The sequence below is a fragment of the Poromitra crassiceps genome, assembly GCF_964638095.1.
Source record: "Poromitra crassiceps genome assembly, chromosome: 25".
NCBI classification, from domain to species: Eukaryota; Metazoa; Chordata; class Actinopteri; order Beryciformes; family Melamphaidae; genus Poromitra; species Poromitra crassiceps.
In genome coordinates, this window is record NC_139649.1 from 14,434,606 (window position 1) to 14,578,784 (window position 144,179).

Below are 144,179 nucleotides of genomic sequence, written 5' to 3' on the forward strand. Positions count from 1 at the left end.
TCCAGGTGTGAATGTGAACAGGGCGCTCCTGAAAAAGAGAGCATTGCTCTCAGTGAGACTCCCCCTGTATAAATAAAGGTTAAAATAAAAAAAATAAAAATAAAATCTCTTTGCTGGGCTGCTGACAGTCTGATCACATTGGTCTGCACTGTACAGTAGCTGTCTTATGGTGTTGGTTAAAGGCACAAACTGATTTCACCAAACAGTTGTTCCTGGACCAACGTTTCTTCCTAGCCGGGGAAAACCCCGCCCCGAACTCATTTGATTAGTCGCCGCAATTGCTTCTCCCTGAAAATATGCGGCAAGTAAAAAAAGATGTGGTTAAGATTAGGCTTAGGGGTTTTCTCATCTAACCACAACCAGACCCAAACCCTAACTCTAACCACATTGTTGTACTTGCCTAAACCTAATGTGTAAGCCTAATGTTTTATAAAAATGTATGTGGTTAAACTGGGAATGAAACCCCAGTCCTCAGATTGGAAGGCACGCACCTTACCCATTAAGCCATAGGACCGAGCACACCACGAGCTTCACTTTTTTCACACCCTAACCCTAATCTTAACCACATTTTTTAAAACTTGCCCGACATTTTCAGGAAGAAACAATTGCGGCGACCAATCAAATTAGTTCGGGGGCGGTGTTTTCCCGGCAAAATACTAGGAAGAAATGTTGGTTCAGGAACAACTTACTTGGTGAAATCAGATCATGCTGGGTGCACAGCTAGGTCAATTGAATATTGGCTATTACGAATGCTAAGATACTTGAGTTTGATTGTTTTTGAATGACTTAGAATGTGAATGCTACTGAATCAACTGTGAGATCTGGACACAGGCAATTTCCATTGGGAGTTGTTTGCCTGTATTCATGTGTGTGTGTGTTTGAATGCATGCATTGATGCATACACTGACTCACCACCAGAGGCAGTGCAGGTTCTGCAGCAGGCACATGAATCTGCCCAAAGCGCTGTGATTGCTCAGAGACAAAGTAATATCCTGATGGGCTATTAAGTCATAAACATAACAAGAGGGAATCCAGAGCTTCACAGAAACAGAAAAATAATGAGCACACCCACACACACACGCACACACACACACACACACACACACACACACACACACACACACGCACACACACACACACACACACACACACACACACACACACACACACACACACACACACACATCTGTGATAGTAAAGAAATCAAGAACAGAGCCACCAAGGAAGAGATTGCAAAAAGAGAAGATGAAGGCAGCGCGGGAGAAAGATTGAAGTAAGAACGCGTAGTGTCGGCTGTGGTTATGTAACCCGTGGAGCGAGCGGATGAGTGAGCATATTGATCAGCCGTCCTGCTGGTCTCTGCCTCATTATCAGATGTGCTGAACCTGCACAGAAAGGCCCCTCGCTCTGTTAGCATGTGTCGTGTTGGCAGAGTGCCAGGCCGGGCGCCTTTTACGCTTATTATTATGATTGCAGTTAGCTGCTCTAATCTTTTTTTCTGCGTTAGATGAAACTTTTCCTTTGACTGGTCTGCTTTGGTCACATGGCCATATGGAGCAAAACATGTTACAGGCTGCACTTTTAAAATGAAATCCCTTTTTTCCTTCGAGAAAGTGTTTGGCCTGGGACTGCTGGTGGTTTTCGTAATTGCATCATGGATGAGTGGGTGGCTCCATGTATGCCTGCTTATATGAATGGATGGATGAATCATAATCCTGAATGCATACCGTACCGTAGTTATGTGGCTGCATGGATAGTTGAAGGTGTAGGATCTTCAAGATTTCTTTTAAATCTGTTGACTGGTTGTGATTTTAGTTGAGTGATGGATGGATGGATGGACAAGGATCCACCTATGGACTGTAAGCCTTCTGTAGATACTGTATATCTGCTTGTGATGGTTACTCTCTCTCTCTCTCTCTCTCTCTTCTAGCAGACTCTGCTCCTCAGCACCATGAACAAGATGAAGAACTTTAAGAGGCGTTTCTCTCTTTCTGTTCCTCGCACTGAGACCATTGAGGAGAACGAGTTCACCGAGCAGATCAACCAGCTCAACATCCGACACACTCAAGGTAAGAGCCGTCCTCCGTCCATGCCTGCACACTGCTTAAAGACCCAGAGTCGTCCTCCGTCCTGCCTGCACACTGCTTAAAGACCCAGAGTCGTCCTCCGTCCTGCCTGCACACTGCTTAAAGACCCGTAAGAGTCGTCCTCCGTCCTGCCTGCACACTGCTTAAAGACCCGTAAGAGTCGTCCTCCGTCCTGCCTGCACACTGCTTAAAGACCCAGAGTCGTCCTCCGTCCGGCCTGCACACTGCTTAAAGACCCAGAGTCGTCCTCCGTCCGGCCTGCACACTGCTTAAAGACCCAGAGTCGTCCTCCGTCCTGCCTGCACACCGCTTAAAGACACAGAGTCGTCCTCCGTCCTGCCTGCACACTGCTTAAAGACCCAGAGTCGTCCTCCGTCCTGCCTGCACACTGCTTAAAGACCCAGAGTCGTCCTCCGTCCTGCCTGCACACCGCTTAAAGACACAGAGTCGTCCTCCGTCCTGCCTGCACACTGCTTAAAGACCCAGAGTCGTCCTCCGTCCTGCCTGCACACTGCTTAAAGACCCAGAGTCGTCCTCCGTCCTGCCTGCACACTGCTTAAAGACCCAGAGTCGTCCTCCGTCCTGCCTGCACACTGCTTAAAGACACAGAGTCGTCCTCCGTCCTGCCTGCACACTGCTTAAAGACACAGAGTCGTCCTCCGTCCTGCCTGCACACTGCTTAAAGACCCGTAAGAGTCGTCCTCCGTCCTGCCTGCACACTGCTTAAAGACACAGAGTCGTCCTCCGTCCTGCCTGCACACTGCTTAAAGACCCGTAAGAGTCGTCCTCCGTCCTGCCTGCACACTGCTTAAAGACCCAGAGTCGTCCTCCGTCCTGCCTGCACACTGCTTAAAGACCCGTAAGAGTCGTCCTCCGTCCTGCCTGCACACTGCTTAAAGACCCAGAGTCGTCCTCCGTCCTGCCTGCACACTGCTTAAAGACCCAGAGTCGTCCTCCGTCCTGCCTGCACACTGCTTAAAGACCCGTAAGAGTCGTCCTCCGTCCTGCCTGCACACTGCTTAAAGACCCAGAGTCGTCCTCCGTCCTGCCTGCACACTGCTTAAAGACCCAGAGTCGTCCTCCGTCCTGCCTGCACACTGCTTAAAGACCCAGAGTCGTCCTCCGTCCTGCCTGCACACTGCTTAAAGACCCAGAGTCGTCCTCCGTCCTGCCTGCACACTGCTTAAAGCCCCGTAAGAGTCGTCCTCCGTCCTGCCTGCACACTGCTTAAAGACCCAGAGTCGTCCTCCGTCCTGCCTGCACACTGCTTAAAGACCCAGAGTCGTCCTCCGTCCTGCTGCACACTGCTTAAAGACCCAGAGTCGTCCTCCGTCCTGCCTGCACACTGCTTAAAGCCCCAGAGTCGTCCTCCGTCCTGCCTGCACACTGCTTAAAGCCCCAGAGTCGTCCTCCGTCCTGCCTGCACACTGCTTAAAGACCCAGAGTCGTCCTCCGTCCTGCCTGCACACTGCTTAAAGACCCAGAGTCGTCCTTCGTCCTGCCTGCACACTGCTTAAAGACCCAGAGTCGTCCTCCGTCCTGCCTGCACACTGCTTAAAGACTCGTAAGAGTCGTCCTCCGTCCTGCCTGCACACTGCTTAAAGACCCAGAGTCGTCCTCCGTCCTGCCTGCACACTGCTTAAAGACCCAGAGTCGTCCTCCGTCCTGCCTGCACACTGCTTAAAGACCCATGGTTCAGCCCATTCAAAACCTACAAACAATGACCATGTTTGTTTCTGATTTGTCAAAATCAGTGGTTCTGGTTGCTTTTCTCCATTTTTCTGTGACATGGAAAGCTAAACAATCATCATGACTGAATGCCATGGGACATCATTTGTTTGGTATTTATCACATTATATAATGTTTTTTAAATGAACATACAATGAAATCAAGGGTCATTTTTAATGAGGATCCATGTCCAGGCTAACGGAATTCTAGTGAGCTGTTAGCCATACATGGCATTCTCTTAGCCCAGGGCAAAGTCCTGAAGCCCAAGCTATTCGACATGCCTGTGTCCTTCGCTCGCCGGGTGAATGATCAGCCATTTCTCTTACTAATGGATCACAATAATACACAACCTGATTCTGGGCTTTACTTGTAAATACCAAAGCCTTCCTTCCTTCCATGTCTGTAGCAGTGGACCCTCGCAGATTAGCCGGGCTTTTCCGGCTGCAGCTGGTACCGGTACCGCCACCGGTGATGATGAGGCACAGGGGCTAAGCCGGCTTCAAAGGGAAATGAGACGGGCTTATGAAGGGAGAAGTAGGGCAAGATCATGCAAAGGAGCTGCAATGGAGTCAAAATTTCGTTTTGAACGGCGTCTCTGCTGTGTTTGGAGCCAGACTGTCAAGATGGCAGACAGAGATGGAATGTTGTATTGTGGGGTTTGGGACACGAGGATAGTTAATGCGTGTACCTTATTGATGAGTGTGCATTTTGTTGTTTGAGCCGTATGGCTATATGGGGCTGGGTAGTCTCACTCAATGGAAGTAGGCTGCGGGTATAAGCTCTGCATTGATGCCATCCATTTCTCTCGTAATTCTCCTCCGCGCGCCTCCGGTATCTTTCGTGTTTTTTTTAAAATCCACATCGCTACGTGAAACAACAACAAGCACCTCCGAGGTACAGTAGCAACCTACACGCTGAGAATGGCAAGTCTTCCATACTCGACACGCATCGTTTCCTGTTTTGTGTGGCGTTGACTTTTTTTTTGCTAGCCCTGATAAATGTTAATATAAGTTAACAAATGAGCATGTAACATAAAAATAAAATGAACGGTAAGGACTTTGTTTACTGTCCCGCCTCTCTAGCCTGTTTCACTCAAAATACATCATGATGTCACATACTGTGCAAATGGTGTTTCAGTTCGACTTTAACATCGCCCAAAATGCGCTTTTTAACATCGCCCAAGAGTTTCTTCCTCCTATACTCCTATACTGTACCAGAATGATGTGTTGAGCCAGACCTTTCTCCAGCGCTGGCAGTGGCACAGCGCTAATGTGGGGATAGGTCTGGATAATGTGGGGATAGGTCTGGCTAATGTGGGGATAGGTCTGGATAATGTGGGGATAGGTCTGGCTAACATGGGGATAGGTCTGGCTAATGTGGGGATAGGTTCTGGCTAATGTGGGGATAGGTCTGGCTAATGTGGGGATAGGTCTGGCTAATGTGGGGATAGGTTCTGGCTAATGTGGGGATAGGTCTGGCTAATGTGGGGATAGGTCTGGCTAATGTGGGGATAGGTCTGGCTAATGTGGGGATAGGTCTGGCTAATGTGGGGATAGGTCTGGCTAATGTGGGGATAGGTCTGGCTAATGTGGGGATAGGTCTGGATAATGTGGGGATAGGTCTGGCTAACATGGGGATAGGTCTGGCTAATGTGGGGATAGGTTCTGGCTAATGTGGGGATAGGTCTGGCTAATGTGGGGATAGGTCTGGCTAATGTGGGGATAGGTCTGGCTAATGTGGGGATAGGTCTGGCTAATGTGGGGATAGGTCTGGCTAATGTGGGGATAGGTCTGGCTAATGTGGGGATAGGTCTGGCTAACGTGGGGATAGGTCTGGCTAATGTGGGGATAGGTCTGGCTAATGTGGGGATAGGTCTGGCTAATGTGGGGATAGGTCTGGCTAATGTGGGGATAGGTCTGGCTAACGTGGGGATAGGTCTGGCTAATGTGGGGATAGGTCTGGCTAATGTGGGGATAGGTCTGGCTAATGTGGGGATAGGTCTGGCTAACGTGGGGATAGGTCTGGCTAATGTGGGGATAGGTCTGGCTAATGTGGGGATAGGTCTGGCTAACGTGGGGATAGGTCTGGCTAATGTGGGGATAGGTCTGGCTAATGTGGGGATAGGTCTGGCTAATGTGGGGATAGGTCTGGCTAACGTGGGGATAGGTCTAGGTCTGGCTAACGTGGGGATAGGTCTGGCTAATGTGGGGATAGGTCTGGCTCACTAAGCGAGTCTAGGGACTGGGTGAATGCGAGGATGTGAAGCAGTGAATTGTCATCCTACGTTTCCAAACACTCAAATAAATCTGTGGCGGAGGCGGAGGCGGTGTGAATGCATGTCAAGTCATTGGAGCGACGTAAATGGAGCGAGATGGGAACTTGGCTCCAGGCGGCGTGAGTTTGTTGACGACGCAATAAAGTGAAAGCCAAGTCCTCCATCTAGTCTTCACAGCCAAGTCCTCCATCTAGTCTTCACAGCAAGCTAATTGCCCATCGGGTGTTTGTGAGGAGTGACATTGATTGACATTTCGACAAAAACCTTTGAAAAGTTAGATTCCCCAAACAAGATGTTTGTCATGCTGGATGCCAAGGCTGGCGCAGCAGGATTAAAATGCAAGTATGAGGGGGCACGGTGGCGCAGTGGTAGTGCTGTCGCCTCACAGCTAGAAGGTCCTGGGTTCGATTCCCACCTGGGACGCTGTGAGCGCTGAAGGAGTGCGTGCCCGTCCGCATGTCCTCGAGTGCCCACCGCCCGGGTGGGGTCGTCAAAGGGCCTTTCTGTGTGGAGTTTGCATGTTCTCCCCGTGACCCCTGGCTGGGGGTTTCCTTCATATAGGAACCCCACACCAAAACATGCAATATCCTGGTTGCTGATGTGGTTCCTCCTCTGGTCGTTAAGGGCGCCTGTTCGGAGGGAGGTGAACTGGTTGGAATAGCGTGAACCTCCCACGTGCTATGTCCTACCGGGGAAGCTTCCCCTGTCAGGTGAAAAGAAGCGGCTGGCTAACTGCCCATGTCTCGGAGGAAGCATGGAGCCAGTTTTGGCTCTCCCCAGATCGGCAGAGGGTGGAGCAGCAACCAGGATAAATCATTTAAAATTAGCACTAATGGGGGATAAGAATCGGTGGAGGAAAAAAAGCAAATGTGATAAAATAAATAAATACATTCTTTTCTGGGGACTTTTTTGGGGGTTGTGACTGAACTCATGTCATCGCTTGATGATTGTGGGGCCTGACATGACACCATCAGTGGTTATGACATCATCCTTAATGTCGCTCAGTGTTTTCCTGACCTCGTCTCAGTCAGGGATTGTCCACCTCCTTTTTGAAGGCTGTGATCCTGATCTCCCCCACTCTCATCCACAATCTCAAAGCTTGCCCTCTCCTCTAGACTTACTCCAGCTTGTCCTCTCCTCTAGACTTACTCCAGCTTGTCCTCTCCTCTAGACTTACTCCAGCTTGTCCTCTCCTCTAGACTTACTCCAGCTTGTCCTCTCCTCTAGACTTACTCCAGCTTGTCCTCTCCTCTAGACTTACTCCAGCTTGCCCTCTCCTCTAGACTTACTCCAGCTTGTCCTCTCCTCTAGACTTACTCCAGCTTGTCCTCTCCTCTAGACTTACTCCAGCTTGCCCTCTCCTCTAGACTTACTCCAGCTTGCCCTCTCCTCTAGACTTACTCCAGCTTGCCCTCTCCTCTAGACTTACTCCAGCTTGCCCTCTCCTCTAGACTTACTCCAGCTTGCCCTCTCCTCTAGACTTACTCCAGGTGCGGATGCTGGACTTGACTGGTGACTCGTGCTCTGATCGTCCACTTGCATTGGTTGAGGCTTTTTTTTTTGCACTAGATTCATTCAGACTAGTCTTGCTTGCCAGACTATCTCCGTTTCGCGCTGTAGGCTACCAGTGCAGGGGAGAGTCTGGCACCTCTTACTCACTCTGGTATATCTGGAAAAAGAGGCTCTGTTATCTTTACAACCATCCACTGAAAGTACCAACCAGCAGGCTTGCTTTAATTTGCACAATCCAAATCTTTGTCAAAACTTGCCATTTTCAGCATGTAGGTTGCTAGCTTGCTCGCTAGCGTTGTTGTTGTTTCACAGTGGACATTTGAGAGCGACACGCACGGAGCGGAAAGGGATTTCCCTTCCACTCATGGGATCATGTCTATGTTCCCCGGGTTCTATGTTCCCCGGGTTCTATATTCCCCGTTTTTCACTAACCCTAAACCTAACCTCCCCCAGACCCTAACCCAAAACCTAACCTCTCCCACCCCCCACGCCTAAACCTAACCTCCCCCAGACCCTAACCCAAAACCTAACCTCTCCCAGGGAACATAGCGGGGAACTTATAGGACCCTATTTGGGAAAAGCGGGGAACATAGGACCCGGGGAACATAGGGATGACCCCCCACTCATCCACATTGTTTCATCGTTCTTCAAAGTATGAAAAAGAAATCAAGAAAGATGTGAACCAAAACCATTAACCATAAGCTGCTTTCTGGTAAGTGATGTTATCCAACCCGTTTGGTATGACATCACACCAAGTTCACCCTTTATCTTTCAAAAACCTACACGGTGAACGACTGCCCGCCCTAGTGACAGTGTGTGAGGTTTGACCAGGTGTGGCTGTCGTTTACCTGCCTGAATGAAGCAGCTGGAGATGTGCTTGAACCTCCCAGAGCCTCTTGTCTGCTTCTTCAGTCTGTTTCTGAAGGTCAGGGAGAAGGCAGCGAGACAGAGAGAGCATAATGGCATGAGGAAGGAAGAGAGAGCGACGCAGCGTTTGACTCAAAGCGACTGACATTTACACACCTTCTCCTCTGCTCATCTCTCTTGTCAGTCTTGTATGTCAACCCCCTTCCTACAGCAGGGATTATGTCCTGCTCCTGCCTTTTATCCACAGCACATAACTGCTGTTTTGACAGAAAACCTCATCTGACATTTCCCCAAGGATTTACTCACATGTCCAAAACATCCCTTATAGCTGCAAAATGTTCCACACACACAGATTCAAGTATTCATTTTGGACATGGCTCCTTTAACTGTCTTCTTCTCATAAGTGATCTTCTGCTTGTAGAGTAGCGATGGGTATGTTACTTGCATAATTACTCATTACCAGCTTCACAATAATCCATGAGATCCCATTAACCTACTGTAGTACATAATGTCATCTACTGTACTTGTTTTCAGTTACTCTGGAATTATTTGGCCTGCAAAATCAGTATAAACAGTATAAACAGTATATATACATAGACCTTACTATGGCCTAAATGGTAAATGGCCTGCATTTATATAGCGCTTTTATCCAAAGCGCTTTACAATCAGTAGATAGTCTACATTCACCCATTCATACACCGATGGCAGGGTGCCTACACACCATCGGGAGCAAGGAGGATTAAGTGTCTTGCCCAAGGACACAACGACAGCAGCTGGGAGGGAGCGGGGATCGAACCGCCAACCTTTGCGTCATTGGCCGACCCGCTCTACCTCCTGAGCTACAGCCATAGACCTTATTAAATATAGAAGGCATCCTCCTGTGAGCCCCTCCAGCAGTAGTGGCAGTATCAGATTGGATTCCCCAGTGTTGTTGTGTCTGTTTACACATCTGGGCAAATTAAATCAAATTTGGTTCAAATTATCTGGATCAAATTTAAGACAAAGAAAGTCAATCAGTCTCAGATCACTGAGCGGGAGGAATTCATCAGCATTACCCACAGGATGCACGCACGCACTACAATGAGGATAACACGCATGCGCACGCACACACGTGCATGCACACACGTGCACACACACACGTGAATAATTTATTTATGTCCACATAAATACAAGTATGCAAACGACATGAACACTAATACTAATTCAATCAGATATTGGGAGTCAGTCAGTTACATAAGTGCCTAATTGGCAACCACAATAATGCATACACAAAGGATAACAACAACACACAGGACAATAGCAGGTCGACAGATAGAGTACAGTTATACTGTAAGACAAGGTAACGGTCAGTATCCACTTCATGGGTACAAAAAGCAGCGCCATTGAGTGGCTATACCAATAACAGCAGGTATTGAACAATACCTCGCTAGCTGCTTGGCCCTTCTCTTAGGGAGACCAGCCATCTGAAGGCCTCTCACAACCAGCTTATGAACATGACCCAGGCTGCCAAATATGAAAACTAAAAGTTGTTTACACCTGTAGCCCAGCTGTGAAATGGCCTGCTCCAGCTGTTGATATTGCAGTTAGAAAGGCTTCCTCTCTAGACTGTGGTCAAAGGTACAGCCAACGTCTAGAACAAACACCTCTGTAGAAAAGGGTCCATAATGGCCCACCATCAGGCCTGTTCTTGGGGCAATTGACGCCCACGAACCAAGGCTCCAACGACGTAATGATGACGACACCGCCGTGACATCATCAAGGATGATGTCAGAGTTCACCTGTGAGGTCATCAGCGATGTCAGACAGTCTAGGCTGACTGTGATGGCAGACGGGACTTTATGAGGTCACCGATGATGTCATACCTCCCCGGACGTTGTGACATCACCAACGATGTCATACACCAAATGTGGGGGGGTATATAACAAGGTGTTCTGTTATGATATGTATTCTTGGTCCTGTTTCCCTTTCTGTATACGATGTATACTGCTTCTGCCTGATACTCAATAAAGATCGCCTGAAAAGACATCTCTGTGGTTCTAACCGATCACTGCCCGTGAGCCCTCACCTACGATCCAGCACAATTCACACTTCACCCAAGGCAAGCACATAAGCTTCCTTACAACCTCTCTCTCTTTTCATTGACAACAACATCAGGGTATTAGCTGAGATATTAGGGAACACATTTGAATCATCACTACACAGACTGAACATGCTCGGCTTCACAATAGAATGTTTAAAGAGCGATGTTGAAGACCTGAAAGTAGAAGTGATATATTTTGAGATCAGGTCCATTAATCGGTCTAATCTAATTAATCGGATACCTATCATGTATCATGCCTACCTATATGTAAAGCCCTCTGTATGCATGGCAACCATTTAAGATGTGAGACATGGTTTCAGTTATCTGTTCATGACCATGATGTAAACAGCGAGGAGCATGACAACAATCTTTTCAGATTTGTCCAACCTAGTTGTTCTACATTTTGTCTGTGGTCAGATAATGGACATGTAATGGCACCAGCTGTGTTTGCCCTTATAGTTTCCTTGTTGTTGTTGTGTTCTTCCTCCCACCTCTTTTTGCCCATCTCGCTCTACCCATCTCGCTCTACTCACACTCTTTGATAGAAATGCTGCAAAAACATCATGTGGTTTTCTTTATTGGATTGTCCTTTTCCAAACAAAATGTCTAGTGGCCATCCATCCATATCTCACAGCAATCAGACACTGTGGGCCCTATTCTCCCACAGGCCTTCGGCGCTAAAACGGGCCTTAAACGCAAAAAAACGTGCCTTGCGCCTGTTTTGGGATGATATCAATATGGCTTTACGCTGCCAAATGCGCTTTAGGCCGAATGGGCGTGGCGCAGTCCCAGAATGGGCCAAAGTGGGCGTGTCGGCGCTAAATACCTATCTTCCGAGCTGGCGTTAATTTAGCGCCTTGCGCCTTTGAAAAGCAGGCCTATTCCTCCCCTCTCTCCTCTGTCACCCTTACCTGTGTCACTCTCTCCCTCTCTCCTACTGACAGGAGCAGGCATTGGTGTGCGTTTACCAGTTTATTGTGAAATAAATCCTTCCGCGTTGAGTTACTGTCACAAGCCTGTGTGACAACGCGTCCAGCCTGGGTAAAACAACTCCGTGTACCGCTTTGAGGCTGCAGGCAGTCTGACAGGCACAATACGACTGTCTCTCTCTGACTGCCTGTGAATGCCCCAGCATGCAATTGGGTACTCAATTTCGCTACTAAATAGCAACTAAATGAGGCGAAATAGATATAAAAGGTCGATCTAAAATAATGTGTAATGGTAACACAGCCTGCAATTGTAGAACATTTCAATATTGGACCAAATAAATAATCAAAATTAAAACACCACCCTAAGTGAAACATATATGTCCTCCTGGGCCTATATATATCCTTTGTCGATTTAACGTCATTTAGATAAGTGTCAGAGGAACGCGCTTCAGAACGCGCTTCTACTGTCATGTGCTATACTGTGATGTCCGCTCCAATAACTTTGCCCAACTTCACATTTAGTTTTACAATAAAAACACATTTATGCAATGACTTTACATAATGTAGGGTATATTTATGTGCATCATTCTACCTGCAGCAGGGGAGAGAAAACGATATCATTCTGAACAAACTTTCACCAATATAAAATTAATCTCATCATATAGGGATAGGCTATATTTTTGTAGCTGATGCCTTTAGAACATTATTTTCACTTTGATCTTGCTATAGTGTAGCGTATTTACATGCTTGCAGTATTGAAACTGCAGTTAGATTGGTTTGAGAAGCATAATAATATGGAATAATAGCCTATAATGCAGACAGACAGACTGGATGAAGGGAGGGGGGGGGGGGGCAGAGCGTTTGGCTTTCGTCTGGTTTTGCGGGATCACTGGAATTGGAGCTAAAAAGGCAAGCGTGCGATTCGTTTATTGCACTTATCCAATGAGCATGACGGTGCATAATTTTACGCCTAAAAGGCGTGGTTGTAATGCTTTGGGCTGCATCTAGCGCCAGCACGACGATATCAAGTGCGCCTTTCCACGCCCACTGCTTTGCGCTGCGGCTGGCGCTCGGCCTAGAAACTGCGCCGCTGCAACGATAGAGCCCTGTGTGTGTGTGTGTGTGTGTGTGTGTGTGTGTGTGTGTGTGTGTGTGTGTGTGTGTGCGGTTGGTGTGGGGGTGTGTGTGTGTGTGTGTGTGTGTGTGTGTGTGTGCGGTTGGTGTGGGGGTGTGTGTGTGTGTGTGTGTGTGTGTGTGTGTGCGTGCGTGCGTGTGTGTCGCTGACCCTATTAACATCAGGAGATCAAAGGAGTGCTGTAGCTGTGATATTGAAATGAGCAAACCAAACAGGTCGCCACCCCCCCATTTCCCTTGTTTACTCTGTCAATCAATCTCATATAAAGTGGCCTGTATCTGCCTTCTGTAGATCTGTTAAAACACCCTGTTAAACACATCCAGCCATTGTAAAATCAGAAGGTCTGCACCACCTCTATCTAAACCACCGTCTATCTGTCTTCCTCTATGTCTGTTGTCACTGATACACCTGCGGCTTATTACATCTAGTGTGTGTGCGTCCGTGCGCGTGTGTGTGTGTGTGTGTGCGTGCGTGCGTGCGTGCGTGCGTGCGTGCATGCGCCGCACGCTCTCGACACAGAAGCCATTGGAAAATCATTATTCCCTGAAATCGTCTTTCTTTAGGTCAAGGTCAAAGGTCAAAGGTCAAAGGTAGTTTTATTGTCCCCGCAGGGAAATTGGTTTGCAGACAGGAAATCTAAAAACACACATAGTGCAGCACAAACACTAAAACAGGCACAGAAATCCTCACATTAAACAACAAGGGCTAAAAACAAACAAACACTTGAGTCAAGATAAAACTACAGCTAAAAACATACATACATAAAACATAAAAGCACAAAAAAGCACAGAGATTATGAGATTAAAGTGGCTTTAAAATCACATTGGTCCATAAGTTCAGACAAAGGCTGACATATTTGGGCACAGTATATCCCTATACCTATAGACTGTCATCAAATGAAGCATTTTCACTGTATCATTTTGGAGAAATTGACAGTCTTAGCTTAGCTTCTAAATTTAGAAGTAGTTAGTTGTGTTAAAAAAAGACTGGTAAAAGTAGAAGTACTGATTCAACTTGTTTATTCAAGAAAAGGTAAAAATTACAGGCTCTGAAATGTAATCAAGCATAAAAGTAAAAAAAGTATTTCTACCAGCTGTTTCTGGGCAAAGCTAACTGAACCTCACGACATATTGAATTTTTGCGTGTTCAATTCTAGGGTGGGTTCTCTGCTTGGTTGGTTCATCGTCTCAGACGATGAACCAACCAAGCACACACGGACACACAGCTCTCCAATAGGAGGATTTGCTACAGCTGGTGTAACTGACAGTCCTTCAAGTCAGTTTTGGTGGAGCACGAAGTCCTTCATCACTTGTGTTAGTGGTAGCAAGTGGACTTGGTGCAGGCGATATGTGCCCAGCGCTTGGCGGATCCGGATCCGACACACGTGGGCCAGACTGCATGGACATCTTTTTGCCTCCAGAAAGACCCTGAGAGCGTCGGGATCCGCCCTCTCCTCCAGCTGTGCCTGAGCCCTCACCAGGGCCGGGTCACCGCCGTGGTCCAGCAGCAGCTGGATGAAGGTCGTGTTGCACCTGTTATGCAGCACCATCTCCAGCAGGAGAGAAGCCAGGTCACGGGTCAGAACGCCAACGGCCCGGAGAAGCAGGCAGAACCACTCCAGGTTGTTGCTTAAAGCATTGTCATAGAGAGGAGACTGCCAAGGGTTGTGAAAGCTGACTATGTCAACAGAAACAGCATGGAACCTGACAAGTTCCTTCAGTATGTCCAGCCTTCCATCACGGACAGCATAGTAGACCAGGGTGTGGTGTGTGTGGTACTTGTCTCTAATGTTGGGGTCGGCCCCGGCTTCCAGGAGGATCCGGACACAGTCCAGGTGTTTGAGGCGCACAGCATAGGAGAGAGGGGTACAGCCTGCATGCTTATCAGGTATGTCTACCTGAGCTCCCTGGGTAATCAGGTAATCCACACAGGCAGCATGACGCCACAAGGTTGCGAGCCCCAGAGGGGTGTGGCTACAACCGGCAAACGCCACAAGATTAATCTCCCTTCTGAAGCGGTCTTCCTGCAGCAGGGTCCTCAGTTTGTCCAGGTCTCCTGCACAGTGGAGCTCCCCGTAGTAATTCCATGCTCGAGCAGCCATATCTTCAGATCTGTCAGAGTACATCACCAACTTGCTGCGTCGCAAACAGAAGGCTTTATGAACGGACAATTTGTTTGACTGACATCACTGATGACATCACTCACTGATGACATCACTACCATTCAAGTTACATCACTGATGACATCGCAATTACTCGAGTGACATCACTGATGACACTCGATGTAGAAAGCTTGAAATCTCTGCGAAATCTCTGCAGCCATCAAGGTAACTTAACACAGTGTTTCTCAAACTTATCCACATCAAGGACCCCTAAACTGATACAAATGAGACCACGGACCCCCTTTTTGATAAGATGTTTTGTGTGTGTGTGTGTGTGTCTCATGTGACATTTCACAAGCTATATCTGCAGAAATACCTACTTTTCACAAGACCACATCATTCATTTGCATAATGGTAAAGTGAAGTCCCACTGATTGTCACACAATGTGTGAAATTTGTTCTCTGCATTTGACCCATCCCCTGGGGGAGCGGTGAGCAGCAGCAGCGCCGCGCTCGGGAATCATATGGTGATCTAACCCCCAATTCCAACCCTTTGATGCTGAGTGCCAAGCAGGGAGGCAAATGGGTCCCATTTTTATAGTCTTTGGTATGACTCGGCCGGGGATCTAACTCCCAGTCTCAGGGCGGACACTCAGACCACAAGGCCAGCTGAGTGGGTCACCTATAGCTTGATAATCTTTTCTCTTGATGTCTTCGGAGAGGCCATAATCAGGTGAGAGGTAGGCTACCGTCTATTGACCAGCGTGAGCTGGAGATTTCTGCTCACACCCTGTTCTCAAAACAAGGCAAATACGGTTTTAATAAGCTTTCCCATTAAATAAAGAAGTATACTATGAATCGACCATACAAGTCACTTATTTTTTTTACACTTGCCAAAATGTCGCTATTGTAGAAAGCAGTTCAAGAAATAACACACCGTCTCATGTGTAGGTCTATTTTCATTCAAACATTAAACTAGAGGTTAATCTTAGTGTTCTTATGTCCATTATGTTGGTCTCATAGTTAGATTTCTACTTTTTCTATTGTTAAAAAAAAATAACTTTATCATGCTTTTACTTTGAAGGCAAAATCACTTAACCGGAAGTGAAATTCCTGCTGGAGCTGAAAAATTCCTGCTCACTTGACGCTGGTAGATCTTCAGAGCCGTTCAGATCGGACTTCACTGTCTCCATCTTTACTAACTCCATGCTTTACTGTCTCCATGCTTTACTGTCTGCATGCTTTACTGTCTCCATGCTTTACTGTCTGCATGCTTTACTGTCTCCATGCTTTACTGTCTGCATGCTTTACTGTCTCCATGCTTTACTGTCTCCATGCTTTACTGTCTCCACGCTTTACTGACTCAGCCACATGATTTGGAGGAGCAGACTCTTTGCGTTAACATGCAGGTGTGCCTAATGAAGTGGTGGATGTAAATGTATGTCGACGTGACACATGTTTGTGCGTTGTTTACATGTGTGCAAGAGATAGAGTTCATAGTAATAATACAATCCTCACTTCAGCATGGTGGTGGATGTTTGTTGACCCTGGAATCTTGAACGCCGGTGTCCGTTTGAAGGACAGTCTCTCTCTAGCCCCTGAATGTGTTATGCCTGTACAGTATAATAAGTGACTGACCGGTTCCTCTGTGTGTGTGTTCTCTAGGACTGGCTCCAGACAGCCTGGGTCCTCCGTCTCACGATGCCAGTCCGGTGAGTCCTGAGCCAGCCACGCCGGGAGCCCAGTCACCCTCCCAGCTCCACTACCACAGCAAGTCCCAGCACAGACGCTTCTCCATGGAGGTAGTGGTAGAGAGGCACGGGTTAGAGGGGAGGTTAACAGCTTCTCCATGGAGGTGGTGGTAGAGAGACACGGGTTAGAGGGGAGGTTAACAGCTTCTCCATGGAGGTAGTGGTAGAGAGACACGGGTTAGAGGGGAGGTTAACAGCTTCTCCATGGAGGTAGTGGTAGAGAGACACGGGTTAGAGGGGAGGTTAACAGCTTCTCCATGGAGGTAGTGGTAGAGAGACATGGGTTAGAGGGGAGGTTAACAGCTTCTCCATGGAGGTAGTGGTAGAGAGACACGGGTTAGAGGGGAGGTTAACAGCTTCTCCATGGAGGTAGTGGTAGAGAGACATGGGTTAGAGGGGAGGTTAACGCTTCTCCATGGAGGTGGTGGTAGAGAGACACGGGTTAGAGAGGAGGTTAACAGCTTCTCCATGGAGGTAGTGGTAGAGAGACACGGGTTAGAGGGGAGGTTAACGCTTCTCCATGGAGGTAGTGGTAGAGAGACACGGGTTAGAGGGGAGGTTAACAGCTTCTCCATGGAGGTAGTGGTAGAGAGACACGGGTTAGAGGGGAGGTTAACAGCTTCTCCATGGAGGTAGTGGTAGAGAGACACGGGTTAGAGGGGAGGTTAACAGCTTCTCCATGGAGGTAGTGGTAGAGAGACATGGGTTAGAGGGGAGGTTAACAGCTTCTCCATGGAGGTGGTGGTAGAGAGACATGGGTTAGAGGGGAGGTTAACAGCTTCTCCATGGAGGTAGTGGTAGAGAGACATGGGTTAGAGGGGAGGTTAACAGCTTCTCCATGGAGGTAGTGGTAGAGAGACACGGGTTAGAGGGGAGGTTAACAGCTTCTCCATGGAGGTAGTGGTAGAGAGACACGGGTTAGAGGGGAGGTTAACAGCTTCTCCATGGAGGTAGTGGTAGAGAGGCACGGGTTAGAGGGCAGGTTAACGCTTCTCCATGGAGGTGGTGGTAGAGAGGCACGGGTTAGAGGGGAGGTTAACAGCTTCTCCATGGAGGTAGTGGTAGAGAGACACGGGTTAGAGGGGAGGTTAACAGCTTCTCCATGGAGGTAGTGGTAGAGAGACACGGGTTAGAGGGGAGGTTAACAGCTTCTCCATGGAGGTAGTGGTAGAGAGACACGGGTTAGAGGGGAGGTTAACAGCTTCTCCATGGAGGTAGTGGTAGAGAGACACGGGTTAGAGGGGAGGTTAACGCTTCTCCATGGAGGTAGTGGTAGAGAGACACGGGTTAGAGGGGAGGTTAACGCTTCTCCATGGAGGTAGTGGTAGAGAGACACGGGTTAGAGGGGAGGTTAACAGCTTCTCCATGGAGGTAGTGGTAGAGAGACACGGGTTAGAGGGGAGGTTAACGCTTCTCCATGGAGGTAGTGGTAGAGAGACACAGGTTAGAGGGGAGGTTAACAGCTTCTCCATGGAGGTAGTGGTAGAGAGACACGGGTTAGAGGGGAGGTTAACAGCTTCTCCATGGAGGTAGTGGTAGAGAGACACGGGTTAGAGGGGAGGTTAACAGCTTCTCCATGGAGGTAGTGGTTAGAGAGACACGGGTTAGAGGGGAGGTTAACGCTTCTCCATGGAGGTAGTGGTAGAGAGACACGGGTTAGAGGGGAGGTTAACAGCTTCTCCATGGAGGTAGTGGTAGAGAGACACGGGTTAGAGGGGAGGTTAACGCTTCTCCATGGAGGTAGTGGTAGAGAGACACGGGTTAGAGGGGAGGTTAACAGCTTCTCCATGGAGGTAGTGGTAGAGAGACACGGGTTAGAGGGCAGGTTAACAGCTTCTCCATGGAGGTGGTGGTAGAGAGACACGGGTTAGAGGGGAGGTTAACGCTTCTCCATGGAGGTAGTGGTAGAGAGACACGGGTTAGAGGGGAGGTTAACGCTTCTCCATGGAGGTAGTGGTAGAGAGACACAGGTTAGAGGGGAGGTTAACAGCTTCTCCATGGAGGTGGTGGTAGAGAGACACGGGTTAGAGGGGAGGTTAACAGGGGGAACTGCCGCCTACAAGCGTATTCTAGCAAGCCAATGCCATTGCTACAGGTAGAAAGATTCAAGATTCAAGATTTTTATTGTCACTCCGTAGTACAAGTATCACGTGTGAAATTCTTGTGCTGTGAACTCCGTTTACAACATAGTACAAATATAACAGGGCATATGAGTGCAAAAACAACAAGAGACACAACAAGCAATAAGGCAGTAGAGTGATAAGACAAGTCAGAGACAGTGGCATATTCACTGCACATAGGTGCACATGTCATGTGCATACTTTGGACGTACTTAAATTCGACGTATTTGACGTACAGGTGCAAATAGCATAGACCTAATTAAACATACAATTAAACATTAGACATACATAATGGTAGCATCTACAGTGCGGTACAGTACAGCTACTACACTATTTGTGTATGTTAAGGAGTCTCGTGGCCTGCGGGAAGAAACTGTCCCTATATGTGGCTCAGGAATAGACATAATTCTGCACTGTCAGACTTTGTCATTTAACTTTTATTACAATGTGGTTGTATCAAATCGTATCTTGAGATAAACAGATCATACCATCCCTTGTTCCTTTTTTTTTTTTTTTACTCTTTATTTTATCAATTTTCAAAAAAGACAAAGACAGACAGGTATACACAAATAGAAACAAAAACAATAATACAAATACAAATACAAAAAGAGGCAGCGAACAGGAGGTCTTTTTTGAGAGAGGTATTCCAGGTGCAGATCTTCATATGTTAGTAACTTTGTTATTTCGATAATGGCAGAGAGAGGAAAGAATGCTGGATGGAAGCGAGGGGACACAGAGAGAGATACAATTAAATAATAAAAAATAAAAATAAAGAACCCTAGCCAGTCTCAGATTCCTGCAGGTAGCAGTCCCACTTTATCCAGAGGTTTTCACCCTTGTCTTTCTGGAGGCGGAGAGTGAATGTCATCTTTTCCATAAGATGTATATGGTTGACGATTCCTATGAAGAGTCCAGCAGTAGGAGGGCTTCTCTGGAGCCAGTCCCTTGTTCCTTTTGAAGTAAAAGGTTAGTGCAGTGCTGTTAGGAACTTGTCTAAGTGTAAATGTACATTAAAGATATTAAAAGACAGCCTGACATGCATGTCATCAGAAATGGCAGAAGTAGTCTGCCCTCCTCACTAAACTCTTCCCCAAGAGTCATCTCTCCATTTAGACCTCCGCCAAGCTCAATGACATTAGTCGAGTCACCTCAGAAGCTTTCCGTTGCTTCCCTACAGTGGTGGTAGAAGGATTCAGATCTTAGCAATACCACAGTGTAAAAATACTTTCTTACGCGTAAAAGTACTGCATTCAAAATCTTACTTTCATAGTCGAAGTACAAAAGTATTAGCATCAAAATACTTAAAGTGATCATCTCGAAGATTTCAGTTTCGTTCTCTTTGGCGACACCTATGGCGATGAGCGGTCATTTCAGCCAGGTGTCACCACCACAGACACCCAGGCCAGTTAATAAATGCTGCAATACTCAAAATGCAAAGGCTTCCATCAACGGGCCATAGGCTCAATCACCATTGTGTTAACTCAGTTGGCGATAGATAATGACTTAAGAGACATTTATTTACATGACAATCTTTGAGATTATCACTTTAAAGTTAAAAAAAAGTAAAAGTAGTCATTGTGGCCTATTTCAAAATCATAATATATCATGTTATTGGACTATGATTATTGATGCATTCATGTGTTCAATATTTTAATGTTGCAGCTGGTAAAGGTAATTACTTTATATGCTGCTGGGTAGCTTAACCTTAAAATATATCAAAATGTATTAGTTCATTTATATCTGCAAAGTAACTAACTAAAGCCGTCAAATAAATGTTGCGGAGTAAAAGGTACAATATTTCCCTCTGGAATGTATTAGGAGTATAAAGTAGCAGGAAATGGAAATACTCAGGTAAAGTAAGTACTGTGCCACTAAATTGTATTTAAGTACAGTGCTTGAGTAAATGCACTTACTTACATTCCATCACTGCTTCCCTCCATTTTCATCCCTGCCTCCAGCACCAGACACAGTTCACAGTTACACCTTTAAAAGAGTCCCCGTGGAAAGAGTGTGAATGAGTCTGACTCTTCCTCATACGCTGCACAGCTCAGACACCAGACAGCCGAGCAGACCTCTGACAGAAGGAAGTGTTATTGAGTCACTCAGGAAAACTTGGTGCTGTGAAGACAGAAATAATGGCAAGACTCTGAAAGTGCTGCATGGGAGCTTAGAGAGAATGACAATCAACATGCATAATAAATGTGGAAGAATGATACAGGGGACAACTGTTGCTAAGAAACTAATCCTGAAGGAATGGAAGTCCCCTCTTCACCCTCTTTTCAATTGTGGCTGGCGGATATGACCTCTGTTATACGGATGGAGAGACTTAGGTTCCTGAGGACCGACTCACTTAAGAAATTCTCTGCCATTTGGGACCCGTTTCTAGCTTACCTCGTTGAGGTTGGCGGCGACGGGTGATTCGCCAGACTGGTTCCTCATGGACCCCCTGTGTGGGATCTGTTTGTTTTTGTTTTCTTTTGTTTTCTTTGAGGTCTGAACCTCTTCGTCTTGTTGATATGTTGTTCGAAAATTTGAAAAGAAAAATTTGGAAAAGAAAAATGAACGTGCAGCCACCTTTGAACTATGTCTTAGAGCACCCGACTTTGTTCACATATGAACGTTCCAAAAGCATAAAAGGCCAGTTGATAAAAGCTCATATAGATACGTCTGTAATTATGTCACATGCACAAAAATGTGTATTTTTTATGCAATTGCTTATTATAATAGACTTCAAGGAAATTGAAAATACATCTGGGTGGGTGCACCATAGGAGTAATGTTAGAAGGTGAGATCTAAATTCACCAGTTTGACTCAAATGAATTGATAAAGCTATCCTCAATTGTTTGCCAAAGAACTTTGCCTGGTAACCAGCCCAAATTAATCCTTGATTAGGGTCTGGACGCTCTGCAATGCCTTATCGGTAACATTAGATCATGTTAGATTCATTATTTTAATAAGGTCCCACCGACCAGCCAATCAGGTGTCCCGGACAGTAACGTGTCCTGAATAAACGCAGTGGGTGGGCGTAGGTCCAGGCCCATATGAAGAGTGTGACAACTGCGATTCATATGGGTCTGGATACCAGGCTACAAAGAACGTAGTCTAACTTCATTTCTGTAGATCCAGGCAATTATAATGACGCAGAAATTAATAAATGAAGGTTTCTTACTGAAATGATATAGAGCTCAACAGTCACGTGACGTTTCCAGCCCCGGAAGAGAGTTCCCCATTCATTTTCTCCATAGACATTTCAAAAAATCTCTATATAACAAGTTTTAAAGGGCCTTGTTGGGAGCAGTTTAATGTAGGAACTACCGTAAATTCCGGACTATAAGCCGCACCGGTGTATAAGCCGCACCTGCAAAGTTGACTATTTTTTTCTTATATAAGCCGCACCGGACTATAAGCCGCGGGTGTTTTAATGGTTTTTTTTTTTTTTTTTTTTTTTTTTTTGTGTTTTAATGTTTAATTACCATATGTAAGGGTTCATGCACAGAGGGGATTGTCGGGAAAGAGATGGCTGTTTGAGGAAGCTCCCATTTATTAACATTTCAACAAAACAACATAACACAACACCACCTGTGTTGTTTTTTACAGTGCACACAGTGTCATACAGTGTCATACAGTGTGGTGAAAAGAGGGCAAGAGAGGAAATTAAAACTTATTATAGTTATATAGGATTTATAGTTAGAAAGAGTGCTAAAAAAGAGAGATTTTTTTTTTTTTTTTTTTTTTTTTTTTTTTAATCCATAGATAAGCCGCACCGTTATATAAGCCGCAGGGGCAAAAAAAGGCCAAAAAACGGGAAAAAAGGTGCGGCTTATAGTCCGGAATTTACGGTACTTTCGTTACCAAACTACACTCACTAGCTGCTAGCTAGTTCCTACATGAAACTAGCAGCAGCTAGCTAGCAGGTGTAGTTCGGTCGAAAATAGTTACATAAAACATACATAAAACTGCTCACAACAAGTCTGTGGATTATCTTGAGTAACCGGGTCATGATTTCTGGAAAGAGACACTGCTGTTGAGTTTTTCAATTGTATTTTTTTGCCGCTTTGAGCATCACAAGCCGAGTGCCACCCTGTTCCATTGTATTGGAGAGAAGGCAGAAATCTCTACGGCTGATATCTCCAAAATGCAAACTACTAACACAAAACAATCTAAACGGATAAATAGCACTATAGGTGGGGAAAATATGTATTTTGGATTTTAGGGTGAGCTGCCCCTTTAAGGCTGGAACTGTGACCTACTGAATCATGAGTGACCATAAAACATTTCACTTGGCGCAAAACAAAAAGCCGAAAATTTGATTTTTTTTTCTCTTTCATGCTTGTTATTTTTTGTTTCGCATATTAGGAAGGGAACATAATTGAGATTAAACGATGACCTCCTTATCATCATAAGGCAAACAAATACAATCATCAGTGTGAACAAAAATGCGTTATAAGCATTCATTTATGGCAGCCTAAAAAGGCAGCTACACTGCAAATATACAGTAGAGGCTGGAAAAATGAGTTAGGTGGGTTACTTTCCACTGCATCCCTAGACGTGAGTGTATCTGTGTTGCTAGCGTAGCCGTGTTGTGTCCATGTACTGATGGGTGTGTGTTGGCTGCCTGCAGGACGTCAGTAAGCGCATGTCTCTGCCCATGGACATCCGCCTGCCTCCAGAGTTCCTCCAGAAGCTACAGCAGGAGAGTGAGAAGAACTCCCCGCCCTGCAAGCCTCTCAGCCGCATGTCTCGACGGGCCTCGCTGGTCAGTGGCCTACCTTCACCACAGTGCTTGTATTAGCCTTTGACCAGCTGATATATCAGTCTAACCCTAATATATACACAACCTCGTATCTACTGTATAATAACCAATCTGCATACTAGCCTAATGGCACACTCACATACAGTCTATTCAAAAGCCAGAGCTGTTGATTACCTTTAATTGAGCCAATTAATTAATCAACTAAGCTAGCGATGGGGTCAGAGTTCAATCCAATTTCAGTCTCAGCAATGTGCGCAGCGGCCTTTGCAACGACGTCAGGTCGCCTGTCGTAGTAGACAACAGAAGTATAGACAACATGCCATTGCGACCGATGATAGAATATGATCATCGCTGGTGGTGACGTCGCCGATCATAAATCGATGTACTTACAAAATGCCGTGAAAAGTCTTTGTATTCACATAAACGATGAGAAAGAACATCCAAAAACCAAATGAGGGCAGGTGCTCCGTTTCCAACAAAGTAGTGACCACTGGAAACGGAGCCCTGCAGTGTGCGAGCCGTTTTTACTCATTTTGTATTCACATAACTCTTATAACTCTCATTTTAGCTACATTATTAGATGCCTGACCAATAAATGGCTTGGTTTATATTCCAGAGCATCTTATTGCATATGTCACAGAAGCATTGTCTCCTGTAAATTACTAACCTTCTTATCCTGCATCCCTGTTAGTACTTTTCCTCTGTCTTTCCTCTTTCCTCCTCTAACTGCCCGTTAGGAAGCGTCTTCCTTGCCAGCCTTTTGTCATTTGTACATAAGAAAAAGACTTATTAACTGACTTTCCTGGGCTAAATGGTTACCGTACATTAAACACATCTCCATAAGTGTACTCTAGAGATGAAGCTATTTTTTACTGTTCCAGTGTGCAGTTTAAAGAAGGAAATTTAAAAATTTTAAATAATTTAAAAACAGCCTGCCTGAGGAAATACAATTGGTCTACAATATATATCCTCATTTAAAAATGAAAGATCATTTTTAGATCATTTAATATGAATAACTTGCTAATATGTTTCTTGGAAGTCACAAATATATTATTTGCTATGTGGATTAGGGTTATTTTCCGTATTGCTGCTTAATGCGTCTCTTGTCTTTTTGCCTCCAGTCTGACATAGGCTTTGGGAAGCTGGAGACGTACGTGAAGCTGGGCAAACTGGGTGAAGTAGGTGTCAAACCCATTACACAGACCTTCACCTTTGACCACGTCCGTTTTCAGACGGTCAAGAGCTGGCTGATAAGAGTCCAGCGAGGGATGAGTGTACGATGACTACACCCACCACCACCGCTGCCCCCCAGCAATAACATGAGGCTCGAGTGAACTTTATATCAAAGGCTTCTCTCCGGCTATGTCTTAACCCTGCACCCAGTCTTCATTTGACTTAGCGGGAGACTGTGAGTCAGTCAACCCTCCATTCTGCAGACATAGGATCCTGTCAAAACAAGCACAGGCACACACAGCGTGGCTTCAGGCTCTGCTTCTGCCTAAATGAGACAAAAGATGGCCACATGTCGTACGGGGTGCGTTCTCTTCAATCAGTTCTTACCCACATGTCGTACGGGGTGCGTTCTCTTGAATCAGTTCTTACCCCCATGTCGTACGGGGTGCGTTCTCTTGAATCAGTTCTTACCCACATGTCGTACGGGGTGCGTTCTCTTGAATCAGTTCTTACCCACATGTCGTACGGGGTGCGTTCTCTTGAATCAGTTCTTACCCACATGTTGTACGGGGTGCGTTCTCTTGAATCTGTTCTTACGCACATGTCGTACGGTGTGCGTTCTCTTGAATCAGTTCTTACCCACATGTTGTACGGGGTGCGTTCTCTTGAATCTGTTCTTACGCACATGTCGTACAGGGTGCGTTCTCTTGAATCAGTTCAATCAGTTCTTACCCACATGTCGTACGGGGTGCGTTCTCTTGAATCAGTTCTTAGCCCCATGTTGTGCGAGTTCTCTTGAATCAGTTCTTTGCAGCTTAACGAGAGAGAGAGAGAGAGAAAGAACTTTCACACCATCTGGAGGACACGTAGGATGACAATGTGGCAGAGAGCTGTCAGGGGGCTGTAGAGCAGGGATGTCAGAGATATGGCCCAGGTTTCATCCGGCCCGCGAGATGTTTTGGATTTTTTTTATTTTTTTTATTATTATTATTAAATTCGCACCCCATTATCATGAACTACGTGTGGCTAATAAGCAAGCTAAGAGTTCATTCATAAGTCAATTAACCTGCACTACAAGGAAGTATGTCAGTAGGTCATCAGGTGTAAACAAAGCCGCCATGATGCCACGCTGGAATTGAATCGCGCATTCGGCTACCTACAGTACCAAAAAACAAAGGAATCAACAAGATGCTGTCGAAAAAGAGAAAGGTTGACACGGAATGCAGGCAGTTTCAAGAGAAATGGAAAGAGCAGTATTTCTTTTGTGAAGTGAATGGGTAAATGAGTCGAATTGATTTTAGTAAAAAAAAAAAATCCGGCCCCCATGAGGTCTCAGTTGAACAAATCCGGCCCTCTACCTAATATGAGTCTGACACCCCTGCTGTAGAGCATGAAGCAGTCAATTGTCAGTAATGCACTAATGACCCACAGCACTTATCTGAGAGCATTTATTGCCCTTAGGGGTTGGCGGCGGTGTTAGTCTCTCAGCAGCAGCCACAGAAATAGCAATGATGATGGTTGTAAAAAGAACTGCTTTTATAGTCAATTACTATCAACTGTGGCTAGCCAAGCTCACCCTCTCCCTGGTCCAGGGGCGGACTGGGATCATAATTCAGGCCGGGCATTAGATACCAAGCAGGCCAGGCCGATACGGGCCGACGCGCGTGCTGGCTTCCGAAGGGTGGCGACGAAAAATTTGGGGCGTTTGAAGCTCAATTTGGGCCGTTTGAAGCCCAATTTGGGCCGTTTGAAGCCAGATTTGGGCCGTTTGAAGCCCTATTTGGGTCGTTTAAAGCCAGATTTGGGCCGTTTGAAGCCCTATTTGGGTCATTTAAAGCCAGATTTGGGCCGTTTGAAGCCCGATTTGGGCCGTTTGAAGCCCAATTTGGGCCAAGTCCAATTTTACAATGAGATGCACCCACTTTAAACCTGATTAAAGTAATAAAACCACTAGTAAACCAGTAGGCGGCGCCTGGCCTGCTGTTCAGTGAGTGGCCTGGCCTGGCCTGCAAAAAAAAAAAAAAAAAAAAAAAATTTTTTTTTTTTGGCAGGCCAGGCCAGGCCAGGCCACCGGGCATTTGCCCGACGTGCCCGATTATGCAGTCCGCCACTGCCCTGGTCTGGAGGGTAATAGGTTATACTCAATGGGACTACAGCAATCTGATTGCAGAGAGATGACATGGATGTTTTCATTATCAAAGCTCCACTGTTCCCTATCTGCTTGTTGAAGTTGGCCACTTACGCTCCATTCCCGTGTTCTTTTTTTCAGGAGAAGCTACGTGCCCAACAGGCAAATGTTGGTTGGAGTCTTTAGTTTGCACCTATCTTACAGTATACTTATTTGATTCAACTATATCATGATCAAGAAAGAATGTGTGCAGTAGTAATGCAATATGCAGGGTAAATGGATTAAGGTTTCTACAATGGCGGTATACAATAGGGTTCAATCACACACACACACACACACACACACACACACACACACACACACACACACACACACACACACACCTTTCTCTTTAAATTCTGTGATTGTTTTGTGACTGTTTTCTATACACAGTAGCTCTGTCTTCTAGATGTGACCACTGTGCTGCATACTTGCACTAAGGCAAATTCTGCATTTGTAATCTGATTACTTACTGTGGCTACTAAAGTGAAGCTTGAATCTTGAATATGGGCACTTGAAGGCTAATAGCCTACTGGTGTTATTTTGTGCGTGTTTAGGGGACGTACGCCACAGTGTTCAAAGGGCGGAGCAAACTGACGGAGAACGTGGTGGCGCTCAAGGAGATTCGGCTGGAGCACGATGAGGGAGCCCCCTGCACCGCTATCAGAGAGGGTACACACCCCCACACACACCCCCAGACACACACACACACACACACACACACACACACACACACACACACACACACACACACACCCAGACACACACACACGCCCAGACACACACCCCCACACACCCCCAGACACACACACACCCCCATACACACACACACCCCCAGACACACACACACACACACACACACCATACACACACCCCCAGACACACACACACCCCCACACACCCCCAGACACACACACACACCCCATACACACACCCCCAGACACACACACACCCCATACACACACAGGCACGCATTATCCTTATCAGTTATCTTCCTATTTTTAATGTTGTCTCGTTACACTGGTTTTGAAAGGCACTTTATTATAAATAAAATGTACTTACTTGGGCGCGCACACACACACACACACACACACACACACACACACACACACACACACACACACACACACACCTGAGGAAGTCCTGCAGCTCTGGGGAGTGTAACAGTGCTGCCCTCCAGTGGAAAGTAATTCTAGAGCTAAGGGCCATCCATTCCTGCACAGCACTTTCCTCACCTCTTAAACTTAAACGGTTGCTGTGGAGACGGGGAGAAATTAGGGATGCACAGTTATATCATCGCTATCGGCTGATAAGTGCTTTAAAATGGAATATCGATATGATTGATAAAATGATATTATGCATCAATTATGCCCAAATGCTCCATTTAAGTAGAATGAATCTCACAGTTTTGTTTGAAAGGAAATATTACATAAAGAAATCTCAGCGCCTACTCTCGCGCCTTGAACCCGCCCACAACTCCCATTTGGCTTCATGCCTCGCGGCTTCACGGCTTCAGCGTCACGCTTGGAAATTCGGCGTCAGGCGCTTCGGCGCGGCGTGAGCGTGGCTTCGGCACGGCGTCAGCGTGGCGCGCGCGCGGGTGGTGTGAACGGCTTCGCCTGTTAACAAGGACGCCGAAATGAAACTTGTGGGTACAGCGTAGGTTGAGCCTTGCTTCGGCATCCTGTGTGAGCGAGGGCTTAGGCTATATAACCAAAGTTGAAGTAATTTTCTTATTTTGCCCAGTGAATGTGTACATTTTGAAAAGCATCTCACTATTATATAATAAAGCACATACATGTCCAGAACAGTGGGGTACGGTGGTGCAGTGGTAAGCGCTGTCGCCTCACAGCTCGAAGGTCCTGGGTTCGATTCTCACCTGGGATGCTGTGGGCGCTGGAGTTGTGACCCCCCTTATATCTTCAGTGCCTACTGCCCAGGTGGGCTATCTCGTCGAAAGGGCCTTTCTGTGTGGAGTTTGCATGTTCTCCCCGTACCCCCCAGGGGGGTTCCTCCGTACATAACCCCCAACTAAAAACATGCACAAATCGTCATCCGACCAGTGACGACAACATCTGAAGTTGGTCCAATGATGGTCCAATGAAGGTCCCCGGGCGCTGGAAAGAAATAGCGACCACTGCTCCTGGCCTGACCCCTGGAGGAAAGGACAAGCCTGGATGGGTCAAATGCAGAGGACATATTTCACCGGCCACTGTCAGCATGAGTGTGTGTAGTGGCCGCATGCATGTGTTGAAGTGTTCGTGTGACAATAAAGACGGACTGCCGTCTGAAATCGTGTTTTTTTTTTTAATCGTGTGCTAGGACTGAGCGTGCGAAGCACACGATGTTTCTAGTTGTATTTATGTCTGCATCTGCCACAATAAGAGTAGGCATAATAATGTGTTAATTCCACTACCGGAGAAACTAGGTGTTCTCTGAAATTAGGTGGGAGGAAAACGCACACTATCGGTATCGGCATTGGCAATTCGACTAAAAGATTTGGAAAATATTGGGATATCAGATATCGGCAAAAGATCCAATGCGTAGAAATACATTACAAATACATTTGGGGGTACTGGTACACGGAGGGAGCAGCCCGACTTCACATCATGCCTCTTGTCTTCCTGTCTGCCCAGTGTCTCTGCTGAAGAACCTCAAGCACGCCAACATTGTCACGCTGCACGACATCATCCACACAGAGCGCTGCCTCACGCTGGTGTTTGAGTATCTGGTGAGTAGATCCACACCTCACGCTCCCTCACGCTGCTGTTTGAGTATCTGGTATCTGGTGAGTAGGATGAGGATCTACGACCGATGAGGAGAACGACCCTCCATGACATGAGTGTGGCTGGCGTGCATATGGACAGATGTGACATCAACACCTGCCTGCTTGTGTTTCCCAGGACAGTGACCTCAAACAGTACCTGGACAACTGTGGCAACCTCATGAGCATGTACAACGTCAAGGTGAGGATTCTTCATGGTCGTCAGAGGTCAGAGACATTTTTCAGACTAGGGTTGCACATTTCGGGGGAGAGACTTGTGTAGGCGGAGGCCAGTTCTGTTGATTTGTCAATAGGTTGATAAAGGTCATAGATGTGCCCTTTAAGTTACCTTAAATTTGTAACTTTTTGTGTACTTACTACTCTCATTTTTGAAAGCAAACTCTTCGAAAATGTACCAAATATTGACATTGTCATCAGTCGTCCTCAGTAGCGTTGTCATCACCACACATCACCACACAGTGCTAACTCTTTGATCTGGGTCCACCACAGATCTTCATGTTCCAGCTGCTGCGTGGTCTGTCTTACTGTCACAAGAGGAAGATCCTCCACAGAGACCTGAAGCCGCAGAACCTGCTCATCAACGACAAGGGAGAGCTCAAACTGGCTGACTTTGGTAGGAACACACGCACATACACACTCGTGTGCGCGCACGCACACACACGCGCACACACACACACGCACACACACACACACACACACGCGTGCACACACACACACAGGGTAGTGCTGTGGTGATAAAGACATGACATACAATAGCATGCCTCCTGCCAAGGTTGCTTTCCAATTATATTTGACTGCCACTTGGAGATCTGCCCCATATTGTTTTCGCACCTTCCTTACTGTAACCTAGCAACAGTGCCCCTTTGTCTGAATCTTCTCATTTTTGCGGTGCTGGATGTGGGCAGATAGCCAGACCAGTATTTCAGGACAATTTATGGATACATTTTTTTATGGATTTAAAGCAGAGCAGATGAGATGATACTGCCGTGATAACAATTACACAAAGCAGTCAAAGATGGGAAAAGTACACACATTCTTTACTTAGTACAGTAACAAAGTATTGGAACTTAGTTACTTCCCATCTCTGGTAGTAGTAGTAGTAGTAGTGTTATTTATTATTATTAGTAGTACCGGTAGTAATATTAGTATTATTAGCATTTGTATTATTTTTCATGTTATTATAGGTGCTGTATCAGAGGCTTCTTCACCCAGCCAAACATAAAGTTTTATATGTTATGTAATTTTATTTTGGCATGAAAATAGTCATATTTAAATATACTGAATATTGGCACAAAGGCAGATTCAATCCAAAATGATCAGTTTGGTGCTTGAAAAGCTCATGGCCATCAAACCCTGACTCTTGTGTTGTCCAGGTCTGGCGAGGGCCAAGTCTGTCCCCACTAAGACCTACTCCAATGAGGTGGTGACTCTGTGGTATCGCCCCCCTGATGTGCTGCTGGGCTCCACAGAGTACTCCACACCCATCGACATGTGGTGAGTAAGCACAATATGGATATTTCTCCATCTCTACACAATCGGCAAGACAGTAGGGACGGGGTCATGCGATGATATATCGAAATTCTATATATCAGAATGCATTATACATATCGTGGGGCAGGAAAATGAATGGTGATCAGCTCCACTTTATTCTGCTGCACTAGTCACAAATGAGACGGTTGATTATCACAATTTCACAAACTCTCCATCCAAATGATATTATTTACACTTTGTAATGACATTTTTAAGTTGTTTACATTCTAGCAGCCAGTGGCATCGCTAGAAAGATTTGTGGTTCAGAAATTAACATAATTCTGCGCAGTCAGATTCATTGAGCTTTTATATATTACACTAGGCAGCTACGGGGCTAAATATGGCTATTCCCATCCAGCAACACAATGACTGGCTTTTCATCAGCTCACCTAGCTCCATATCCTCTCATGAGACCACATGATGTCTGTTCAATACCGCTAGAACAATGTGCCGACTCGGACCATACATGACTGTGATCAGCGCTCTTTGAAGTGTGTGTGTGTGTGTGTGTGTGTGTGTGTGTGTGTGTGTGTGTGTGTGTGTGTGTGCGCGCGTGTGTGTGTGTGCGTGTGTGTATGTGTGTGTGTGTGCGTGTGCGTGTGCGTGTGTGGTGTGTGTGTGTGCGTGCGTGCGTGTGTGTGTGTGAGAGAGAGAGAAGCCATTTTCACACATGCGTACAGGAAAATTACCTGTAAATCAATATCGGCCATTTCCCGGAATTTCCCTTCACACCTGAGCGCTCGCATGTGTGAATATAGTCGTCAAATAGCCTGTATGTTGGGGGGCGGGGGGGGGGGGGCTTATTTTGGGGGTCAGCAAAACTCCGATGGTGAAATAAGTTCGCTTGTCACACAATAAATCACACTCGTTTGACTTAAGAGGGCATGTAAGTTGTATCCTTCACATTCGCTAACCAGTCTTTGAACTGAAATCTTTGAAGAAGTTTGGATCCGTGTCTGAGAGAAATAGCCTGGCTGGTTCGATGTTTATCCGTTCACCTGCGTCGCGTTGAAGCACTTTTTACAGACTGGCTTCGTTTGATGTGTCCGGGGGTCTTGCCTTCGCTGTCAGCAACGTAAGCAAAATACTTCCACATTTCGCTTCGTGCATCTGCTTACAAGCGTTGGGCGGCTTGCAAGACTCTCAGAACAAGCCTTTGCCATTTTCGCTGTCTGTGTCCCTGTCGGGCTGGACTGAAGGACTCTGGCCAGAGTGCGAGCAGAGAGGGGAGGGGGGGGAGCACGCCCACACATGAAGCAGCCATACCGCTCTCATGACAACCTAGAAACTGGTGAAAAGTCCGCGATGACGGGGTCGCGCTTATACCGGAAAACAACTTTCACACTCCAAGGCATTAGACCGTTTTCCGGTCATTTAACAGTAAAAAGCGCATGTGTGAAAACGGCTAGAGAGAGAGAGAGAGTGCATGAGTGTCTAGCCTATTAAATAGTGCCTACTCAATATTGGAGGACTCTTTCCCTATTCCTCCTCCTTGCGTTATCGTTCCCTCCCTCCTCTTAAAGGGGCGTGGGCTGCATCCTGTTTGAGATGGCCACAGGGCGGCCCATGTTTCCTGGGGCCACTGTGAAGGAGGAGCTACACCTGGTCTTCAGACTCATGGGTAAGACGCTCGCACCCATCTGTTCTAAAAATATACATACCACCAGCCCAGAATCTACTATGATATAGTATACTATATATAAGCGAGAAAGACCTACCGCAGCTTTCTTTCTTTCTTCTCCCAGGGACTCCAACAGAGGACACTTGGCCAGGTATCAGCAGTAACGATGAGTTTAGGTCCTACCTGTTTCCTCAGTACAGGTCTCAAGCACTCATCAACCATGTGCCCAGGTAACGCCGGACCATACAACCACAACATCAACAACACTGGCCAATAGGAATGCAATAGGAATGTCGTTTTCTCTCTCCATCCTGCCCTCAACTTCCTACCTTGTGTCCTTCAGGTTGGACATGGAGGGGATTGACCTGCTGTCTGCTCTACTGCTGGTAAGAGACAAGACGCCACACAGCAGCCTTCACCTGACTGGTATTAACTACTGACAGTACTGACCTCAGACACCACACAGCAGCCTTCACCTGACTGGTATTAACTACTGACAGTACTGACCTCAGACACCACACAGCAGCCTTCACCTGACTGGTATTAACTACTGACAGTACTGAGCTCAGACACCACACAGCAGCCTTCACCTGACTGGTATTAACTACTGACAGTACTGACCTCAGACACCACACAGCAGCCTTCACCTGACTGGTATTAACTACTGACAGTACTGACCTCAGACACCACACAACAGCCTTCGCCTGACTGGTATTAACTACTGACAGTACTGACCTCAGACACCACACAGCAGCCTTCACCTGACTGGTATTAACTACTGACAGTACTGACCTCAGACACCACACAGCAGCCTTCACCTGACTGGTATTAACTACTGACAGTACTGAGCTCAGACACCACACAGCAGCCTTCACCTGACTGGTATTAACTACTGACAGTACTGACCTCAGACACCACACAGCAGCCTTCACCTGACTGGTATTAACTACTGACAGTACTGACCTCAGACACCACACAGCAGCCTTCGCCTGACTGGTATTAACTACTGACAGTACTGACCTCAGACACCACACAGCAGCCTTCACCTGACTGGTATTAACTACTGACAGTACTGACCTCAGACACCACACAGCAGCCTTCACCTGACTGGTATTAACTACTGACAGTACTGACCTCAGACACCACACAGCAGCCTTCACCTGACTGGTATTAACTACTGACAGTACTGACCTCAGACACCACACAGCAGCCTTCACCTGACTGGTATTAACTACTGACAGTACTGACCTCAGACACCACACAGCAGCCTTCACCTGACTGGTATTAACTACTGACAGTACTGACCTCAGACTGTGGCTTTGTATTGTGATTGCAGTACGATACCCGGAGCAGAATGTCCTCTGAAGCATCTTTACGACACCCCTACTTCCTGACCCTGGGGGACAACATACACAGTTTGGCAGACAGTAAGACACACACACGCACGCACGCGCGCACACACACACACACACACACACACACACACACACACACACACACACACACACACACACACACACACACTTATGCACACACAAGCCTAGCACACCCTCTGATGGCCATATTAGAGGTCTGCAGCTCTTGGCTGTGGACAGTGATTGCATTTCTAAAGGAACATACAACGTTGCTCTCTCAACATGACTGAATAGACAGGGTTAATTTGTGTACTGTTTTTGACTGGGAGCAGATCACATCATCTGATCGATGTTCTCTTTAGAGTCAGCTTGTTAGTAACCTGGATCTGGTCAAGCTAAACATCACTGTCTTGGTTTAAATAAGGGTTTTCAAAGTCTGAGACTGTGGGCCTTCCCCCGGACGAAGCTTGGAAAAAGGAGCCTGCCTCGCTTGTTTCCTGGATGCCTATGGGATCATGATTATGTTATTTGATCGCATAGACACTCAACAATTGAGCCAAGATAGCCTGATATTGCTGTTTGACGTACCTCAGACTACACCAAATACATAGAAAGGTCTGTCGTCTGACTCTGGGAAAGTAGGAAAACTGTCAAACTACTCTATCTCTGAACTATCTCTTTAAAGGAGGACTTACCCCCTAGATATGTATCAGAACAGTGATTTGAAAATACCTATGGAAAAAACCAAGAAATGACATATACTCTTGTCTATACTAAACTCTTTGGCTGTCCTCAGCTCAAGAATTTTTTTTGGAAATCGACGCCATTACAGTTTGCCCACCGCCTCGAAAATAATTTATTTGAGAGGGGCAATATCTTTATAAATATCAACAACTAGCCAACGCTGGTAGCCTGTATGGAAACAGTGTTGCTCAAAATGGTTGAAAGTTATATCAATTTGGTAATTCAGTGGCGAACTAGAAATTTAATTATTTTTCTCCATGTGTATATGTGGCGTCTGTATCTATCGATAAGAGCATAGTGACACGAGGCTTGTTTACCGCAGCACACCGCACAATAGGACAAACCCCCCGCTCTGGGGTGACACAATGCGAGATTTCTCCACGTCATTCCCTCGTCCAACTTGCCAATGAAGTCCCTTTTTAATTTTAGTTTGGCGGCTTTTCGTGATTCTTGTTAAAAGTTGTGCAAAAGTTTTCCTCTCAGCGCAGTTGCAGGCTGTGTTCTCCGCCTCCCTCCTCCCAGACCCTGGCTGGCGAAACAGGCTCCTGCATGGGACCAGGAGGATTCAGTCTGTCCAAACTCAATACCGATCTAATATCTCAGTATGAGATGCAGGGAAATATATTTTAGTAGCCGATGTGTTTAGAGCAGCGTTGTCACGTTGTCACGTCGTAGTATAGCGTTATATTTTACATATGCGCTAAACTGCGATGAGATTTGTTTGCGGAAATGTCAGACTGTGCTCTCTCTGCTCTGAGCACAGAGAGCAAGCAGGCAGAGGGGGAGAGAGAGAGAGAGAGAGAGATCGGCTCCCTACAAGCAGCAGAGTGAGTGAGAGAGAGAGAGAGAGGGATCTGCATGGGGAAAGTGGGAGAGAGATATGATGCTGCTGCTAAGTGCACTGGCTGCGCTATAGGCTACACTCTCCATTCACAAACTGCACTGGTCTCTGTGACCGCGATGGCGCTCCAAGGATTAAATTATTATTACTCTCTTGCCTTTCATGACACAACTTTAAAACGTAGATAGATAGTAAAAAACACATATTTATGAAAAGTCATGGACAGGCAGGGTCATATCTTTTATTGAAATAGAGTTACATGCATTGAAAATATCAAAACGGTCCCACTGACCACAGTGGCGGTTCTAGTGTTAACAGGTCAAGTGACACAAACGTCCAATGAGCTGTGTGTATTGTAGCTACTAGCACCATATTGGTAGGAAAATGCTTGTGACATCATGGGAATAGGCTTGGAGTTGTGAGGAGTCGAAAGGGTACAGGGGGAGTAGTGGAGTAACTATCTTGAAATCCCATAGTCTTTGGGGACAACCTGACGTCAGATTGTACCAAATCTCCCATTCATTTGCGGGCAAAAAAAAAAGCAGTGTTCCACCCTTAGAGGGCGCTTATGCCAGTTATGCTGCTGAAAAATGATACAAATGGCAGAATGGCAACAGTTTGGTCACAAATGTGGAAATTTTGACCAGCATTCTTCACACATCACCCCCAAAGTCATATATATTGGTTAAAAGCTGAAAAAAAGTGTTTTGGAGGTAAGTTCTCCTTTAACCCAATCACACATATTTATGCTGAGATCTCCTTTTAATAAGTAATGTCATATTTTTTTCCACTTCCCTTTACTGAGCTTTGAAAATCCCTGGTTTAAATACATGTGAATTAACAATGGATTTCTCTAAAGTAGCTTAGTGGCTAGTAAGGATGCTAGCTCAGAAAACCAGAAAGCCAACTGATTTAACTGTTTTGGAGTAGAAACAGGCAAAAAAAAGACATGGAAACAAATCCACATTGTCAGACCATAACATGAATAACATAACATGAATATATGACGCAATAATTTTTTTTATTATTTTTTTTATACATATCTCTCCTTTTGTAGACCTCTTGTTAGATTTAGCCTGTAAGCAGTTCTCCATTGGACCATCAAAGATGGTGCCAGTTGTGTTTGCAAGGAGATTCTCTCTGGTCGATGCTAGAATGCATCAGCCGGAGGAGGTTGGGTTTAGGCATGAAGAGTGACGATTGGTTAAGGTTAGGGTAAAATTAGTGTCCTCTAGTAAGAGAGTGGCGTCAGCGGAGGACCAAAATGCAAGAATCATTAGCCAATGAACAGCCAGGAATGGGTCTCGCGCTACTTTTGCATGCTAAAATAAAGCAGATAATGTACAAATTGATTCATTTCAAGGGATGAAAAACCCTTTCAAAGTACAACACTGTCTATTTTGATGCAACTCGACAGTGCTGCTTTTTTTACTGAAGAGTTCCACTTTCTACTTCCTGGAAAAAAACTGGTCCATTGGAGTGAATGGAGATGTCGGAACTCTTCTATTATACGGCTCTGGGTAAAATATCAGGCCAAGCCAATCAGAGGCAGAGTCGTCCCTCCAGGCAATCCATTCTAGCACCAAGCATTCTTTCTGGAAAAAAAGTGCAAAGCCTCTATGTCTATAAGTTGAAGGCAGCACCCACTAGAAAGAAGAAGAAACTAACACAATGGGTTGCAGAAATGACTGTCCTGATGTTCTTCTATTCTTCTATCATGTTTTAGCGGCCTCAGTGTTTTCCCTCAGAGAGATCCAGCTCCAGAAGGACCCAGGCCACCGCAGCTCAGTGTTCCAGCCTCCAGGTGCTGTACCTTCCACACACTCTCACAATGTAACAGCTCAGTATTCCAGCCTCCAGGTGCTGTACCTTCCACACACTCTCACAATGTAACAGCTCAGTGTTCCAGCCTCCAGGTGCTGTACCTTCCACACACTCTCACAATGTAACAGCTCAGTGTTCCAGCCTCCAGGTGCTGTACCTTCCACACACTCTCACAATGTAACAGTAACAAGGTGGACGTCCATTCACTTTCATCGCATGCAACTCAACTAATTCAAAATATAAAGTGAAACCATTGCATGCATATATATATTATATATACCGTATATATATATATATATATAGATAGATAGATAGATAGATAGATAGATAGATAGATATAGATATATATAGATATAGATATAGATATAGATATACATTATTTAGATATATTTATATAGAAATATATATACGGTATATTATATAAATATCAATATAAATAAATACATAAATACATATATATAATGTACTTTTTTAAATCATTTTTCACCTATTTCATGATGGATTATGTCATATGTTGGTATATTTTCATATCATAGGTATACATATTTTTCAGTAATTGTATTATTTTATTTTGTGCTCTTTTTTGCACACCATTGGCATGCTATAGTTCTCTTTTTCCTACTTTTCATTCATACATTTTTACTTAAAATGTAAGGCATGAACACACACACACACACACACACACACACACACACACACACAATTTGATGTTCGTTTGCTGGGAAGTAATCGTACAATATTTGACTGTTAAACGGTTTGGTGAATTATGCTAACTCATATTTGCTATTTACCCCCTTTTTTTTTTAATAATTTTTGTATTTGCTGTATCCTGTTACTATTTGCTGCTGCATTATCCCCTGAAACTTGAATGATCCCCATGGGATAGAAGGCTGTAATCCATAAACAGATTTGTTACAGATGACAATAGAACAAATCCAAGCCTCAAGATAATACAACAGGCAATTACAACAAGAGAATGTATTGAGAGAACAGATAAAGAGAGAAAGAACACTCACAAGCAAATGTGCATGTGTGTATCATAGAAGGCTACATTATTGGGTATTACATATACATACAGAAATATTTCCAGATATAAAATACAGGCTGTACACAACATTAATTTTCAGTTATTTCATTATTAGGCTATTAGATTTTTCAATGTGGGGATTTGGAAGAAAATCCACTTCCCAAAGTGGCTGATAAATGAAACAGAATTAAGCCCTACCATGGTTTAATCCTTGCTACAACAATTGCAATATTTGACAGTGATTGCAAACAGACTTAGTCAACCAGCGGGGCTTTGCAAGGAGCCGTCATGCTGAGTTTGTTTACTCTGATGACACAAGTCATAGTAATTCCACCGAGACAAGTCTCCGTGGAATTGAACAGAAAATGAATGCAAATAAGGCGCTGTCTACCCATTCAATACAGAAATATTCTCATGTAAATAGATCTCGCTAACACTTCATTTAAGGCATGGACACACACACACACACACACACACACACACATACACAATCAAACAATTTGATGTACGTTTGCTGGGAGATAATCGTACAATATCTGACTCAAAGCTTCGTTCACATTGAACGATAAATAACCAATATCTGGAAATATATCTGTATAAGCCTTTGCTTATTATCCTCTTTTTTATATTTATACATATACTGTACATATATACAGTACATTCTTTCATATATACATATTTAAAATAGACACTTTACACCACACTTATTGTATATATTTAATGCAAAATGTTGTAAATGTTTGAATGCACCCATTCCTCGTTTGTTTTAACTTGTGCATACCTTTTTTCCGTGTGTGAATACTTTGGGAGCAATGCAAATGTGTACACATACTTGGCCAATAAAGCTGATTGTGATTGTGATTAATTATAATGTCTCTCTCATTTAGGTCGAGGAAAGAACCGCAGGCAAAGCATCTTCTAGAGGACGGAGAGAGGGAGAGCAGAGATACAGAGAAGAGGAGTGGTCTGTGTGCAGAGTCAGACCACAGTGCAGAGGCCATCACAACTCAACATATTCACTAGCATGCTCGCCTAAGTGCACGCACATGCATGTGTACACACACACACACACACACACACACACACACACACACACACACACACACACACACACACACACACACACACACAGTCCCACAGTCCCACAGTCCCACACTGGATACCATGCACTATAGACAAAAATACTGACTAAAACTGCCCTGCAACTGTCTGTACACGTCACATACAACCTGCTTCACATACTGTAGTATACCACCAGAACCATTAGCGCCCTGGCCATATCTACTGTACCTTCTATAGAGGCTTTGCAGTTGAGTCAAAAATCTACTAGCAAACATATCTGGTGCCATCATGAAAGTCCATTGGAGAATCAAACATGTCTGGTGCCCATGACCAACCTTTCTACATTCTAGGTTTTGTGGTGTTATGTGAATCTGTTTGGTAGTTGTGTGATTGGCCACACCGCCTTTTGGCCAGTGGGCATGAAGAATTAATCAGTTGTAAGTTGGCCCATGACATACTTTTCTACAAAGTGTTGTGCAAATATGTAACACATTTTGTGAGATATCCTGACAGAGAGACAAACATGACCTCCCAGGAGGGAACAGGCCAGAACATGATCTGAGAAAACATATCTGAAAAAGATTGGTCCAGCCCATTCTGCTAAAAGTGAAAAGGGAAATGATCTAATAATTAAGGTAGATTAGTTTCCAAATGAAAGTGACTGTGACACAGTATGAGACATCTACATTCGTACACACATAGAATACACAAACAAATATAGATGGGTTTGGTTCATGGTTAAAGAGTCATTCATTCATTCATCTCCTCCGAGTCCAGCATCTAGTCCTGATGCTGTGTTAAAAAGCTTTTCTCCATGTTTCCTCACCACTCATTCACAAACTCATCTGTACTCCCCACTTCCTGTTTCACATGGAAATGACGTCAGGCAGGCCCGCCCTCCAGGAAGGCCAGCCAATAGGCAACAGCCCAAACGCACGACACGCGCAAGTCCTTAGCCCATCTCTCCAAAATTTCACCCGTGATTGATAGTAACCCATGACTGACATAACCATAAAGCAACAACGTCCCACTGACTGCTAATCTGACCAATGACTCTCACAAATGCCATGACAGATTTGATCGTCGTCACAATACGTTCCCAGGCGAACGGCACAGGACCAGTGTCTTGTGAGTTGTGTAGAGAGTGCCACGTTATAGGTTAACAAACGTAAGCTGTGTTGCCCAAGAGAAATGAGGACCTCTCTAATATGGCCACCAGAGGGTGTAGTTACCTGAAAGAAATAGAAATAGCGCCCAAGTAACAAATCTCAGACCAACCAAAAATTGGGCTGAAAAGTGAATCTAAAGCACCGTGGAAATAATATGGATTCCTTTACAAACTTGCCTTGCTACAGTGACCCAGTGTTTGAACTCAACGTGGGGTTTCGTTCCATACAGTGTTACGCCAATTTTTTTGAAGTTGCCTTAGTATAAAATGTGCATGATATTTTGGCTTGTTAACAATCTATGATGTCTGATCTACGTGTAGCCTACAGTATGATGTCTGATATACATGTAGCCTACAGTACTGTATGTGTTGAGAGGCATTTGCTTTGTGTCTGTAAATAACTCACTGAGTGTACGTACTTCCCTATTTGCACAAACCAGAAGTGTCCTCTGAAGCCTGTTCCCTTCCCTGTGCCTCTTACTAGTTCCACAATATGTCCCCATACCCAAAATATTGGAAATGATGGCCGACTTTTGACTAGCGAACTCAATATAAATCACCACTATCCCTTACGTCTTGCGACAGCTATACATGTATCTGCCTGCGACGCTCAGCCAGGGAGCAGCTTTTGGCGTTGCGACCATGAAAGTCAGTGTGTGGAATTGCATATAACTTGAGAAGGTCCACTTAGTATCTGCTACCTTTAAGGTTGCAGAAGCTCGGTGTTCTTCGTAGCCCACACCTGGCTGTTTGGAAATGACTTGAGGAGTCATGCTTATAACCTTACACTAGGGTGAAAGTAAGCGCGTGTTTCATCTGCAGAGACACATACAGTATACCTGTAAGGGGTGGGGCTTGTGGCATAGCTGCACTCTCCTCTCTCCATCCCCTGCCCTGACTCCCTCTTCGTCCTATCCCACACTGTTCCAGGTCGACTGTTAAATTGACGTTGCACTTTGGCAGGAGGCATGAGGAGAGAGCGTGCGTGGATGTTCACAATGGCTTCCTATTCTCATCTCCTTTTCCCCTTCCCCTCTAACGTGTGCTGTGCTCTCAGTCAAGACAGAGGTAGATGAGGGAATCATGGATATGAGCCCAGTGAGGTATGAGTATAAAGACCTTGTTTTGTGAAAGACTTTTTGACTACTTGGGCCAGGGGGGCGGCCGGTTTGCCTAAAGGCAGCCTAAATGGTCTCAAGATGTCGCATTCATTCATTTACATTTATTCCCATCTTAAGATCAAGCAATATGTGGACCAAATGTGCAAATGCAAATATATGCAATAACACTATCTGTAACATAAGACATAAGGCTATTTATTGGGATTTACATGTTGAGTCCATGTATTACGCTGGTTTTGAATATATATATATATATATATATATATATATATATATATATATATATATATATCATTGAAGCTATGCCTATCAGAACTTTCTTGGGACAATGGAAAGATCTAGTCAACATCTCCCCTAAGGTTTTAAATGGGTTGTGTCTGATTTTGAGATATAAGTTAACGCAAATGAATGACAGCGACATTGTTTTGCTGTTTGGGAAGCCCAGAGACCCCGCCAGTCATCAGGAGGTTGGTTTGTAGGCTACCCCTCGACACTGCAGGAGGGTGTTTATGAAACTGCGAACTTCATGTTCAGCAAGATAATCTTCACAAATGAGGACCACTTTTATGACTTTTGAAGCATAAATGTGATTTTCAGAAAACGCTTCAAAAGTCAGGTTATCCAGGTCTTCGGACCGGACTCATTCCTGCAGTACTCTATTCCAGCTGTCAGCTAGTGACCTGATGATGTGGTGTCCCTGGTGTGCCCTTTAGCAAAGCACTGACCCCCTAACCACTCTAGCCCCTGCTGTATTGTGGCTGACCTTGCATTCTGGCCGATACTAGGGGTCGATGTGTTTTTTGTATCTAAGAGCGAAAAGGTAAATTCCACTTAGATGCAAAATGGAAGGAAGCTCATGGAAGCTTTATGGCGTGTAGATCCCTGCCCTCTTTCCATCTGTCTGTGAAAGCAAGCCAAGGTGAAGGCCGCAAGGAGAGGAAATTCAGGGCAAAACTGCTGCGACTCCGGAGGCATGTAGCTGTGGACGTTACACTTCCAACCTCCCCCTCCCCTCCACAGTGGCAGAAGTATTATATATGTGTTTTGTTGTGGTAAATGAAGCTATTTTAAATACTGTAATGAAAAAAATAATATATTATGTATTTTAACAGATGTTTTCATCTTTCTCAGTGAATTTTATGCCAGAAAAAAATAGAAGACTGTATTTAAAAAATATATATATACAAAAACTGTAGATGATGTCTAAATGTTTTATAAAAGATGAAAAGTCTAGATTTTGTATAAGATGTGATATTCGATATTTTGTGTGCGATTTGTCTATGCTGTTATTAAAATGAGAAATTGAATGTATTGTGACTGCCAAGAAGCCAAAATTGATTCAATAATGAACTAATGAATAAATAAGTTCCGGGTCACACTTGTTAAGTGTTTACTTGGAGAGCTGATTACCATAATTAACTCACATAATGTAGCCCTGTAAGAGGCATGGGATGGGGATGAACTGCAGTAGCACAGCAAGGGGGAGCTTACAAAAACCCACACTAACAGAAGATGGCGCTGTTGGACTGTGCTTATAATTCACATGATTGAATCCTTTGATCCCACTTATGGCGATCTGACTAAGATAAATAAAAAATGTCTTCTGATTAGAATCATATTTTCCTTTTTAGAATTCATTGCCATAACAGGAGGCTTTCATTCCCCCCCTCCACAATAATGCAGAACTATTGATAAAGGCTGAAATACAAAATGTCAAGTACCACTTACATTCATAATACAGAGTTATTTTGGAGTGAGTACATTGCCTACGTCATTTAAATGGATTTAATATCCATTTAAACCCAAATAAATCATCTTTCTTTGGGTTTAATCATTCACTCTTTGTTTGCCTTTTCTTTCATTATAAGACTCATAGTAAGTCTTTGGTGTAAGGATTTGGGCCAAATCATTTGGCTTTCATACATGTTGTAACAAAATGGTAGAATATTGCTTCACATAGGACCTAGATGGAATACCAGTTACATCAGATGTACAGTATGACATCATCAATCATCATCAATCTATTTTAATCCCTTACTTTTCCATCCATTTTGCTTTTAGGTCTAACTGGACTAACGGGGATATATCGTTACATCCTATAGCCTTAACTCAAACCATACTATAGGCCTATATATTGCCTGCAGAATTTCAGTATATCATTTTTTATTGTTTCATTTTCAGACATTAGTTATAACTGCAGACTGTCTGCAGAATTTCAAGTAACAATTTATTTTCCAAAATATATAGCCTAGCCCATAGATAGCATTTTGGATGAATGTGTTTTTATCCCACATGTGCACCCATGTTTAGCTTATTTATGTTTTTGATATTCTTTATAGACATTATGCCAGACTTTTGCGCCATTAAATTTGCATTAGATATCTCTGCATAATAACAATTCTGATGTTAGTTATCGTAAAATTCTGTTTGATATACAAACAAAACTGCATCATCACAGACCACGGCTGCAAACCTGTAACTCTTGTCTGTTCAAAGACCAAATTTGCATGCATGTTGGTAGCAGCCAACAGAGGTTTTTCTGTTTTACTGTCTAGTTGACCTGAGGTGACCTCTAAGATAACCAAAGCCCATTGATAAGATTTGTCTCATGCAGGGACCATATGGCATAGTGTTTGCTGTTTTGTTGTTGACTTACTAGCCTAGCAGCTGGCCTGTTGAATGTCAAACTGTCGACACATGGGAAGATAATAGTGGTGAGAGTGCACTAGTCATTCCTATAGTCTAATTCCAGTGAATTAATTAAATTATAGTCAAATTAATCTGTCATTTTGCTGGGGGGGGCCTCAGGCGCAAGGCCCTCCGACCGCTGGGCCTGCCACTCAAGTCTGAAAGAGGGGCGGACCCTTGGGGACATCAGCCAATCAGCGTCACGTCCGTCTAAAAAGTTAATTGGCGTCTCCTCTGGCGGAACGGGCGGCGGATCCTTGGCCAAACCTCTGTTTGCCTACTACCTGCCTATAATAGCCTACCTACCTGTGTCGTTTTCCCTGCTTGTGTGTTGGAGTGCCAGACGCCCCAGACCGTCACACACTAACTAAAAAGTTGGTGGCTTTGTTTGGGGCCACGTTACCTCTCGGCAGTCTCGGGGTTTCCCCCACTGTCAGCGCGCGGCCGAGATGAAGCTGCTAGACGAGCGGCTGTGGTCGCTGTTTAAGTGCCGCTGGCAGCACACGCTGACCTACTGGAGCGTGTTCTTCAGCTTCGGCCTGTGCATCGCCTTCCTGGGCCCCACCGCGCTGGACCTGCGCTGCCAGACCCGCTCCACGCTGCAGCAGGTCACCTGGGTGTTCTTCTTCCAGCAGCTCTTCCTGCTGCTGGGCAGCAGCCTGGGAGGACTCTTCAAGATAACGTGAGTCTGATGCCATATGCGATGCGATGCGATGCGATGCGATGTGACGCTCACAGGCGTGAAATTAAATAGCCTAACTGTTGATGACTTAAAATAAAGCTCCCCGTAGGGGGGAATCACTACAATATCCCTATAGGGGCTGGCTGCTAATGCATGGGGCAGGGGCAGTAGATCGTATGCTACAGTGTTTTCTGTAGCCTATTGTTGAGCTTATTACACCTTTATGGTATTTTTTTTGTATGTCTTATTCTATTGTAACATATGTGGTTCAATAGTGAGTTTCTAGTAGGAATCGGCTACTCCATGCTTTCCATCTCAATATAATAGTCCTATAGGCTACTTATACAGGAACCGTTCCTGTGATAATTAGTGCAACTGGGAAAACTACAGACTGAGTAGAAGACAGGCTAATCTCTACATTATTATAAGGGTGTACCTGACTTGAAGCCACATGCAGCCTGTATTTGTGTACATCCTGAGGAAAGCCCTGGCCCTATATATGGTTGAAACATTGGTTCATTGATTGAATAGCATATTTTTAATACACCATTCAGGCTCTCACCTTTGTCTAACTGGGCTATTATATAGGCTATATTACCACGACTTACCAGTAAGATACGTCACAGGCTTATCTGCAAAATTCAAATGACACAATGGCAGTTTCATCAGTTAAACCGGATGGACAAATCCATGCTAATGGGGCCCGGTGAAATTCAGTCTCTGCTTGTTTAACCCAGACAAGGCACGTCCTTCCTCCAAGGAGCAGCCAGGAGCTGTGGGCAGCTTACAGCGCCCGGGGACCATCCTCGCTTGTTGTCAGTGGTCAGGTGGCGATCTTCTTGTATGTTTTTAGTGGGGGTCCATATTGATGTTATATTGGGGAAACCCCAGGGAAACACGAGGGGGTGGGATAGGGGGGGGGGGGGGGGGTGTGGATGCATACAAGCACCCATTATGCTTGTCTGTGATGTTTCTTAGTCTCTTTTTTGGACCTTCATACTGCTGGATTGACTCATTTGTCTTAAATGTCCCACAATCAGCAAAGGACATTTCCCCTCAAAATGAAGTAAATTCTTGCTTATTGACAGTCGTTGGATTTTTAGGGATTTGAATTTGGGTTATACTGGGCAAATACATTTACCTTTATAATCAAATAGAACAGGTTTTTGTTTCTATTGGTTGCTGCTTGCCTTATGATGATGATGATGATGATGATGATGACCAACTGAAGGTCATTGTTTACACCTTTATTTACCACTAGCACACTGCTGGCTATGGGGCTAAATGTCCCACATGAAAGGTATCTAGGACACAAGAAGGAAAGTGGAAAGTTGGCGGCACAGATGGGGAATGCAAGGTGAACATAATGAGGAAGTGAACTGCTGCTCGAGGGCTTTGATAAACTGGGTAAATAGAAGTCATCAAGGTGACTTTGCTGGAACAACAGTGTGGAAATCCCTCCTCCTAAAGCCGGCATGGACCAATCAACAGTCTAGAAATCCCTCCTGCTAAAGCCGGCATGGACCAATCAACAGTCTAGAAACCCCTCCTCCTAAAGCCGGCATGGACCAATCAACAGTCTAGAAACCCCTCCTCCTAAAGCTGGCATGGACCAATCTGCAATTAGTCAGATACTGATTAATAGGTCAATCTCCCGGTTTTACACTCCAAAGATGGTGGTGGTGAGTGGGTTGGGTTCAAGAGTACATAGAACTGAAAGGCATTCGAATACAGACCAGAAATTGAGGGAGAAACAGGACCAGAACATGTGGCCTAACGAGACTGGGTTACTGCATCTAGGGCAGGTGGGGTTAACAGATGGGCATATTTTAGTTAGTCTGTCATTGGAGTTATGTATTCTGTTGAATACCTTCAATTGAATTAACCTGTACCCAGGGGGCAAAGGGGGGTATGGTGCATTTGCCCTGCCATAAAAGGTTGGCCACCAGAAATAATATCTATGACCCAGTAGGATCACAATCTATATGGACAACCCAGTCAACTTGCTGCTGGAAATCCAATATGGCCGCCTCAATATTGGCCCCTATCAGAAAATAGCTTTGGCGATAACTTTTGAACCAGATGGGCTAGAAATGCAAACTTGGTGTCTATTTCATGGTTTCATAGCATGTTAAACTCAATTGAATACTTATCGTTATGTTTGGGTGTGTCTGGACCTTGAATTTGCATATTTCCAAGATGGGCGCCACCCGAAAATAAGTTTTACTATGACTTTTACAGTGACAGCTGACTGTTATGGCAAAAAGTCTGCTTTTTAAGCAATATGAACACATTTGGTCAGTTTGAGCTTTCATTTCTATGTTGTCAATATGGCTACAGTCATAAATAATGTATGGTATTACATTTTCCCTCAGATTCTATCTAAGAGTTGTGGGGATGATGCAGAGAAAAATCGGAGAAAATGCCCACAATGACATTTTAACAATATAAACAGAGACATACACACACACAGACTTGCCAACAGGGCTATATAAATTAACATAGTGGTGTGCATTCAAGTAACAGAACAACACAGTAACAGACTACTTAGTGACAAACAGAGTGAAGCGGAGTTGAGGTTGCCTACAAAAGGTTAACTTTGACCTCTATGGTGCTGTCTTGCCTGCTTCAATAAAGCCTATGGTACGATGTTATTCACTGTCACTGTTGTCATGTGTTGCACTGATCCTGCTGCATCGTGTCTCCAGTCCCTGGCAACGGCATCCTAAGTAGCATGGAATTGCCTTCTTCGCACAGGAACAGTTTTTCTGGCAGCCTTTGTTTGATACAGCTGCATGATATTGCCTTCTTCATTGACACAGGCCAGGCTGGCTCGGTAGATGCAAGGGGGACTGCATTGCCACCACTGAGAGACCATCCATACTCTGTGGAAGAAGGAATATCCGGCTTGGCGATGTGTGCACGTTTATCCGTTATGGTCGCTAGAGCAGCTCTTCTCAGGTGCAGGGTCAAAGGCATTCTCTGTCGGGGGCAGCAGCTTTAGGAGGGTTGACCTATTATTGAGGAACTTGTACACTCTAAGCTTACCCAGGTCAAAATCCTCTGGGTGGTCAGCTTTGGATGTGTATACAGCAATTGTGAGGTCTCGTGCCTGATTGATGACATCATCTGAGAGGGAATCAGAAGAGTTTTCACCAAACTCCTCAAGTGCTGGGAGATCCAGACACATGCTGGCCTTGAACCATACCTTCTTGTCGGTGAAGAAGGGATAGCTGGTGGTATCTCTGCCACTTAAACTATGGATAAAGGGCAGCGCACGACACTGTGCGAGCCCCAGTGCTGATACAATTTGATGGACAGGGAGATATGCATTTTGCTCTGTTCTCACCCACAGCTCTGGAAGGCATCTGAGGTGGGTTGCTGCATAGTAAAGGCACATGATGATGATGTCTGTGTCATTGGCATGGATGACAACTCTGTCAACTTTGTCATTCTGGACACTGTACAGGGTGTGGAGTATTATTCTTGTATCAGCCTCCTGTTGTGTGGATTCTAGTGCAGGGTAGGGGTGGGCGGATCGATCCCAAAATATCGATGCTCCCGATACCTGAGTCTCGTTTTGAAGATCGATCCTGACATCAAAAAATCGATACTGAACACAACTTTTATGCGTGCATTCATGCAGGGCTTCTCCGCCTCGGATTTGCTGTTGTCGTGTCATCACATGTGCACTGAAACAACGAGTATACGTGCCTGGGCCAATAATAGTGCTTGAACGATATGCAGGGCGGGTCTTGTAAAGGAAGGCAAGCAGCAGAGCACAGAGTGGGATTGAAATCCGACGCGCACAATCGCATACAAACACACATGCCATTCCGTGATCTGATCACGGCTCAAAGGAATAGGAGCAGATCGTTTGGAGTTATTTTACATCAGTGAATGACAATGTGAAGTGTGACGTAGCCGCATGCAGGCTGTCCACTACTGTGGGACCACTAGCCTACTACCAACTTGTTTAAGCATCTGAGAAACAAGAAAGAGAGCCCTGACCTGCAGAAAAGAAGGGAGGAGGAGGAGGAGGAGGAGGGAAATATCAGACAGACACCCCCCCCCCCCCCCCCCCTCAACACAGAGATAGACTCCACGGGCAGTCTTTTCACAGAGGAAAATAATATCCAGGTATATATAGTAGGCTAGTTAAATTAATATTAAGGATCTTCAGCATTGGTTAATGTTACATTTTCAAATTGTCATAATTTATAGTGGTTGATAACTTGATAAATTTATGATATTGATCATAAATAATGACACACTGCTCTCCCCTACATGAAAGTTCATAAGCCATATTTAATAATAAAAAGTATCGGTATCGGTATCGATATCGGCAATTCTGGACCAGTATTACTTGGTATCGGATCGACACCAAATTTTGCAGTATCGCCCACCCCTAGTCCAGGGACATCTTCAATAGACCCCTCCTTGATCACCACACTCCTCGTCTCTTCTTTAAACCCCCCACCCAGGTAAAGATGTGTTGGACCAAGGGCCGACTTGAGTTTCTCATTTTCACACCATTCGTCGCAGAGGAAACTCAATAGGTTTGCCTTGTTAGCTGACACAGCAAAAAACTCCCGAGGATCTGGAGCTGTGTAATGCATACTGACTTCATATTCTTTGGTAGGTTTTGGTCGAGCATATCTGTGTTCTTGCTCAGCTGTCTTAAGACTAGATCCACTGTACCGGTCACAGCAGAAGTGAATGATCTCTGCGCCGGCAGGCACATCATTCAACAGCAGACATTGTTCAGCGATTGTTCCAAATGTTTCACCTTTCAGGAAATACCAATGGCCTATGGCATACATGGCATCAATAACTACTGCTGTTTTTCTGTCTTCTTTAGGCAGGTCAGGGATGCATGTAACTTTGGTCTCTTCTTTCAGGACCTTCACAAGGCTTGCCTTGGTACCTGTTCTCATCCTGCCATCTTCCTGGAAGAGGGAAGGGGGGAAGTCACTGCACTCGTGGTTGCCTATAAAGTCAACAAGGTTGAGTTCTCCGCCACTGGCTATGATTTGGGTCATGCGCAGGAGGGCAGTGATTTCATTGCTCTTGCCAGGCGCTGAGGTTTTCCCCTTAGAATTTTTGGATTTTGTGTTTTGAGTGTGGAAAGTGTTAAGCCTCATTATGCTTGTCTTCTTCTGATCACTGGACAGTGACTCACACAGTGCCTTCAGACCCAGTTCTTTCACACTGATCAAGTCGTCCTTGACTGTGGAATCAGCACACTGTCCTGTAGATATGTTGATCATGGATGATGTGGTCACTGTAAATGGGTTAGTCTCCACTGCTGCCATGACCTTGACTACCATCTCTGCATCCCGGGTTACACGACTCCGACCAGACTCATGGTGTGGGTTGGAGGAGTGGAGGTGGAGCATAGACTTAACTCTGCAGAGACAGCTGCAGTGAGTGGTTTTGTGTAGACCCATTTTGTCCGGCCAGCAGGGCTGAGTGTAATGCCAATCCAGACCACTTGCTTCCTTGGCATCGGCATTATAGGTCTGCTCCAGTAGCATGTCAAGAGAAACACTGTTGTGGCTGCCATCTGCTCGTCTGCCAACAAATACACCTGCCAACAGTGCTTCATGTACCTCTGAAGCTGTTTCTGGTAGTTTCTTCACCTCAGCCAAATACAGAGGCAAAGATTGCTGCCCGTACTTGTAGTGGCCTGCTGCAGTGAGGTAGGGTAGCATTATTGCTGATTCACAGAGATGTCCTGTCCAGTCACCTTCCCGCTCGTAGTAGATAGACCTTTGGAGAATATCTGACATCTCCAGGAAGGTTGCCCAGAGGACTGCAGTTGGTTGCCCATTCAATGATTCCTGAAAAAGCAGCAGCTGCTCTCCTAGGACTGCCATCTCTGGACGCCTCGCCTGGATCATTTCTAACTTCTGAGTGCCAGTTGTCTCTTTCTCAAATAGGATCTTCAAGACCGACTCAACTCGTGGCTTCCAGGGCTTTGTTTCTCTGTCTGCTGCCCATGCCTCAAAGGCTTCCCAGAGCAGGCGCCACATGGCTTCACTGAGGACCTTGAGGGCATGTAAGGTTTGGTAGTAGTCAGCCTTTTCACCAAACATCTTCTTGGCAGTTCCTTCCTGACAGAGACCTGCTGCTACAAGAAGATCCTCTGCCCCTGCATCCCTGATAATCTTGCAAATAGCCTACCGTATGTTAGTTGACCAGGTTGTTGATGTTGATGAGTCAGGTGATTTTTTTTAATTATAAAAGCTTAATTCTGGATCACAATATTATATAACATTCGATATCTGTAACCCCCTTTGGCCCCTGGATAGCTCATTCTCGAGTAGCCACCATCTTGGTAACATGCAGATTAGGGGTCCAGACACACCCAATCATAAAGATAAGTATTCCATTGAGTTTAACATGCTCTGAAACCATGAAATAGACACCAAGTTTGCATTTCTAGCTCATCTGGTTCAAAAGTTATCGCCAAAGCTATTTTCTGATAGGGGCCAATATTGAGGCGGCCATATTGGATTTCCAGCAGCATGTTGACCGGGTTGTCCATATAGATTGTGATCCTACTGGGTCATAGATATTATTTCTGGTGGCCAACCTTTTATGGCAGGGCAAATGCAGCACTCCAAAAAAAGGGGGGTTTTGCCCCCTGGGTACTGTGTCTTATACAAATAGGGGAAGTATAGCAGAGATGCAATTTACCCAGACATCCCGTAGTTTAGTTCTTGTTGGTGGATCAGTATTTTGGATAATAATATATGTCCTGGAAATCAAGTCAAATGGATTTAGATTAAATGAATGCTTTTCTAAAACTGATTTTTCTTTATACTGGTGGCTGTTTGCTGTATGAGGGTTTGACGTCCAGATCATCAGCTGGAAGCTTTTATCCTATTTATCACTTATATATTATTATACTTATATTATATTATAAGTATAACAGATATATTCCTAAACACTGCAGGTATCATCCATCCAAAGTCATGTGTCATTTAAATGTTTACACACTTCTCAGCTCATAAAAGATGATAGAACACAAAGGTTCATTCGCAAAATAAATATATCTGCATATTTTGAATGCCATATCTCAAGTTTTTCATAATAATATAAATGTACTAAAATCATATAATAGAATAGAATGAACGAATTGTATTATTAAATCATTGCTTGTATCGGAATATGTTGAATACAATGCTAAGCATAAGCATTCAAGCCAAATAATTTAGCAGAAATTTTACTTAGCATATAGAACAGTGATTAACCTTTTTCATACCAGGATCCCATTTAGTCCATATTAGAGCCACACAGACCCCCATTTGATGAGATTTTGTCTCTCTGACCCAAATCTGAGAATATTTTGAATGTCAGATATGATTTTGTCCAGAATCCCATGACTGTATTGTAGAGAGAGAACAGTGAAACGAGATACAAATAGTTATTCTTCCATCTCTTGTTAAGACCTAATGCTGTGATCCCTGGACCCCACATTGAGAAGCACTGATTAATGAATGAATGAATGATTTGCACTGTATTATGAGATCATTACAGCATGTATCAGATACAAATGGTAAATGGCCTGCATTTATATAGCGCTTTTATCCAAAGCGCTTTACAATCAGTAGGTAGTCTACATTCACCCATTCATACACCGATGGCGGCAGGCTGCCACGCAGGGTGCCTACACACCGTCGGGAGCAAGGAGGGGTAGGTGTTTTGCCCAAGGACACAACGACGGCAGCTGGGAGGGAGCGGGGATCGAACCGCCGACCCGCTCTACCTCCTGAGCTAAAGCCGCCCCTTACAGATACAGATACAGCATTATGAGATAATTACAACATGTACAGTATCAGATACAGTGCTCTGAAGCATTTGAATTTATTAAATTATCTTTATTTGATCCTCAGACTCGTGTGCTCCCTGTCAGCGCTGTGCTCGTGCACGCTCATCATCTCGCTGGTGTTCGCCATCATCCCGATATGTCACGACGTCACCATGCTGTCCGTCGCCATGGCGATCGCTGGCCTGGCGATGGGGGTGATCGACACCATCGCCAACCTGCGGCTGGTGAAGCTGTACCAGAAAGACTCTGCCGTCTTCCTGCAGGTGTGTGTGTGTGTGTGTGTGTGTGTGTGTGCAGGTGTGTGTGTGTGTGTGTGTGTGTGTGTGTGTGTGTGTGTGTGTGTGCAGGTGTGTGTGTGTGTGTGTGTGTGTGTGTGTGTGTGTGTGTGTGTGCGTGCGTGCGTGCGTGCGTGCGTGCGTGTGAGGAAGAGAGACAAGTAGGCATAATAACCCACTACAGGAGAGTCTTGATGTTCTCTGAAATTAGGTTGGGGAAAACGTGCGCATTGTCGGTATCGGCATCGGGAATCGACCAAAAGGGTTGGAAAATATCGGATTATCGTATATCGGCAAAACCAGAATCCAATATCGTGCAAGTTTCTTTTTAGTTTGTCGAAAAGTTCTCTTCATGTATACAATATTTGAAACACCTTTGAATGGTTGATTTATGATTACAGCTGCTGATAATGAGAATATTCAAATAGCAGCATGTGGTTTAGAATAAATCCTCCCTTTTACTGAAGTAGGCTATGTCTCAACTTGTTTTCCCTCATTTGTGTGTGTATCCTGATACACACACAAATGCTGCATCAGGTATCAATGGGTTAAGGGAGCACATTTCCAAAGTAAAGACCCCCCTCCCCCCACACACGCCTCTGTCCAGGTTTTGCATTTCTTCATAGGCCTGGGAGCGCTGGTCGCCCCGCTGGTAGCCGATCCTTTCCTGGCCGACGACAGTTGTGTCCTGGGTGCCAACGGGACCGCCAACGCCTCGTCCTCCTCCTCAGACCTGCAGCACCTCCGCAGCACCCTGGCCGGGAAGGGCACGGTGCTGCGCAACGTCTCCCAGTACCCGCTGCACACCGAGGGGGAGAGCGTCACCAGGGTCTCCTACGCCTTCTGGATCATGGCTTTAATCAATGTGAGTGCTTCTTTTGTATGTTGTTGACACATTCTTCTGAACACAAGTCCATTGCATGATAGACACGTCATAACACCACAGGTTCCCCTATGGCAGTGGTTCTCAACTGCTCTAGCCCCACAACCCACATTTTTCCTTAGTCGTTAAGTCGCGACCCAATTTTCAGAATGTAGCCTAAATTTGTAACGTACCGGTAGTTTAGCCCCCTTCACAACAAGCTAGCATGGCATGTTGGTACCCACGGATGCCTTAGGGTCTTCTAGTTTCATATGGTACCAGTATCTTCACTCTGGCTTTACACATTTGCCAGCTACAGCCTCTGAAAGACAGTCATTTCGGCTGCGGACGCCAGCATCCAGCATTAGTAGAACCTTTTTTTCCACATGCACCCACTAAAAACGGCCCCGCGACCCAGTTTTAGGTCCCGACCCACCAGTTGAGAAACACTGCCCTATAGCAGGCCTATTCAACTGGCGGCCCGCGGGCCGGATACGGCCCGTTTGAATTTTGATCCGGCCCGCCAGAGTTTGATATAAAAAAAAGAAAAAAAAAAAAAAAAAAAATTGGGGTGGGGGACAAAGATCTATGACTGGCCCGGGAGAAGCTTTTTTATTTCATTTTCCCTTGTTTGTTACATTACAGTGTTTGATTTTCATCATAATCTGGTTTTCCATAAGAATAATAATAAGTTCAGTGTTTATGCCTGTGTTGCTGTCTGTTGTAGTGTAAAACGACTAAAGGGAGAGCAGGTGGTTACATGAAAGTGAGTGAGAAAAGGAGAAGATACTGAATAATGACATCACAACAGTATAATCCTAATGTTAATTTAAAATTAAATAGTCTTCTAAACTAGGGCAGCGTCGAAGAAAATTTTATGTTTTTGTTGAGATTCCATTCCTTACAGCACCCCCTATCTAATAATAGTTCCAGCACGGCTGTGAAAATGTGGTGGCGGGTTGTGTCAAGTGTACATGTAATGGCTCGGGGAACGGTCCGGCCCCCCGTCCCTTAGGTTTCTGACAATGTGGCCCCCTGAACAATTTAGTTGAATAGCCCTGCCCTACAGTATAGAGCCTATACAGTAGATTATCTGACAATTAGCACATTCATGAGGAGAGGGAAAAACCTTGAAACTACTATAACTCCTCAATGCTTTACGATACAGAGCTCATGAACTCTTAAACAGGCAGTGGAAAATGAGTTGTATTTTTTTTTTGTATGTTACTACTTATCGCATTTGCAGTCAATCTAAACATTTCCACACATATTTTGTCAGAAAACCAATCATGCCTATACAGCATGTTAAAGAGTATACCTCTTGGTGCACGTTGCCTGTTTAAATACCATCCATGTGAAGACAAGTAGGCTCCACCTATGTTGACATATAAATAATTTCTAATTAATGCAAATATTAGCTTAATTAATGGATTAATTAGCATAACTGGTTATGTTTGTGATAATTTCAGCCCCTTGTTTCTTTTGTTTGGCTGTGGGTCTGATGAGAACAGAGAGAGTGACTCTCGCAGGCTACCTGTAGATATGAAGGCGGGGAGCGTCGTGTGATTTGAATAAGAGTACAGATAACTGCTGACGCATGCGGACATCATGTTTGTAGTTGTGTGGGTGCATGCAAATGTGTCCATTTGTGTAAGTGTGTGTACGTACGTTTTGTTTCTTCTCTAGCGATTCAGCTACAGAACGTATTTCCTAAACTGGTTGAATTGGTTGGTTTATGCTTATAGGCTTATAATCAGATATATTGTGTGTCCCAGGACAAAATTTGCCATCACCAAACCATTGGGAATCACGCTGTTGTTTTCAGTTTTCATTCGTATTCCCTGTACTGGTTATACTGTAGGGATACACCGAACCAACTTTTTCAGGCCCGATACCAATACGGAAACGTGGGCTTTGGGTATCGGCCCACACCGATAGAGATAGTAGTGGATTTGCAGGACAGAATGTCCGCTCTATCACGTTGTTGTCACTTCTAGTCTCTCGGTAGATGGTACGAGCAAGCTGTGCAATGCAAGTGAACAAATATATTATTTTTACGAAATACGGTAGGCTACTTGGATGGCTTACATTGTCTATTTCAAGATTCAAGATTCAAGATTCAAGATTCAAGATTCAAGATTTATTAAGTGTCCCAAAAGGGCAAATTAGATTGCAAAAAGCGTAGTACAAAGTACATACATAAAAACAAATAAGACAAAAAAAACATTGTAAAAACAGTCTAGAGCAGCAGTTTAAAGTGCAACACAATAGTTAAAGTGCAAATGACAACAGTAGCAACGATCTAAAGTGCACAGTAGAGATATAAAGTGCATAGTAGCAAAGTGCAGTTCGCTCACAGCAGCACATTTATATCACAAGAAAGAGCTACAATGTATCATTGTATTAAAGCACAAAAGAAAAAAACCTCGGTCCAGACCAAAGGGCAGACAAAGTATATAATACAGATATACTGTACTGTACCCCTAAGAATAAATAAAGATAAAAGAATAAAAGGATAAAATAAATAAATAACAAAATAACAGCAACGGCAGATGAGGGGACATTACATTTGTACCCCAGCAGCGTTCAACGCTCTGATAGAGACAGGCACAAAGGAATTTCTGTATCTGTCCTTTTTAACTATTTAACTATTTGACGTGTAACCGAGTATTTCTTGCCTCAGATAACCGACTTCCCAATCAGCCGTTGAATGGGAAGCGGTGGCAGCTTGTGGTTTAACTGTCACTTAGCTAACCATCCATCTGGCAGCGTCGGGTTATCACTTAGCCTCCCCCCAGGGGAAATGACTTGAACACAAACAAACATAGTGTGACATTTCATAGTGTGACATAGTGACATTTCAACATAGTGATAACTGGCCCACTCACACACACGCTGTTGCTTCCAACACAACAGTTATTCATGAGGATAATCAGTCTTAAAATCACATTGTAAAGCGCTTTGGATAAAAGCGCTAGGCTATATAAAGGCAGTTTATTCACCATTTACCTTTACTGATCCGATACCAGTGTTTAATTATAATAAGCTGTATGCCTCACTGTTTGGAAGAAACTGGCATCATTCTTCTATGTGTAAGGCAACATCATCAGGCTTGACTTAAAGATTGCTTTCCTAACTTTGTAAAACAAAATGTAACAAATAGATACTTTGATATAAATGTAATGACTTGTTGTTTATTAAAATAATGGTGTCCGATACCAGATCATCCCATTGTCACTGATCCCTGATCCAGCTAATTGAGTCAGTATCAGACCAATATCTGATATCAGTGTGTGTATCGACGGTGCATCTCTAGTTATATGCTTTGACGTTGCATCTTGTTGGATCTTAGTTATATGCTTTGACGTTGCATCTTGTTGGATCTTAGTTATATGCTTTGACGTTGCATCTTGTTGGATCTTAGTTATATGCTTTGACGTTGGGTGGGGGACAAAGATCTATGACTGGCCCGGGAGAAGCTTTTTTATTTCATTTTCCCTTGTTTGTTACATTACAGTGTTTGATTTTCATCATAATCTGGTTTTCCATAAGAATAATAATAAGTTCAGTGTTTATGCCTGTGTTGCTGTCTGTTGTAGTGTAAAACGACTAAAGGGAGAGCAGGTGGTTACATGAAAGTGAGTGAGAAAAGGAGAAGATACTGAATAATGACATCACAACAGTATAATCCTAATGTTAATTTAAAATTAAATAGTCTTCTAAACTAGGGCAGCGTCGAAGAAAATTTTATGTTTTTGTTGAGATTCCATTCCTTACAGCACCCCCTATCTAATAATAGTTCCAGCACGGCTGTGAAAATGTGGTGGCGGGTTGTGTCAAGTGTACATGTAATGGCTCGGGGAACGGTCCGGCCCCCCGTCCCTTAGGTTTCTGACAATGTGGCCCCCTGAACAATTTAGTTGAATAGCCCTGCCCTACAGTATAGAGCCTATACAGTAGATTATCTGACAATTAGCACATTCATGAGGAGAGGGAAAAACCTTGAAACTACTATAACTCCTCAATGCTTTACGATACAGAGCTCATGAACTCTTAAACAGGCAGTGGAAAATGAGTTGTATTTTTTTTTTGTATGTTACTACTTATCGCATTTGCAGTCAATCTAAACATTTCCACACATATTTTGTCAGAAAACCAATCATGCCTATACAGCATGTTAAAGAGTATACCTCTTGGTGCACGTTGCCTGTTTAAATACCATCCATGTGAAGACAAGTAGGCTCCACCTATGTTGACATATAAATAATTTCTAATTAATGCAAATATTAGCTTAATTAATGGATTAATTAGCATAACTGGTTATGTTTGTGATAATTTCAGCCCCTTGTTTCTTTTGTTTGGCTGTGGGTCTGATGAGAACAGAGAGAGTGACTCTCGCAGGCTACCTGTAGATATGAAGGCGGGGAGCGTCGTGTGATTTGAATAAGAGTACAGATAACTGCTGACGCATGCGGACATCATGTTTGTAGTTGTGTGGGTGCATGCAAATGTGTCCATTTGTGTAAGTGTGTGTACGTACGTTTTGTTTCTTCTCTAGCGATTCAGCTACAGAACGTATTTCCTAAACTGGTTGAATTGGTTGGTTTATGCTTATAGGCTTATAATCAGATATATTGTGTGTCCCAGGACAAAATTTGCCATCACCAAACCATTGGGAATCACGCTGTTGTTTTCAGTTTTCATTCGTATTCCCTGTACTGGTTATACTGTAGGGATACACCGAACCAACTTTTTCAGGCCCGATACCAATACGGAAACGTGGGCTTTGGGTATCGGCCCACACCGATAGAGATAGTAGTGGATTTGCAGGACAGAATGTCCGCTCTATCACGTTGTTGTCACTTCTAGTCTCTCGGTAGATGGTACGAGCAAGCTGTGCAATGCAAGTGAACAAATATATTATTTTTACGAAATACGGTAGGCTACTTGGATGGCTTACATTGTCTATTTCAAGATTCAAGATTCAAGATTCAAGATTCAAGATTCAAGATTTATTAAGTGTCCCAAAAGGGCAAATTAGATTGCAAAAAGCGTAGTACAAAGTACATACATAAAAACAAATAAGACAAAAAAAACATTGTAAAAACAGTCTAGAGCAGCAGTTTAAAGTGCAACACAATAGTTAAAGTGCAAATGACAACAGTAGCAACGATCTAAAGTGCACAGTAGAGATATAAAGTGCATAGTAGCAAAGTGCAGTTCGCTCACAGCAGCACATTTATATCACAAGAAAGAGCTACAATGTATCATTGTATTAAAGCACAAAAGAAAAAAACCTCGGTCCAGACCAAAGGGCAGACAAAGTATATAATACAGATATACTGTACTGTACCCCTAAGAATAAATAAAGATAAAAGAATAAAAGGATAAAATAAATAAATAACAAAATAACAGCAACGGCAGATGAGGGGACATTACATTTGTACCCCAGCAGCGTTCAACGCTCTGATAGAGACAGGCACAAAGGAATTTCTGTATCTGTCCTTTTTAACTATTTAACTATTTGACGTGTAACCGAGTATTTCTTGCCTCAGATAACCGACTTCCCAATCAGCCGTTGAATGGGAAGCGGTGGCAGCTTGTGGTTTAACTGTCACTTAGCTAACCATCCATCTGGCAGCGTCGGGTTATCACTTAGCCTCCCCCCAGGGGAAATGACTTGAACACAAACAAACATAGTGTGACATTTCATAGTGTGACATAGTGACATTTCAACATAGTGATAACTGGCCCACTCACACACACGCTGTTGCTTCCAACACAACAGTTATTCATGAGGATAATCAGTCTTAAAATCACATTGTAAAGCGCTTTGGATAAAAGCGCTAGGCTATATAAAGGCAGTTTATTCACCATTTACCTTTACTGATCCGATACCAGTGTTTAATTATAATAAGCTGTATGCCTCACTGTTTGGAAGAAACTGGCATCATTCTTCTATGTGTAAGGCAACATCATCAGGCTTGACTTAAAGATTGCTTTCCTAACTTTGTAAAACAAAATGTAACAAATAGATACTTTGATATAAATGTAATGACTTGTTGTTTATTAAAATAATGGTGTCCGATACCAGATCATCCCATTGTCACTGATCCCTGATCCAGCTAATTGAGTCAGTATCAGACCAATATCTGATATCAGTGTGTGTATCGACGGTGCATCTCTAGTTATATGCTTTGACGTTGCATCTTGTTGGATCTTAGTTATATGCTTTGACGTTGCATCTTGTTGGATCTTAGTTATATGCTTTGACGTTGCATCTTGTTGGATCTTAGTTATATGCTTTGACGTTGCATCTTGTTGGATCTTCACTCCTAGCTTGAAATAGTCTATTGGAAAAGGATCTGGTTCAAGTGGTGGATCAGATAAGACGATAATGTGTATTCAACTTCAACACAGTTTGAACCGGCGGAGGTCAAGGGTCAACCAGTAACCACTGGTTTCATGTCAGTGTGATGACACGTTGCAACAATTGACTGTGTGTGTGTGTGTGTGTGTGTGTGTGTGTGTGTGTGCGTGCGTGCGTGTGTGTGTGTGTGTGTGTGTGTGTGTGTGTGTGTGTGTGTGTGTGTGTGCGTGTGTGCGTGTGTGTGCGCGTGTGCGTGCGTGCGTGCGTGCGTGTGTGTGTGTGTGTGTGTGTGTGTGTGTGTGTGTGTGTGTCGTTAGCTCCCTGTCCCAGCAGCAGTGTTGGCATTGATGTATCATGAGAGACTGCTGCCTTGCTCCAGCCCCAGCCCTCGTCTGCTAGACCCCACCGGGTCAGAGCTTGACGACCAGGGTAAGGCCACCTCCGTGTGTGTGTGTGTGTGTGTGTGTGTGTGTGCGTGTGTGTGTGTGTGTGTGTGTGTGTGTGTGTGTGTGTGTGTGTGTTAGGATGACGTCATCATTCCTACTTTGACGTCGTCATTCCGACTATGATGTCATCGATCACTGATGATGTCATGGTTCATAAGTGTCTTTCATGCCTTTCGCTAGTGATGTCATAGCACAGGTGATGTCATGTCTCTGATGATGTCACAAACGGTATGATGTCATAGCACAGGTGGTGTCATGCTCGGATCTATAAAGGCCTGTTCCGGCAGGCTCTGGCCAGTGATTCATAACCTAAACTAATATCAGGTCAACCTCTGCAAACCGTTCCCAACTTCGAGCGTTGCAGACTTAGCTATCTAGTTCCACAACACCCCAGCTTCTCCAGACCTACCAAGTTTCCCGTGGTCATCAACTACCCGCGATTAGATCCACACGTCTAACCCCGATCCCGACAGTATGAATCACTCAGAAATGGATTTAGCGGGTACATTTCCGCCAATCAAGGAGGAGGCTCCCGAGATGCCAGTTTTCCCGCCGGCCGCTTCAGCTGACCCACCACGCGGTCAGCTGAAGTGGACCCTGAGGTGCCAGTTTCCCCACCGGCCGCTTCAGCAGACCCACCACGCGGTCACCCGAAGTGGCCAACACAGAAGACCCTGAGGTGCCAGTTTCCCCGCCGGCCGCTTCAGCAGACCCACCACGCGGTCAGCTGAAGTGGCCAACACAGAAGACCCTGAGGCGCCAGTTTCCCCGCCGGCCGCTTCAGCAGACCCACCACGCGGTCAGCCGAAGTGGCCAACACAGAAGACCCTGAGGTGCCAGTTTCCCCGCCGGCCGCTTCAGCAGACCCACCACGCGGTCACCTGAAGTGGCCAACACAGAAGACCCTGAGGTGCCAGTTTCCCCGCCGGCCGCTTCAGCAGACCCACCACGCGGTCAGCCGAAGTGGCCAACACAGAAGACACGGAGGTGCCAGTTTCCCCGCCGGCCGCTTCAGCAGACCCACCACGCGGTCAGCTGAAGTGGCCAACACAGAAGACCCTGAGGCACCAGTTTCTCCGCCGGCCGCTTCAGCTGACCCACCACGCGGTCAGCTGAAGTGGCCAACACATTGACCCTTTTGATGGTCTCCAGGCGCCTGCAGATTTTCTGTTCTCCAGAGGCCTCATTGGACGCCAGGTGGCATCCGTTGAGGGGAGGGTACTGTTAGGATGACGTCATCATTCCTACTTTGACGTCGTCATTCCGACTATGATGTCATCGATCACTGATGATGTCATGGTTCATAAGTGTCTTTCATGCCTTTCGCTAGTGATGTCATAGCACAGGTGATGTCATGTCTCTGATGATGTCACAAACGGTATGATGTCATAGCACAGGTGGTGTCATGCTCGGATCTATAAAGGCCTGTTCCGGCAGGCTCTGGCCAGTGATTCATAACCTAAACTAATATCAGGTCAACCTCTGCAAACCGTTCCCAACTTCGAGCGTTGCAGACTTAGCTATCTAGTTCCACAACACCCCAGCTTCTCCAGACCTACCAAGTTTCCCGTGGTCATCAACTACCCGCGATTAGATCCACACGTCTAACCCCGATCCCGACAGTGTGCGTGTGTGTGTTTGTGTGTGCGTGCCGTGCACGTGTGAGATTGATTTGACCATTCTATTCCATGGAAATGAAGAAAGTGTAAATATTGCCGTCCCCCCCAGGTCACGGACGTCTGTTTGGCTGCTTTAACGCCGCCAAGCTTCAGGGTCGCCCTCCCACGTTCTTCGCCCTCCATATCCTGGGCGGAGCCATCCTCTTCATCACGGATGGAATTATCGTAAGATGTGCTGCTATTCCCACCCAGCCGTGCTTAGAGCTCACACACCTGTATTAGTGACAGGCAGGCATCCAGACACTATTCTCACTAAAGCCGTGCTCTGTGTGTGTTTGCCTGCAGGGCGCCTATGCAGGCTTTGTCTACACGTATACAGTGAGCCCTCCTCTGTCTATGGGCCATAAGACAGCAGGCTGTCTGGTCAGTGTGTTCTGGGCCTCCATCACAGCAGGCAGGCTGGCCTCCATCTACCTGTCCTACAGATTCCCAGCAGCCAGGCTGCTCACGTTCAGTCTGGTATGAACCAACACACACTCACTTTTTTTTTTAAGCTTTTTTGTTCCAATTCCCCCCGTGCTGTCCCGGGGCGTGGCTCTACCCCCTCTGCCAATCTGGAGAGAGCTGTAGAATAATAGCACATGCGTCCTCCGAGTAGCTTCGCCAGGAGGACGTTAGCGCGTGGGAGGATCACGCTATTCCCCCCAGTTCCCCTCCCCGAAAAGGCGCCCAGACCGACAAGAGGAGGCACTATTGCAGCAACCAGGACACATGGGCTACCCTTAATCTGTCTCCCCAACCGCAGACACGGCTCTTCACATGTATTGAGGAAGCATGTGTTAGTCTATCAGCTCGCTCCAGATCCACAGAGGGGGTGGAGCAATGACCAGGACGGCTTGCGGAAATAGGCTACATGCACAACTTCTTTACTTCCTGAAATGAGTACAGCTTCTTTATTTCCTGTCCTACACTATTGGATGAACTGATTAGTCAGGTGTGCCTGATCATTGTTGTGACTGCAGCACACCTGACATTAATCAGTTCATCCAATAGACCAAATCACCGTGACGTCACCATGTAAACAAATTTACTTCCGGGTACCACTTGGGAAAGGCGGCAGGTTTAAATGTGCGTGTTGTCATATAAATGCTGTCAAACCCTCTCGTTGTTTTCGGCCGACTACTTTCAATTTAAATGGTTAAACGGTTGGTAAACATGCTTGTCCGACGTATCTAGCCTTTCTTCTGTGTTTGTTTTATGTAGTGTTAGCTAGCTAATAAAGTTTGTTTGTCTGTCAAACTCGCTGTTTTTTTACGTTACAGAGAGAGTAACCTCGCGTCACCAGGCTCTTCTCGGCGAGAAAGAGCCTGGTACAGACAGAGCTACTGACGCCAGGTCAATTTAATTTAGCTTCAAGTCTACTCTAGTCTGGTCCAACAGGTAAATTAGCTAGTCTGGTCTCCACTAACGTTAGTGAAAGTGTTGTTATGAATGATATTAAACAACAACACAACACGGACGAACCATTTTTGTCTTCTTTGTCTGTTTTTGTCTTCAACATGTCAGTTTGTGCCGTCCACCGCCATTATAATGTGTGGACCTCAGGGGTACCCGGAAGTAAATGTAAACATCCCGCTGATTTGGTCTATAGTGATGACAGGAAATAAAGAAGCTGTACTAATTTCAGGAAGTAGTGGAGTTGTGCATGTAGCCCATTGGCCAAGTACAATGGGGGGAAAAGGGGGGGAGGAGGCTATTTAACCTACTTCATCAACTGTAATAGTATGAATAAGTAATACAAAGTTCCTACAGAGGCCGACACTGAAAATGCACATTGTTGAAAAATTGGAGTAAAACATATTTGGTGTTAAAGGACAGGTGTTAAAGGGAAAGTTCAGGGGTTTTAGAAGCATAATGACCACAGAGCGAGCAAACGCCGCCTAGTGACGTCAACAGGCGGGGAGTTTCAAGCAGTTCAGCGCCACCCAATTCAAACCTGCCTCAAGAAAAATTGTAAATATTGAAATGGCGATATTTAGGATTTGGGTTGAAACTAATGTCTCAAACCTTTTGAGGCTTATAATTACTTTACATAAGACCCTAAATTACATAGTTAGAAGGTTTTTATGGATTTCGGTTTGCAGGGTCTTTAAGACAATCAGGTTCTCTCTTGTGTTTTGGATAAATTGTCACTTGCATTTGCTGTTAGCATTTTTAGGAATGCTAAGTCAAGGCAACAGGGATGGAAACCATTTCAAAATGGTGGTGGGGGGGGGGTTAAATTCCATTAACTTGCACCAGCATTGCTAACACGTGCTCACGAGACGCTTGTGACACCAAACATGGTTGGTGTGCTTCTTCAATGTGCGTGTCAAGTCACAGCATCTAGTGAGAGGAACTCAGCTGATGCCAGGCTCTGCTACGGTCACCACAAGAAGGAAGAAAACAAATGTTTGAACTGGGCGTGAACCGTGAAGTGACAACTTGTGAGATTAAAGAGGCTAACCGAAGGCCAGGATCTCCGCCAGGATCTTCATCATGCCAGACCCAACATTAATTACTCGTCCACAAACAAACAGCACAAAACAGGTTCTGTACCCAACAGAGCACTGGAGTTTGTTCACAAATACTGCCCCTTCCCACCACAAGGTTGCTGAACCATATTTGAGCTGCCTGCCACTCATTACGTCTTCACACAGCGTCTCTTCATAAGAAGTCTGTGTTTAGTCTCCCAGCTGCTGACAACATGAGCACGGGGCTGTATACAGCTAGGGGGCGCCGTCCACTGAGTCTGCACATTGTCAGTGGGTTTGTCAGCTTTCGGTCACACTGGTGAAATATTCAGCCAGAGTGCTGCTTCTTCTTGGCATTTTGATAGGATGGTAGGAGCGGATCAGAGATGTTTATTCACCTTATTCTTTGCCCATACAAGGACGCTTCTGCATGACGTCATTTCGTAATCGTCTTTCCGGTTTTAGACACGGAGGTAGATGACACCTACCGTAGTCATTTTTAGACTTGCCAAAAAGCTGTTTTCAAGCTAAAAAAACCCCAAACTGTTTTAAAGTTTTTATATTTTTCGGGTGAGAACGTAACATATATGTGACCAGTTTATCAGAATAAGCCTATTTGGAAATCTTTAACGAGCAGCGAGGGCCGGGAGCGCTGGCTGTGCTGACACCGGTCGGACTAGCTATCTGTCAAACCCTGCTGTAGGCTACTGGCAGTGAGAAAACACTGTCGACGTGCTTTTGTAACTAACGTTAAATGCCGACCGGGTAACAGCCATCGGCTCCTCGCGGCAGTAACGCTATGAACATGTCACTGAAGTTGGCCGCAGTGTAGCTTCTGAATGTTGCCAAACTTCATTCATATGACGTTTTGTTTTGAAATTGGCCGCCAACTAGCGCTGAACCCGGAAGAACAAATACAATTGCGAGTAACGCGGAAGAGAGAAAAAGTGGGCGTGGTGAATACAATTTGGTGGTTACATTTTGATTAACCCCTGAAGTTGTGCCCCTCCTCCTCCCCCCCCCTCTCTCTCTCTCTCTCTCTCTCTCTCTCTCTCTCTCTCTCTCTCTCTCTGTCTCTCTGTCTCTCTGTCTCTCTCTCTGTGTCTCTCTCTCTCTCTCTCTGTCTCTCTCTCTCTCTCTCTCTCTCTCTCTCTCTCTCTCTCTCTCTCTCTCTGCCTCTCTCTCTCTCTCAGGTGGGGGTGATAGTGGTGCAGTGTATGATGCTGATCCTCTACTGGAGCGCTGTGTTTCTCTTCATCGGCACGTGTGTGTTAGGACTGTGCATTAGCAGTGTGTTCCCCTGTGTGCTGGCCTTCACAGAGGACATACTAGACTATAAAGGTGTGGGGGTGTGGGTATAAGCATACACACACACACACACACACACACACACACACACACACACACACACACACACACACACACACACACTCACTCACACCTCTTCTCTCTGTGTGTGTCCACAGGTTGTGCCACAGCCGTCCTGGTGACCAGTGCCAGCACAGGAGAGATGGTGCTCCAGGTACTTGTGGGATCGGTAAGAAATAGTTCCATGAGTGTGTGAGTGCACTACTGTATGTTTGGAATAATGCATGTTTTGATACAGGCTGTCCTTTTATTTACAATAATGATTACATAGATCACAGTGCAGTCCCATCAGAACACCTGGGGCCGGTTGCACAAAGCACCTTAAGTTAAGATTTGCCTTTAGAGTCCGAGTTAAGGTGTCCATAAAATAAAATCGGCTGTGATGCTTCTTTATCATCAGTAGTTTGAACACTGTAAGCAAATAAGCTGATGAAGAAGACTTGGCGAAGTCTTTCTGACTTTAGCTCATTGAGATAAACTGCTGCTTGTCATGTCGTTGTTCACTGGTTCAAAGCCCACTTGTCAAACTCTTTATGCGTTCCATGTTGCTGTCAGTATGAAGACTTGTAGAAATCAGATGTCAACACCCACACTGAGGAGGAATAGCTCAGCCGGTTGAGCAGCTGTTTGTCTGTCTCTGCATGCTGGGCTGAGTGTTGGTTCAATTCCCAATGGAGGAGAAATCTTGTTCCTCAAACCGGTCTCCTATCTCTTTAACATGGCTGGAAACACACCAGCTGACAGAGCGCCTCCTACAGGCAGTCAGCCCGCCCAAGCCTCAGTCACTTTTGAATGGCAACAGCCAGAGGAAAGAGTGAAAACCGCTGAGAAAACCAGGCTAAAGATGTCTGATTTAGTGGCACAGACGGTTAGCATGCTATCCTGCAGTATTGAGGCCTCACTCACTTTTGAGGTCGTTGGTTCGAGTCTCAGTCAGTTTTGAATGGGGACAGCAAGAGGAAAGAGACAAAAACGCACAGAGATTATCTATGTCCAACTCAGTCTACTTAACTATTTCCAAATTGACTAAAAGCTAAAATATAGCCTTTTCCAGATTTTGATCTATATGGTAAATCATCTCTTAGTCCTCTGTGACAGTATTTTCCTGTGTGTACCCTCTAACACATACCCGCCACACAGGGGGGCCGTATGTTGCCCATGTGTGCTTTATAGTAACGTTCAGTCAGAACTCATTTATAATTAAGCCCATAGTTAATGAACTAATCATGTACAAAACACACACACAGTCACATATTTTATATACTGTATATGTAGTAAGCCTAATTTTTGCCATCACAGCTGCTTTTTACATGTATGGGATAATACAGGCTAATATACAAGGTGTCCCAAGCTCTGAGTCATTATAAACTCAATTAGCTACAGAAGCTAATGTTCACCTTCTTGTCAGACCTACTTCAACAGTCACAGATCAAGGTTTAAAGCTACAATATGAAAGTGTTACAAGAAGCTAATGTTCACATTCAGTCCTTGTATATTTCTCTCATGTGTTCATCATTCCTTTCCTCCTCTGTGTGTATGTGATTGAGAAATGAGATGCAGGTGGTGTTCATCCTAATTGGCCTGGTCAGGTGTCAGATTGCTGCTGGCTGATTGGCTGGTGGAGAGCATTTAAGCCAGCTGATGCCATCCTGTCGCCCCTTGCTCTCCTCATTCCCAACGATGATGGCTGCTGTGCTGACTGCTGTGTTCTGTCAGGTAGGAACTGTGTGTAGACCTACTTTAGTAGTTCTGCAGAACTTTATTAAGATGTGTCTTTATCTTGGTAGACCTGTGCAGTCTAAACTGTAAATAGTTACCTTCCAGATCTACACTTTTGTACACTGTAAATAACACTTACCCAAGTAGCAGAAAGTAGGGGGAGAAGCCCTTTAGTTTTTTGTAACATTTTCTGATGTTTATTTTGTAGGAGCTTATAGGTAAGAGCTGTGTCTTATTTACCGGTAATCCATCATTTTCTTTTCTTAGGTAAATTTAAGGTTGGGGATTAGTTTGATTGGTTAGTTGTGTTGGGGCCATGCTGTGCTCTGAAACTAAACCTGCTACTTGTGAACTTGTGATGGTGGTTCGGCTGATCATCCTTGGGAGTGGGAAGAGTGGGGGCACTTTTGTGTTGCGGTCCCGTTCCCCGAGGCCGGTTCCTAACATAATTGGGTGCTCGTCTGCTTTTCTCATTCGTCAGCACGTCGTCTGAGTGTGTGTATATATATATTTTATATGTTTGTCTGGTGGGCAGTCTTTGTGCAGGTGGTAAATGGTGTTAGTCAAGGTGGCTTTGCATGGAGCTGAGGAAGCTCATGGTGGTAAAGCTGGTGGAGATGTTTGTTGGAGGAGGAGCCGGTCAGAGGGGACCAGTAAGACTGAGGAGGGGCGTGACAAGGCAGGGCCGTCAGTAGCACCGTTTCTCCTCTTTCTGTGTAGACTGCTACCCTACAAGAGTCTCCGTACATAGACTTGCCTGTCACTCTGACTCCCAAGCCGTCTAAATCAGCGATACAGACGTATTTACAAGTGTCACAGAAACATTTCAAAGCCACATATTGAGAAGAAGAGTTCAGTTTCTCGACGTCGGGGTTAGAAAGCTCGTCGCTGCTCATAAATGCCTCTTTTCATCTGAAGTCTGTGCTGGTGATATTTTTTACCGAGCCTTTGGCCAGAGTGGCGCTGTGACGGCTGAGAGCTCTAACCTGGAAAAAATATCACCAGCACAGACTTCAGATGAAAAGAGGCATTTATGAGCAGCGTCGAGCTTTCTAACCCCGACGTCTAGAAGCGATGAACCCTTCTTCTCAATAAGTGGCTTTGAAATGTTTCTGTGACACTTGTAAATACGTCTGTATCACTGATTTAGACGGCTTGGGAGTCAGAGTCCGGCAAGTCTATGTACGGAGACGGGACTCTTTTAGGGTAGCATAGTCTACACAGAAAGAGGAGAACGGTGCTACTGATGGCCCTGCCTTGTCACGCCCCTCCTCAGTCTTACTGGTCCCCTCTGACCGGCTCCTCCTCCAACAAACATCTCCACCAGCTTTACCACCATGAGCTTCCTCAGCTCCATGCACACCATTTACCACCTGCACAAAAACTGCCCACCAGACAAACATATAAAATATATATATATATACTCAGACGAAGTGCTGAAGAACGAGAAAAGCGGGCGACCCCCTAATTATGTTAGGAACCGGCCTCGGGGAAGGGGACGGCAACACAAGTGCCCCCACTCTTCCCACTCCCAAAGATGATCAGCCAAACCACCATCACAAGTTCACAAGTAGCAGGTTTAGTTTCAGAGCACAGCATGGCCCCAACATCAACAAATCAAACTAATCGCCAACCTTAAACTTACCTAAGAAAAGGATGGATTAAAACAAATAGACACAGCTCTCACCTATAAGCTCCTACAAAATAAACATGAGAATGTTACAAAACTAAAGGGCTCCCTCCTACTACTTGGGTAAGAGTTATTTATTGTAAAAAAAGTATAGATTTGGAAGGTAGTTATTTCCAGTTTGGACTGCACAAGTCTACCTAGACAAGGACAGCTCTTCAAGTTCTAAAGAACTACCAAAGTAGGCCTACACACAGTGCCTACCTGACAGAACAAAGAGTCAGCAGAGCAGCCATCATCGGTGGCAATGACTGCAAGGGATGGCATCCCCAAACCCATTTAACAGTGCAGACATAGGAAGTTGGTGAAATAAAAGTTTGGGGCTATCATTCTAAACTGTATTAGGTATAGCATTTAAACGTTTGTGTCATGTGTTTACATCATTCCTTTCCTCAGTGTGTAATTTAACTATGAGTGTACTCCCAACTATGATGGCTCTCTGCTGTGTTCTGTCAGGTAGGAACTGTGTAGGCCTACTTAGTTCTTCAGAACTTTAAGATGTGTTATCTTGGTGGACCTGTGCAGTCTAAACTGTAAATAGCTACGTCCAGCTCTACACTTTTGTACACTAACATCTTACCCAAGTAAAGTAGGAGGAGAAGCCATTTAGTTTTTTGTAACATTTTCTCATGTTTATTTTGTAGGAGCTTATAGGTGAGAGCTATCTTATTTAATCCATCCTTTTTAGGTAAGTTTAAGGTTGGGGATTAGTTTGTTGTTGGGGCCATGCTGTGCTCTGAAACTAAACCTGCGACTTGTGAACTTGTGATGGTGGTTTGGCTGATCATCCTTGGGAGTGGGAAGAGTGGGGGCACTTTTGTGTTGCGGTCCCGTTCCGAGGCCGGTTCCTAACATAATTGGGGGCTCGTCCGCTTTTCTCGATCGTCAGCACGTCGTCTGTGTGTGTATATATATATATATTTCATGTTTGTCTGGTGGGCAGTCTTTGTGCAGGTGGTAAATGGTGTTAGTCAAGGTGCCTTTGCATGGAGCTGAGGAAGCTCATGGTGGTAAAGCTGGTGGAGAGGTTTGTTGGAGGAGGAGCCGGTCAGAGGGGACCAGTAAGACTGAGGAGGGGCGTGACAAGGCAGGGCCGTCAGTAGCACCGTTTCTCCTCTTTCTGTGTAGACTGCTACCCTACAAGAGTCTCCGTACATAGACTTGCCTGTGACTGACTCCCAAGCCGTCTAAATCAGTGATACAGATGTATTTACAAGTGTCACAGAAACATTTCAAAGCCACATATTGAGAAGGGTTCATCGCTTCTCGACGTCGGGGTTAGAAAGCTCGACGCTGCTCATAAATGCCTCTTTTCATCTTAAGTCTGTGCTGGTGATATTTTTTCCAGGTTAGAGCTCCCAGCCGTCAGAGCGCTCAACAGCGCCACTCTGGCCGAAAGCTCGGTAAAAAATATCACCAGCACAGACTTCAGATGAAAAGAGGCATTTATGAGCAGCGACGAGCTTTCTAACCCCGATGTCGAGAAGCTATGAACTCTTCTTCTCAATATGTGGCTTTGAAATGTTTCTGTGACACTTGTAAATACGTCTGTATCGCTGATTTAGACGGCTTGGGAGTCGAGTGACAGGCAAGTCTATGTACGGAGACTTTTGTAGGGTAGCAGTCTACACAGAAAGAGGAGAAACGGTGCTACTGACGGCCCTGCCTTGTCACGCCCCTCCTCAGTCTTACTGGTCCCCTCTGACCGGCTCCTCCAACAAACCTCTCCACCAGCTTTACCACCATGAGCTTCCTCAGCTCCATGCAAAGGCACCTTGACTAACACCATTTACCACCTGCACAAAGACTGCCCACCAGACAAACATAAAATATATATATACACACACACACACAGACGACGTGCTGACGAATGAGAAAAGCAGACGAGCACCCAATTATGTTAGGAACCGGCCTCGGGGAACCGGACCGCAACACAAAAGTGGCCCCACTCTTCCCACTCCCAAGGATGATCAGCCAAACCACCATCACAAGTAGCAGGTTTAGTTTCAGAGCACAGCATGGCCCCAACACAACTAACCAATCAAACTAATCCCCAACCTTAAATTTACCTAAGAAAAGAAAATGATGGATTAAATAAGAGACACAGCTCTTACCTATAAGCTCCTACAAAATAAACATCAGAAAATGTTACGAAAAACTAAAGGGCTTCTCCCCCTACTTTCTGCTACTTGGTTAAGTGTTATTTACAGTGTACAAAAGTGTAGATCTGGAAGGTAACTATTTACAGTTTAGACTGCACAGGTCTACCAAGATAAAGACACATCTTAATAAAGTTCTGCAGAACTACTAAAGTAGGTCTACACACAGTTCCTACCTGACATAACACAGCAGTCAGCACAGCAGCCATCATCGTTGGGAATGAGGAGCGCAAGGGGCGACAGGATGGCATCAGCTGGCTTAAATGCTCTCCACCAGCCAATCAGCCAGCAGCAATCTGACACCTGACCAGGCCAATTAGGATGAACACCACCTGCATCTCATTTCTCAATCACACACACAGAGGAGGAAAGGAATGATGAACACATGAGAGAAATATACAAGGACTGAATGTGAACATTAGCTTCTTGTAACACTTTCATATTGTAGCTTTAAACCTTGATCTGTGACTGTTGAAGTAGGTCTGACAAGAAGGAGATAAGAGAGGAATATGAGTATGTGATTTGAAGTTCCGCTTCACAATTAGGAAGTTCTTTACCAGACTTAAGAGCCTGAAAATCTTCAGTAAATATCCTGCAGTCTTTTTTTTAAGATGATTTTTGTAGGGCATTTCTGCCTTTATTTAGATAGGACAGTATGCAGACAGGAAAGCTGAATAGCTAAAGCTGTGTGTGTGTGTGTGTGTGTGTGTGTGTGTGTGTGTGTGTGTGTGTGTGTGTGTGTGTGTGTGTGTGTGTGTGTGTGCGTGTGCGTGTGCGCATGTGCGCATGCGTGCGTGCGTGCGTGTGCAGGTGATGCACAGTCGGGGCAGCTATTCCTTCCTGCTGAGTGGCATGATCGCATCTTTCATCGGCTTCTTCCTGTTCCTGCTCCTCCTCTTGGTCCAGCGCAGCCACAGAAAGTACCAGACAGGTACACACGCACGCACGCACGCGCACACACACACACACACACACACACACAGACACACACACACACACACACACTCAAAATGATCAATTCTAATAATAGTGCAGAAAGATTAGTAGCTTCCCTCGGGGCAAGCACTGCCCACAGGTAGCAGCAGCAGCAGCCTTTGATACATATTATGATATTCAGCTCCACTGGCGTTCTCTTGGCTCTACTTCTGTGTTTTGAATAAGATGAACATTGTTAACATTGTGTTTTCCTCCCAGATGCCTCTAAAGACACGGCCATGACAGAGAAGCCCAAGTAAGGAGAGCTGTGGTCCACCTGAGCACACCTGAGAGACAGAGAGGAAGACCTGGAGGACAAAGAGACCACTGTTTCTACTCAGCACAATATAAAGGGGACATCTCAGGACACACAGACTCGTTACTGCTCACTACTAAGACTTTGTTGCCATGGCAATCCATCGTACCGGCCTCCTCCGGCTCATAATCATGAACAAGCGGATCCTCTAGAGAGCATTTTAGCTGTGAACACTGTTGGCCAGTCCCAAAGAAATTCACTTTGCACTTTTCAATTGAGCTCACTTGATTAAAGCATAATCATGTTTGTCACATAAAGCCCATTTAGCACAAAGCTGGTGGAACCTGCCTGCTTCGTAGCTCTTAGAGAGCTTTCCTCAACCTAACCCAGCCTCCTGATCAAATGCCAGCTCAAATGGACTGGTTCAAACCATCCTCATCAGGGGACGTCACATTCCGTTTCACTCCACCGATCATTCTGGACTTTTATTTATTTATTTTATTTTATTTAACATTTATTTATACAGGGGGAGTCTCACTGAGAGCAACCCACAGCCATTTCCTGAAATTACAATGTACCCGTTAACACGTTAACGTTAGCAGAGTAAACACAGTCATAAGTGCAGTTATTGCAGAAATATACTCATGAACAACAATTAAACAAGAACAAGAGTATGCACCAGCAGACTTTCTCCGCGGAAAAGACGTTTCCGCTGTTCTTCTGACCGGATGTCAGCCGATTGGCTGAAGGAGTTGTCTGTCAAGGCAAGCACTCCCGCCCACTGAAATCGATGTGGATGGCTAGAAGTCCAGACTGATCGGTCGAGCGATTGTGAGGTCACGTGATCAGGATAGTTTTTACCAGGCTACGATCAATTTGCACTTGGTCACTTGCAGTGTGCAGGTTGAGAATGGTGAATGTGTATTACCTTTCCAAAATGAACCGCTCTGTGACCGTTTTATTCATAAAGTAACAGCAGGAAGTGGACGTCTGCTCCGTTTATGTCAAAACCCCGAGCAGCACATCTGGCTTTGATGTTTGGCTATGACTCGTGTGGGATGCAGGAATGAAGCGCTAACATTTGAACCTAGTCAGACGCTACTGGGCAAGTTAAAGAGACAATATAGAGTCTGGAGGCAGTTGGGTTAGAGAGAGAACTTTTGTTTATTGGTCTCATCCATCTCTTCAGATAGAAACACTTCTATACCTCTCACACATCAAAACGCCACTTAAGACAAGCAGCTTGTAAACATCTGGAAAGCATCAAAACAAATAGAACTGGACAGAAAAAAGCAAGAACTGTAGAAGCAAAGTCGACGTGTCATTCAGTTTCAAACACATTTGACATTGCAAGGAAAGGAAGAGGAAACGCATCATCAGAAGATACAAATTAAGAAATATGCAACTGATGCCGAGTGCCGAGACTTGATGGAGAAAACTTTTAAGTAGGCTTCATAAGCGTTATCCAGCTATTTTATAGTCTTTATGAAAGCTACTGCAAAAATACAATACCAATTCTCATGGACTATTATAAATTAAAATATTTATTTAAAATAATCTTTTGTCGTAGGGCCTAATTAAATATCATGTAAATCTATGTTATTTATAAAAGATTAGATTGAAGTCTTTGCTTTGCAGTATAAAGTACTTAGTGCATAATTTTACCCTCCTTTTGATAGGAGATTTCTTTTGGGGGGGGGGGGGGGGGGGATGTACATTACTACTCATTAATATGCAAACACGGTCTCTTCAAAGAGGACAGGAAATCTGAGTCATAGAAAAGTGACAGAATCCAATACTACAGGAACCCCAACATTTTAAGTGCAAACGTTTCAGCACAACATCTGCATAAACAACAGCGACACGATCAAAACACGTCACATAGAAAACATGGATTTGGCCTTATCCCCCGTAAGGCTTCGATTCCCAAAATGGCCACTTCCCAAAATACAGAAGAAGACGACGACGACGACATAATGAAACGGAGAACATTAAATCAAATGTTGGCTAATGACAGAAAAACCCTAAAATAGATCTATCCAACCGTTACAAAAATAGAAATTAATCTTACAATTCTATTGGTGTTACAGGAAAAATCCAAAGGATATTAAACAAACAAAAGGTATATATATATATATATACTTTCTTTCTGAGAAGGTTTGTTATCAAACATTTAAGCGGGTAAGAGAGAGACAGGGCCTAGAAGTGGGAGAACATTGCTCCATCATACTCTAAATATGGCCTCGCAAAAATGTCCATAAACTGCATATCACCAATGTTGTTCTCTAAGATGTACAGTAATGCATCCCGAAGAAAAGTGCAGAACCTCGAAGCTACTGGACATCTAGCCTGGTGAACCAGCCTCGAAGCTACTGGACATCTAGCCTGGTAAACCAGCCTCGAAGCTACTGGACATCTAGCCTGGTAAACCAGCCGGTCACGTCAACTCACATTCTGTTTTGTTCTGCGTTCCGAACACGTGATCGGCTGGTTTACCGGCTGGTTTACCAGGCTACTGGACAACATAAGCTATAGCGAACCATATGAGCTGCACTGTAGTCACACACACACACACACACACACACACACGCATGCTCCCAAGATCTTCTCACAACGTCTTTGCTCTCAGCAAAGATATGGCATAGGAGACAATGTCAGAGGAGCTATATATTGTTGAACCTATATTCCCTAATACAATTCTAGAACTGTATCCGCTTGTGAAGTAAACTTGGGCTTGGCTGTGGTAAGGCACCGTATCAATATGACTGATTGTAGGCTAAGGGGGGCGAGTGTGTTAGTGGAGTATAAATGAGCATAGCTTTTCCCCCTAGAAGATTGGCTGGTTGTACATCCCTGGGTTAGCGAGCGACACTTAAGGTAAAACAAACACTGCGGTGGTGTCGTCAATCCAAGTATCCATGTAAACAAGTTTGACTTACTACTTGCACGCGTTTCGATAGCATAGAGAAGTGGGATCTTGCTCTTGAGTCCGGGTCCCAGACTTATGGCTTCAAAGTTATTTAGAAAAGACGGGTTTATATGTCTACAGTCCTCAGTTAGGGTTAAAGGTGTGTGTATTACAGATGACTAAGGTTAGGTCTAACTTTAAGCTAGACTGTTTAAGATCTAGCCACTAGAGGGCGGAGGTATGGTTTGGGTTAAGGTAATGGTACGTTCCCACTGCGAGCCACATGCTCAACAAGCCAGTTCGACTGGAAACCGGCATCAGAGCGATGTGACATTCAAAATGGATGATTTGCCTGTTAAGTGTGTATAGCAATCAAAGCCTCTGGACCCACCCACAGTCTGTATCAGGATAAAGCAAGCCATCAATCAATTAGCTCCCGAACACACGATAAGGGTGAATTGTATGGCTTCACTGGCCCAATTCCAATCCGCCCCCTAAACACTCAAGCCCTGAACCCTCAGTCCCTCTAATGGCCGCCATGTGAAAGTGGTTGAGTCATCAAGTGTGGAAGGGATCCACATTGGATAAATAGGAGGATTGGGACAGCAGAGCCCTTTGCACTTGACAAGATGATGTTGACTCTGGCAGGTTTGGGGCTCGCTATTATATTGTTTATTGTCAAGACGCCTAAGGTGTTTGAGGATAGACTCCCTGATGAGTCTGTTCTCATCCAGGCTCTGGCTCTACAGAGTGGACAACAGGTAATTTAAAAATAAATGTAGCTACTGTGTCTACTGCAAAATCTGCAATCTGCAACATGTGTAATTATAATTAAAATAAGCATAATAATGACATGTCACCCAACATTATACACAATGTCAATACTGTACAATACAGATTCGGTAAAACTATTTCTCATTCATCAAAAAAGTTGTGGATTGCAATTGTAATAGAAATGATTGATGATTATTCTAGGATTGTGTAAAATAACTACTTGCATTCCTCTGATATAATATTTTTTGTCTAATCTGAAATCCCTATTAATGTAATGTTTCATTGTCAATTAAGGCATTCCAGCGCACTCGCAAACACCGCGTTCGTTTCGCGCGTGTGTTCTATTTTTTTGACAGATATTTGCAGCCTTTCCCGTTTTATACCTCACAACGCTATGCATTGTGGGCAATTCCCTTTCCGTAAGTGGCCATAGCTGCTCCCTTACGGTAAGGGGGCAGAAAGGGCTCACTCTGAGCCCTCATTCACTTTGCGATTTCACCGTGGGACATCCCTAAACCCTCACTCCCTTCACGTGAACGCGCCTCTAAGGGCTTGAGTCAGTAAGGGGGCGAATTGGAATTGGGCCACTGTCTCTCGCTCATACCTGAGAGCCTACTGGCTGGAGACAGACCAGGCCACACTGCCTTCCCGGACTTTTCTCCTCTACACACAGTAGGTGATAGGTACATTTACATACAGCAACCTATACAGGAGGTACGGGTCAAGGTGAAGTTCTGATAATGGCCACATGTCACGGTAAGACAGTTACAGTAAGGGTTCTATTGGGATATTATGGCTATGGCTATAGTTAGCCAACTCACTCATTTCCAGAGTGTCTTAGCACTGTGCGCTCAGGCAGTTACAGACAAGGCTTGACATTTAACTAACAGGTTGAGAGCTGGGTAAAAGAAAAAGAGTTTCAGGTAAACATGCAAGGCATCAGGTTAAAGTACTTCCCTTCAACACGAGCAAAAGGACAAGTTAAGGACAGCTGGCGGCTAAAACATTGAAAAGCGCACAAAGCAAAAACATAAATTAGCAGAGCAGAAAAAGGGTAGGAATCGATAACAAAAATATCTTTTGTTTTTTGGCGGTAACACAGTTACACAAGAAGGAAATTCTACAAAAATGGCAGATTCAGATATCTGCAATCCCACTGGTGTGTCAGTTCAAATATATATGAAGCATATTTCTGGCTGCTCAGTGTCCAATCCACATGCAGCGACAGTTGCCATGGAAACCCCCCCCCCCCCTCCCCTCCCCTCCCCTCCAACAGCTGTGACTGAGGATCCCATGGAGCCAGACGAAATGAATACAAAAGTATGTCAGGAATTATGTCATTAATGTACTATATAATGTGTGTTTAGAATAGCATCGTCAGGGCGTAAACACTCGCTCAGAATGGTATGAAACAAACAATGCGTTACCCCCATCCGTTAACCTGGACTGCCGACATCTCTCTCCAGACGCTCCCTCCACATGACTGATTGTAGTGTGAATCCTATGGCAGAAAACTATCCAAAACTAGAAGCACCAGAGTGGCAGGAATGGCAACGACTGTACTCCCAAATCAGTGTCCCATAGTATCTGGGAGCAGAAGTCGGAGGGGGAGGGGCCTGGCTGTCTGGGGGGGGGGGGGGGGATGGGGGCTAGGGGGCTACTCCTATGTCTTCTGGGGGTCTGGAGAGATGGGGCCGGGCGTGTTGGTCCCATCCAGACTGTACACTGGGACGTGGAACTGGGGGGTGAGGACCGATGGAAACTGGAAGAGAGCAGAGCAGAGTGTTAGGACAAACCCACTGAAAGAGATTAGAAAAGCGCTACATGGAGGAGGAGGAGGAGGAAGGTATGGTACATGAGGAGGAGGAATGTATGGTAGATGTACATGAGGAGGAGGAAGGTATGGTAGATGTACATGAGGAGGAGGAAGGTATGGTAGATGTACATGAGGAGGAGGAAGGTATGGTAGATATACATGAGGAGGAGGAAGGTATGGTAGATGTACATGAGGAGGAGGAAGGTATGGTAGATGTACATGAGGAGGAGGAGGAAGGTATGGTAGATGTACATGAGGAGAAGGAGGAAGGTATGGTAGATGTACATGAGGAGGAGGAGGAAGGTATGGTAGATGTACATGAGGAGGAGGAGGAGGAAGGTATGGTAGATGTACATGAGGAGGAGGAGGAGGAGGAAGGTATGGTAGATGTACATGAGGAGGAGGACGGTATGGTAGATGTAGATGAGGAGGAGGAAGGTATGGTAGATGTACATGAGGAGGAGGAGGAAGGTATGGTAGATGTACATGAGGAGGAGGAAGGTATGGTAGATGTACATGAGGAGGAGGAAGGTATGGTAGATATACATGAGGAGGAGGAAGGTATGGTAGATGTACATGAGGAGGAGGAATGTATGGTAGATATACATGAGGAGGAAGGTATGGTAGATGTACATGAGGAGGAGGAAGGTATGGTAGATGTACATGAGGAGGAGGAAGGTATGGTAGATGTACATGAGGAGGAGGAGGAGGAAGGTATGGTAGATGTACATGAGGAGGAGGAAGGTATGGTAGATGTACATGAGGAGGAGGAGGAAGGTATGGTAGATGTACATGAGGAGGAGGAAGGTATGGTAGATGTACTGACTTGGAATAGGTGGCTTGCTTGGCGCCGTGTGGCTGGGCTAAGCGGTGCGACCGGACTGAGCGTGCTCCAGAAGTGGACGTTGGCCAGACTGGGAGTTAGCAACAGAGTGGGAGTCTGTAGAAGAAGGCAGACCAAAACAAATAGTGAGGGAGAACGTTTTAGCATCTCATGGTCTGCTGTTTCAGACGTGTTTCCACTCTGAAAATAATGGTTTTTATTAGGTCCCGTCCAGCACCTGCTTTGAAGACCAGTTGTTGGGATGTGTGCGTCTCCTCCACTGTTTTATATCACTCTGAAAAGAATACCATTCTGGGGGAAACCTTGGAATATTTCAGGCATGAAAATGTCAGCTATCAATGGCTTTCATTCAACAATTACAGTACCGGCCAACATCAAGAACCCCCATAGGCTGAACCTTAAGAAGTTCACAATGCTTGAGAAACCAGAAAGGAAAGAATAGATTTCAACCAAGACAATCCAGTAGCCCTGGAAAAAAAGCCAAGTGGTGTCTGGTGGTCTGAAGCAGTGTTTCCGTTCCAAAAAGATTGAGCCGGCATGATTTCAGTTTCCTGGACAATTGGAATAAATTCTGGTCAAATATTAGATCTGTGTTTATTGAGCTTAAAAACAATTGCTAGCAGGTTGCCTAGAAAAAAAGCCTATAATCTCGATATTGCTGTAAATTCCCTGCACCAACATGCTTCTATGACCGGTCAATCAAATGGAACAACCCGAAATGCAAGCTTCGGCGTTAATTAATCTCTACGTGGTTCATTTAGGCTATTTAATAGGAGGAGCTGCGTGGAAATGTAATTTGAGCCTCAACAACTCATTGTGTGCTGAGAGGGGATTATTTTCACCACACTTGGTGACCGGCAGATATTAATTTGTCGGACTTTGATTAATTATAACGGTAAAAGTCCGGCAATTACCGGATAACGGAAACCCTGGTCTGAAGTTGACTCTCATGACCAGAGCTGACCTGCTGGGGAGGAACAGAATAATAACCGCTTTGTCTGAAGCAGCAGATATAATAAGAGTCTTACACAGACGGTAGTGCAGTCATGTGGTCTGCAAACAACAGCGTCATGATTGAAAACCTGATGCCAGGGAGTCATGTCTCTCACTGCTACCACCTGCTGGTCAGCAATAGTAAATGGAATCCACCCGTATTCAGAAACTATCTGAAACTAAGAGTGGATGATTGTATGCATTCTAACCCTAATGAAGGCTCCAATTGGCAGACCAGAATTTTACATAATAGAACATAATAGAATTTTTTTATCCTTAAATCTGAAGATTCTTGACCTTGGTCTCTCGTAACTGGATTAAAGTTCATACTTATATTTTTGACATTGTGTTACCTTTCAGACCCAGATCCAATTACTGCAATATTTGGGGTTGCCCCTAGCAACAGTGGGATATCCAGACATCAATCAGATCTAATGGCCTTTTCAACATTACTAGCTCGCCGGCTTATTCTTTTTAGCTGGAAATCGCCCACACCTCCATCACACTCACGCTGGATTCGTGAGGTAATGTAATTTCTTAAACTAGAAAAAGTCAGATGCACAGTCCAGGGCTCTCTGGAAAAGTTTGAAATGACTTGGCACCCCTTCTTAGATTATTATGATAAGGAATTTGACGCAAGAACTTTAGATTAGTAGCCCCCAACATCTCTACCCTACCCTCTTCCCACCCCCCTCTTGTTCTTTCCTTGTCTCTATTATTTTGGTTTTATTTTTTACACTTGGTTGTCATTGCATCACAATTATTCAGGAGATTGTATACATGTATGACATCATACAACCTTGCACCTATTTTGTATTGTCTGTCTTCTACGGGTTTTGTTTTTTCTTGTTTGTATTGCTTAAAAACGAATAAAAACAATTTGAAATGAAAATGTGTTACCTTTCAGAATTTTCTGTTTTTTTTTGCTGAAAACATAGTACTATGTTTCAATACATCATAGTATGTCACACGTAGTACATCGCCAACAGTACAGTTTGTGGTAATGTAGTATCTGGTGCTCTGCTGAAGAGATGCTGTCCATATGGACCCTTTCATCTTCAATGTATTGCTTGGGTGTCTATTTGTGTCTCACATAAACAACCAGACTCAAATTTTCTCTTCTAATTTGTTTTTCCATTGCTTTGAACCAACTGCTGTCATTCCATGCTATCAAATCAACCAGTGACATCACTGGTCCACACTAACTCAAATTAATAACTCATTAACTCAAATCAACTCTCAAACTGTAAACGTTTTGAAGTCATTCATCTAGTTTGACAGTTATTGAGAGTTGATTTGAGTTATTGAGTTATTAATTTGAGTTAGTGTGGACCAGTGATGTCACTGGTCCACACTTTAACACTCAATAACTGTCAAATTAAATGACAGACTTCAAAACCGTTTACAGTTTTCTGATATACTGCTGATGTTCTAATGATACAAAGCTGGTTGAAAATGGGCAGAGTGTTCCTTTAAGTGTGTTGCGACCTCAAGGGAAATGCACTTTACTACCAAAACGAAGACGAAGCTGACCTGTAGCATTGCTGGTGTGAGAGAGGCGGTGGGCAGCGAGGGGCTGCAGAGGTTCATGGTGGGGAAGTCGGAGGCCGTGAACAGCAGCGTGGGCGGGCTGAGTTGCAGGCCTTTGGGCAGCTTGCGGCTCTTTGCTGAGCTGCTGAACGTGGTGCTGCTGCTCACCGACGACGAACTGTTGTCGGCCTCCACTACAGCTGCCTCGCCTCCGGACAAACCACTGCCACTTTCCCCCTAGAGGACAAACAGAGACACGGAGGATTTTGAGAAGGGTGCCTATTAACAACATCAAATGCATTGACTCTCGAACACAACCGTGAAGCATGTCTCACATTCATTTTATACTCGGATGTGTCTGTAAATAAGGGAGGTGTGTGTGTGTGTGTGTGTGTGTGTGTGTGTGTGTTCTTTAGGTAGTAGATGATTGTGACCATAGGCGGAGTTTGAACTTTAAGGTTGGGGTTCACACAAAAAACAACAACATTCAGTTCCTGTTTTAGTTTGAATCGCCTAAACCTGAGGCCCCACAAGGTGACAAAAAGTTCAATAATGTGGAAAAAAAAAGAAATAACAGTTGTGAACGGGGGCCACATAAATTGTTCAGACTTAACACCGCTTATTTTCTTTTTTAATTTTAGATTTTGAGAAGTTAGCTTTCCACTTTTGCTGTGGCCATAACTTCAACTAGCCGTGTGTGTGACAATGTGCACGTTTACTAGCCTTGTCCTGAGATCGAGCGTCTGCGGGCTGAGAGGAGATGGACTCGAGGTCGCTGTCGATCACCAGCTCCTGGGAGGAGTCGGGCACCATGCTGGGGGAGGGGCTCGGCGAGGGCAGCTCCTCCAGGTTGAAATGCGATTCTGACGGGCGGACGTGTTCAAACGAATAGAGGGCGTGGGACGGCAGCGAGGAGTGCGTGGGGAAGTCTGGTGGACCTTGGAGAGAGTAGAAGGCCTGGTTGGACATCAGGGCCAGCTCGATGGCCTGTGGGGGCGGGGGCGTTGGCCTGGCAGGGGTGTTACCAAACTTGATGACGGACGGCGACGTGGTGGTGGGCTGCGGCGGTTGAGGAGGCAACGCTTCCTGGCTCTGGGCTGCAGCAGCACTGGTACCCCTCCTGTCTGCCATCTTCTCCGCTGGGTTCTCCATCTTGATGGACTTGAAGAGCTGGCGTCCTTTCTGCAGCGAGGTGAGGGTGAAGGAGGTGTACAGGCCAGAGTGGATGTAGTCATTGCGGTTGGACTGCTTGATGCCGGAGCCTGGAGGTCCTCCTACCTTGCTGCCCCGGTCCCCAGACTCGCCCTCCTGTAGGGTGGTGCTGTCCCCCCTCTCTGACAGAAGCGGGACACCCCCTGCGACCACACCCCCGCCCTCTGTCCGTGTAGCAGCGTCCCCTTTCAGGATGTCGGGGTAGGAGACAAAGCGATAGACAAACTTCTGTCCGTTCACCTTCTTTATGATGTTCTATAGAGAAGAGAGAGAAACAAACGGGATTTTAAAACAAGATACAGGTTTACCTTTTACAAATCCACCATTATCATCTTCACGTTATCCGGTTGAAGCAAGTACTATTAGGGATGCACACAATTAATCGAAGCTCGATTAGGGCCTGTGTCCACCTAGCGTCTTTTCATCAGCTCCGGCGTCTATTTTCAATTGTTTCCAATGGGGGGAGAGCGTATGCAAGCGCACACGGACGTCTAGAGAAAGTGCGCTGCGTCCAGCGTATATTTTCAGAGCGCTCTGGTGTTTTTGTGCGCCCGACTCCCAGCGCTCCCAGCTGAAATTATTTTAACTTTTCAGAAAGATGCTGGTTGCTCCTTTTCTGGCAACTAATCATATGAAAAAACTATCGCAACAGAGACAGAAAGGCTCAATTGTGGAAGCAGATTGGCTAGACACTCAATATTTCTGGTGAGTGTTGAGCTAAATCACTGTATGTGTGTTGTTTGCTAATGTTAGCTGTCAGCTATCAAGCTACTACCGCACTGAGCTAACGTTAGTTTCAGACTGCTTCCTTGTTATATTGTGCGCCGAGATCAGCGCTTCCCAGCGCACTCCCAGCGTTTAACGTCGGAAAAAGACGCTAGGTGGACACAGGCCCTTACTCGCTCGTTCAGGATTTACTCGAGCATGTGAAGATTTATGCGATCAAAACAAAACAAAAAGCAACGTGCATTCTGTCAGTAGAACGGTGTTTTCAAATCATTTTTCAATGATCCTCCAGAGGGCGCAATGATATCACTGTAACAGACAGTTGTTCAGTGTGTATGCGAGGCTCTGTGGATGTCCCCTCAGAGTTGCCGTAGAACAGGAAGTGGGGGACTTGTGTTGTTAACAGAGCCGGTGTTGACGAGTGTCTAGGCGCTAGCTGTCTGAGAATAGTGTTATAATGTTACAGCCTGACTCTCGTTTATTGTTTTAACAAAGTGTAAGTAATAGGCGGATCCGGACACTCCGCTACATCACTATAGCCCTTTTTAGACAAGTCATAAGATGCTCTACTTGAACAGTGTTCGTTCGGATAAATTGGCTGCCTCGTCTTCCTCAAACCTGGAGCAATCAGCGAGGAAGAGGAAGAGTTGCGACGCACATACAACAACAATCACTTGAACAATGTTCGTTCGGATCCTAGTCTCACCTGGACTGGAGCTGAGCAACTCTGCTGCAATGGCTGCAACGCAGTGCGAGCAGAAAAAGTAAACAATCTGCGGTAAGTGAGCCCCTGTTGGACCTAGGCAGCGCGGCCGCGGCGGGGATTCTGGGCAAATGTTGACATGTCTAAAAGTTATGCCTCTACGTTTTTATGTGTTTCATAACATATGCTATGCAATGAATGCTGTGAGAAATATACAATGAGTTGCTGCTTTATAAATAAAGGTTTTATTGAGGAAAAACGCATTTGGTATGGTTTGGATTTTATTACAATTACTCGATTGATTGCTCGTTAACGTTACCAATGATCGATTTCGGAATTTGTGGAAAATGTGCATCCCTAGGTACTAGTATACAGTAACAGTGTGTACAGAGCACAGATGAGACTGCAGCGCATGTATGAGGGGGCCAGAGTGACAGAGAGAGTAAAAAATAGAAGAAGGAGACCACAGAAAAGCCCTCTGCGTGGGACAGCTCCATCCTTCCTGTCTGTACCCAACGAGCAGCCAATCACGCTGCAGCCAAGCATACCAGAGCAGCCCAGCCCAGAACGCCCACAGGGTCAGGCTGTGTTTAGGCCCAAACCACAAGCAGAGTGGGAGACGGGCAGAGCTCTGAGACACGGCTGTCATGCTTTGGCTTGCCTGGTGAGCGCCTTAAGCAGTAGCAGCAAACAACAACAGAATAAGATAATCTGCTATTAGATGGAGTCATTTTTCAATATTTATTTAACACCAACGGAATGCCAATTTATAAACTATTTAGTAGACTTTGATCCTCATATATCAACCTCAGAGGATCCCTATTAAATGCTGAAGAATAGAAACCCATGGCGGACCTCAAGCCGGGTTGTCATTCGTCTCTTAAAACAAGACGGTTGGCTCTCGCAATTTTTAAATGCTTCCGCCTAAAACGTCTGTGTTCAAGCTGAGAAAAGTTGGTCAAAACGGAAAGGGAAACTCAGGGAAAAATAATGAGTGATGATAGGGGGATGTCCCGCCTAAAGGCAGCTGATTGGAGAAATACAAGCGTGACAAAACTTATTTCACCACCTCCAAAAAAGCACACATTGGAGTGCGAGCAGCATGTTGCACTGCGGGCTGCACAAGATAACGAGAGCCGCACACGCAGCACACTTTTCACCAACACAGATGTTATCTCCGAATGGTGAAATGAAAAGACCAAATTTGTTGGCTGCTGTGGATACTGCTTAACACCAGAACACATTTAGCAGCGTTCCATCAAATGAATAAAATTAAACCCTATGATTTGGAACTTGCTGAAGAGTTCAAATCAAGATTTTATTATAATAACTAATAATCATCATCACCATCATTAATATTGTTTTTGTTGTTATTATTGATAGCTGTTAAGGTTCTAGGGATGGAGAGGGTAGGGTCCTGTGAACTACTACCTGGCATTAAATCCATTGGATGCACATGAAATGGTAACAGAAGTGAAATGTTTGCACTGCACTCTCACATGAGAAACCTCCCATCCTTAGGTTCTGATAGTGTGTGATTCCTAGCTGTTCCTCTACCTGCAGCCTGTACTACGAAGCTATCTTAACAGATCCGCGATAAGTCCCTTTGATCTGGTTTGACTGAACAGGATCAAAGCTATCTAGTTAACCGATACTACGACGCTGGTTTTCTACTCGATAACTGAAGCTGGCTTTATCTGGGATCTGCCTGTGCACGCGCACGTTTTTCGCTCGTGCACAGGCGCGCGTCCACGCGAAAGAGGTGCGCTAGCCAATCACATTATGAACAGCTGAGTTGATCCACGCCCACACCCATTTCTACACCCATTTCCTCATTCAATGAAAGCGCAGTGCGTGATCAGAGTTTTAGCGGATATTTAATGTAACCTATGTCAGAATGAAAATCCGCGTTGGATATAATCTGCTGAAGGACTGCTAAAGCTGGCGCTTGTATTCACATCAGTCATTTGATTTACTTTGATCAGCGATTTCTGTCCCCTAAATGTGTAATCTCAGCCTATAAATTTCCACAATCTGGAAACCTATTTAGACCATAGATTTAGAAACGCATGCTCAATGAATAATGATCTCTATCACTCATTATGTGTGTAGTTGCACTGATCGAATAATTAATATATAAAATAATGATAATGCTGATGCCTAATATAAAAGAGAAAACTGCTGAACTGAATTGAGACGATGCGGGCATAGTTTTCATTGATAAAAACTAGCCCATTTTTGCTCATATATTGGCATACAGCCTACAGGACACAGTTCCAGCTGAAACATGCAAGAATTGCCTGCATATTTAGTAGCCTATTGGGGCTATCCCATATTTATCCCATATCTATATTATATGTAGGCTATAGGCTTTTCTGGCATGTAGGAGAATATCACCCTCACTCCCTTTGAGGCTCCGTGTATGATATGCGCTGCGTGATTAATAGTGATCATATTTCTCCACGCATCGTTGAGCTGTTAAGACATAAAGTGGTAAGTAGGCTTAATTTAATTATGTAGCCTACAGAGCCACAAATGTTTTTCTTGTTATATTCTCAGTTGACTGCAATCTATTTTTCATATGGCGATCTTATATGAATGGTGAGTGACTCCAGAGAGCCGATTATATGGGTCTGTCATGGATTTTGATCTTATCCTCTGAAGCTAACCTGGTCGCGACCAGGTTAGCTTTGCAGCGTCAGTTGCCATGGTGATTGAAAGTTAACTTGCTTTGTAGTACGGCTAAACCAGGTTTAAACTCAAACTTACTCGGATAAGGCATTAAACTAGCTTCGTAGTACAGGCTACTGGATCAAGTGAAACCTACACACCAAAAGATGAACATCAAGTACACAGTGTGTCGGTTTCTCAGGTTAGGACTGCTAGCAACTAACAATTATTCTCATTGTCGATTATTTTACCTGTTATTTTTCTCCGTTTGGTCTATAAAATGTCAGAAAATTGTATTAAATGTATATCTGTGTTTCCTAAAGCCCAAGATGACGTCCTCAAATGTGTTGTTTTGTCGACACAACCCAAATTAGGAAGTAAACAAACGAGAAAATAATAATATAATATAATATAACATAACAGTGGTTTTCAAACTTTTTCTGGCCAAGGCACACCAAATGGCAAGACAAAATCTCAAGGCACACCTGTATTCATATCCATGCAAAAAATACCCTGCCCGCGTAGCTGCACCCCAACCCGGCCCCCAATCGATTAATTATTGCAGCTCTAGTGTCGGTCTATCTACTCCTTAAATCCCCGCTAGCCTGCAGGAGAGACGAGTTGATGCTATTACCTTGTCGTAGTAGTATCTGAGCGCCCTGCTGAGTTTGTCGTAGTTCATGTTGGGCTTGTTCTTGCGGGCCCCCCACAGCCTGGCCACCTCCTCCGCCTGCAGCAGTTTGAACTCCCCTTCCTCATTGGTCCAGCAGATCAGCTGCTCATTACTGGGATCCAATAGGAGCTGGAGAAGGAACTGCCACAGGGTGACAGAGTTGTCCATGTCTCTCACTGGAGGAATCAGGAGAGAAATCAATTAGACTAGGTGGGCGATAAAAAAAAAGGTGTTTACAGCAAAATATTGAGGAATTCCACCTTTGGATACAAGTTAAAGTTGTTAAAGATGGAAAAACAACTAGGCTATATCCACTGAATATCCAATCAAGCTAATTTCGATATCGCCCTGTTTTTTATGTGTAGGTCGAGAAAGCAATATCTACTTCTCAAGACCCTCACTCAGCCTGCGGATACCCTGTGTAAGAACGCCTATAAAAAATACAGTGATATAACTGCAGCGCTGACTAATCCTACTCAAGGCCAAACATCTTTTGCACAACCCTGGGGGCATGAGAAAATAAAATGGCCTTCATTGGAGTGACGTCGAGTACTCAAAGTCCCGGGAGCGCCGCCGCGTTAGGCATTTACAAAACATAAATGTCGCCAAATAAGCTTTTTCTATTGCTTGTTCATGATGAGGCTTGTTTGATGACATCAAACAGGCCTCATCACGAACAAGCAATTTGCCTTGGCGGAGGTCTAGGCGCTCTCAGAAGTCTAGTTGTATGTGTGGAAAAAGATCAAATTAAGTCACTTTGCTTCGATTTCTGGCACGTGTGGCCGATGGAAACAGCCAGTCTCTGACACAGCTATGTGTGCCTGGAACTCACCCACGGCGGCCACAATCCAATACCCGCACGGGTAATTGGTGCATTTCTACGAGTCTCACAAACAATTTGACCTAAATGTCTGTATGGATTCGCAGCCTTCTTGTCTGTCACATGTGGGTGTGGGTGCGTGTCTGTTTGAGGGGCAGCGTAATTATAAGTTCCCCAGAGAAAAGTGACAGTTTGCTCCTTGAGTAAAGCGAGCGAGAGGCTTGCTGCAGACAGCTGAAGTGGTTTGTCTTTGCTGCAGACAGCTGAAGTGGTTTGTCTGCACAGACGAGAGACAGATGGGAGGGCTCCTGCAGTGACTGACACTAGAGAGTGAGGAGGACAAGTGAGGACAGGGACGAGAATATTTAAACACCTACAAATATATGCATATCAAGTAGGCAATAAGGAGCAGACATTTTGACTTTAGAGCAGCTAACAATGCTCCTCGTCCTGCTGTCATAAAGGTGCAGTGATGTGTAGTGTCTAGATCTGCTGATTGGCTAGGCGCACATGTGTCAAACTCAAGGCCCGGGGGCCAAATCCAGCCAGGCACCTCATTTTATGTGGCCCGCGAGGGCTAGCAACGAATACAATTTGCACAATACAATTCTTCATGATACAGCTAAAAATACCTATTGTTGAATTGAATAATAGCTTTAGGCTACTAGTCGTCTGTTTGCCATTGTTTTTCCTATATAACTCTACTTTCAGAGCTAGTTATTAATTATTAAGTTATTACTAAAAGAAATTAGTTTGACACCCCCGAGCTAGGGCCTCACGATCGTTGTCCATTAGAGCACCATGCAGGGCCTTGATGACCAGCCATATACCATTACAGTGTTCAAGGTTGTTCAACTTAGGATGTAAAAATGATTTTGCAGTTTTATTGACTAGTGTGCCCTCAATGCAGGCAGCGATTATTTGGCCTCTTTGTAACTGTTTGCCTCAATTAAATATTCATGACCAAAATGATAAGAAAGGTAGGGGAAAAAATCTATAAATCTATCATAATCATAGGCTATCTATCCGTGTCCAATGGAAATTAATGAACCGTCGATTTTGTGAATCATTACACCCCTTATTGTGTAGCTGCCATCAAAGATGTTATTTCACTAGCTCAAAGTTAAAGTCCTTTCTTCTTATGGTGCTTCTGTTATTCTGCCCTCCCCCTGTAACTATACCACAGTACATCCAGAAACTGTAACGTTAAATGGTTGCAAAGAAGTCCAATACTGTATCTGATTTGTGTGTGTGTGTGTGTGTGTGTGTGTGTGTGTGTGTGTGTGTGTGTGTGTGTGTGTGTGTGTGTGTGTGTGTGTGTCTAATGGGGAAGACAGTGTAAATCTGCTCTGACTCATCCAGAGATCTGCAGGGTTTGAGAGACACACCCCCACACACAATCTGTCCTAATCTGTCATCGTAAAAAAACAGGCGAAATCGAGGCAAAAAGAGAGGACAGTGTGCTGATGATATCTGCTGCCAAATAAGATTACCAACGCGCGTTATGTAACGTCTGGCTATCTGCTGTGAAGGCAAAGGCAGCTTGGATAGATTTTGACACACAGAAACAAACACTGCGATAACGGTTAGGTAGGTTAAATGAGTCATTGGACAACATGTTAGGCAATACTGTGTATTATTATGACTCTGATTTGAGTGGCTGGTTGTTTCTCACAGTCAACTCAAGATAGCATTATACCCAAGCACCCACACGGTGCCCATAAACAAGATACAAGACCACTTGTTGGATGAGTGACAACTAACACCAGCAGCACCGGCTAGCTGTCATCTCCACACTGTTAAAAAAGTGTATTTCGCAGGATGGACCTCAAATCCTACGTTCGTTTTTTTAGGCATGTGTGCAAAACCGCTCGTTAACTCAAACAAGTCGCGCAGCTAACGTCAGTCGGTGCGCTAGTTAGGTAACCAGAAGTTAGCTAGCTTAACGTTAGCTTCCCTGTGCTAACATTACCTCGCTCGCAGAGCCCGCTGGATGTTCGAGTCGTCCAACCGCGTCGAAATGTTTCCAAAACATTGCTGTGAAGCTTCCTAGTCAGTCATAGCTCAGTAAACAAGTTGCATACAAAGTGTCAAGCAAATATCTCCGCGGAAAATACATTAAAAATGTCTTTGCTTGTTTCTGACAATACAGCGTTTGAACAGGAAATTATGCTGCCTTCAAGTGCTACTCGCAAAGCTCCTACTTTTTAGTGCCCCAAAGTCGTACATGCAGTCTTGTCCACCATGAGTCGCAAGGTGCGTTAATTTGTTCATGTGAAGAGTAGTCATTTGGTCAGTGGTGGTTTATGAGAAATAAAGTGGCACAGATCTACTTGTGCTGCAGTGTGAAAGGGAGAAAATGCACAATAGCCACATGTTAAAAAGTAATCAAATATGGCAACTGTCTATAAGTTAAACAAAGATGGAAAATAGAAACACAGTAATAACAGTCTACATTTACCATTTCACTTGTTGATGCAGCTTCCATGCTCTCCACCATCCCCTTACCGTCACATCTCAGCAACTCGTGTCGTGTGTGGTGAAAATTCCATTCTGTTTTCGTATGGATCACTTTGTTGGGTCGTTCTTGCGTGTCGTCCAAAATTCCGATGTTTGCGACAGCGTTTGAAAGTGTCATTAAACCCATGCTGAGATCACTTCCTCCCTTGTTTTTGGTGTTGATTGTTTTTTGTTTGTTTGTTTTTGTTTGTTGCTGTAACTTCAGTTTATAGATTGTCTCTATATAAATAATATATATAAACTCCACTATTGAGTACCACAGACACTGTGTGTTCTTACAGGAGCATTAAAGTGATTTTGAATCACTGTGGCATCATAAAATTCAAGACTGATATTCATTCAAGATTAATTTTATAGTGAGTAATCATATTACAAACGAGGAATTTGACTTTGTGCAAATATGCAGTGCAGCAATCACATCAATAGCAGAAGATGGAGCAGATAGAAAGAAATCTCAAATTATTAAAATTGGGTATGTGGACAATGTTTTTTTTGTTTGTTTGTTTGTTTGTTTGTTTCAAGCTGTGTTCGGCCACAGCTATGCCATTTTACTTGCGATCGGGCTGAAACCTTCAGGGTGTGTGACGGAGCGGATTGTTAAATTAGGCTAATTAGCTAATGATGTGATGTCATCAGTGATGTCATAAGGGCGCGCACACACATTCACACACACAAAGGAGGCATTGTGACAAGACTGATCAGTGATGTCATAGGGGGGCACACACACACACACACACACACTGATGATGTCATCAGTATCAGTGATATAATGGGGCACACACACACACACACACATAAGGAGGCATTGTGGCATCACTGATGTAATAACATTTAGTGAGCAACAGACTAAATGTTGCGTGCGTGCAAAAAACAACAACAAACACCCACGCGCACCAATAGGGCAGGCAAGGCCACGCAGCAGCCGAGCTAGCGGCCTAGTAAATTATAAAGTGCAAAGTAAAAGTCCTTTAAAGTGGGATAATAATGTCCATGTAAAATGTCCAGTAAATGATGGGGATGATGCGCTGCAGTCTGGAGATGTCCTTCCGGGCAGCAGCATCATCATACCAGACGGTGATGGAGGAGGTGAGGATGGACTTGACGGTGGAGCCTCTATACCACAGGTCTCACTTGCAAAAGAGGTATAATCTCAATGTGACTTGCTAGTTAAATAAAGCCTCCCCAGGGGGGCGCCAGACTGTTTCAGGGGAGTGAATGAAAGTGAAACAATATTACATAGAAATATTACATTAATTAGTACATTAGTTATCAAAAGGTGATCACATAGAATAGCCTAAAATGTGTGTGATTTGGTTAAAGATATAGTTCTTCAGAGATACATTAGTTTTGAAATTTTACTGATTTCCCCACTTTTCCAGAGTCAGAAACAAATAAATGCCTTCAGACAGACATTTGTTTTTATTTTGGGTGAAGTCTTAAGTATGTCAAACATGTCAAACAGCAGTATCAGGCTATCTATACGCTCAATTGTTGAGTGTCTATGGGATGAAAATGACCCATTTGTGTTAGGACTTCCTCTGCGTTCAAAACGCTGTCTGTTTTTTATTTGGTCAAACCAGAGATAGTCTCTGGTCAAAGCTATAGTGACTCACTGGAAGCAGGCTGTGGGGATAAGCTGTGCCACAGGAAGTGTAAACACAGGAAGTGTAAACACAATAGCTTCTGTAGCGAATGTTTCCAATATAAAATAAAGAAACCTGGGTTCTGAGTTGTGGATTGATTCATCCAGCAGGCTGCTAGTAGCAGCACAGAGTTACACAGACAGACATGCAGCCTGGCCTACTAATTATCGGACACACCTGTGTGAATAGGTCTTCTTCATTATGTAGGTAGGAGCATGGGTAGTTGTTTCTGACCTCTGATGGAGTATTCCTATCACTACAGGTTCTGTCTCTTCTACATAATGTGAATACAGAATGTTGGGATTTTCATAAAGGTCAATATAAATGCAACCATTTCTATCCTTTTGAGCTTGCATTTCCCTCTACTTTAGTGGATGGTTACTTGCGTTTAATTGTTGCATACCAGCTGTAAAACAGAATGTTTTGGATTTTTTTTATAGCCCTATTACACAATGTTTTCAAATTAGATGTCCCTCAAGGGAGATACTCAAACTGACCAGCAGGTGGCAGTCTAATTCCTCACACAGCACAGCAGCCCTCTGCAGTTTGTAGCCTGATTTACCTTCAGAAGTTTGTTCTTGTCTGAATTTGCTTTGAATTCAGGGAATTGCTGAAAACCTCGTAGACATCATCTAGAAAGCACCGCCAAATCCTTTGACATTTCCAAGCAGATTCACATCATGTGAATTTCAGGTTTCCTAGTTTGGTAATGATGCTGCATCATCTCTTTAATCCACATAGTGTGAGTGGGAGGGTGTAGTAGCTGCTTTGAGTTTATTAGAATTGCCGGTAGTCTATTTCGATTTTCATTCATCATCACTGTATCCAACAGCTGTACTGGAGAACTACCAATGCAGAGGACAATACGAGTATTGTTTTTTTAATATATATATTTTTACCCATTTATGCATTACCTCATCATAAATCCATGCAAAATGTAGATGCAAACACTGCAGGCACAGTAAGTGTTCAGTCTGAAGGGGTAGAGAGATTCAGTCCTCGGAGCATAATGCAATACAGCTGGAGAAGACATGCAGGCTGTTTTTTTATAGAGTAGTCACGGTTGAGTGACTCATCACAGTGGAGGGAGACACCTATAGATGTCCCCTATCCGTATCTGTTGCACCTTTATGGTCTGACAATAATAATAATAATAATAATAATAATAATAATAATAATAATAATAATAATAGGGTCGCTTGGCAGGAAAAATGACAGTTTCATATGTATTTGTTTGAAGCCAGCTGCTTACTGGCTGCAGACCTGAGAAGAGATTTTCTTATTGATCGATCAGAATCTAGGTATTTGCCCGTCTGCTCAGACCCATAGACTATAAAAAAGAAAAGGGGGGGGGGGGGGGGGAGCAAATGTTTATATGTTCTATTATACATCTTAACTGTATTGATTTGCTATATGCTCATCTGAATTCTTTGGCTTGCTACGACAGTGTCACAAGGGAAATGGTATTGCCATGTTTGAATTGCAATATTCGTTTTAAAATAGATCTTAATTATCAGCAGCTGTGTGTATATTCTCCATTGCATGCCTTGCAGTTATACATTCTAGTTTTGTTTGTAGTTTTTAAGGTTTTCTTATTCTTAGTAGGCATAATTGGAGTTTTGTGTTCAGTATACTATATATTATACTGCATCTTAGTATGCATACAGTTGAAGTTTGGTGCTCACTATACTACTATACTGCATCTTAGTATGCATACAGTTGAAGTTTGGTGGTCACTATACTATACTACTATACTGCATCTTAGTATGCATACAGTCGAAGTTTGGTGTTCACTATACTATACTACTATACTGCATCTTAGTACAGTTGAAGTTTGGTGTTCACTATACTATACTACTATACTGTATCTTAGTACAGTTGAAGTTTGGTGTTCACTATACTGTACTACTATACTGCATCTTAGTATGCATACAGTTGAAGTTTGGTGTTCACTATACTATACTACTATACTGTATCTTAGTACAGTTGAAGTTTGGTGTTCACTATACTATACTACTATACTGTATCTTAGTACAGTTGAAGTTTGGTGTTCACTATACTATACTACTATACTGTATCTTAGTACAGTTGAAGTTTGGTGTTCACTATACTATACTACTATACTGCATCTTAGTATGCATACAGTTGATGTTTGGTGTTAACTATACTATACTATTATACTGCATCTTAGTATGCATACAGTTGAAGTTTGGTGTTCACTATACTATACTACTATACTGCATCTTAGTACAGTTGAAGTTTGGTGTTCCCTATACTATACTACTATACTGTATCTTAGTACAGTTGAAGTTTGGTGTTCACTATACTATACTACTATACTGTATCTTAGTACAGTTGAAGTTTGGTGTTCACTATACTATACTACTATACTGTATCTTAGTACAGTTGAAGTTTGGTGTTCACTATACTATACTACTATACTGCATCTTAGTACAGTTGAAGTTTGGTGTTCACTATACTATACTACTATACTGCATAGTATGCATACAGTTGATGTATGGTGTTAACTATACTATACTATTATACTGCATCTTAGTATGCATACAGTTGAAGTTTGGTGTTCACTATACTATACTACTATACTGTATTAGAAGCCACCTTAAATTCCTGTGATGCTACCTGTTCGCCAACATTAAAACACGTTATTCCTGATCCTTGGGATACTTCAGGCTGTTGTGCTGCCTGGTGAACATTTGCTTTCGTCTGTCATTTATAATGCAACACAGATTGTCTGTCTGCACAGAGAATGATTTGGCAGAGAGGGAAAATGGCCGAGGGTGATTCTCTGAGAATATGCATATTGCAGATCAGCACTGACAGCACTGCTATTAAATTAAACATTCAAATATAGACGTTCAGGCAAATATTGAAAAGGACTAGCTTCAAGCTACACATTGCACAATCAGAAACTTCCCTCCCAGGTCATTTGTCTTTACATGCATGTTTTTCATACTCACACACACAATCACTTTTTAACAGGCACTGCTGCTCCTCTTTAAAGCCTGCGTAGCGCTCTGACCTACAGTAACCTCTGGGAACAATTGTTGTCAGCTACTCTTATTACATTACAGCCGGCGGCCGCATTTCATTTCCACTAGCGTCCCGACTTCCTCGTGTCCTGCTCGGGCCCACTCGCTGCTCAGAGCACCGCTCTCGGGCCGTGCGGATCAAAACAACAGAGCAGAAATCTGTCCCGACTGCTTTCTACCAGCCCTGCCGCTCGCCTCAGACCCCGTGACAATAAAGACAGATCCAGGCAGAGAACACGGCTTTTTGTTGTTGTTGCTTTGAAACCAACCCTGGTTTCCTCTGGGTTGCTCCCGCCCTGGCCAAACACAACTGGAAAGCAGCAACAGCCAGAAATTCCATCCAGTTTGATATGCTGCTGCTAGATAGACAGGCAATTTCCTCTGCTTTCTCCAAGCAAGAGTATTGCAGCAGACATTCCACCCATGCCGCTGCATTCCGATCAGTGTTTGGAAAGTGATTACGGGATTGAAACCTGTCAACAGCGTGTTCTTTTATTTCTTATCCAGACAGAAACTCACCACAGCCTTGATGTCGGCTAGTTATCCTGCCACCTACTCACTGCTGTAATCCCTAGTATTGTTTGGTGCTGCAGGAAATGACAACATTTGTCAGTTTAGCTGCGAAAGTCAACCAGAGTGAAAGATAAGATCACTATAACAGGGGAGCCAGCCATTTGGTTGTTCTTTTCTGTAGGAGAAACTGAACTGAATGTTACTGGTTCACGTTAAGAGTTCTCTGGCTGATGCACAAGACTTCAAAAGAGTCCCTCCCTGGTTATGATCATTAGATTATCAGCATGAGCATGTGTGGCTGTTCCAGGATGTAGATTAAAAACATGAGGCAATATTTGCCATGAAAGCTCCAAGACTTTGGATCAAACTGTCTCGAGCAGCTCGGGCTGCTAAATCTCCATCATCTTTTCAATAAACCCTTCAACTTTTTGTCATTTTATTATTATTATTATTAATATTGGAGGGTTCCTAGCCATTTTAAATATTAAAATATAGCTTTGCAGATGTGATTTCACAGCTGGATTTGAACGTTTTAGTCCGTGTGGAATGTAATGGGTGATTCGCTAATAGTGGCACAATGTTTCAACTAGGCCACATCACTAATAGCTGAAGCTTATGCTTCACAACATCATCGGAAATTGCAGTGGGTATTCAACAATTGAAAAACATAAAATGAATATTCAAGATCTTTGAACGATCAAGTTCATTGTCCATACTTTTCCACTGTTGCGTAAGAAGAACCCAGTTATCATTGTAGCTACTCCAATCTCATCCTCAACACAGCCTCCGGCAGATCTCTAGCACGAGTGCTCCTCAAATGACAAAGCGAATGATTGAGGCCTTTTCCGTACTTGTTCTTTATTTTTGTAAATAGGAAAATAGCATTTCTGGTATTCAAAAAATACAGCCTGCGTTCAAACGGATATACAGGCAGGACAGAGAAAGAGTGTGTGTGTGTGTGAGAGAGAGAGAGAGAGAGAGAGAGAAAGAGAGAGAGGACTGGATGATGATTAGGGAATACAGGTCTGGATGTAGGTCAGTAGAAGTAGCCTGGGGAGGCTCAGACACAAAGACAGCACTGGTTCAGACGGATAAACATGTCTGCCTGTCTGTCTGCATTTAAAAAGGGTTCCTACATTACTATGCATGGTTGTTGTCAAAGAATGAAACCTAACGCATCGTAACACTATGAGACAAATATAAAATGTATAACGAGGACCGTTTGCCATGTGAGTAAATGTGCATTGCAACATGCAGAAGTGCTCTACTTTTGAGTTGGTCTGAAAAGCACCAGTTTCGCTCACCGTGGGGGTTAAGACCGCCAGTGGCCTTAGAGTGCGTAGCAACGAAGCCGAGACCACCCAGTTATTAGAAGCTTTTTCACTTTTAGTTATATCGTCTATTCGAACCACGTCTGTGACGTGAGGCACTGGTTAACAAGCACCACTATTTTCAGATCAGAGGACAGATGATACCGGTGACGAGCCACGGTACAGGAGCGGTGGGGTGGGGTTAAAAAAAAAAGAAAAAAAAGAAAGAAAAAAAAGAGCATGTTGGCATTTTACGATTCCGCTACATTTTGCGGAATTGCCAGTAGAGCACACGGGCTGCTCCCACTTCCCGCTTAACACAAGTGCACTTGAGATTAGCAGATTTAGCTTAACGGGTGGCGAATGGGCAAAAGATCGGGACTCCAAAATCCCAGATCCGCGATCAGTCGGTGACATTCCACAGATTGATCACGCTACAATCAAAACTCACATGACAGGCAGAGAGAAAAGAAAATACTTCTCCAAAAACATTACTACCGTAAATAGCTTAATGCACTGATTGAAAATCCTCTTTGATAAAAAAACATCTATTTAAAAGGCTACAAGCTCTGTACACATAATGTTAACGTTGTCTGTTATGTTCAGTACACATGATATTGAGTAGGCTAATACAGATGATTGAATAGAGATTAGCTGCCCTTCCAGGTTTTTTTTAAATCGTTAGCTTTCCTTGCTGCTGTAGTCAAACAGGAGGCGGGGCTAGAGTTTACAGTAGTTCTGTTAACTGTCAAACGAGAAAGAGCAGAATTATTTCACATCACTTTGCAGCTTGGAGCCAAAGTATAAAAACACACGCGGCCGAGTCGTCGCTAGGCCACATGAGTCGGCGGCTGCACAATGATTTCAAACACAAACAGAACAAAAGAGCTTATAATTTGTAGGTCACGTGACAACACGGGTGTCGTTTTCATGCTCTCCGCAGCAGGGCCAGAACAAGGATTTCTGGTTTGGCAACCCCCCAGTTCAGAATCACAGTTAAATAAGAGCAGTCACATGATAACAATACACAAGCAGGATCAAGTGAAGTTTCGGTGACATGGACAAAAGGCGTGGATGGGGAGCAAGGGGGATACTGGTGCTGGCAAAAGGCATTGACGGCGTGGATTACGATTGGGCAAATGCGGTAAAGGCCGGGGTCGGATGCATAAAACATCTGAAGGTTGAGAGTTCTCCTCGACTGGCCAACTTATGAGCCGGTGTTTGTCTCCTCCGACAAACACTCAAGTGTTTCACTCCGAATATCAAGAGGCTAATTCATGGCGAGTGCGAGCACTGAAAATCCTTTTAAGTGGAAAACAAAAATACGATTTCGCCCCGAAAAAGGCGGCTGTCGAACTGAGCTAACTGAGCCACGTGAATCCATGTTCCACCACAGTCCTTGCGATCAGAACACTATACTATTATATATAGTAATAGTAATATAGGCTGAACAAACACAAAGTAGCTTTATAGTTTTGACAATCACAACAGCCAACAATGTTTGCGTATAAAAAAGAAATAAGAAGCTTTATGCATATGGACCCTGACGTTTGGCTTAGAGCAAAGAGGGCAGATAGTAGAAGTTAGATGTTATCATGAGTTCTCACTACTAGATAACATCCTGCTTACAGCAGGAGTTTGTGTGTTAAAGAAAGTGCTGTAGGAGTATTAATAGTTATCACTGCTATCAACAAGCAATTGTTTGCAAGAGGGACAGCTGTTGGACTGGCTCCTCTTATGCGTTTGTCATCCGTGCGTGCGTGTGTGTGTGTGTGTGTGTGCGCGTGCGTGCGTGCGCGCACAAAGGCCAGAAATCCATATTCAGCTGAGCAACCTTTTCTTTTCCTGAGGTGGCTGTTCTCTCAGTGTAGCGCTAAGAGACAAGCACACATCTGCTCTGATTGACGAAAACGGTGAGAGGTTAAGAGACGGGACAGGAGAGCGAGAGGACGACAAGCAGAGGATGCTGAGGAGAGACGGGCTAAGAGAAGAGGAGGGGAAAGAGCAGCCAGCTCTCGACATTTATCTGGAAGTTTTGCTCGCGAAGCACCAAAAGTCCTGAGGGCGGCCCGGAGTCCCCTGGTCGGGTCGGGTGCAGGCCCGGGGTCGAGGACGTCACACGGTGGCTCTGATGATCCTGCTGGGCCTGGAGCTGCGGTGGACCTTGGTGTGTTTGGATAAATGGTCACTGCGGGCAAACTTCTTCTCGCACAGCGAGCACTCGTACGGCTTGATGCCGGAGTGAGAGCGCCGGTGGCGAGACAGTTCGTCAGATCGGGAGAACCTGCGGACACAAAGAGCAGACATCCGGGGATTGGACACAGAGGTACAGGAATACACCTCATCTTTAGGCGATTGGGCCGTTGGTCAGTTTACCCATAAAGTAATGAGATGGAGAACATAAGAGACCAAAATTGTTCTGTTTTCATAGGAAGTGAAGGTGGTGGCTAGTGGACTGTGTGCACAGCTAAAAACCACTGCGCAGTGGATGAAACATGGTTATTCACATGGAATAGTTCCAAATATAAAACTGTCTAAATCAGCTATACTGAATTAATTGCATTTCATTATTAATATTCAAAATCTACAGGCAATATATATATATATATATATATTACAGTATATAAACTTTTTATCACTAAAAGGTCAGTCTTATATTTTGGATAGTGTATGCTAAAGTGTTAGCATACTATCATTTAACATTGTGTATGCCATAGCTGCCATGTCATTGAGAGCGAGGCTCCTAAAATGAAAAACTTTGGGAACCCCTGTTTCTTGACTTAATCCAAGAGGTTAGGTGCTGTAGAAATGTAGGGAATTCGTTTGACTTGACAATTTTAAGGTAAAGGACGGTAAAGGTGTTGGTTCATAAGTCCTGCCTTGGAACCACAACGGAGGTGCTAAGTATTGACTCAGCGTGCCTCAGCTCAGTACTTAGCCAGTGGGAAACCAGAAAAGGCGAGTAGAGTAGAGGCGAGCCGAGCCAATACCGCGGCCGAAATGGACACATAAGTATTATGCTAAATTGTTATCATGAAGCCTATCACTCAACATAATGCTAAAGTGTTAGCATGAAGCCTACTATCACTCAACATAATGCTAAAGTGTTAGCATGAAGCATACTATCACTCAACATAATGCTAAAGTGTTAGCATGAAGCATACTATCACTCAACATAATGCTAAAGTGTTAGCATGAAGCATACTATCACTCAACATAATGCTAAAGTGTTAGCATGAAGCATACTATCACTCAACATAATGCTAAAGTGTTAGCATGAAGCATACTATCACTCAACATAATGCTAAAGTGTTAGCATGAAGCATACTATCACTCAACATAATGCTAAAGTGTTAGCATGAAGCCTACTATCACTCAACATAATGCTAAAGTGTTAGCATGAAGCATACTATCACTCAACATAATGCTAAAGTGTTAGCATGAAGCATACTATCACTCAACATAATGCTAAAGTGTTAGCATGAAGCATACTATCACTCAACATAATGCTAAAGTGTTAGCATGAAGCATACTATCACTCAACATAATGCTAAAGTGTTAGCATGAAGCATACTATCACTCAACATAATGCTAAAGTGTTAGCATGAAGCATACTATCACTCAACATAATGCTAAAGTGTTAGCATGAAGCCTACTATCACTCAACATTAGGGATGTCACGATACTAGAATTTCTACTTCGATGCCGATACCCAGGAAAATATCGATACTCGATACCATTTTCGATACAACACATAACACATCAAGAGGCACAAAAAATTAACAAAGACAGATGAATGGACAGATGCACGCTTCTCCATGATCTCTAGACCTGATAAAACTCATTAAAAACGTTGCACTTACACAGCAGATTCGCCCTGCTGTAGTCATCAGCCTATCAGAAGACTTTTATCTTGTTGAAGCAACAGATACCCACCAATGACGGGGAGGGAGAAATCAGTCGTATGTTTGATTTTTCATTAAGAGAAAGCACTGCTGATATTGGTACAGTTGCAAATGAGTATTGTATCCGTTTCAAATTTTTAGTATTGATACTTATCGATACTATCGATACCTGTTGCAAATGAGTATTGTATCCGTTTTAAATTTGTAGTATTGACTTTTATCGATACTATCGATACTTTTGACAACCCTACTCAACATAATGCTAAAGTGTTAGCATGAAGCCTACTATCACTCAACATAATGCTAAAGTGTTAGCATGAAGCCTACCATCACTCAACATAATGCTAAAGTGTTAGCATGAAGCCTACTATCACTCAACATAATGCTAAAATGTTAGCATGGAGCACCAGAGCAAATGATCTACTGGGGACACATGGATGGTTTTGGTGTCCATGTGTTCATCACTTAACTGGTAAGTTGACGAACGGAACTACTGTACAACCCTCAAAAAACTTGTTGTTTGTATTCCTTTAATCTTGCATTATTTTTGGCCCACTTTTCACTGTAAATCCCAGTAGTTTTACACAAGCCATCATGCCACATACCTCCAGCCACAGTCAGGCCAGCTACACGTGTAAGGTTTCTCCCCCGTGTGCCGGCGGAAGTGTGCCTTCAGGTGGCTGCTCTTGGTGTACATCTTCTCACAGCCCGGGTGGGAGCACTTGTGAACCCTCTGAGTCTCTGTGGGGAGTGCTGCTCTGGACATCCGGGGAGCCACCGCCTTCAGCAGGCCGCCGCCCTGCTGGCCCCCGACCCCCGTCACGCCCGTGATCTCCAGAGTCGTCACTGTGATGGGCAGAGGGGCGATCTTCACGTACTTCTGGTCAGCGGAGCACGCGTCCCCGGTGCTCAGCGCCACCAGGGTGGCGTGGGCGGAGGAGGAGGGCCCCTGGGGGGCCAGCAGGGCGAAGTTTTGCCCCGCGGCGCCCTGGAGCCCCACCACCAGGTGGGTGAGCCGGATGCCGCCAGCGGCCCCGGGGGGAGAGGCAGCCGAGGCTTGTGGCTGGCCCAGAGGTAGGGGCTGAAGCTGGAGCACCAGCGGAGCGCCCAGGAGCATTGGCAGGGCCGAGGCGGACGGCGACGGGGTCATCGGGGCCGAGGGGGAAGGGTCGGCCGGCCCGGGGCTGCGCTGTTGGTTCCGAGGCGTGTCCGGACCGGGGGAGCACTGGGAGGCACTGGTCCCTGCATCGCTGTGGTGGGATGGGGGTTCAGCGGCGGACGGAGGTTGGGTGCAGCTGCATGGGGTAGGAGAAGGCTCTTCTTTAGCGACTAGCAGCCCCTCTCTGACCAGCTCCATCTTCTCCCTCAGGAACTCCTCTATGTCCTCCAGGGTCGGGGAGAACGGGGAGGGCAGCCGGAGGGGGAATTCGGGCAGCCTGGGGTCCTGGCTCGCAGCCTGGCTTCCCTCCTCTCTCGCCGCTTCTAGAAAGATATGCAGCCGGCCGCCTTCCACGTCACCGTCCTCCTCCTCCTCGTCGTCCTCGTCCTCGCCGGGGCTGGAGCTGAGCATGGCTCCCGGCTCCTCAGCCTCGGGGCTGTAACAGGAGGCCGAACTGCCCCCCTCGCTGCCCGCTCCCTCTCCCAGGCCCAGGGAGAACAGGCTGCTGTCCCGGAACAAGTCATTCTCCAAGCTCAGCGTTCTGCTGCCGACGGACACCATTGATCCAGGCCGGATACGGTGCGGAGGACGCCGGGGAAACGGTAACCAGCACGGGAATCGGCAAACCTGCAAAGGCAACATTGAGACGGACGGCTTTTATCACCAGGTAGGACGCAACTGAGCGTGGAGAACAGTGCAAAGTCGGTTTAGGGTTCCCAAACTTCCTCAAAGCAAAACAGATACACTTTAGACTCAAACATTTCATATCAAGGACCCTCATTTAGTCCACATTAGAGCCACAGTACCTCATTTGATGAGATTGTGTCTCTTTGGCCAAAATCTGAGAACATTTCTGTCAGATAGGATTTTGTCCAGAATCCCATCATGACTATCTATATTGCAGGACAGTAGAGAGATAACATGACTATGTATTAGAGGTAGAGAGATAACATGACTATGTATTAGAGGTAGAGAGATAACATGACTATGTATTAGAGGTAGAGAGATAACATGACTATCTGTGTTGCAGGTAGAGAGATAACATGACTATGTATTAGAGGTAGAGAGATAACATGACTATGTATTAGAGGTAGAGAGATAACATGACTATCTGTGTTGCAGGTAGAGAGATAACATGACTATGTATTAGAGGTAGAGACATACTGTAACATGACTATCTGTATTGCAGGTAGAGAGATAACATGACTATGTATTGCAGGTATAGAGATAACATGACTATGTATTGCAGGTATAGAGATAACATGACTATGTATTGCAGGTAGAGAGATAACATGACTATGTATTGCAGGTAGAGAGATAACATGACTATGTATTGCAGGTATAGAGATAACATGACTATGTATTGCAGGTAGAGAGATAACATGACTATGTATTGCAGGTATAGAGATAACATGACTATGTATTGCAGGTAGAGAGATAACATGACTATGTATTGCAGGTAGAGAGATAACATGACTATGTATTGCAGGTATAGAGATAACATGACTATGTATTGCAGGTATAGAGATAACATGACTATGTATTGCAGGTAGAGAGATAACATGACTATGTATTGCAGGTATAGAGATAACATGACTATGTATTGCAGGTAGAGAGATAACATGACTATGTATTGCAGGTAGAGAGATAACATGACTATGTATTGCAGGTAGAGAGATAACATGACTATGTATTGCAGGTAGAGAGATAACATGACTATGTATTGCAGGTAGAGAGATAACATGACTATGTATTGCAGGTAGAGAGATAACATGACTATGTATTGCAGGTAGAGAGATAACATGACTATGTATTGCAGGTATAGAGATACCATGACTATGTATTAGAGGTAGAGACATATTGTAACATGACTATCTGTATTGCAGGTATAGAGGTAACATGACTATGTATTAGAGGTAGAGACATACTGTAACATGACTATCTGTATTGCAGGACAGTAGAGAGATAACATGACTATGTATTGCAGGTAGAGAGATAACATGACTATGTATTGCAGGTATAGAGATACCATGACTATGTATTGCAGGTAGAGAGATAACATGACTATGTATTGCAGGTAGAGAGATAACATGACTATGTATTGCAGGTATAGAGATACCATGACTATGTATTGCAGGTAGAGAGATAACATGACTATGTATTGCAGGTAGAGAGATAACATGACTATGTATTGCAGGTATAGAGATAACATGACTATGTATTGCAGGTAGAGAGATAACATGACTATGTATTGCAGGTAGAGAGATAACATGACTGTATTGCAGGTATAGAGATAACATGACTATCTGTATTGCAGGTATAGAGATAACATGACTATGTATTGCAGGTAGAGAGATAACATGACTGTATTGCAGGTATAGAGATAACATGACTATCTGTATTGCAGGTAGAGAGATAACATGACTATGTATTGCAGGTATAGAGATAACATGACTATGTATTGCAGGTATAGAGATAACATGACTATGTATTGCAGGTAGAGAGATAACATGACTATGTATTGCAGGTAGAAAGATAACATGACTATGTATTGCAGGTATAGAGATAACATGACTATGTATTGCAGGTAGAGAGATAACATGACTATGTATTGCAGGTAGAGAGATAACATGACTATGTATTGCAGGTAGAGAGATAACATGACTATGTATTGCAGGTAGAGAGATAACATGACTATGTATTGCAGGTAGAGAGATAACATGACTATGTATTGCAGGTATAGAGATAACATGACTATGTATTAGAGGTAGAGAGATAACATGACTGCAGGTAGAGAGATAACATGTCTACAGTATCTGTATTGCAGGATTACATAGAACTTCTAGAAGCTAGGATCAAAACAACAATACATTCTTCTAATGGTGAAGTTGCTGGGGACCCCCTGGAATCCCCTCAAGGAGCCCTGGTGGTCCCTGAACCCCATGTTGAGAACAACTGCTTTAGACAATGGGCCTCCATTTGTTAAGATTTGACAACTAAGAAATCCAATCTTAGAGCATTTATGTGGTCAGATATGATTGAGCACAGAATGATATAACTTTTCTTTACAATAGGGTGGCGCGGTAGGTAGCAATGGAGACAGTGAAGCCCATGATGAACACAGTCACCTACATTCTCTGGTTATGCTAATCTAATAGTGTGTGAAGGAAAAGTCAAATTAAACTACCACATTCCTATTCCTGGGAGCCTATAAAGCAGTGATTCTGAACCCTTTTCATATCAAGGACCCCTAATTTGGTCCACATTGGGGTCACAGACCCCCCATTTAAATGACATTTTGTGTCAGACCCAAATCTGAAAATGTGTCCAGAATTACATGACTATCTGTATTGTAGGTCAAATGAAACTATGACCAAAACAGTCATTCTACATTTTCTAATTGTTTCAACTTCTTGTAAATAAATGGTGACGTTTAACAATTGATCAATTTGCTGGGGACCCCCCGAAACTCCCTCAAGGACCCCCTGGTGGGGCCTCGGACCCCTGGTTGAGAACTACCGCGGCCCCCGCTGGTCCCCACACCCCGCATTGGGAACCATAGTTGTAGATGATGATGCCGACATTATGAAAGGATCTTTGTTGCTGGCATCATCCGCCCTCTGTCTGAACATCACGCAGTCACGCACATGTTGCAGCAGCAGCAGGGCCCGATGGCTGCCTGGTAAACACCACACGGCTGGCCCACAGTGACGCGCCCATAACAACCATATGGCGAGGAGGGAAACGAACCGCTGCGCAAACAAGTGGCACGCCAAAGCCCCGAAAACACAACACTTCGATCGACCGGATTCGGGGAGGAGGAGGAGGGGCACCTGAATACAACCGGAATCCACGAGTCTCAAGTTCGGCTGCTGGGTCACACATTTTCTATTAATACTTCTCCGTCTCGATAGCGAACAGGGAAAATCCCACCGCATCCGCCAAACTTACCGTGTGTTGTTGGCGAGTGTGCCGCGGCGGAGCGGCAGCGCCGTGGATGGGGCCTGTGTTTTACAGTCGTGTTGTTGTGGGGCACCAGGCAGACTAACACAGCCCGTCCCGTCCTTGCCACGGGTCCATGTTGGCATTCCTTCTCCCAGCGTCACGTGACCGCATCGCTGCACAGCTTCTGGAGGCACGGGTCCTATTCCGCCTCTCTGATTGGGCGCGCCCGCGGAGGCTCGCCCTAAAAGGGGCGCTCTGGTTGGCTGCCGCTCGATAAATTCTGCCTTGCCATGTGTTGATGGAGGGCTCGCTACTAGCATCACTGGATACAATGTAACCTATTGATGTTCTATTTTGTTCTATATACACGAGGTGGACAGAATAACGGACACAATGTATATTAATGGCAAGTAGCCTATGTTATAATAAGTAAAGTAGCAGGGCCACCCTGCTGTCATACAACTGCATCCTGAACTGAACTGTGGGACTGTAATGTATACTGGAGCTTTTCTTCAAGGAGGAAAGCCTCCACTTGTTTGAGGGATGGAGAGGTGCAGACTCGGTGGTGTTTAGTGTCTAGATGTGCTGAATGATTGGGCCAAAGGAAGGGCTTTGACTTCATCCTGGGGTTCATGGAAGCAGAGTTTACCAGTGTGCACCAGGAACAAGAAAGCAATTTTCATATTAGATCATGGGAACAATCACCATGCTTAATGACTCATATGGGTCATTTTAGAAAAATAGCCTGAAACATGACTCATCAGTCATCAGACCAACTTTGATTTGTAACTGCTGTTGCCCTTGCTTTGCTCAGAATCACTTTTATTGCCACAGTATGCAAGATTACATATGAGGAATGTGTCTTAGTGTCATTATGCAGCGTAGCGGTCATGTCAATATTCAGATAAAGAAATAGGAAAACCAACAAAAAGACAATCACAACATTGCAAGTGCAGTCCAATACAATATATACACAAGTGGAGAAGTGTTCAGCAGGCATAAAATATTAATTTACATGAATTTACAGTCTGAGTTAAATAGGTGTTGAATAGGCAGTGAATTTACATGAATTTACAGTCCGAGTTAAATAGGCATTAAATTAAATATGAGGCTGTGTTTGTCCGTGTTTGACATATTTTGTCATGATTTTCAAGACGGTTCAAGTTTGTTTATGTATACAGTATGATCATCACAAGCTGGTTCTCCGACCGAAATCATTTCTGTGGCCAATGCTCCTGCAATTCATTGGCTATTTGGTATAGCCAGTAGCCAATAATCAGCCAAATCAACACCAGAGATGATCACAGATACAATTTAGTTCCATTCTAAAAAAGGTAGATTTGGAAAGTGTAATATCAGAGGCGTAACTACGTAACTACCATTATGCAGGTAATGCAGTTGCATTGGTGCCCGTAACAGTTTATGGCCCGCATGCACGGCCCCTCCTCTTTATCAGAGGCGCAGCTTGTGAACAGGCAGGGCAGGCAACTGCTTGAGGCCCCAGGCCATTAGGGCCCCCTGAGGGCTGACAAAATGTACTCCACAACAGTGACTGCAAACCCCTCTCCATTAAACAGCCAATGGACAATTTGCAATGTGAACCCTCTAAAGGGGCTCCATGTCATCCCCTGGCCTGGACGATTTGGAATGACGTAGGAAACCTCCCTAAAGGGGACCCATGTCATTCCCGTCAAACCTACATGATTCACATAATGTCTTGAACTGAATGTGAATCAACACGGTCATTCACTTTCACTTTCAATTCAAGAGAATGTGTGAATCATTCCTGTCAAGCTTGCATGATTCACGAATTCTCTTGAATTGAAAGGGAATGAAGGGAATGGAGATGTTACTGTATTCGGAAGCCAAAACGAAAGAGAAAAGAGGATGTGGAAAAAAGCAAGCCAGTGGAGCTGATACTGATTAAGCAGATTTTAGTATAGCCTATGTGGAGATATACTTGAATAGCTTCAGCTAGCAATGAACTTTTTTTGTTAACTAGCTAAGCCAACAGTTAAGCTATTAGGTTGAATATATCAGTTTATTACATTGTTCACAAAACAAACGAGCTGGTCCATGAATAATCTAGTTAATATAATTCTCCATCATCTGTTCTCTAATTCTGATTTTTTCACCTCCGTGCCCTGGTTATCTTTTCAGATTTTGTGCCAGCAGCATTTCTCAGGCTGTGATGTGAGAATTGACCTTCACTGTTTCAACCTTACTGCTTCCTGTGCTCTCCTATCTTGCTGCTTCCTAGCATACTATCATTTTAAGAATGAGGCATTGTCTGGACTTCTCTAAACAGTGATCCCAGCTGTGCTCAGACTTATCCTAGTAGTAGATTCACCCCTTAATACCCATATATATATACATTATATTTGTATTATTATGCTATTACAGATACAGGCTTCATGAACAACATTCAGAGAGCCTAGCATTGATCTGCAGCTACTCATAAATATATGTGAGACTGATTAAGAGATGATGAAGAGAAGTCCTTGAGTTTTAGGGTCTCGTGCTGAGGAGATGTTTGTTCAGTCTCTTCTTGAAGGCATGAACACTGCATGATGTAATGTCTCCAACAACCGCTATCATGTGTGTCTTAGCGAGAAACTATTCTATAACAGGATATAATCGAAAAGATTGAACAGTGCGCCTTCACCGAAAATGTTTTCATCTGTTATGGTGCTCCGACACCAGATTTGGTCAAGTAGGCCTATAGCAGGGATGGGCAACTTTGATGATAGAGAGGGCCACAAAAAAATGTCCTCGCTACCAGAGGGCCAGATTTTGCTGAGGGCGGGGGGCCGAAAGGCGTCGGCATGAAAAAATTATGGCATTTAGAGGAATAATTCATTTTAAATGAACAGTTGTGATGTCATTATTCAGTCTTAAACACCAATATTTTATCCTTTTCTCACTCACTCCTATGTCACCACCTGCTCTCCCTGCAGGGCTTGACATTAACTTTTTTGACCACCTGCCAATATGGCCGCTAGATTTTAAAGTTACCAGCCAATTAGAATTTCCACTAGCCAAAATGTTTTTCTTGAAATAAACCAGAATATGAGTGGGTTAATTTAAGCATAAGTATCAGTAAGTGGCCCGGGATTCTCAAAGCCTGTGTTGCGGGTCACACAAGAACAAAAATGCACTCTTGAAGCTAAATAAATCCAAAACCAACGAGTTAATTATTTAAATTTTTACTTCACTGTAGAACAGTCATTTCTTACACATGAGATTACTTTTAGCTTTTTAGTCATAACGATTATTGAAAGATATTCCATATTCCAGACTGAAATGTTATAACAGAAGTGGAGTATTGGCCAGAATGACATGAACATTTGGACACTTATTCAGCGGGTTTCTTGCATGTTGCGTTCAGGTGCTTATGCGCTATGATATTATGATTTATTAGAGTTCAAGGTGTTTACAGTTTCACCACCAGGTGTCACGTTTTACTTTCTACCATTCATTTCTATGGGGAGAAACTTTTGCTGCCCATCTCTTTACGTGCCTGCATCATCATCATCATCATCATCATCATAGTATTCACTCATTATGCCCTCCCCCCCCCCCCCCCCCGCTAGATCTATCATCTGAATAAAATTCACAAAAAAGTATTAACACAAAAACAGCTGGGGGCAGAGCCTTCTTCTATAGCCCCTCTCCCATTTAATTAGTACAGCCTACAATCTACCTTTAATTATGAGACATTAGTATAATTAAACAAGATCTCTAATGTTGCCACTCTGCATTACATTTGGAGGGAAATCTGCTGAGCAGTGGACACACACACACACACACACACGCTCACACACACAAACACACACACACACACACACACACTCACACACTGTGACACACACACACACACTCTCTCCCAACATGATATAGTGTTTCCTCTGAATCCATGCTGTTGTTGCTTTCTTTTATTTTGTGAAGTATTTTGTCAGAAGTGCTTTATGAACTAGACTCACTTGACACGATGCTGGTGTGCAGATAATGTGATTTGTGGTGGTGCACAGAGGACCTCTGCTGGTTCAGCAGACGCATTAGTTTGACCAGAAGTGAGCCGGGGAGTGCATTGAGCTAAACAGACCATATGAAAGAATAGCAAAACATCAGCATACCAAATGTGATTTTTATATGTATTTCTTTATTTGAGTCTTGATATCTCATTTAATCTCAAGGCACTTGTCATTGAAGCCTTTCTATATTAAGGAGCAAAACTGGGGTTAGGAAAAAAAGATGCGAAACGAAGGTGCGTAATCTTATCTGTTGAACCATAAGTCAATAACAAGATCTTTCTGCTCGCTATATTAAATGTGGAATCCTGAAGATGCACTGACAGATAATGTAATAATGTCGCATGACATACTACATTGCATGTAGTACATGTGACAAACACAAATGTCTCATTACTCATAAGGTATAAACACAATACATTAAAACGTAAAGAAAGCATACAGCCGATTTCAAGAGAAAGGACATTGAGGACTGAAGAATGTGATATCAATAAACACAACTGCCTCCATATATCGGTCTCAGATATTTGTATAATCTATTTCACCGCTGACCACTGCATTTGCAAACCACTCGAAACAAATTCACAAGGACATTTCCAAACAATGGACAACAGATTCAACGGAGATGCCGGTATTCACAACCATGAAAATATGAAAATGCGTCAGAGTGAAAGCTGGAGATGTGTTTGTATGTCCTTGGCACTGTGGCTGTGTGACTGAGCCAACTCTGCACCGCTGTTCAGCCGCTCAAGGCAAGACAGGCAGCAGCTGCAAGCTGCTTGTGTGTCGCAGGCGGAAGTGTTCACCACAGTGCCCCCCTTTGTGCTTCCAGAGAGGGACTGACCCCAGTGCAACATCTGACTGAAAATCTGACCGATACAATGTAAAGCTGCGAAAAGTCAATACTGTCCCAGAGATGTCGATGTGTGTTCCGGTGCCAGTTGTTTGCAGAGGTAGAACAATAGTTAGGGTGTGGGCAGATCATTTAGAGAGGACATCTTAGTCACTGACCTACATCACCAGCACCTCCCAGTGCAGCTCAAAATACTGGGACACTTGTCCTTTCATACAAAATGGTATTGAAACGTTGGTTTATTTAGCTGATATTTGCTGCTAGGTTGCAGCTGGTCTCCCGTAGACGCCAAACAGAGCATACGGAGGAGAATATTGCAGCATACTGCACCATGTGAGGAGTCAAAACTCCAGTGTGGTTTCTTAGCAACAGAACACAGCAGGGTGTCGCTCGTAGACTCACAATGCACGGGCACCTCCTGCACCCTCCCCTGCACGCGAATAAAAAAATACGTTTCATACATGAACGTAGATTCTATTGTGTAGCCTACTCTTTTGACACTCTCCGCCTAGGGCTGTCAAAGAATATTCTATATTCGAATATATATTCGAATATAAAAAATGAAAATAATCTTGGGGATGCAGGGCTACTTCTTCCACTCTGCACCGTGTGGTCGCTCAGCACTAGAGGTGAGGTGACCCTCTGAGCGCTGGAGGTCAGCGCGGCTGTAGACCACCCCGGTGGAGCAGAGGAAGGCCAGCAGGCTGAAGCAGCAGGCAGACGCCGTGTAGGCCCTCACGCTGTCAGCCAGCTGCACGATGGAGCCCAGACACATCGCCGGCACCACCTGCGGCAGATAAGAGACATTTCCCCCCTCGATTTATTAGATAATCACACAATGGTGAGTGAGAGGGAATGCAGGGAGAAGAAAGGCCCGGGGTTATGCCGAATTCCGCATCCCCAGCAATAACTGCATGGCCACCATATTTTGGGCTGTTTTGACTTAAAAACAGGGGGGGAAGGAATGCACTATTCGGCAGAACACATTTTGTAGGCCTACCTGCCGAGATTTGCATCGCCCTGTTTTCAAGTCAAAACAGCTCAACGTATGGTGGGGATGCAATTCTGGTGGTTTGTACCTGCTGAGATTTGCACCCCCCCCGGGTTGACCGAGTGGCTCTGCCTGGAGCTCGAGCCGTGCGAGCCGCAGCTTGTGGTGGTTGCGGCTCGCAGTGGCTTGGCTTGCCGGGCAGGGCTCCAGGCACACGGGGGCAAAATATGGTGGGGTGAGGATGCAATTCTCGCCGGGGATACAGAATACGCCATAACACCTGATCATGTAGCAGAATGCTGCTGCAAGTGTAGGATGCCCCAGACACCCCATTCTTGAACTATAAAACCACAGATAGGAAATAGGATAAAAATTAAATAAATAGTACTGTACTGTTACTTCTACGACTACATCTTCTACTGATGATAATCATAATAAGATTTAAAAGCGAGGAAAAGCTAGCAGGATAATATCCTTTCGCAGGTTTATTCCATCATCTGGCATGGGCAAAGCAACAACAGATGTTTCAGCCAACAGGCCTTCTTCAGCGTTGTCAATCATAATAAGATTGACATGTAAAAAGAGTTAAAAACAAAAACAAAGAAATAAATAAACAAGCGCGTATTTGCAATAGCTGGCTGTGGCCAGATATGTGAATTTGTGTAACATCATCCACTCCATTGATCATCCACTCCATTGTGACATCATCCACTCCAATGACATTGATTTTGTGGACCAACATTTTTTGCTGGACCAACCACCAGAGTGACTTATAGAGCTGGGACCATGACTGGTCACAGCTAATAACAGCCACCCGGATGCCCAAGACACTACCATGTTTTGATTGTGTCTCTTCTAATCTGCAAATCAGATTTTAAATACACAAGTAAATAAATAAATATGCAAGGACGCCACTGACACATGAATAATTTTGTATAAATACCGGAAAAATCAAAAATAAAATAAAACTTCTTCAGTATGAAGAAAAAACATTAAATTGATTTTATCCAAATAAACCCAGTTTCAATGGAAATATATATACCGGTAGATATAGATATCGATATCAATACTGTTTGGTTTAATATCAGCTCGACTGAAACATAAAATCAACAAAAATTGTTGACATGCAGTATCTGACTGTTCTTGGGTCTGTCTAACCTGATAATGCATACTTGATGGAAATCCATAATTTAGAACAAACACTTTTGAAATGGCATTATGAGCACAATTGTATATATTTTAAGTTAATTCATTTTCAGTCAATTTTATGAATGAGAATGCTTAATTTAATTTAGAATGACTTAATCCCAATGGAAATGGAAATGTAGCATACAATGGAAACATGTAAACCTTACTACTAAAAAAAAAGTGTGTTAGTGTATTTATTGTGAAATATAGAGTTAAAAAAAATCTGATAGCCCAACCTCACCTGTGAGAGCAGGTAGGCACTATCCAGTAAAGCCACGTCAAAGCACATCCCTCTCTCTGAGACGGGTGTGGAGTCTTCTTCCTCTCTGTCATCATCTATCAGTAACAGGGAAGCATGGGGGGAAGCAACAGGGGGAGCTTCCCCGGGGAGGGTGACTCCCCCTGGGTGACCATTGCCATGAAGAGCGGCTGGATCGGAGGAAAGGAGGGACTTGGAGAGTGCCGGGTCGTCACTTTGACCATGCTGGAACGCTCTGGGCTTTGGAGACTTGAAAAAAGCCTGAAGGAGAGCGGAGTGAAAGAGAGGGGCAAAGACAAGCAAATAAGTGCTCAAACAGAGATCACTTTACTCAGATCTGCCCCAACCTTACTTACTTTTAAAAATAGACTAAAGACTTTTATGTTTACCGTCGCTTTTAACTGCTGACAGCTACTATGCAAACCCAATGAGTCCTCTATAAGCATCAACCATTTTATGTGGAGCACTTTTGCCTCTGTGTATGAAATGTGCTATACAAATAAACTTGACTTGACTTGACTACTATTTCTCCAATTATTCACATGTAATCAACTACACATCAACTCAAAATGTCTGCCCCCCCCCCCCCCCCCCCCCCCCCCCCCCCCCCCCCCCCCCCCCCCCGGAGCACGCAGCGTCCATCTCTCCCAAAAATACCTCAAATACTGATTCATCTGACCACAATACACGTTTCCACTGTGTGATGATGGTCAATCCCTGATTCCTCAGAGCCCAGAGAAGTCGATGGTGCTTCTGGACACGGTTAAGATAAAGCTTCCTTTTGGCACAGTGAAGTTGAACTGGCATGTGTGGATGTAACTACGTATTGTAGAGCCAAAGGTTTGCCAAAGTAATGAGCCCATGTGGTTATGTCACTTACGGGGTGAGATGAATGATGGTTCTTGATGCAATGCCGTCTGAGGGATTGGAGATCACGGTTCTTCAGCTTAGGCTTATTTTCTAAAATATTGTGCCCTTGTGCTTTACGCACTGAAATTCCTCCAGATTCCTTCAATCTTTTAATTATGTTATGCACCGTAGCGGGTGAAATATCCAAATCCCTTCCTGTCTTTCTTTGAAGAACAAATTAAATTAATTTGACTGGACAAGACATGAAATATCTTGTGTTCATGGGGTCAGCATGTCAATTTAGAAATCACTGCTTTCTTTCTTTCTTCTTCTTTTTTTTTTACATTTCGCATACCGCCCCAACTTTGTCTGATTTGACCTTGTAGAAGAATGACTGTTTTCGTCATAGTTTCACGTTAACTCGTGTTCATTCTGTACACATTTTCAGATTTGGTCTTCTGGAAACAAAATGTCATTAAATTGGGGTGCATGGCTCCAATGTGGGGGGTCTTTGATATGAAAAGGTTGAGAATCGCTGCTACACTGTACACACTATAATTATTATAGTATAATATATATTATAGTATAATATATAGGCTACAGTATGTTATATAATAATATATAGGCTACAGTATGTTATATAATAATATATAGGCTACAGTATGTTATATATCAGGGATACTCAACTTGCTTTGCCCGGGGGCCACTTTCGTGAAATGATAGAAGGCCAGGGGCCAGTTAATAAACAAACAATATACATTTTTCTGTAGCGGATTGTAGGTTTTTGGGGTGTCAGCCAGAGTTTAGTCTGACAATGTTGTGCACACCGGATAGTTAGTTAGGTTAAGTTAGTAGGCTACATACATAAGTGCCTGGGGAGCAAGCAGACGGCGGTATTTGACAATTTAGCAGCTAAATCATAGATTATTGAAAGATATTCCATATTCCAGACTGAAATGCTATAACAGAAGTGGAGTATTGACCAGAATGACATGAACATTTGGACACTTATTCAGCGGGTATCTTGCATGTTGCGTTCAGGTGCACTTTTTTTTTTTTTTTGAATTCCATCGCTGGCCACACAGGGGGCGCCCGCGGGCCGCATGTGGCCCGCGGGCCGCCAGTTGAGTATCACTGGGCTACAGTATGTTATATATAATATATAGGCTACAGTATGTTATATAGGCTACAGTATGTTTATATAGGCGTATATGCAGGGGCTTGGGAGAGTGTGGCTGGGACTCACCTGTGTGTCAGAGTGATAGAGACACAGCAGTGTGTATGGCAGGACCTGCAGGATGCAGAGGGTGTATCCCATCACGGCGGCCATGACGGTGACCGTCAGCACGCTGTTGGTGAGGGTCATGGTGGCGCTGGCCAGCAGCAGCAGAGCCACCCCGCTGCCGTACACCAGCCGGGCCCCCAGCACCGCCACCCAGCGGTCCATCAGCACCGAGCACAGCACCGACACCACACACTGCAGGAACAGGCCCACACTGGCCATACGCACACCTACAGGCACAAGCATACAGTAAATATATATATAAGCATACATACAGTGAATATATATATATATATACATGGGACAATCTGTTTATCTCACAATACCATTCACGAGTACGGCATATATGGACGATTCAATGCAACCACAATACGTTCAATGACAACAAGGTCTGATTGTGCAGAATTATGTTTATTTCTGGGACACAAATCTTTTTTATAGCGATGGCATTAGCTTGCTTGCTAGAATGTACATTTACAAATGTAATTACAAAGTGCAAATAATATAATAATATAATATTGATGGAGCACTCCCCAGACAGACAGACAGACAGACAGACAGACAGACAGACAGACAGACAGACAGACAGACAGACAGACAGACAGACAGACAGACAGATAAACACCTGGCGAAGTACTCTCTCAAAGTGCACTTACGCCTTTTGGCCCCAAATAGTTCAGTTTGTTCAGTGTTAGGTCTTTTGGTTTTTGATCAATAACTCTGGATTGGTTTAAAATTCATGTGCCCTTTATAGCAGTAGAAAGAGCTCATCAAGAGAGCTTTCATTTGATATATAACTCATTTTCACCCAAAATGTGACAATGCCCCTCTGGTTCTCACCCCTCGATAGGTCAACGGAAGCTATTGTTTATTGATTTATCTGGTAGGGTTAGGGCGTTGGGGTGGGTTGGGGCCCTATCTTGTGGGGTCTGGTTGCCACCTGATCTCCCATATTGTCATCTTCATCATAGTCAAACGAGCACAACGCGCTAGAGGAAAAAGACAGAATATACAATATCTCACCTTACCTTCGTCATAGCGTTTCCTCTCCTGTGACTCTGCCTTTGCATTGGGCACTCCTTGGTACAACCCCTGTCCCAAAAAGTCTGCGTAGAAGAGCATGCAACTCATCAGTGCCATCCAGCTACACAGCTCTGCCAGGAACAGCTTCCGTATGGCCACCGGCACACGCGTACACATTCCATACATACGTGGCAGCACCGACAGGCACGTTGACGCACATCGGCCCGCGGCGAGATAGAGACACTGCGCCTGGGGGAGGAACGGGTGACGGCAGTATCTGCTCCGCCAGCTCTTCAGCGGGCCCACGCCACTGGTCTTTGTTTCACCTCCTCCTCCTCCTCCTCTGCTCCGTCTCTCCTCCGGGATGAAGGGGGTGGTGAAGAGGCAGCAGAGGAAGAGGAGGGTCAGCAGGGCGTAGACGAAGGCCTCCTGGCCACCTAGGTACGCCGCCATGGGCACTCGGCTCCAGTCTATGGCAGGCAGCAGGAACCTGAGAGCGGAGTCAAAGTTAACGGCATATGGCTCTCTGCTGGGAGATATCCCTAAAAATGTCAATGTAAATTCAACACAGTGGGATACAGGGCACAGAAATAGAGACATGTGGAAAGCATAATATGATAGCCAAGAATAGGATAGAAAAGACCGACAATATAGAATGAGGCTGCATGTGTGACAGGTAGATTCCCTGTCTGTGTGACATTCCCCATTACATAAAGGGTAATTAGGGAAGTCAATGGGGAATTAGGGAATTCAAACACGCCAGAGTTATCCCTCTGCACAAAAAAGGAAGCAAATTGGAACATGGTAATTATCGCCCCGTCTCGATTCTCTCCTCCATTTCCAAGATAATGGAAAGAGTAATCTTTGAACAAATCAATAATTATCTCACTTCTCACAAACTCCTGTTTGATTTCCAGTCCGGTTTTAGAAAATCATATTCAACCGACACCTGTTTGCTTTACCTAACGGATCACATCCGAAAGGAAGTGGATAACGGTAAGTTCTGTGGCATGGTCATGTTGGACCTGCAAAAAGCATTCGACACTGTAAACCATAACATCTTACTCAGTAAACTCAGGGCTCTGGGTTTCAACAGCACGTCCTTAAACTGGGTTCGGTCCTACTTGACAGGTAGGCAGCAGGTGGTGGACATAAATGGGACTCTGTCCCGCCCTTGCCCCATTAGCTGTGGGGTACCCCAGGGGAGCATTTTGGGTCCACTGTTATTCCTGGTTTACATAAATGACATGAAATCTGCCTGTGACTGCCCTCTGTTCCTGTTCGCCGACGACTCCGCCCTCCTGTTCTCCGACACGGACAAGGGGGTGGTCGAGCAAAAACTTAGCAAGGAGCTGTCAAATGTTGGGGTTTGGCTCTCGGACAACCGACTGTCTCTCCATTTAGGGAAAACGGAGTCAATTTTATTTGCTTCCAAATTTAAGCTAAAAAAATCCCCGGGTTTTTCTATCAAGGTGGGTGACGTGTCTGTACCCTCAAAGGAAGAGATTACCTACTTAGGGTGTATCCTGGACAACAAGCTCTCAGGCGAGAAGATGGCTCATAAAGTCATTTCCAAAGTAATTCAAAAGACAAAATTTTTAGCCCGCATCTCCAAAATCATAAACAGTGCCACGTTGTTGATTCTGGCAAATGCACTAATTCAATGCCATTTCGATTACGCCTGCTCCTCCTGGTTTACGGCCACCACAGCCAAACTAAAAACTAGACTTCAGACGGCCCAGAACAAGCTGGTGAGGGTTGTCCAGGGCCTTCACCCCAGAACCTCTCTGCTCCGCTCTCATTTCCTCAGCCTTAGGTGGCTGAGAGTGGAGGAGAGGGTCTCTCAGATCAAGCTATGTATGGTCCACAGGATCATGAACCTGGAAGCCCCTGCGTACCTCTCCGGTTATTTCCGGAGGGTTAGCGAGGTGCACAGCTATTCCACCAGGGGTAGTTACACAAACGTTGTACTTTTTAAATTTAAAAGTTTAACAGGTAAATGTACTTTTTTATACTCAGCAGCGATCCTGTGGAACAGCCTCCCCGAAAATATTAAAACTCTTGGGTCCAAACTCACGTTTAAGTCCACCTTAAAACAGTGGCTACAGAACGGCCCCTAAGGTTGGCCCTTTTTGCAGAAAAGGGGTCGTAATGTTTTTATTCCAGAATTGTAATTTCTTTTAGTTTCTCTTGCTTGTATTATATATTATATAATATATAATATTATATATTATGTATTATATATTATATTTATACTAGATATTCCTGCATATACAGGTAATTTCTTTTAAGATCTCTTGTATATATTTTTGGTATGTACAGATTTGTGTACATAGGTGGTTTTAGTACACATGTTATTTATTTTTGCCTTAGAAGTCGTTAAATTATTTCCATGTGTTAAGTGCTTGTTATGTCCTGTAGTGTTGAATGTCCCTCGCGCACACACGCGCTCATACACGCACACACTCATTCATTCCTTTTTGCCTCACTCTAAGGACCACAATGGAAATAAGCCCTCGGGCTTTGTTGTGTTTTATTCCTTTTGTCTCTAATGATATGGTTGTACCCTGTATTTCTCATGTTCGTTGATTCAATAAAGTATTCAATCAATCAATCAATCAAAATGGACTGTTTGAAACCGGTCCTTATTACAGAAAGAGTGGACTATATAGTGTGTTGGCCATTTTGTACTAGTGTCTGAATTCTCAACTGTTAATTTGATTCACTATATAGTCCACTATAAAATATGTAATACACCTTGCCCGGGTCCCACACCTCCGGCAGAGACCCCCCTCCAGAACCCCGCTCACCAGGCCAGACCCGTGCCCCCCACTCTTAAGCACCCCCCGCACACTACACCCAACCCCCCGCCCCGACCCGCGTGCCCCTGGTAATCCTTTTCAAAACTAGTGCCCCTGGTAATCCAGAGGCACTAAGCGTTATTTTATTTTAATATACACTGCAATTTCTAGTGAACAGAGAATGTAGCCTACATTTTCTCCCATATACCACAATGCAATGCTGTCGTTGGCTGACTAATGGTTCTTCTCGAATAGGGATGATGCAGCCACCCAGATTCTGACTCCCCCCCCCCCCCCCCCACACACACACACACACACACACACACACACACACACACACACACACACACACACACACACACACACACACACACACACACACACACACGTATATGTGTCTGGATTTCAGACTCTGGTGCTATTGTATTTTGTTTCTTATTGTAGGTTACCGCCCCCTGCTGTTTTGCCTTACCAACATACTTTTTAAATTGTAGTTATGGGAGGGGGGAAATCCATAGCAGCTTCCGGCTTCCCTCATAGGTAAACATTTAGTAAATAAACTTTTGTTTTGTGAGCTTGAAACAATTTCTGTTTCATGACAAATGTACCTGCACATTCCTTGGAAAAGGAGTATTTCATAGAACATTATTACAGGATGATGGGTTAAAAAAGTGCACAGTGACACACACACACACACACACACACACACACACACACACACACACACACACACACACACACACACACACACACACACACACACACACACACACACACACACACACACACACACACACACACACACACAGGTGCCTGATTGGACAAGAGAAGGAGAGAGATGGAGCCAGTAGGAGGTGGAATATTTTGGTGAGTGCCCTACCCCAGGCAGCCCCCCAGGCTGGTCATCAGGGAATGGACTGAGAAAGCTCTGCGGTTCTCTTCCTCGCCGGGGAAAAGGTCTGACAGCAGGGCCACCAGGACGGTTAGACAGGCCTGAGGAGCCAAGACAGGGCTTAGATGATACCTAACAACCACCAAGTTAGAAACATGGACCTAGAACCAACACAGTGCTTCATCCCAATTCCTTCTATGATCCTTGATCTCTGATGATTCTTGATGATCTCTGGTTATTCTCTCAGACAGTGATTCTCCACCTTTTGCTAGTCATGAGCCCCTTTGAGCATATTGAGAAGTCTCCTAAACATTCTAATGAATAACTACAGACCATGATTTCAAAGTCGTCTAGTCTAGTGTATCTAGGCTATAGGAATTAAAGTGAAGCTTTTGCATGGATTTAAGTGTGTGAAATGAATCTTTTCTTTTTATTTTGTATTCATTAAATTGGTTACAATTGTTCCTACTCCACACTGAGGCTCTGCAGTAAACTCCAGTGCCTCAAGCACTGATTAAGAAATGCCACCCTAAAGGTGTGTTCACACCAAGGCTAAAAAAGTTCACTTGCTCGAGTTTGACCACACAAACTATTCGCCAAAGTTGAAAATTTTCAACTGGAGCGAATGAGCCATTCGCCCTGCAAAATTTTGCTTCATTTAGCTTGTTTGCATTGACTTTATTATGTAATCTTGACGAATTTGCAAATTTAGCCTTGGTGTTAGATGTGTGCATTGTTCAGCCATCGCCTCACCTGTCCACAGAAGTCCATCAGACATACAGCTGCTGCCTGCAGTGCTGCTTCTAGCCAGTAGGAGTGCTGTGGGGACAGCAGGATGGCCAGGCGCCCAGCCTGGGGCATGACCTGCAGGCCTAGCAAAACTCCCATGCTCAGCACCCAGACAAAAGGCCGGCGTCGACCAAAACGTCCCCGCCACGAATCACTTGCTGAGCCGATAACTGGCACGAAGATCATCCCGAGAACTGGACCCACCCCTGATAGAGAGAGGGAGATGGAGTTCAGCAGGGTTCATATAGACATTACTAGATGAAATTCAAGGACTTTCAGGTACTTTTTCAAGCTAATTTCTTTCATTTTCAAGGACTTCACGCAAAGCAAATAATTTATTTTCAAATATAAATTTGCCCCAAAGGGGGCATCACATTTGAATTACAGAGTGTGCCCTAAACAAGTCAATTCTACTATCAATCCTATGAGTTGGACGGGAAAAACATTTGCCTGATGTCAATTTAAATATTTACTTTTAATGGTGGTAAATGTAGCAAGCTGCTTGAACTGACAAAGGCCACCAGGCCGAAATGCCTTTTCAAACTTTGCATCTGATCCAGAGTGCATGCTTTCCTCTTTTTCATTCGTAAATGTAGCAAAACAGACCAGACTGGTCACTGGGCGTCTGTTCTCACAACCAGGTCAAACTATGGCCAAATATCGGGAGCATTCCTCCATTCCGGCCTGCAGCAGCAGAGGTGGGATGCAGACAGTTCCTGCAGCCATGCACACCTCCACCCAGGGGCGGACTGGGATCATAATTCAGGCCGGGCATTTATGGCTCATTTCCACCACATTTTACTGCCCTGCACAGGTCGTCACCAGTCGGCTCTACTCGTTTCGGCCCGATGGATGTTCTGCTTTGACCGCCGATCATCTGCCCCCGCCCACCCCCGCCCACAGCTGGTCGTCATAGCGACCGCATATCTGTCCTCCGCCTAAAAGCCGAAGTAGGCTATAACATAACGTTACAATTAAATCCATCCACAGAACTTTTAAACTGTTTATGAAATACTGGTGCCTCTAAATGACCTACAGTGTACATGGGCAAATGTGACAATCGGCCAGGAGAATGGATATCACTTTGTAGTTAGGCAAACTCACAGGCATGCACTGCGCGCGGACGGGAGAGGCGCAACAGAGTGAAGCCTGTACCCCGGCGGCCTCTCACCAGGCAAGACCGTGGCTTCACCAAAGACCCGCCTGCGGCCTAGCGGAGCGCTGCACAGGAGCTTCCTGAGGAGCGGACTTTTTTCTCTCTCAGACAATTGAAACCACCGCCACGATTTTATTTCACCAGAGGCGAAGGCAGCAACACAAAAGACTGATGGAAATATACATAACAGAAGAGAAGGTAAGCCCACTAAACTGGTATGCAGCATTGCATTGACAGTCAGTAGATAGACAGAGTAAACACGATTCTGCCTGACCAATCAGTCGTCAACAATGTTTTCACGTCACCGTATGGTACCGGGTTCACAGAATAGAACCCCGACGAGGCAGGTACGAAAAGTAGCACGACTCAACTCCAATACAACCCGGGCTGGGACAGTTTTTACCGGTGGAATGAGACCATTTATCAAGTCGAGCGGAGCGGGACCGCGCTACTACCTGCGGTGGAAATGAGCCATTATACCAAGCAGGCCAGGCCAATACGGGCTGACGCGCGCAAAGATTTTGGGCCGTTTGAAGCCCAATTTGGGTCGTTTGAAGTCAGATTTAGTGAATATAATGCTAACGCGATGATACATGTTACCTATTTGTTCACTAATATAAACATCAACATTGCATACTATCGTGCATACTAATAAATAATAATAATAATAATAGATGGGGCTTATATAGCGCTTTTCCATAGCTCAAAGACGCTTTACAGTACACAAAAACTAAACACTGGGGGGGGGGGGGGGGTGACGTTAGTGAACATATAACGACAGAGATTACACTAAACACTGAGTACTATGTGTGGGGGGGCGGTAGTGGTGAGACAAGACAGTAGACAGAGACAGCACACAAGCAAGGATGGGGGGAGGGAGCAAAGGGACTAAGAGAAGGTGGTGGAAAAGAGATGGGTTTTGAGGCGGGAGTGGAAGACTGTGAGGGACTCTGAGGTTCTGATTTCTTGGGGAAGGGCGTTCCAGAGTCTGGGAGCTGCCCGAGAGAAAGCTCTGTCCCCAAAGCTGCGGAGTTTGGACTTGAGGGTGGAAAGGAGGTCGGCTGAGGAGGATCTGAGGGACCGGGAGGGTTGGTAGGGGGAGAGGAGGTCTGTGAGGTAAGGGGGGGCCAGTTGATGAAGGGCTTTGTAGGTGATGACCAGGATTTTGTAGTTGATGCGGTAGGAGATGGGAAGCCAGTGGAGTTCTTTGAGGACAGGGGTGATGTGGTGCCAGGATTTGGTCTGGGTGAGGAGTCGAGCTGCTGCGTTCTGAACCAGTTGGAGCCTGTTGATGAGGGTGGCGTTGATGCTGTGAAGGAGTGAGTTGCAATAGTCCAGGCGGGAGGAGATGAAGGCGTGAATGAGAGTTTCAGCAGTGGAGTGTGAGAGGGAGGGGCGACTTTTGGCAATATTGCGGAGGTGGTAGAAGGAGGATTTGACGATTTGACGGATGTGGGGTTCAAGGGAAAGGGTGGGGTCGATGATGACGCCGAGATTGCGTGCCTGGGAGACAGTGGTGTTATCGGTGGTGAGGGTGGGGTTATTGGTTTTGGATAGAGTGGACTTGGAGCCGATGAGGAGGAGTTCTGTTTTATCACTGTTGAGTTGTAGGAAGTTTTCTTTCATCCAGGATTTAATGGCAGACAGGCAGGAGTTGATGTGGGAGAGGGGTGGGTTGTGGGGGGAGGTGGTGCTGAGGTAGATCTGGGTGTCGTCGGCATAACAGTGAAAGTCCAGGTTGAAGTGACGGAGGATCTGACCGAGGGGGAGGATGTAAGTGATGAACAGAAATGGACCGAGTACAGAACCTTGGGGGACACCATGTGAAACTATAGAGGGAGCAGAGGAGTGGTTGTGCAGGGAAATGAACTGAGACCGGTTGGAGAGGTAGGAGTGAATCCACCTGAGTGCAGTACCTTCGATACCGAGATCTTCCAATCTGGAGAGCAGGATGTTATGGTTCACGGTATCGAAGGCTGCACTCAGGTCGAGGAGGATGAGGATGGTGAGGGATCCGGAGTCGGCAGAGGTGAGGAGGTCGTTGAAGACTTTAATGAGTGCTGTTTCAGTGCTGTGGAGGGGGCGGAAACCAGATTGTAGGGGTTCGAATAGGTCGTTGGAGTGCAGGTGGTGTTGAAGTTGGGTGGCTACTATACGTTCCAGGGTTTTTGAGAGGAAGGGGAGGTTGGAGATAGGCCGGCCGGTAGTGATTGAGGCAGGATGGGTCAAGACCGGGTTTCTTCAGGATGGGAGTGACAGCAGCAGTTTTGAAAGCAGAGGGGACAGTGCCATGGGAGAGTGAGGAGTTGAAGAGGTTTGTGAGGTAGGGGCAGATGACAGGAAGGCATGATTTCAAAAGGGGGGTGGGGAGGGGGTCAAGGGAGCAGGTTGTGGGTTTGGATGAGCTGATGAGTTTGGAGACGGTGGAGGCAGTGACAGGGGTGAACCGGGAAAGACGGCGGTGGGGGGGGGAGGCTAGGAAAGGCAAGCGGGATGGAGAGGAGAGAAGCAGGGGTAGGGGCAGCTGGGGGGGACAGAGGGGACAGTGATTTGGTAGATGGTGGTGATTTTGTCAGCAAAAAATTGAAGGAAAGCAGTGCATTGTTCAGATGAGGAGGTAGGGAAGGCGTCGGTACGGGGCTTGAGGAGGCTGTTGACGGTGGAAAAGAGGGTTTTGGGATTACGGCTGGGGTCGTTGATGATGGAGGAGAAATAGGCAGACTTGGCGGCAGTGAGGGCATCTTTGTAGGTTGAGAGGTGGAGTTTGTAGGCTTCAAGGTGAACGGTGAGTGGTGTTTTCTTGATGAGTCTTTCCAGTTGGCGGCCGGTCTGTTTGAGTGTGCGGAGTTGAGGTGTGAACCAGGGTGCAGAGGTGGTGAAGGAGACGGTTTTTGTTTTGAGAGGGGCCAGCGGGTTGAGGGAAGCAGATAGTGTGTTGTTGAGGTTGTTGGTGAGATCATCAGGTGAGGTGGGGGGAGGTTACTGCGTTATATCATCATGTGTCTGTTTGTTTGTGTGACTCCGTGCACGCACAGCCTCACCTCGAGTGGCCTGCGCTGGGACGAGTCTGACTGACAACTCATTCCTGCCTGCCTGTCTGCTGGCTGCTATCCACGCAAATAGGAACACTACTGGCCTCAGTGGCCTGCCTGGCCTGCTGTTCAGTGAGTGGCCTGACTGCGGGCACAATATATATATATATAGGCTATATGTTCAGTGAGTGGCCTGACTGTGGGCACACACACCAAAAAAAACATTTTTATTATTATTATTATTTTTTCAGGCCAGGCCAACGGGCATTTGCCCGACGTGCCCGATTATGCAGTCCGCGCCTGCCTCCGCCCCACATGTTAAAAGGTTCACCAGCAGCAGCTTACACAGCAGGCCTTGCACAGCCCACTGATGCTCCCCCTGCATACCTGATTTCTACCCCTTATATACCTTTGCCTCCTTTCCTACGTTTCCTTTTACAGTCCTGTTTGAATGTAATATCTCCGCTTTGCACATTAACAGTCATGTTGTGAAACAATTGCTCTGTGTGAACAGAACTTCAATCAAATGGATTTCTAGAGGGGTTTTGGTGGGTTGTCAGCTCTTGAAGAAGTCCTCTTCAGATTGCAACAAAGACCGCCTTACTTATTTTCCCTGCTGACATGGCAGACAAACGCTGCAATGGCAGAGGAAAATGGGTGTGCGAGTATAAATGAATTGTCATTTATACAACACAACATACAAGAACAACAGAACATACATCAACAGAACATACAACATTCCAGACATTGCTGAACATCTTGAACATCTTGAACCACCGCATCTCAGCTCGACTGTCTGCATTCTCTATTGTCTATCTATGTTCTCAAAAAAACTGTCCTGACATGACCTGCAGTGTTCTCACGTTTCAGCTACTCACCAAGCACCATGGTCATGTAGCGTTCCTCCATTCCGGCCTGCAGCAGCAGCGGTGGGATGCAGACAGTTCCTGCAGCCATGCACACCTCCGCCCCACATGTTAGAAGGTTCACCAGCAGCAGCTTACACAGCAGGCCTTGCACAGCCCACTGATGCTCCCCCTGCATACCTGATTTCTACCCCTTATATACCTTTGCCTCCTTTCCTACGTTTCCTTTTACAGTCCTGTTTGAATGTAATATCTCCGCTTTGCACATTAACAGTCATGTTGTGAAACAATTGCTCTGTGTCAACAGAACTTCAATCAAATTGATTTCTTTAGAGGGGTTTTGGTGGGTTGTCAGCTCTTGAAGAAGTCCTCTTCAGACCGCCTTACTTATTTTCCCTGCTGACATGGCAGACAAACGCTGCAATGGCTGAGGAAAATGGGTGTGCGCGAGTATACATGAATTGTCCCATTGAAGCAAGCGTGTGGCCACATCTCCTTGTGCGTGGGCTCTTCATGTGGAGTTCAGATAGAAGCGTCTAGGTCCATCGTACTTGTACAGGGCCTAAGAAATGAGAAAATGCACCTGTCAGCAATGGCATCATCTTCAGAGGAGCCTAAGCATTTCCTATCAGATCATCCTCCTGCATGGCTGCACCAAATAGTCTGACTCAAATCACATTGCACATTGATTGCCCAAACTGTAAACTTGAGGAGTAACATTGCATCAGAAAAAGGCCTTCTTAGTGTTTGTTGATGCCAAACCACAGGTATCAGAAAATAGGAAAAAACAATCAAACAGACGATGAGAAAAAAAAAAACAGAAAGATGTTTGCATTACAGGTGGGTGTCTGGCCCGGGTGACAGATTTCCAGTAGATTTGCGTATAATCAAGCATTGATAATAGTCAATAGTATTGGGGATGCCGAGGTGGTAGGGGGCTCTGTGATAGCAAATTATTGATTGAGTGCTTATTGATTGATTGCTTATGAACTAAATACACTTAAAACGGATATCTCATTATTTATGGATCAGCAGGGCATTTCAGCAATTTTTCCATCACAGCTCCCAAATAGAATTCTGCTTAGGGCCCCAGGAAGGCCGGTTGGGCTGGTCCATGGTTGCTTGACAGCTTTCTATCCTGCTACACCTCCTGAATAATGCGCTGTGTTGATTCTCAGTAAAATAGACCCTTTTGACACCAGAAAGGCAGCAGGGATTTTGAGCTGTGTCCTTTGGGGTGTGAATAATCTGTCTCCAACACACGTGTTCAATAATCACTGCTGGCCAGGAAGGAAGGAAGAGTGTGTGTGTGGCAACTACACTATTTATAATGTTGACGTTCAGGACCAGTTTTCTTTCCTGATGTTTAGTTTGGTTTCCTTGGTGCTATAAGACCAAGGGAGTCACACAGACATGTCTAAACACACTGTTTTTCAAATACAGAACTCCATGCTACTACTGTGTGTTAAGTTTCAGTCACTCATTATAAACAAGAAGCCCATGTCTCTGTTAACCATTCATCCTTCGAGACACTATTAAAGGAACACTCCGCCCATTTTCAACCAGCTTTGTATCATTAGAACATCAGTAGTATATCAGAAAACTGTAAACTGTTTTGAAGTCTGTCATTTAATTTGACAGTTATTGAGTGTTAAAGTGTGGACCAGCGACATCACTGGTCCACACTAACTCAAATGAATAACTCATGAACTCAAATCAACTCTCAATAACTGTCAAACTAGATGACGGTTTTGAAGTCATTCATCTAGTTTGACAGTTATTGAGAGTGGATTTAATTTGAGTTAGTTAGTCCACACTTTAACACTCAATAACTGTCAAATGAAATGACAGACTTCAAAACAGTTTACAGTTTTCTGACATACTACTGATGTTCTAATGATACAAAGCTGGTTGAAAATGGGCAGAGTGTTCCTTTAAGCGTTAAGTAATCAAGCGTTCTATTGCTTCACTCGCCACATAAAAGCCCTTTGAGCCCCTCTTTCAAGACAAGCAACAAAGTGGTGAGGAATGCCAGCAACAAGCTCACCCAGTTGCCTCTGAAGCTCAGTAGTAGTAGTAGTAGTGTGGGCGTGCGCGCGGCGCGTGTCCCCATTCCAGTCATCCGGGTAGGGAAGCGATGATCAGACAGGTGGAGAGACACTCCCGCCAAGAGGTAAGGAGATCCTCCCGGCTCTCTGGGGGGGAACTCAGTTTAGGAACCGAAGGATCTGTTTTCTTATCGCTCCCTCTGGGTCAACCTGTGTAGGCGGGAACCTGCTGCCTCATTCCAACATGCCGAGCCCTCCTATGACAGATGGAGGGCTTGGTCTTATGATCAGTGTGTTGGGCAAGTTACTTTCAAAATGTAATATACTACATATTACTAGTTACTTTCATTTGAAAGTAATAAGTTACTTTACAATATTACTTTCTGTGTAGAGTAACTTGTTAGTTATTACACTACTTTTGCATTACTTTTACCAAAACAACAGCAGGAGCAGAATGACATCCCCGCCCCGGAACCATCCCAAAAAATAATGTCAACCGCCTTGAAGTCAGTGTAAGCAATCCAAAATTCTAAATGTTATTATTTTCCTTTGTTATTGTCATCTATAGTGGTTATTTGCATAAAAACACAGTTTGATTAGGAAATGATTGTATCTTTTTTAAATATGTGCTTTGATTTAATAAAATGTAACTCAATTTGTAACTTGAGTTACTTGAGAAAGTAACTGGTATAATATTACTGAAATCCTATAAGTAATAAGTTATATTACTGAGTTACTGCTAAAAGTAATATATTACTATGTTACTTTTGTAATGAGTTACCCCCAACACTGCTTATGATGATATCTTTGGCTGATTTCTTTCCCTGCTCTAGCACACAGATCCTGACATTAACGGTTTAACAGGCACAGGATTGGAATAGAAGTTCTCTCTGCTGCTAGGAAAGAATAAAGTTTGGGGATTTGCTGCTTAGTACCGGAAATGTCGCTGGCAGACATCAACAGGCAGTTCTTAATGGACTAAAATAATTGATTAAACAACAACTTTGATCAGAGCAAACGTTAAGTCCAAGCTACATTGAGCACAATTTTTATGTAGCTACTAATACACCCATCTTAGCCTAAATGACAAAGCGGTCTGTGCCTGTGTAAGAGCATCCCATCCGCCCTCGTTTTGAAATTCTAGTAGGGAGGGACACTTGTCTGCCCACTACGGAAGCCCTGAGAGGCAAGAGAAAAAATACAAATTATTATCCATTTTCTAAGTCTGATCTAAATTGTGTTCTCTCCTGTGTTTATGACTTAAGAACCGGTACTATGTGGGGGTGTTGTGGTAATACTCATTTCAACCACAAGAGTGAACAAGAGTGTAGAGGTTCACTCTTGTGGCCATGCTTTGAAAAATTAAAGACTTTTGAATTACAGATGAATCTAAATCAGAAGTCCTGTAAATATTTCTGGTTAGTGAAGTTCAATTTATTGAAAGCGTTACCTCCTGCTGCCATTTGGAGCTGTCAAAGTGCAAAGTTGTCTCATGCAAACTGACAAGACGCATTTCAGATTGTATGTCTCCTGGTGTTACACAGGGGGTCCGAAAAGTCTAAAATCATATGGAAACTGCCAACTGAACAGGAATCAAAACTGGGATTTGAACAATGCTGACAAACCAGAAACCCTGGAGCCTTCAGACCACATGACCATTCTGACAACCAGAGTGTGGGGAACATGCAACAAGAACAAATGATAAGGTCCATCTGAGTGTGGAGTGCAGTCTTCAGATAATGAACATCAACATCAAAGATTTGATAGACCAGTTATTATGTAGTTTCTATCTTTTACAAATAACACCACACAAGCATAAAAAAAAAGTCAGATAGAACCATATAATTCCAAGAATACAGTGTAACTCCACCCTGCGATGAAGCTATTCTAGCAGGCTGAGAGGGAACACAGAAGCCAGACACTATAGCCATCATGCCCTATGTTGTTTGCTGAGCCTATCATAAACCTGATAGCTGTATCCTGCTACGCCTTGCTGTGAAGGGTGACCATTGTAACCCGCCACACCAACCTGGCAAGTGAGGTAACCTGAAGCCCTTTCAAAGTCAGCAGCTTCAATACAGCCAAATATGTTGGGGGAGGAGCTTAACTGAATAATGAAAGAAATAAGCAGCATAGTGAATAGTAGCCTATAATAGTAGACTGACTGAAAAGCAGATGGCAATGAATAAAGAGTGAACCCACCTTGATGTTGACAGCACGGTGGCCATGTTGCGAGTCGGTTTCAGGACGTTTGAAGTACACACGCCAGCAGTATAAAGTGCTGAGGAGCCTATATGTGCATACAAAAATATGAGAAAAGGAAGCAAGGTCAAACTGACAACACACCATTAGCTCAGTGACAGGTTGTTTATGCTGTACTCACCCTTCTTGTCTGTGTGTGAAGAAAGCCATAACACAGTATGTTCTCATGGATTCAGCTTGTCATCAAATCATGTTTTTTCATTGACATAATTGTAGTTTTTGTGGTTTTCCTCGACAGCGATGGAAATATCAGTCTGTTACATGAGTGAATCAAACCTGACCGGTGGTCCATCTGCACATAAGGTGTAGTTAAGTAAACATCTCATGTCATCCAAATGACATTATTGGCAGGATTGATATGAAACTGATCTGAAGTTAGTATTTCTGCAGGCTCTTCCATCATGCAGAAAAAGTTGGCTGCAGTTTCCATGAGCATCACGCTGCAAACAGCACCACCGTGTGGCTGAGAGGGAGCACTGCACCAAGTATTAGAGAACTCATTCCAACAGAAAAGCCTCTGGCTGGCAGTGGCACATCTCTCACCAGCTGACACTCATACAGCACAACAAGAGCTCAACGTCAGAAAACAACTAGTTAAATCCGTATAAAAAGTAGGTTGCCTTTATTAGAAGCTGGGAAACCAAAACATTATCAACATCGTTGTTAATACTTTTTTTTTGTAAGACCACAATATTGCCTTTATCAGCATCACCGCTTCGCACTTTTTCCACAACATGCAAAAGATTCAAGAGTTCAGTGTTCCTTTTTCCACGCTACTGACAAAAGCTTCCCCACTTCGTTACCTGTAGGAATCACAACTTACATTTAAATTGCCAGTACAATTGAAGGTACATAGAAAAACAAAATCAAAACAGCACAATAGAAGAAATTGTAGAATGGATGAAATATAATAAATTCATAGCCTTATGCCATGTGACTGCCTCCTATGGGATAGGAACCCCTGCTGCTTAGCTAGAGTATTCCCCAATCAGGCCCCTCCTGTACTGTGAACTACAAGACGGTATCCCTGACTGATCCTGCAAACACGGCTTCTCAGGGTAATTAGAAGACCTATTTGGTTTCTTATTCCTACCCAATTGTCTTAAAATGGCAGAAGTTATTGCGGATTTGGTGCCAATTTGGGAGCTGAACATAGAAAAAAAACACACACTGAACCGCTATAGTCGTCAAACCATCAAATGAATGTGCTTCAGAACCAAAGACCGGTTTGAGCGTGTTCTGAAAACATCCAGGAGACGTCTCTTTGCGGCGTTTGGACAATTCAGAAGAGGGTAGTGTGTACGGTTCACTCCTGACAATATTATGTTCCCAAGATCACAATGGCAGCTTTACTTAAGATTTTATTTATTTCGCTTCGACATCAAACCCTACTTATCACCGCAAAAAAAGACTGTCACGAGTGCTGTGACTGATCTCCACGTCACTAGTATCGAGATCATTTATGGCTTTGGATGGTCTACTGATCATACAAATTTGTTGACCCACTCAAGCCTAATTGTGCCAATTGTGGCAAAGACCTAAAAACACGAGGTCAGATTACATTCTCAAGCCTCTCCTCCAGTGATCTCCACTGATGATGCCCGGAGCCACTGCTTCCCCATTAACACAGAACTAATGGAAATTAAGGCATTAATAAATAGACAAACGAATGCCTAGCAATGTTGTCTCAACTGTTTCTCAGCCTCAGCACCATCATTTTGAATTTTAAAGCCCCATTAAGTAACTTTATTACCGAACAGCTTTTTAATCATTTTGATGGTACAGCGACTTCTAATAGGGAGAATGGCAGCTCAGTTATTCCCACACCGCTCTCCCAAGGTCTGTTCCTATACACAGGGATGCAAAGTCATGGATAGTTTAAAAGGGGACAGACACCAGGGCAGACATAGAACCACTCAGAGATCCTATTTTAGTATGAAAAAGGTGACTAGTTTGCATCCCTGTATACTATGCATTCTTGGTGTTGCACGAGGCGATTTGACAGTGTCAAATTGCCTGGAACTTTTAAGTCCATTTCCTGCACAGCAACTTCAAATTAGGTTTTCCGCTATGCTTTTATTGTGAAATATGTTTGGGAAGTGAAAGTGTTTCACTTTGCTAGCTTGATTAGCTACAGTACTTCTCTCACTGAAACAAGTGGAGACATCATCATTTGGGAGTATCTGGAGCCAGTTATAAACACTGCAGAAAGATAAGCAAAGTAGAGAGTACAAGTAGAAACTGCAAAATAAGGCCGATATCTGAATGTACAAACAGGGAAGTGTAGCATTTTAGGTGGGGCGCAGTTTCTCCAAATAGTAAAACTACAGAATGGGGCTTTAAAATGGTTAGGTTTGTGATGAAGTATATGGATACCGAGCAGTGACAATTTATGCTGATGGGAAAACTGGTGGGGCAATGAGGCTACCTGCTTTTGGGGGGCGGAGCATGTTCTGGAGGGAGCCAGAACAGAGATGGAAGGATGAGGGGAGTGGATAAGGGAAGGATGGCTGGGCTGGTCTGGGCTGGTCTGGGCTAACCCGCCCCCCCCCCCCCCCCCCCCCCTCCGCCCGCCCCGCCCCGCCCCCCGCCGCCAGGCCAACCGTTAAGACAGAACAGATTGGATAGGGTCGACTTTTCTCTTTAAAATCAAGATACATTTTATTTCTTTTCTTAAAAAACAAACATTACAAAAAAAATCTGAATAGAGAATTAGAACAATGAACCAACAGGAGGGAAAAAAAAACATTCATTCTTTTGGACTCTCAAAAGCAAAAGAAACATCTCTTCTTGTATTTCTTTAAAAAGAAGAAGCAAAAAACAAAACAAAACAAAAAAGATTGGAGGGATGCCTGGCACAAAGGGTTGAATGGTGAGAAGATGCTTTGGCCATGCAGGGATATGGGGAACGTGTGTTTTGCAGGGGAAGGGGGGGGGGGTGTCACTTCACATAGCATGGTGTATCGTATTGAAAGCCCAACATATGAGATAAACCAAGTCACATAAGCAGCTGATGGAAGCCCTTTCAGGCCGAGAAAATGCCAGACCCTCTTTACAGCAAGTACCCACGCAAACATACACACTTGAACAAGTACACAAAAACACACACACACACACACCGTTCGCACACATGCAGGCCTGCGTTACTAGTGCCGGTCCGACATGTAACACTCAGCGGTGACCCACCACACGTCTACGTAACACACCTCTAACCGTTTAAGGATCTACGACAGCTGAGCCACGAGCGGCGAGACCCGCTCGGCACGGGTCAATCCCCGTCCAAAACAAATTGACGACTCGCTTCATGTCTTTGTCGTCCAGTAACACCGACAGAACCGCTCGATAGCCCGTACAAGAGACGTCCGAGACAAGCTGGCCGATAATTAAAAAGATCAAAGAATACGCGGCCTCGCTAGAACGGCTATCCTAATAACGTCCTGTTAAAACAAGCTCCGTTTCTCAAGTGTTTAAAAGCAGGAAGTACCTAAGAGAGGGCAAAGAGAAAAGGAGCAAAGGGTTCAGCTCTGCACGCGCCGAGACTGAATTGGTGGGCAATATCGCTTAGTAAATACAGCGCTGTGGGATGAGACCGGGACACTCAAGGCAACAGCCCCAGTAATCACACATCTAATATGGGGAGACATCGAGGGGTCGGAAGGCTGGCTCTCCCCCTAGCCAGGCCCGTCAGATCGCCGATTATCCCGGGGAAGGAAAATAACACGCACTCAGGACGGATGCTCACTAGCACTAAGCTCTTAGAAAGGCAGAGACTAACATCTGTGGAAGCTTTTCGGAAATGTGCAGTTATAAAAAGTAAGATCAAGGGGTTATTAAAGCAGATCTGAAAGGGGGGGATGGACAACGGCAGGGGGGAGGTGGGTAAAGACGCGTGTTGTAGCTGGCATGACTGAAATACAAAAGAGAGGAGAGGAAACAGCTCCTTACATACGCAGTATGTTCACATGAGCACAATGTCTTGAGCTATTCTAGTAGGCAAAGCTTCAGGGGGTAGGGTGGTAGTGGTGGTTCAGGGTGGGAGGGAGAGAAGCAAAAACAAGGAAAGCACATGTAGTCCAAACCGTTGAGCCAGGCCACCACGAAAAGAACAAAATAAAACCCTCTAAACGCAGAGCAACAAAAGAAAACAAAACCGTAAGAAGAGACAGAGAGCGAGAAAAGGAGGAGGGGCTTTGACGGGTGCCATCTTCTAGTCTTCTCCAGAGGGCGCCTCCTCTTCTGAGCCGTCCTCCTCCTCCTCTTCCTCCTCCTCCTCCTCCTCCTTCTCCTTCTCTGCTGCAGGCTCCTTTGTCTTCTTGGGGACGGGAGACGCCTCTTTCTTCTCAGGCTCCTCCTCTTCCTCCTCCAGGGGACTCTCAGGCTCCTCCTCTTCCTCCTCTTTGGGTGAGCTCTTCTCCGGGGCCTTGGCGGGGCGCCCCTTCCCCTTGCCTTTCATCGGGCTGGGGGTGACTGGGACAGAGAGAAGACCGGCAAAACAGTCAATGATACACAAATCATGGCTCATTGTCATTTTCAGGCTCCACCTGGGCCCTTCCTGAACTAACACCTTTCTCCCTCTTTTTTAATAATACAAATAATATTAATATATAATAATAATGTAATGTTACTTATTCCTTGTCAAACTACTTTCTACAAAGTGCTACTCTAGTCCATCAAAAGGTCTTAGCTGTCATTGAGCATGTTGCATAGTTGTTTTCTGTACTGTTGACAAAATGTGATATTGTAAGTCGCTTTGGATAAAAGCGCCTGCTAAATGACATAATGTAATGTAATGGTCAACACTGGCTACTACGAATGTGAACAGTTGCATTCCCATTTAAAACAATGTTTACCCCCCCCTCCCCCAAGATGTGATGTATAAAATTAATAAAAGGCTGAAAGCAAAATTTACACAACTGTTGAAATGCACTTGTCAAAAAATAATTATGCATTTGTATTTATATATATATATATATATATATATATATATATATATATATATATATATATATATATATATATATGTATATATATATATATACACACACACATACATGCACATATATAAACACACTAGGGCTGTCCCGAATACCATATTTAGAGCGTCGATGCTTCGGGGAGATAAAATCGATCATAATCGAAGCTTCTACGCCGGCCTCCGATAAGCTCAGCGTAACGTTAGCGGATTTCCCTCTGCTCTCTGAGCGCGTCAATGAGAGCTGTGTATCTGTGACTGCTGCGACTTCATAACATTATAAACAAATTATAATGCCACTGGCCCCACTTGAGCGTCGATTACCATGGCAGTGATTGAAGCTTCGAAGCGTCAATTTTTTGGGGGTCAGCCCTAATATATACACACATACACACATTCTGAAATGACAAAAATATCTGCCCACCATGACCTCCCAGGTGTGTCATGTCTAGGGATGCAGGTGGCGACTAATTTCCCTGACGACTAGTCTACTTCTTTTAATTTAGGCTAGTGTATAAGTAAGAAAACACTCAGAAAACAGCCAGAACTGAGCGCAATCTAATCTATAAGGTTAAAACGTCCGAAAAAAGAAAATATTTGAAACCGTTAATTACGTTCTTCATAATTGTCAATATCCAAATCATCTTGCGCCGTTTATGAACATTGCACATCATAAAACATTGACAACTCACCCCGGCAACGTCATTATTGTAAAAGAGAATGTGTTCTCAATAATCTACCTGGTAAAATAAAGGAAATGATGAAGATGAACGTGTATGCAGGCTAAATATAGTCCATTTAACTTTCGGAAGGCTTTGCGTTCAACAAAGTCGCGTGGAAGCATCTTGTGCAGTCATTCATTGCCATATTAGCTGCGTTATATTGTGTGGCTAATGGGTTAGCTTGTCTGGCTAATGCGTTAGCAATGCTATAGCGTCCACATGCCTGTGCTGAATGTCTGTCGAGTGGTTAACGTTATACGCCATTTTTATCTGACACAGCCTACATACAACCATATTTTCATTTACTGGATCAAAATACTGCCAAACTGTGCTGGTTTTATGAGATGACACGTTACAGCCAACGCTCCACTCCCACTAACACATGTCTGCTTTGTTTACATCCAGGCATTAGAGGAGGCGGGCTGGTAGCTAGTAAAGATGCAACAGCTCCCGCCTGCATTGTTTATTATTATGATAATTTAATTATTTGTTTAACCGACTAGTATTTCTCGTGCAGACTAGTGAGGGGGGGTGAGCGTTTAAACGTTTAACCGACTAGTCGTCTGCATCCCTAATCATGTCAGCAATGTCACCGTCTGGCCCATATAACTATCCCCCATATGAGAAGTTTCCATCATGATTGGTTCGGCAAATAATTATTACCAAGTGCATTTCTCCGTCTTCCTTTTTTTTAATGGAATTTGCTAAGTAATTTATTTACTTATTCTTTGCAACTTTTCAAAGGTTGACAGTTGGATGGACACATAGCTAGTGACCCGTCTCCCCTCTTTCAACTGGGTGTTTAGCAATATTAAAAAATAAACTGTGTAAAGCCTGCCATATTCTATTGGCTGACTGTTTTTACTAGTTTTATGAATACAATTTTTTGTTTTATTGAAATAAAAATAAACATAGCGCTGAGCTTGTAGCTGCAGCAGGACTGGGAATTTTACCTGTAGCCTTTTTACCTGTGGCCTTTAGTCGCGGTTTGGGGGATTTCTTCTCCTTCTTCTCCGGCCGTCCCCGTGATCGAATCACCTTCTTGCCTTTCTTCTTGGAGTGACCATAGTCACTGTCGTCATCGTCCTCCACCATGAAGTCCACATCGCTGCCAGACTCCTCAGCTGCACACAGGACAGGGAGACAGGAAGAACTATAAGACAGGTTGCACTCTGCAACGACTGTGGTTTTTATTTAGTGACCATTAGGCATGTGGGGGCGTTTCTCTGTCGAGTTTTAGCTTACCGTTTACATATGGGGTTGAGATGGATGGATGAGATGGTGCCCTACATAGTGTTAGCTAGGGACGGGCATTTTCCATTCCTGTGGGCTCGCTAGCTCGGCCTCGCCCACTCTGCAGCTCGCATACGCAGCTCGGCTGCTCTATTGGCATGCGCAGCGCACAACTGCTCAACTTTGCACCACTGATGACATCATCAGTGATGTCACAACGTCTATGACATCATCAGTGGGCCAAAAATTGAAACAAACGGAGAACATAGAGACAGAGATTGCCCACTTGCTCCCTTTTATAGATAGATTTACATTTTCGAGTACTCTCCTATTATGAACGAGTAACCAGGTAGTCAGTTATCATGGAAACGCACAAAGCGAAACTAACGTTAGTCTACGGTAAACAGTTAATTTCGTAAACTATGCCATTGCCTGTAAGATATCTATTCCTATGGTAATGATAGAGCGGGGGTAATCTGCTGTGTAGGGGCTGTTCACACATAGCGTTTTTGCATGGAAAAAGCGCTGCCTGGAGCGCTTTTTGTGAGGAGAAATAAGCGGACAGACCACCATGGTAAGATGATCTGACGTTAGCTGGGAGTTACTGAGGTAGACTAGCAGCTGCTAAGGTTCCACAACACTATTGTCTAATTGAACGTAGTGCTAACCAGCTGGGAGTTACTGAGGTAGACAAACGAAGGCTTACCAGATACATGCCGGTATAATCCATACTGCTTTATGATCACTGTTACAGTAACGTAACTCCACTGACGATTACAATGTCCGGTGTTCTGCCAAAAAGTGAGCAACTGCAAACAAGTGATTAACATTATCTGCTAAAAGTTTTGAGTTTTATCGAGCCTGCATTGTGGATAAGCATGTGTCTGTCTCGTTTGCACTGGGTATTTCCCCCTGTCTGTCTGGTTTTCCCCAGGGATTTCCCACTTGTTAAAGTGCGAGTACCTGAACGGTCGAAATGTTACTGAATAGTAACTTTATGAACGAGTACCCGAGTACTCTTGCCCATCCCGAGACATCTACCGGTACATGTAGGTAGGTATAACATGAGGCGGTTATGGTTCATAGGCAGTGTCTGGGGACTGCCTTTGTTCATACGTATATAGGTCAGTGGGTTAAATGTGGGTCAAACTGTGTGCAGTGTAGGCCTGAGCGACCGTTACAGGTGTACATACGATCCACGAAGCCTTCCTCCTGGTCTTCGTGCTCCTCATCCTCACTGCCTGCGTCTGCCTGCAGGATCTCCCTCTGTTTGGACACGGCCTTGGTGGCAGCCTGCCGCACGGTACGCTTACGACTCACCTCCTTCTCTTCCTCACTGTCATCTGCACAGGGACAAATGTACAATCACACAGTGATTTAGAACCTCTCTGCGCGCCCCCCACCCCCCTTTTAAGGAACAAGTAAATACTAATAAGTAATGCAGTCCCTCACTGGGCTGATCAGGAACAAATCTGGTTTTAGCTTGTAATTGTAGTCCCCCTCACAACCAATCGGTGTAATTTTGAAAATGCCCTTTAGTTTATATCAAACACTTTTTAAAGCATTGCTCAACAAATTATGTAGAACAGGAGGCAAAATGTCCCCACCATAATAATATATTAAACATAATGCTGTGCTAATTAGTCAATAAATTAAGTAAATGTATGCGTGAATGAGCAAATATTCCATGTTAACACAATTCATTCTTCATACCGGAGGAAGTTCGAACCGATGCAGGTGATTGGAGATACGAGCGGATGTCCCGCCTACATTCGGGATATCCCCCTATCATCGCTCATTATTTCCCCTGAGTTTCCCTTTCCGTTTTGACCAACTGTTCCCTGCTTGAAGTACAGACGTTTAGGCGGAAGCATTTGAAAATTGCGAGAGCCAACAGTCTGTTTTAAGAGACTACCATCTAATTAATCCTGGGACCCGTCTGCCTGAAATTGGCCCGGTCCTGCTTCTGTATGTTTGGGACTAGTTTGGCTACCCATCAGGAGGGAGGCGGAGCTACGTCAGTGATGTGGTGATGCGAATGTCCTTACACGTCGGCCCCTCCCCCGTCTCATATTGACTTAGACTAGATGGATGCGGCCAGTTGCCACAGCATGTCCATTAGTTTGATAGTGTGCCACAGTGCATCCGTTTTGTAGGCGTCTCTTGTTTTCAGTTACTGTCAGTGTCTTGTGCGTCTAACTTAAATCGACAGGACCCCCTGGTCTAGCTAATAGACAGCACAGCCAGATTGTCAACAACACATTTTAGCTATCTTGAATTCCATGCTGGGTGACGTTATTCCCAAAATATGGTTTCGTAAAAGCCTTTTTGAAGATAGTGAGTGGGTGTGCTAACTAACGTTAGCGTTGCCAACGCTAACTAGCGATGCTAACGCTAATGTTAGATGCTAACTAGCGATGTCATTGTCATGCCAGCGAGAACTCCGCTGTAGCTTTGTCCCCCGTGCACAAAACCATCCTCTGACATTTTAATTCTATCTGCTTATGTGACTCTTGTCATGCCTGCCAGCTAACATGGCTAACATAACTGGCTAACATTACAGGCAGTATTGTGGAGGCTGGCTTGCTACGCATGTCGCCGGGCTCCGGGCTCGCTCTCACTCAGTCCCTCCCCCCTTGTCATTGATCATCATTGGATGTTTTGTAGTGTCTAACTTTAGTTAATACTACGTAATCAGATCGATTACAAATTATATAATGTTTTGTCCAAATAGTGCAGCCCCAACAGAGAAGATCTACAGAGTTCAAATATGACCGAGCACCGATTTGACCGTGTACCTGCAGGCCGTTTTCTCTTCGGTGTCCTTTTGGCTGGCTTCTCCACCTTGGTTGGTTTCTTTCCCTTTTTCCCTCGTTTTGCTTCGTAGTCGCTTCCACCATCCTCTTCTTCCTCCTCTCCAAATTCGTTGTCTTCCTCCTCGCTGCCAAAGTCTTCCGCTGCGATACAAAGGAAAAGTCAGATGGATAGCCAGCGGTCTGGTGTTCTCTGACTGCACTATTCAAACTCAAGTCATTTCTACAGGCACCAGAGCTACCCTTCTCATCCAAAACACCTTCACCACACAATAGACTGACTTACCTGCAGAATCATTTTTGGGTTTGAGGGCCTTCTCATCAGATTCCTCACTGGAATAAAGAAGAAAAAAACAAAACATCTTAGCAAACAGGTTAACATGGAGATGTTTTCCAAGGCACAGGTTTAATCAACATTTGATTTGCCATAAATAATAAGTGAGTACTAAATATGTCTGCCACCAGTGGTGTCAGAGCCTGAGCCATCCAGTAGAGCCAGGAACCAGTGCAATATCAGATGTCAATTCACATCTTGAATTTGAAACATATGATTTTAAATCCAATTATACTAATGTCTCAAAATGAATTGGTAACAATTGGTTCAGCGCAACACTTGAATGAAAACTTAAGGCTGGTGTTAAAAGTCCTGATGTGATTCAGTCGGCACCCAAACAGCAGTGAATTTCGATACACGGCCCTACGAGTCCACACCCACAGCTCACCTGTCCTCCTGTGAGTTCTTTGAGCGCTTGTGCTTCGGCTCACGGGGGGCCGCCGCGCGCACCTTCTTAGGCTTGTCGCCTGCATACTCCTCATCTACAGATAAAGGACAAGGATTTAGTTTCCACTGACAGACACACCAAAAGAGTTTGATCCATTACTTTTACTGGAGAATAGTTGATTTATATCAGTAGAATGGGTTATATCACATTCTTAGGGGGTTAAAAAAAGCTGTTAATTAAAGTTGTGTCCCTTTAATTTCTGAAATGTTACATGTGGCTTTTGGGTTTAGACTTAAAATAGTGGCAACATGTTTGGCATAATCTCTTTCATCAGCTCGATATGCAACACCAGTATCAGTGTATCCCTAGCACATATACATATACACACACACACACACACACACACACACACACACACACACACATCTGTAGCCTCCCTAGCACACATACACACACAGATCTGTAGCTTCCCTTACCTGCATCGTCAGACTCGTTGAATTGTGAGTAGTTCACCACTTTCCTGTTCCTGCGGAGGACGTACACACATGGCATCAGATTAGAATGACACAGAGCAATGTAGCCATAGTCTAGAGCCAAAATCAGATCAAATTAGCCATAGCCTATGTATGCATTATTATTATTATTTTAAATCAGGGACAACAAGCAATTACATCTGTCATGACAAGCAATTTAGCAGAGAGCAAGATAGCAACCGTGTGTGAATATGTCTTGGTTGCACTATTTGGTTAGACAAGTAGCCCCCTAGTGGGGACATTGAACTGGACACTAGTCTACCTTCTCCAGTTTCCAGGGCTAATTTGGCAAAGTGTGCAAGCAAAGCCTCAGGTAACAGCAGCTGACCACAGTTCAGGTACTCACTGTAACCCACACACACCTAGAAGCTACGTAGCAATGCTAACACGGGGCCGAGAGCCGTGTCGTCAGCTTAGGGCTAAAAATCACAGAAAACTCCTCCCGCTCCAAGCACTTCAAGTATTGTCTGTAATAGTAATTATCTGTGGATCCTCACAAGGTTAAATGAGCAAACTGTGCTGGTGTGGGGGGGTTGGGGGGGGCCATAAACCATTTTACAAGTGCTTAGATTACAACAGCAGACACACTCTGAAGGCCTCAGACACGTCTTCGGGCTGGCTAATGACAGCCAGTGAGTGGCATGCGGTTTCCACACTAGGGCTGCAATTTAGGATTATTTTCATTGTTGATTTTCATTCATGATTAATCAGTCGATAAATTTCTCGATTAATTGTTCGGTCTACAAAATGTCCAAAAATGTCCATCGGGGTTTCCCAAAGCCCAAGATGATGTCCTCAAATATCTCGTTTTGTCCAAAACCCATATTCAGTTAGGGCTCCTTCCTACACATTTTCAATTAAAAAGTTCCATTATTTTCCAGAGCCAACTATGTCATATATCATCATATCATATATCATATATATATATATAATATACTATGTCATATATCAGACCTGGCCATTATGCAGCCCTCGACCCTTATGTTTGTAGCTGACCCAAACCACAACATTTTCCATACTTTTCCAGACCTTTTTTCAAATTCCCAAACTATTCAAGACCTGGTTATGATCAAATTTATTTTTAATACTTTCCCATACTTTCCAAACCTACGTAGGAACCCTGTGTCATAGAGGAGTAAAGAAACTAGAAAATATCCACATTTCAGAAGCTGGAATCCGAAAAATTGGACTTTGTTTCCCCTAAAAAATTACTCAACCCAATTAATTGATTATCAAAATAGTTAAGTTGGCGATTAATTTAATCTCTGACAACTAATTGATTAATCATTGCAGGCAGCACTATTCCACATTCCCATACATGTCTCAGAAAATTCACAAAGGGTAGGCCCAAATTATATTCATTTCTATAATTGTCACTTTCACCAAACCATGATGTGGCAGCTCAGCTCTACATCTTATGTCATTTGGCACCAAAACTTCCCAGCCCTCTTCCTTTTGACACATTTCGATGGAAAAAGTGTAGCAATCTGATCACTGACAAGATATTTTGGTCAATGTGACAAATTATTAGATTTAGGTCACCAAGATAACATTTGTCTTGACTGCTTCCCTGATGTACTTTTAAAGCTATAGCATGCAAATAAATGTATGTAGGCCTATGTATTAGACTACGGTATGCCACGGTGTGTTCTAAAAACTTGCCATGGTCCAAATTCAAAAGACGCCAAATATATCAATAATGATAATATTTAAATGATAATAAATAATGATATAAATCAGAGCAATGATGTGTGACAGTCAGAGCTGAATGGAATACCACAAAAGCCAGCAGCAGATGGGAGGGGCAACCACGAACAATGACACAAGACATCGCACTCCACTTTAAATTACATTTCACGCCATTGCATTACTTGTTATATCTACAAATACAATCTTGCGATGTCAGTCTTGCAAGAAAAAAATGTTACTTTCAACA

General features: G+C 44.4%; 6 protein-coding genes across 7 annotated transcripts in view; 2 read left to right on the plus strand and 4 right to left on the minus strand.

Moving 5' to 3' along the window:
* Positions 1 to 1,951: 1,951 nt before the first annotated feature.
* On the plus strand, positions 1,952 to 39,327 carry cdk18 (cyclin dependent kinase 18; the record flags this gene model as incomplete). Its single annotated transcript, XM_083660572.1, has 15 exons — positions 1,952 to 2,069; positions 16,380 to 16,516; positions 23,207 to 23,341; positions 24,460 to 24,516; positions 27,236 to 27,350; positions 29,315 to 29,409; positions 29,582 to 29,644; positions 29,953 to 30,076; positions 30,837 to 30,957; positions 32,517 to 32,614; positions 32,739 to 32,844; positions 32,958 to 33,000; positions 33,951 to 34,041; positions 37,281 to 37,358; positions 39,293 to 39,327. The coding sequence occupies 15 exons, from the start codon at positions 1,952 to 1,954 to the stop codon at positions 39,325 to 39,327; spliced, it is 1,416 nt and encodes a 471-aa protein (XP_083516698.1).
* Positions 39,328 to 44,784: 5,457 nt separating this feature from the next.
* mfsd4aa (major facilitator superfamily domain containing 4Aa) lies at positions 44,785 to 74,163 on the plus strand. Its single transcript, XM_083660706.1, has 10 exons — positions 44,785 to 45,126; positions 53,028 to 53,226; positions 53,846 to 54,103; positions 60,788 to 60,899; positions 62,645 to 62,760; positions 62,881 to 63,054; positions 66,242 to 66,389; positions 66,515 to 66,585; positions 72,792 to 72,912; positions 73,176 to 74,163. The coding sequence occupies exons 1-10, from the start codon at positions 44,894 to 44,896 to the stop codon at positions 73,214 to 73,216; spliced, it is 1,473 nt and encodes a 490-aa protein (XP_083516832.1). The 5' UTR covers positions 44,785 to 44,893; the 3' UTR covers positions 73,217 to 74,163.
* A 205-nt stretch (positions 74,164 to 74,368) lies between these two features.
* On the minus strand, positions 74,369 to 91,020 carry elk4 (ETS transcription factor ELK4). The gene is made up of 6 exons (XM_083660901.1): positions 90,854 to 91,020; positions 88,023 to 88,237; positions 82,801 to 83,544; positions 82,081 to 82,314; positions 79,537 to 79,650; positions 74,369 to 78,656 (listed from the first exon to the last, which is right to left on the minus strand). Exons 2-6 carry the CDS (start codon positions 88,227 to 88,229, stop codon positions 78,558 to 78,560), a joined length of 1,398 nt encoding a protein of 465 aa, XP_083517027.1. The 5' UTR covers positions 88,230 to 88,237; positions 90,854 to 91,020; the 3' UTR covers positions 74,369 to 78,557.
* A 6,529-nt stretch (positions 91,021 to 97,549) lies between these two features.
* LOC310798376 (Krueppel-like factor 15) lies at positions 97,550 to 107,066 on the minus strand. Its single transcript, XM_083660919.1, has 3 exons — positions 106,933 to 107,066; positions 102,428 to 103,608; positions 97,550 to 100,201 (listed from the first exon to the last, which is right to left on the minus strand). Exons 2-3 carry the CDS (start codon positions 103,540 to 103,542, stop codon positions 100,033 to 100,035), a joined length of 1,284 nt encoding a protein of 427 aa, XP_083517045.1. The 5' UTR covers positions 103,543 to 103,608; positions 106,933 to 107,066; the 3' UTR covers positions 97,550 to 100,032.
* A 5,330-nt stretch (positions 107,067 to 112,396) lies between these two features.
* slc45a3 (solute carrier family 45 member 3) lies at positions 112,397 to 127,116 on the minus strand (the record flags this gene model as incomplete). Its single annotated transcript, XM_083660604.1, has 7 exons — positions 112,397 to 112,597; positions 114,231 to 114,509; positions 116,344 to 116,609; positions 117,408 to 117,892; positions 121,084 to 121,196; positions 121,849 to 122,090; positions 126,951 to 127,116. 7 exons carry the CDS (start codon positions 127,114 to 127,116, stop codon positions 112,397 to 112,399), a joined length of 1,752 nt encoding a protein of 583 aa, XP_083516730.1.
* A 6,769-nt stretch (positions 127,117 to 133,885) lies between these two features.
* nucks1a (nuclear casein kinase and cyclin-dependent kinase substrate 1a) overlaps positions 133,886 to 144,179 on the minus strand; it is a 12,749-nt gene continuing 2,455 nt past the window's right edge. Inside the window, exons 2-8 of one of the 2 annotated variants that reach the window (XM_083660921.1) lie at positions 142,187 to 142,236; positions 141,711 to 141,804; positions 141,275 to 141,321; positions 140,974 to 141,132; positions 139,369 to 139,518; positions 137,911 to 138,066; positions 133,886 to 135,715 (exon numbers count right to left, since the gene is read on the minus strand). In XM_083660921.1, the coding sequence (XP_083517047.1) occupies positions 135,456 to 135,715; positions 137,911 to 138,066; positions 139,369 to 139,518; positions 140,974 to 141,132; positions 141,275 to 141,321; positions 141,711 to 141,804; positions 142,187 to 142,236 (916 nt within the window). In that variant the 3' untranslated portion in view covers positions 133,886 to 135,455. Of the gene's footprint in view, positions 135,716 to 137,895; positions 138,067 to 139,368; positions 139,519 to 140,973; positions 141,133 to 141,274; positions 141,322 to 141,710; positions 141,805 to 142,186; positions 142,237 to 144,179 lie in introns of both variants that reach the window. The other variant, XM_083660920.1, reaches the window with a different exon arrangement.

What these genes read in the sequence shown, in the direction of transcription:
- LOC310798376 (XM_083660919.1), bottom strand. Translation starts at nt 103,542, where the DNA reads ATGGTGTCCGTCGGCAGCAGAACGCTGAGCTTGGAGAATGACTTGTTC. An exon ending in TGGCCTGACTGTGGCTGGAG is followed by an intron (nt 100,202 to 102,427) that starts GTATGTGGCATG and finishes TTGTGTCCGCAG; the next exon opens with GTTCTCCCGATCTGACGAAC.
- elk4 (XM_083660901.1), bottom strand. Translation starts at nt 88,229, where the DNA reads ATGGACAACTCTGTCACCCTGTGGCAGTTCCTTCTCCAGCTCCTATTG. An exon ending in ACGCTCGATCTCAGGACAAG is followed by an intron (nt 82,315 to 82,800) that starts GCTAGTAAACGT and finishes TTTGTCCTCTAG; the next exon opens with GGGGAAAGTGGCAGTGGTTT. An exon ending in TCACACCAGCAATGCTACAG is followed by an intron (nt 79,651 to 82,080) that starts GTCAGCTTCGTC and finishes CTTCTTCTACAG; the next exon opens with ACTCCCACTCTGTTGCTAAC.
- mfsd4aa (XM_083660706.1), top strand. Translation starts at nt 44,894, where the DNA reads ATGAAGCTGCTAGACGAGCGGCTGTGGTCGCTGTTTAAGTGCCGCTGG. An exon ending in ACTCTGCCGTCTTCCTGCAG is followed by an intron (nt 53,227 to 53,845) that starts GTGTGTGTGTGT and finishes GCCTCTGTCCAG; the next exon opens with GTTTTGCATTTCTTCATAGG. An exon ending in GGATCATGGCTTTAATCAAT is followed by an intron (nt 54,104 to 60,787) that starts GTGAGTGCTTCT and finishes GTGTGTCGTTAG; the next exon opens with CTCCCTGTCCCAGCAGCAGT.